Source organism: Notamacropus eugenii, chromosome 5, assembly GCF_028372415.1.
Source record: "Notamacropus eugenii isolate mMacEug1 chromosome 5, mMacEug1.pri_v2, whole genome shotgun sequence".
In the NCBI taxonomy this organism is placed as follows: domain Eukaryota; kingdom Metazoa; phylum Chordata; class Mammalia; order Diprotodontia; family Macropodidae; genus Notamacropus; species Notamacropus eugenii.
In genome coordinates, this window is record NC_092876.1 from 198,925,111 (window position 1) to 199,069,289 (window position 144,179).

The following is a 144,179-nucleotide window of genomic DNA, read 5'->3' on the forward strand; positions in this document are numbered from 1 at the left end:
TGAAAATAAAGTGTAGAATTTAATCATATACTTTTTTCAAATCAAGGATTATGAAATGGAGATTTATAGTTTCATACAGAATCCTCTTTGTGTGTTCTGCAGCATATTTTTTGATGTCTAAGAATTTTTTTAAAAACATTGACAAAGATAAAAAGACTAAAAAGAATCTGTGTGGTCAAGAGCCTTGAGATCATACCAACATCAGATGAAGGAGCAGGAGATGTTTCCTCTAAAGAAGAGGAGCCGCCATGATGGAAAAATGCTATCCATATCCAGAGAAAGAACTATGGAGTCTGAATGCAAATTGAAACATACTATTTGCTCTCTCTCTTTTGTTTCTTTTTTCTCACGGTTCATTCCATTGATTATAATTCTTCCTATGAGTAATATGAAAATATGTTTAATATGAATGTATATGTAGAGCCTATATCAGATTACATGCAGTCTTGGGGAGGGGTATGCATAAGGAGGGGAAGAAAATTTAAAACTCAAAGCTTATGGAACTGAATATTCTCTACTAAAAATAAATTAATTAAAATAAAAAAAGAAAAGAGAAGTCACAGAGAGAACACTGTAGCTGCCTTATAGTATCTAAGGCGATATGAAGTAAAAGGGTCATTAGTCAGCCATATTCTGGTTGGCCCTAATGGCCAAAACTAGGAACAATGGGTAGAAGTTTCACAAAGGGAAATTTAAGATTTATATAAGGAAAACTTACACATTCTTCTAAAATGTCTCATAATAGCATGGCGTTAACCTTGAGTCCCTGAAGGTTATAGCAACTATCCCAGAAGAGTACAAGCCATAACAACAGAATGGGTACTTTTTTCCAAGGACCAATGAGCAAAGCATGAAGAGATTCATCACCAATTGGGTGTTCACTTGATGATGAATTCTTTGATCCCAGAAACCTTTGAAACAAAGAAAATAAACAAAATGACATTCAGTATAATGGATAGCCCATTGTAATGTCAGAAATAAAGGAGGAAGCCATGCATCCCCCTTCATTAGGCAGACCAAATGGTGGCAAACTTGTTGGAAAACATGGACAAATTCTACAGGATAGGCAAGAATGGATGGGATGGGAAGGTGTCTGCATCATTGAAGGGAACACACACATCAACCAGATGATGTACTTATTTTATTGTTGAAACTGTAAGGGGAAAAAAACTTCCCAATAAATAATACTATTCAGAGTAGAATGGACTGCCTTGGGAGATAATGGGTTTCCCACTTTGTTAGGTTTCTTCAACTAAAAAGCTAGACAACCATTTGGCAGGCTGTAGCAGAGGAGACATTTGTTCCGGTATGGGTTAGACCAGATGGCCTCTGAGGTCTCTTTCAACTCTGAGATGCTATAAATGATTTAAAATACAGTACAGCTATACATTTATTTAGCACTTTTCCATTTTTATGAACACTATCTGATTTTTTAAAAATATATAGCCTTTGAGGACAAGAGATTTCATGCAAATATGTATGACTAATATAAAAATTTCCTTGAACCAGAGAAACCAGTCAACTACCAAAATTTACACATGAACCTTCAATTAAGAGATTCCTGAGCTTGCAAGGTCTTTTAGCCTCCCTAGGTCAGTTTTCTCATTTTTAAAATGACTTCTAAGTTTTCTTTCTACTCTAAATACTGTGATTACCATTTTGAATAGAAATATTCTTTGACCACTTGCCAAGGTTTAGGTAAGATCTTTAATTGGTGGATAAAAGATATAAAGGGAAGCCTAGAAACTATGCTTCCCCCAAGAAAACTCAGGTTAAGAAGAAGGTATCAGTCAATAAGCATCTATTAAACACCTTGTACATACCAACTAAGTGCTGGACATGCTCTGGTTATCAATTTTCTGGGTAGAACCAAACATGGGTTGTCTTTGTTCAGTCGTATCCAACTCTTTGTGAGCCCATTGGGTTAGGAGTTTTCTTGGCAAAGATAATGGAGTGGTTTGCCATTTCCTTCTCCAGTGCATTTTACAGATGAGGACACTAGGCAAAAGATGGTTAAGTGACTTACCCAGGGTCATCCAGTTAATAAGTGTCAGAGACTGGATTTGAACTCAGGTACCACTAACCCACCAAGTTCAGCCTCAGCACCACAAGGAAAATCAAGACTAAATCAATTCAAGCAAAAGGTCAAATCCTCAGGAAGAGTGAGGTGTCTTCTATGGGAGGTATCTTCTATGGGATCAACATAATCAAGTATTAAATGCACACACTCCGTGCCAAGGTACTGTGCTAGGTATTGGGGATAGAGGTACAAAAAAGAAGCTCTCCCTACATGAGAGGAGCTTATATAATGGTAGAAGGATCAGCAATTTCTGCTTTTCTTTGCCCAGTAATCCATGTTTTTGCTTTTGTCAAAAGCAAGAAAAGGAAACTAGAGTCCAGCAAGGAGGTTAAGCAGCATTTCTGAAAGTGTAAAGTTCTCACTTCAAAATACTGGCTTGAGTAGAATTTTTTTTCAGGTCTACTAATTAAAGTTAAATGGAATAAAATGGTATGATTTCAAACACCTCACAATATTTTTAGTGTGGAATGTTGAATGAACTTTCTTTAGTAGGGATAAGAAATTTGGACATTTCTGTAGGGAAGAGAAGGTGTAAGCTTCCAAACTGGGGCCTGAGCTGAGGATCTGTGTAAACTGATAACTTGGGTGAGTAAGAGATAAACATTATCCCTTTACTATCAGATAAGCTTCTCCACGTTACACCACACCTGTTCTCCCCATTATCTGCTCAATGGAAGGGGAGAAAACTACTAGGTTGAGATGAGGAAGCAGTACATTCCAGGAATGATGGACAGTCAATGCAAAGTCATGGAGGTAGAAAATGAAGTCCCACGTTTGAAAAACAGGAAGGTCAGATTCATTAGGCTGGAAGGGCAGATGGTGGCCCAATGATAAAGAGTTTTAAAAAAGAAACAGAAGAGTCTATATGAAGTAGACAGTGGGCATATCAGATCAGTGGATTTCCTTCCCCACTTTACCCCACCCCCAGCCCAGAAGATGAAATCGCAGAAGATAAAGGGATAGTTAATATTTTAAAAAGGTTGTTAATGTCTTACAGGAAGTACAAAGAAGGATTTTCACTTTTTTTGGTCTGTTTTCAAGGAGGAAAGAGGTTTTACTTGATGGTCAAAAACAAACCATGTCTCTGGTAGGCTTTAGAAAGTCAACTTGCCAGCCAAGCAGTCAGTAAACAGCACTGAGTGTCATAACCTCTTTGGAGAAGAGAAGACAAGAGCAATAGTTCAACTCCAAGGAAGGGAGGGAGAGAATAAGCATTCATATAGCACCTACTGTACATGGCATTATGCTAAGCACTTAAAAAAAAGTATCTCATTTGATCCTCACAATTCTTCAAGGCAGATTCTATTCTTATCCCTATTTTATGATTGAGGAAACCTAGAGCACACTGTGGGAGTTCATTTTCTTTTTTTACTTTCATGTAGATCTAGATCATGCCTGAGATATTTATGGATTGCAGGCCAATAGAGGAAAATTCTAATGCACAAGATATCTCAGAATAATCCACTACATCTATTTAACCAAGGCAACAAGGTGTCCAAGTGCACAAAGCTCTGGGCCTCAGGACGAGCTGAGTCCAAATTCAGCTTCAAACTAGGATGCGGCTCTTTGTATATTTTAGATGCTGTAATAGAGATTTATTTGAATTTAACTCACAACTAAACTGGGAGGCAAAAAAGACAAATAATATCCGAACAGTTAATACACTCAAACTTTATTAACTCTAGGTATCATTGAAGTACTGGACTTGTGATTTACCAGCTGAGTAACCTCGGGCAAGTCACTTCACTTCTGACTCAGTTTCCTCAACTGTAAGATAGAGATAATAATAGACCCTACCTCACAGGGTTGTTGTAAGGATCAAATGGGATAATATTTCACATGTTTAGCATACCTTGTATACAGTAGTAGTAATAAATGCCTGTTTCCTTCCCCCTTAATCACTTTTAGGGAGCCCCATACTTCTCTGGGGGTTTTTTGGAGTTTGATTTTTAACTTCCATGCTTATCCTAGTAAAAAGAGTTCAGATTTCCATTTGGAATGTCTTGTATGTTCCAAGGTTCCAGTGGACAAATTTGAGGGGCCCTAGATGTGTCAGGGACACAGAAGAATTTGTACCTGAAGTAGTTCAGTTTCACAGGAGCTCTCTGGGGATCAAGCTTTCTCTCTGAGGGGCAAAACTCAAATTCTTTTTTCCACTTTCCTTTCCCTTCTTTGTTTTTGGGCTGGGGCCAGCCTTCCCAAACACCAAGACAAACTGTAACCCATGAAAATTTTGTAAAATGGTATTTATTTATCTTGAACAACCATATATTTGGCATGGTGGGTCCACCAGCTACAGTAAGCCTAAAATCTTGTGGAAAACTTGTTTTGGGGCTAAGTATTGTACCACATGAACTATGCTTAGCTGCTTTAGTAAAAGACACTTGGGGAAAATCCTAAAAAGGAATGTGGTGGAGCTTCCTCAAGTCATTAGAAAGCTATGTTCTCTAAGGGGTATAACTCTTTACTAACATATTCTGTGTCCCTACTTTTCCCACAAATACTGTGTGTAGTTGTAAAAGGGTGTAGCATAGGTTGGTTGGTTGGTTTGGGGAAAGATATTAACAACATAATCACTAGCACTTATACAGCCATGTAAGGTTTACAAAGGCTTGATATTATCTCATTTGATCCTTGAAACAACCTGGTAAAGTAGGTGCTATAATTATCCCTGTTTTACAAAAGAGGAAACTGAGACTGAGATGAAGTAACTTGCGAAGGGTCGCACAGCTAGCATCTGAGGCCAGATTCAAACTATCTTCCTGACTATCCAATGCACCAGCAGCGAGCTGCCCACAAAGCAATGCTAACTCAGTCCATGAAAGCTGAGAAAATCAATATGGGGGAGTGGTTTTCAAAATTTTTGGTCTCAGAAACCTTTTACATTCTTAAAAACTATTAAAGAGTCCAAAGAGTTTTTGTTTATATGGGTTATATCTACTGATATTTACTATATTAGTTATTAAAACTGATAATTTTTTTAAAAAATATTTATTCATTTAAAACTAATAAACCTATTACATATGAACATAAATAACATATTTATATGAAAAATAACTATATTTTCCAAAACAAATAAAAATGTAGTGAGAAAAATGACATTGTTTTAAATATTTTTGCAAGTTTCTTTCATGTCTGGTTTAATAGAAAACAGATGGATTCTCATATCTGCTTCTGCATTCAATCTGTTGCAATATGTTATTGTGGTTGAAGTATATGAAGAAAATCCGGCCTCACAAAGATATGTAGTTGGAAAAGGGAGGAATGTTTTAATAGGCAAATAAAGTCTTAGTATGACTATGAAAATAGTTTTGACCTTGTGGATCCCTTGAAAGGGTCTCAGGGACTCCCAGGGGTCGAAGCACAACATTTCAAGAACCACTGGAATAAAGAAAGAAGAGAAGAATGTTTTGTTACTATGGTTCTAAGATGTCATCTCAGTAAAGGCCTTTGCTTTCAGCTAATTGTGTTTGTTAGCTGACCTGTGGGGGCTGAGATATACTTTTTTAGAAGTGCAAGACACACAGAGCACCATGAATCCAGAGTGTTTGCCTCCCCTGAGGAGCTAACCAACCAAAAAGAGCTGAACAGCTCCTCCAGATGGAACGCTACACGTATTTAGTGCTAGAAGTAATAATGATGACGATGAGTAATAATATAGAGTTAACATATGGGTAACAAATATACAAATATATGGGTAATAAACAGCATTTACCAAGTGCTTAAGGTTTGCAAAGTGTTTTATACATATTATCTCCTCACAACAACCTTGTGAGGTAGATGCTATTATTATCTCTATTTTATAGATAAAGAAACCTGGGCAAACAGAAGTCAAGTGACTTGCTCAGGGTCACACAACTAGTAAGTGCCTGAGGTAGGATTTGAACTCAGGTTTCCCCACTCAAAAGTCTCTAACCAATTTCACCACCTAGAGGGAAAGAAGTTTGAGTACGTATACCATTTAAACATTTTTTGTCTTCTTCTGTCTCCCCAGTTGGGTTGTAATTTAAATTCAAACAAATCTTTATTAAAGGATCTAATATACGCAAAAAAAAAATCCAAAACTGCATTCCATAAAAATAGAGGGTGACTGGCCTCCACTCTTTTTATGAAGAAAGTACTTTGTAAATCTTAGAAGTTCTACAGAAATATTAGCTATTATTATCATCATACCTTTGAGGGGTTTTTTTTAGATCCATAATATTTATCACTGTGCTATGTAGCCAGAAGCTCAATAAATATTATTTGATAGCTGATTTATAAAATGAAATTGACTACTGCTCTCGGGTCAGGCTGACAAACCAAGGACTTCCTGACCTTTCCTTCTTCTCTATCAACTTGAGGGGTTTGACCAGGAACACCAGGGTACTTGGGCTTTGCAAGGATAGGAAAGTAAAACAAATTATCCCTTCCCACAGTAGGGAAGGTGCCCTTCCTTCAGTTCTGGAGACCAGCTCATCACAGTATTATTAAGAAGTAATGTAGACTCTAATATGCTGAATAAAAGTCAGTTGTTGTTCTCCAAAAAAACTGTGGAGTGAAACATTCCAAGTAGAAAATAGAAAGCCTGAATTCTAAGGTAAAATCGCATTTGTGGAAAATAATAGGGGTGGCTAGGAGGCTCTGTGAACAGAGCACCAGCCCTGGAGTCAGGAGAACCTGAGTTTAAATTCAGTCTCAGACACTTCCTAGCCGTGTAACCCTAGACAAGTCACTTAACCTGCATTGCCTCCCCCTACAAAAAAGGAAAGGAAAGAAAATGATGAGCAGCACCAAGGTAGAACACAGGTGCATGGAGATTCCCTGATTTCCAAAATCCAAACAAAGCAGTGTTTTTAACAAATATTTATGAGACAAAACAATAAAATTAAACAAAATTCAAACTTTTTTGTGTTTTATATTACTTATGATAGGCCTGTTGCTAACTGGAATAACACGTAGTCCCTGCCTTCAAAAAACTTATAACAACACGTGAGCTGGACTGGAGAATACTTAACTTATAACTAAGCAACAAGCACTTATTAATTCCTTACTGTTGAGTCATATTCGACTCTTTGTGATGCCATTTGGGGTATTCCTTGCAAAGATACTGGAGGGGTTTGCCATTTCCTTCTCCAGCTCATTTTACAGATGAGGAAACTGAGGCCAACAGGGTGAAGTGACTTGCTCAGGGTCACACAGCTAGTAAGTGTCTGAGACCAGATTTGAACTCCGGAAGATGAGTCTTCCTTCACTTTGTCTACCTAACTGCCCTATTAAATTCCTACTCTGTGCCAAATAAGCTAGGTGCTGGTTATACAAACACAGAAATGAAATGTCAGGTAAGCAGCTAGGTGGCACAGTGGATAAAGTACTAGGGTCTGTAGTCAAGAAGACCTGTGTTCAAATCCAGTTTCAGATACTTACTAGCTGTGTGACCCTAGGCAAGTCACTTAGCTGCTGTTTGCCTCAGTTTCCTCATGTGTAAATGAGGATGATAATAGTACCTGTCTCTCAGGATGGTTGTAAGAATCAAATGAAATGACAATGCCTCTAACATAATAAACATTATGTAAGCTATTATTATTATCATATTATCTGCAAAATGGGGATAATATAGGCACTTACCTCATGAGGTTGTAAGGATTAAATGAGACCACAAATGTACAGGGCTTTGGCAAGCCTCAAAATACTATATAAATGCTACTATTATTAAAAAGCCCTATCTTTAGGAGGTTTGTAATGGAGGAGATATTGGTTGGTTGGTGGTTATCCTTCATTCTCAAACAGGACCAAAATGACATCACCATGATAAAGTGAAGTTTCAATGTGTCCGACTGACTGATCAGACCAACAGGAGCTTGGAATGCCCTACCACAGGTTGGGCACAGACAAATATATGGAGGAGATATATGTATGCATACAAATATATAAAATAAATTATAATTTAGGGGTGGGGCTAGATAAAACTGTAAGAAAACAGGAAATAGTTCACATAGAAGATGGTGTTTGAGTTGTAGTTTGTATGAAACCAGAGATTTTTAAGGAGAGTCTTTCAGACATGGGGAAGCCTCCAGAGCAAAGAGAAGAAAGAAAAATCATGTGTGAAGAACTCAGTAAGATAGTCAGTAGGCTAGACCAAAGAACACATTAAAGGGAATAAAATATTAGGCTAACCAGTAGAAAGTTAGGTAGTACAGTGGATAGAGTAGCGAGGCCTGGAGTCAAAAAGACTCTTCTTCCTGAGTTCAAATCTGGCTTCAGACTTACTAGCTGTGGGACTCTGAGCAAATCACTTCATCCTGTTTGCCTCAGTTTCCTCAACTGTAAAACTGAGCTAGAGAAGGAAATGGAAAATCACTTCAGTATCTTTGCCAAGAAAACCTCAAATGGGATCATGGAGAGTTGGACCCAACTGAACGGCAACAAACAGACCTACAAAGATAGCTTGGAGCCAGGTTCCAAAGAGTTTTAAATGACAGGAGTTTATATGGCTCCTGAGGGTAACAAAGTAGCAGTGGAATTTACTGGGGAGTAGGGGCAAGGGGGTTAACTTGGTTAGACCTGTGTTTTGGGAAAATCACTTTGGCAACTGTGTGGAAGGCAGACTGCCTTGGGAAGAGAATCGAAACCAATTGGGAGCCTCCTGCAAATAGTCTGGGAGAGCAGTGATGAGGCTGGAACCAGGAAGGTGACCCTTTGAGTAGATGGTGATGATGAGATCACTTTAAGATTTTCAAGACACTTTCCATGTTGTTCAGTCATTTTTCAGTCATGGGTCTGACTCCTCATTATCCCTATCCATTTTCTAGGTAGGACCAAACATGGGATGTTGTTGTTACTCAGAGGTATCCAACTTTCCAGGTCGTCATTTGCGGTTTAATTGGCAAAGATACTGGAGTGATTTGCCATTTCCTTCTCTAGCTCAGTTTTACAGTTAAGGGAACTGAGGCAAACAGGATGAAGTGATTTACCCAGAGTCACACAACTACTAAGTCTGAGGCTGGGTTTGAATATGACTCTTCCTGATTCCAGGCCTAGCACTCTATCCCACTCTATACATCAAACTTTCCCTATATTATCTCATTTTATCCAGAGAACAACCTTGTGAGGTAGGTGCTGTGATTATCACTCTTCTACAGATGAGGAAATTGAAGCTGAAAGAGGTTAACTTACTTGACCAAGGGCACATAGCTAGAAGGTGTCTGATTCAAACTCATGTTTTCTGAAATCTATTCCCAAGGCAGAAACAATGGAATGAGTGACAGAGAAGTTTTGGAAATAAAATCAACAAGACCTAACAATTCCTTGGATGAGATGGGGTAATTGGGGGGAAGGGGAAGTGGTTTGAGAGAGAGGTGAACATGATTCCAAGCCTGGAACCTAGGTCAGTGGAACTGTGATGGTGTCTTCAACAAAGGGAGGGAACTTTGGGGTCAAAGAGAATGAGTTCTACTTTGAGATGTCTAAGGCACATACAATTCAGGATGTCCCACAGCTTAGGAGAAAGACTGGGGCAGATAGATGGCTCTGGAAATCACCTACACCAAGGGAAGTGATGAGGTCACCAACAGATGGAGAAGAGGCCTCCAGAAGGAGCCTCAAGGTAGAGTCACAGGATAATATAGATGACAATCCAGCAAAGGCTTCTTAGAAGACAGTCAGATAAGAAAAGAAACTCAGGAGTGCAGCACAAGAAAAGGCCATCAGATCTGGCAACTGAGTTCAATGGCAATTTAAGGAAGAACAGTTTCAGTTGAGTGGTGCAATCAAAAGCCAGATTGCAAAGGGTTTAGAATTGAGTGAATAGAGGTGAGGGGGAGGCAGGAGTGCAGAAAGCTTTTTGTAGTTCGGCTGTGAAAGAGAGGAGAGATATGGAATGAGGGCTGGAGCGTATGGGTAGGGCCAAGTGAGGATGGAGGACACCTGGGTGTGTTTGTTGGAAAGGGAAAGAATTGAAGATTAGACCGGGATGGGCTTCTACTGAAAGAAACGGGAGGGTCTAGGATGAAGGGATCCTGTAGAAGGACTTGCCACATTAAGGACACCTAGATCTTTTTGTTCTAAGAGATTCCTGCTGGGAGAAGTAGCCCATATTTGGGGGTAAATCATAAAAGACATCAGTTGGTGGTATCTGGAAATTGGAGACTGAGAAAGATCCATTTATTAGAGCGACTGAAAAATAATAAAGGATTTGGCCTGACTTTTTTTCTTTTGATGTACCTTAATCGTCCGATTTGAAGATGGAGACCTGGGCTTTCTGCAGTGCCCACGTGTAGAATGATCCCTCAGCAATTTCATTGTCATATCACCATTATCATAGCTAGCATTTACAAAGCACTTGCTATGTGCCAGGCTCTGTGTTAAACACTTCATAAATACTGCCTCCTCAAATCTCTCACGACAAGCCTTAGGAGAGAGGTGCTATTATAGTCCTCATTTCACAGATGAGGAAACTGATGCAGTTTACAAGGAACCCCAAAATGTCAGGGTACAGGGCAGCATCTGCTGGAAATGAATTCACTCACTCAAACCTTCCAATCAAATGATAAAGTTTATTGCAACGCTAATAGAAGTGGGCACTGTTCCTAGTGAACCTGCAGCTTAATGGAAGTGAGACTGATATGTACAATTAGGACAGAGAAAAGATCTGCATGGGATTAAGGAGTGGTAAGTAGTTTGGGGTGGGCTGGGTGCAATAATGAAAAGAGTATTAAGTAGGGGTAGGCCAAGAGCTACAGTGAAAGGATGGTCACGTAAGCTAATTAAGCAGGGCTGGACCAGATGCCTTGTGCAGAGGATGCCAGTGATCCGGGCTGCTGAAATATATGGGAAAATTCTGGGACTGGGTTGCTTTTAAAAACATGGTCTTTTCCTTCTAGGGGTCCAGGTCCCATCACTCCATCAAGGTGACTTATCCAGAGTCAAACAGCTAGAAAGTGTGTGAGGCTGGATTTCAACTCAGGTCTTCCTACAGGTGATTGACCCTGAAGAGCAGAGCCCAATGATGATTTAATAGAGAGTCAATACTACTGTTAGGAGTGAACTTGTATGATAAGAACAGTCACAATAAAAGGTTACTCATTTCTGGCTCCTGATCTTAACAAGAGGTCAATGGTTGGCTGCTGACCATTAGAGAGAGTTAAGTGGTGCAGTAGCTAGAGCACTGGACCTGGAGTCAAGCAGTCCTGATCTCAAAACCTCTTCACAACTGGGTAACCCTGAGCAAGTCTCCAAACCTGTCCCAGTTTCCTCATTTGTAAAATCAGCATAGTAACAGCACCTACCTCCCAGAATTACTGTGAGGATCTAGTTAGAAAATATCTATAAAGTGTTCAGCATAGTCTCTGGCACATTTGTTCTTCAGTCTAGTATGACTCTGACCCAACTGTCCACAATGACAGACTGTCAAAGATACTGGAGTGGTTTACCATTTCCTTCCCCAGTTTTCTGTAGGTAGGGGTTAAGTGACTTGTACAGGGTCACACTGCTAGTGTCTGAGGTCATATTTGAATTCTGATCTTTATAACTCTGAGGCCCAGTGCTTGATCCACTGGGCCACCTAGCTAACCCAGATTCCATTGTAGGTATTTAATAAATACTTATTCTCTCCCCTCCCGGCTAAAAGACTAGGTAGGCTGTTAGCCTTGTGTCTGTTGCCTTCAATGGAGACTGGAGATCACAGATAGTATCTCCACTAAATTGTATCTGAGGGACTATCATCCAGTTGGAGGAGTACATACATACATACATACATACATACATACACTTTGACTGAGGAACTGATCCAATTAACACAGTCACTGATTGTCTTAACTGACTGGCTCTTCTCGACAAAGCTTCACCCAGCATTGCCTTTTCCCTTCCACGAAGTGTCCTAACAAGCCGAGAATAGGTGATTCATCAAATCTTTCTGTTGTGGAGGATAAAGAGGCCACCAATTTCAGAAAGTAGTTGATCGGGGTGGAGCACCGGGAGTTAAGGGAAAGGGAGGAAAGGTAACTTTTTACAAAGTGAAAAAGAGGCAGCCAGATCAAACCGGCCTCCCAAAGGGGAGGGATGGAACTTAAAAGATAGTCATGCAATCCTACCAGTTTCACTCCCTTAATTACTTTTGCTGCTGTGAGAACTTGTGGTGAGAGAAGGAAGAAAAAAAAGCAGGTAGATATAATGAAATGGAATTCAGGGGCACACTCCTGCGAGTATTTTAAGTTGGCTTCACTTTAAAAACAAAGGGTTATGCCGCTGAATCTGCTCTGATTCCTTTTACTGAGAGGTTAATGCCACAAGGTTTCTGTGGCCATTCACACATGTGATTGCTTATCTAGACTTTGCCACGGGAGCCGGCCAGTCCAGGAGGTCAGATGTCTAGCACTGTTCACCAGGGCTTTTTGTAACTGACAATTGCCCTGACAAGTAATTCAACTCAGCACTTATTAAGCACCTACTTTATGCATTGAAAACCTCAAGTCAAACATGGGTGCCCTATAACCAGTATCATTTTTTCCCTTTAAATCCTTTAGGACACAGGAAATCAGTGTTTGAAACCAACCTAGTGTGATCCTCTGCCCAGTATGTTAACTGTTTTTGATGGGAAAGCTCAAAACGAAAGTCCTGAAGCCAAATCTTAATTTCTGTCGATCTCAAGGAACCAGAAAATTGTCCAAGTTTCCTTTCTTCCTTAAATATGGCCGCAAAATATCCAGTTAGAATAAAAACCAACTCTCCACTCCTCCTCGTAGTTTTCTTTCAGAACAAAGGGCATATTTATTACGCGGCGTTTTGGGAAAGATGTTCTGTGTAATAACAGGGAGTGAATACTCATCTAGGCCAAAAATCCACTATCAGCTTCTTAAGTCTGGATTTGTTTATCTAGTCTACCCGTTTTTGTAGAAAGGATCCTAATGTCCTCGCAGCCACCACGGCCTCCCCCCTATGCATCTGAAAGGTTACAAAGTAACACTCCAGAAGACAAAACGTTTACATTACAGAGCCAGGAGGAATGTCCGGACGCACAGTCCCTAGACCTGTTGTTCTCACCAGGAAAAGTTCAACTTCGGCTTTATTTTTCACCCCTAGGTGACCTGATGAAGCCAGCGGTCCACCACCTCCAGGGCACCCTTTCGGGCGGCCAAACGTGGGTTAATTCCACGCCGAGGGAAAAGGGCCTGCCGCTTTAATTAAAGTCACAACTCTTCAATCCACCACCCAGCATTCCGAGCATTTTCTTTGAACAGTGGGAAAAGAGGGAGAGCGGTCCCTCCCCTCCCGGAGGGGCAGGCGAGCCCCGGGGAAGGGACCGTCCCCGGTGGGGGAGGGATCTTGGGGAGCAGCGAGGCCAGACTGCTGGCTCGCCCGCTTGGTCTTTAATGCTCCCGTGGGGAGGCGGCTGGGTAGCCTGTGCGGGGACTCTGGTTGCTAACACGTGGCTCTTTTTGGCTAGGAGAGGAGGCGGGGCGGGTGTGGAGGAACCTACCCTCTGTTCCCCAGGAGCCCTGCTACCGGTTTGGTTGTGAATGCGGACTTAAAACAAAAATCTCCTCTCCAGCACTTGGGGCGGGCGTGTAGCTAATGATTGCGGAGGTGGCCGCGCCTCCCCGCATGACTGGCGCATGTGACGGGCTGCCGCCGGTGGCGGATACTTGTTAAAAGGATCAAAATTATTACTGCTGTAACAACAAAATTTAAAAAAAAGTAAAAGCCTGGATAACTTGTCAGTTAAATATGATTTCCCTGAAAATTGCACAACAAACTGTAGCATTTGTCATTGCCTGAGGGCATTCTAAAGTTTCTCTTTTCAGCGGCTGGGTGGAGGGTTGTTTTCTCAAGTCCATAAAACAAAACTCTAGTCATGTTTATGAGTGGGAAATGTTATTTTCCATTTGAAGCTAGTGTGAGGGTTCTTGGAAATAGGGTCACGGGACTTCTTTCAGTCTCTACTGAACCAAGCACACCATCGTACAAACTCCCGCTTTTCTGTTTGTTATCAGTAGGGCCATAGGACTGCCTGGGGTTTCCTAGGAATCGACAGGGCACTTTGATGGGGGGAGTTCCCTTTCCCAAGACAGGACCAGGCCTTTTCAATGCAGCCCACCTGCCCACCTAGTATATTTCAGAGTTGTGACTTAAACTCAGATCATTCTATGCCCAGGTCAGCTCTCCATCCACTACATCATGCTGACTTTTATGTTATTAATGATAAAGATCATAACGACAAGGTGTGGTAGCCACTAACCTAGACTTGAAGTCTAGACACCTGGGTTCCAATCCTAGATGTCACACTATTTATGTGACCTGTAGTAAGTCATTTAACTTCTCAGAGCATGTGTCCTTCCTCCTCCATTAAAAAAGAGAGAGAGAGAAGCCTATTTCCTAACCCTTCCTAACCTTCATAGAAGAAGCTATGTACTTTCATTTTTTAATTTGTAGCTTAAAATTTAACTTTCCTGTGATCTTTCCTAAACTGCAAGCTTTGTAATAGAGAATTAATTCCTCTAGTGACATTCTGTTAATACTAATAGAGTAGACAGACTATCCACCACTTTGCCCTTAATCCTGCTATGTTTCTAGTTTATCTCCTCTTCTCCCCACCCCATCCCACCCCCATTATACATCTGTGATAACACCGTAAGTCCTCAGATACTAAATATGCCAGGTGGTAGAGGATAGAGTGAGGAAGACCTGAGCTCAAATCAAATGTCAGACACTAAGGAACTCTGTGACCCTGGACAAATTACTTAACCTCAATTTGCCTCAGTTTCCTCACCTGAAAAATGGGGGGAAGTACCAAATTGAGAATTTGCAGACTCTAGCCCCAAGGTAACAGATCCTTTGGGGTTTATGAACATATACATGGAAATTTTTCTACTTCTTAAAAGTCCAGTGAAGTCTCTATTAAGCCTTTGTAAGGACTACCTGACTCCACCTACCACTTATGGATGCTAGGGAAATACAGAACATATCACTTTCTCTTACCTCTTCTCCTACCCCTCCTTATAAGGGTAGTTAGTCTTCTTGTTGTTGTTCAGTCATGTCTTGACTCTTCGTGACCCCCATAGGGTTTTCTTAGCAAAGATACTGGAGTGGTTTGCCATTTCTACCTCTAGTATGATTTGACCGTTAAGGAACTGAGGCAAATAGGTGGTAAGTGATTTGCCCAGCTCACACGGCAAGTGTGTGAGATCCTATTTTAACTCAGATCTTCCTGATTCCAAACCCAGTTCTCTATCCATTGCATCATCTAGCTGCCATTTATTCTTCTTAAATGACTTTTCTTGATCCAAGAGCACACAAGACTGGAAGAGAGCAGAGATCACTAATGACACAAGAAAGAGCCTTTTAAAGACTTTCCTCTGTGGCCACCAGTCCTTTCTTTTACGGACTCAATATGGAGCAGAATGGATCCCCCAAACTAAACCAGTTTCAAAGACAGTCAGGGGAAACCTATCCATGCCTCAGTGAATTCTAGCTCTGAAGTTGAGCCATGTTTCTCTGTAATAGAAAGTACACTGGTCTTACAGTCATTTTGACTCTTAGTTAAGCCTAGATGTGTGATCCTAGGCCAAGCAATTAATCTCTCTGGGCTCTGTTTCTTCCTCTGTAAAATGAAGATAATAATGCTTGATTGCATTACCCACTTCACAGGATTGGTGTATGGAAAGTGTTTTACATGTAAATGCATGCTACTACTACTACTACTATTATTTCATGAAATTTGGGTCTATTCTAGGCTGCCTAGGTATCTATTCTAATCTGGTAGGTGTTGCATGGGATAGACTGTAGGACTTAAGTCAGGATCTAAGTTTGAACCTGCCTCAGATACAAACTAACTGTATGACCCTAGGCCAGTCACTCAAACTTTGTTTCTTCACCGGGATAATAATAGAGTCTATCTCACAGGGTTTCTTTGAAAAATCAAATGAGATAATATCAATCAATAAACATTTATTAAGCTTCTATATGTGCCAGGCACTGTGTTAAGGATAGAAAGAGGGGCAAAAATAAAAGTCACTGCCCTCAAGGAATTTATAATCTAATGGGGGGCAGGAGGAATCTTACAAACCAATATAAACAAAGCAAGCTATATACAGGATAAGTAGGAAATAATTTACTAAGGGAAGGCAACTGGAATTAAGCAGAATTGGAGAGTGCTACAAAGATTTTTCACCTTGTTGACTACAGAGGTTTATCAGTTTATTCAACACCAGAGACTGTAAAGACAGGAGAGTTCACCATGCTTTTGTTGAGGTTAAGGGGTGCTGGGGACCCCAAAATACCAACACTCCAGGTCCTGCTCAAATGAATTCAACTCAAGTCTTCTTAAAGCCAAAGAAAAACAAAGTTTATTAAAGATTTGCCATATTGGGTTGGCTCTTAAGGAGCCTAAGCATTTGTAACTTTTGTATTCACAAACGGTCCAGATAAAATCTCAGTTACACAGAATCTGACCTGGATTGAATCTGAGTGCCTTCATGGAGGAAAGGTGGAACTTAAATACAGAAAAGACTGTAGGAGGGATCTGGGGGTGGTCTGGTAGTCTAGGTTGATGGGAGGAGGGGTTTAGGGAGGGTCTTGAGGAGAAGTCCAAGGAGGACCTCAGTGGCTCTGGGGTGTCTTGTCAAGGGTTGGAAACAGCTGGAGTCAATCAAGAGATATCAGACAATGGAGGGTTTTGGGTGGGAAACTGGTGGGGCAATCCAGAGGTAACAGACAAAGGAAGGCCAGGCTAGGTCTAGGGCAACAGATTTGAATGTGAAAGGCCATATTAAGTGGGAAGATTCAAGGGGAGTTCAAGGAGGTTCCCAGAGTCTGAACGCCGTCACTTTGACTGCAGCCTGGAATGCTCTCCCTCCTCCACTCTGACTACTGACCTCCCTGGCTTCCTTAAAGTCCCAACTCAAATCCCACCTTCTACAAGAAGCTTTCCCCAACTCCTTTTAATTCTGGTGCCTTCTCTTTTAATCATTGCCTGTTTATTCTGTGCATAATTTGCCTTGTATGTATTTGTTGGTATACTGTGTCACCCATTAGATTATAAACTCCTTAATCATAGAGATTTTTTGCCTCTTTTAGCATCCCCAGCGCTTAGCACAGTGCCTGGCACATAGTAGGTGCTTAATCTTCTTTGCTTGATTGGTACTACTGCCTCTTCATCCAATGGTGAGGAAAGCACTTTGGAAATGCAAATTACTGCAGAAACATGAGCAATTATTTTTCCTTAGAGAAAAAGCCGACCTTTCAGTTATCGCTAGAGAATATCAGCTGTCCTCATTTCCACAGGTGAAAGGGAAGAAAAAGTCTTTTTTCTACAAAAGCTTTATGGCCCTAGGCAGCGCTGACTAAAAATATAACAGAGCTATCTATTCCCGGGCAACTGCCCCATAGGCTAGTGACTTCAGCTCTGTACCAGGCCAGCTCCTTACATCAGGGAATTTCACAGCCTCCAATTTCTCCCACTTTTGAATCTTCATTGTCTGGTCTTGGAATTCATTGAAAACAACATTTTAAGGAAAAAAAAAAAACACAGAGTAGAAGCAGCCTGACAAGTATATCAGACCAGAGGTATCACGGCAGCCAGGTAAGTCACCTGGAAATCTTTCAGATTCCAGCCATGTTTGAGGCATCCAGATACTGTTTTTTATTCCTGAGAGGGGTGCTGATTCTTCATTAGTACTAAAATAAGTTAACCCTTATTTGATCATTTGACACAGTTGACAGCTATTTTTTGAGTCTCCCTCCAGATCTCCACCTCTCTGTCTTCTTTCAAGTCCCAGCTAAAATCTCTCCTTTTATAAGATGCCTCTGCTGATTTCCCTTCATGCTAGTACCTTCCCTCTGTTAATTATCTCCAGTTTATATGTCTATAACTTTTTTGCAGTTGTTTGCAGTTTGTTTCCCCCACTGGACTGTGAGCTACTGGAGGGCAGGGACTGTCTTTTTGCTCTTCTGTGAATCCCCCAGTATTTAACCACAGTGCCTAGAACATTGTGTGTGTGTGATCCTATTTGGGGTTTTCTTAGCAGAGATACTGTAGTGGTTTGCCATTTCCTTTCCCAGCTTATGATATGATGAAGAAACTGAGGCAAACAGAGTTAAGTGACTTGTCCAGGGTTACACAGCAAGTAAGTGTGTGAGGCCAGATTTGAACATAGATGCTTATTGACTAACTGACGGAATAAGAATTGATAGTAAAATTGGGAGGGTGGAGAATCTAGGTATTGAATTCTTAAATGAGCTTCTAATTGGATTTTGATAACAATTCTGAAGACAATAATCTTTGTAAAACAGAGGGGGAAGTGGAAGAGACTTTGTGAAAGTCTCCTTCCAATATCTAATTTAGTAGCTGTGGCAACCTCTGATCTTTGCTCTAACCAGTGAACCCAACCTTGGACCAGTTCACCTCAGATAATTTCCTAAAATGTCCAGGAGGAGAGATTGGTTCACACTCTTGGGTATTAAACCATAACAATTAGGGAGGGCAGTGTGGAACTGAGAGATGAAAATCTAATTGGGAGTGGAGGGTGGGAACCCTAAGACTGTCATTCCTTGATTCTAAGGGATCAGATGATGACTTTTTATGAAATTGTCTTCCTTTTCCCAAGCTAACTTATGCATCTTTTTCTAGCATTGTCAGTGTGGTGCAAGGGAAAGAATGATGGATTTGGAGTCACACAGACTTTGATTCAAATCCTGTCTGTCTCTGCTATTTATTATGCGACCTTAAACAAGTCCTCTTCCACCAAATGTGGGATTTGTACTCTAAGGTGACCACTAAGCTCCCTTCTGGCTTTAAATCTATGATCTTGTGATCCTAATTTCTCATGAATCTCTAAGAGATACACAAACAGTAACTTGTCTTCTGTTCCCAGAAGCAAACTCAGGCACAGAGTGAGGGGGAGAAAAAGAAAAAAAATGTTCATGATATTTTGTTGTCTATTTTTGAGAAATAGCAAGGTATGCATTGTAGATTTGCAGTTTTCTGTACAATTATCTTTTTTATTGTACTATGTTATGGAAATGTTTTTATTCCATAAATTAAAAATAAAATAATATTCTTCTTTAAAAAACAGAATTGGTATTAACTAGCTTCCCTTTCTCTTAAAATATATACCATAGATTCAGTCTAGTTCTGGGTCTCAAGAATGGAAATCCAGCTCTATATTGTATTATTGCTAACTACAGTTAGTTCTGCTATAATGCATGAGTTTTTTTATTATAGATGTGCTGTATACAATGGATGGATTACCCTTCTTGTTCTCCATGAAGATCCTTGTTTCTCCAGTATGGTATCTTCTTTTGGATGATAAAATTTGCTACTTTTAACAATGCAACTTAAGTAGCACAAATCGCTGTTTCTCATGTTAATATTTCTAATGCTATAACTCCTAGGGAATCTATGTCATTATTGCTTTTTAACAGCATCTGACAGAAGTGATTTGGACAGAGACCTACTTCTTACAAGTCACAATGCTTCTGATGATTTGTACTTGAAATGCAACTGTCGGCCTCCATGCAAAGTAGGGGTAAAAAACACAATATCCAAAATAAGCTTAGTCCCTAAATTTCCAAACTCAAGGCTTTAAACACATACAGAAAACTATGTTTCCTACAACATTTGTCCCATTGTTTAGGCCCACCTGTTTCTCCTAGCACCAGGCTTTTCTCAGGATAAATCTCAAAGAGGAAATAATGATTGCTAACATTTATTTAGCATTCTAAGATTTGCAAAACATTCTTGTATGTTTATCTACACAGACACACATATACATGTCTATACATATGTTGATGTGTGTGTGTGTATACACACATATACATAAAGTATCTATACCTTACACATCTAGTCTTTAAATATGTCTAGTTTACTATGCCTCTAATGACTGTACCAGGGAACTGGCCAATGAACCCTGCCAGGCCTAGAGGCCTGAGGGCTACCCGAGTCTTCTTACCTTACCTCTCGCAGGTCTTCGGCTGGCCAAACCGGATAGTCTTATGAGAGAAGAGACCTCCCAGAGTCGAACAAGGGTTAAGCTTTTATTCAGGGTTCTGGTTACAAGTGCAGGGGAATTCTTCCTTAGGAGGGAGCGAGGAATCTCCCAAGGAGGCAAAGATCTTACAATAAGAGATTGGAAGCAGAAGTGTAAGTGGGGAGAGAGGGGGAGGGAAGAGCGAAGAGAGGGAAAGGGAGGAGAGGCCTTCTGTCAGTCAGGGCCCCTCCCGAGCTAAGAGCGCTTTCAGGCTTTCCTGATCCTAATTAAGCTCTCCAGCCGCATAGTTTGCACCTGAATACCGTGCCTGTTAGATAACAATAGGTGTGCCCAGATCCGGGACAATCTCGAGGGCGGGGAGAGCTCTCTCCCATCACGTTTCTCACGGGAAGAGGCGGAAATACATGAGATTGCTCGGTCTCACTCCTTGATTCCCTGGTGTTTATGGGGGGCCTCGTGAGAACTCTAAGATTTAGAAGTTCCCACCTTTACCTGCCCGAGACTGTCCACATGGAGTTGAGCTTCCATCCCCAGCAGAACCCAGCCCTAATGAGCATGCACAAAATGTTTGGCTGGTGAAATCCTCAGGTAGACTTTGGAACATGGATCAACATTTCTGTAAATGAGTCTGGTCTGTTATGGTATGGTAAAGACTAGCCTCCTTGATTGGCTACTTATTCAGCAGGGGTGGGGAGGAATTCAAAAGGCACTGTTTGCTGGTGCTCTGTGGAGAGAAGAGAGCAGATCTAAGAGTGCCTCCCTATCTGAGCCCAGCATATAGTTTATGAAATAGAGGCCAAGGTTCTTTGCCTCAGCATTTGTTCTTCATTGTAGGTGCAGACTGGAAATGACTATGACCTTGTGGGCTTTGAGAAGTGCTAGAGTCAATTCTATACCAGGATTTGTAGCCGACTAGACCACCTTGAGTGGTATAACTTTCTAGATCCAGCCTACCTGTACTTGAGACATAGACTAACCTATCAAAAAATGCTGCATTTGGGTTTGAAGTTGGTGGAACCAATGGTATGGAGAAACTGCATTACATCTGAACTCACTCTCCTCAAGTATCAAGGTAGCATAGCAGAGAGTGTGACACCACCTCCCACCCCCCCAGGTAGAGGGAGCTGCATTTTATACCTCTGTTCTTGCTATATCTTCAAAGTAAATATCCATTTTGGGTAAATGAGGTGTTCAGGGAGGACTTGCACCTCTAGAGTAACAGCCCTTTTCAGGGCTGCTCATCCATCTTTGGTGTCCACCTGACACTCAACTCTCACTGATGGCTCCAAGAAGCTGTAGCATGTGAAGCAGCCACACCCTGAAGAATCATCTTGGTAGACCGGCTAAATCAGGTTGAGCATAAGTGACAGGCCTCAAACCCAAGAGTTAGTGGGTATCTACCTCAAGCATGTGAAGACTGCCACCCCCTTCACTTCACTGCCACCCCGTAAAATGGGCAGGTAAAAACAATTTGTTCCAATGGCCATGAACATGGCAGAAGCAGGCACTGTGAAGTACTTAGAGCTTGGACAGACATGGAAGATGCCATGGTCATCTACTGTATCCTGGACAATCACCAGTTGTTCTGGCTTTTTTCTTGTTACTGGATTTCTATGACTGGAAAAGAGAGTGAGGCTGATGAGTCTGTGCAATTCTCCTCACTTAAATCCAATTCACAAATGAGTCAAGACATCACCTTGTGATATCATTGGTCCCCCTCAAAATGAAGGACAAGCAACAAATATCTCTTTGTAAAAGCTAATCTATGTCAATTGGTTAAATGGAACTGGGTTGCTTATCATTAGTGCCTAACTATGCTGGTAATATACTACTGAATTGACAGTATTATAAATAAACATTCCTAATCCCTAAGGGATACTTCTAGAACTCCAGTTGGAAACATGTAGCCAGCCTTGTTCTGCAAGAGTGAGGTCAGAACAATCTCTACAAAAAGGATAAATAGCCTCCAAGCAAATGCCAGCTAATGCCTGACCCATGTCCGCTTTTCTCAAATTGAGTGCTCCTTCTACCACTCTATGTCCCTCCACCTGCTATCATCATCATCGTCATTGTTACTATTTGTATGGTACTTTATGCTCATAGAACTCTTACATATCTCGTTTCAACCTCACAAGAAGCCTGTGGTTTAGGTAGTAAAAATAATATCCCCATTTTAAAGATCAGGAATATAGGCTCTGTTTTCTCATTCTAGTCATCTAATTACCTCGTATTCCTCCCTGTAATATCCAAGATGTATCCTGTTTTAGACTTTACATAACTCGTCTTCTATCAAAATTTATCTATTCTATATTCCATTCCCTCTAGGCCCTGAAGAAATTACTCATTACTACTATGTTGGTAGCTCTTAATAAATGAATGTATTTTCCCACTTCGTTTTAAGAGGAGCCATCTGTAGGTATGATGCCGTAACCCAAATAAATGACTCTAATATTGGAATTTCAGGTTCTCTAATAGACCAGAAGAGGAGATAATTGGAAGCAAAAAGGCATTTCTTGAGCCTCGCAACTCACACTACATATAGGGCTAGCTTTGAAAGGAATTATTACTCCCAGACCTAAAAGGTGACCTTATTCCTCCTTGATTAATTGCTTCAGGGACTAAGTCATTAAGCAGAGAGATTAGTGCCTAGTGTAGTCCCTGCCTTTATTTAATTAATCTGGGCCAGTTGGCAAGGTGTTAACAAGTGAAGTTAGCACCAGCTCCTAGATCTTTTAATGGAGAACTTTAATATTATCAGAAGATTGAAAGTACTAAAAAATGAGGAAGTTTTGAAGAATGTTAAGTAGACATCATAGATATGAATGGCTGTAGAGGGGATGGGAGGTGTGGCCACCTGTCCTTGAGTCCCTTCCCAGTTCTATTCCTAATTTCATTTCCAGAAATTAATCACCTGATCACCTCAGAGTCCTAGACTGGACTCGGAAAGACAAGAGCAACTTTTTAGGCTTTCTTCCCTTTTCCCTATTCCCTCGCCCCAATACCCTCTCCTAAAACCATAACATTTGAATATGATGTTCCCTTAAAAGACAATTTTTATGTGAAGTGAAAGTGTGCTGCCTATGATTGATTGAGCTGACCATTGGACAGGCCCTTGTGCTTTAGTTATTAGGTCTTTAGCCAACATCACAGTGGTGCAGTGGATAGATCGGTAGAGAAATACATCGATGGATGGATGGATATATATACATATATATACATATATGTGGTAGCTTGATGGATAAATGAATAGATGGATAGATGATAGACAGAGATAGGTGACAGAAGGACAGAAAGATAATAGATGGTGGATGGATGATAGAAGGTGGATAGATAAATGATAAATAGATGGATATAGATGGATAAATAGATGTGGATAGACAGATGACAGATGATGGATAGATAGGTGAGAAATGGATAGACTGAAGATAAATAGATCCTTTGGATGGACAGATAATCCCTTTCAAGGATTTTATATTCTGACAGAGGAGGTAGCAGGAGCTAGAAAGCAGAGGTCAGGGATGCCTAATGAAAATGGAGTCACAAGAGCTGAATTCTAATTCTAGCTTTGTCACCTACCACCTGTGTGACCTTGGGCAAGACACTTCACCCCACTAGGTCTCAGGATCTTCATCTATAAAACAAAAGGATTGCATTAAATTCTCTTCCAGCTCTAGAGCTATAGTTTTGTGACTTTTTTTTCTTTTCAAGAGAGCTAATAGCTGGGTTTTGTTTTGTCCATCCATCCCCATATGTGTACATTTCCTACGGTATATGTAATAAGCCAGTAAAACCTGTGTCAGCTCTTTGTCTCTACCACAGACCCCTCCTCGAAGGCCCAATCTCAATATCTGACAAAGAGGATAATCCCTGTGCCCACAGGTACACAGTGTTATGGAGTTCACATGAGATTATGTATGTAAAGTACTTCAAAAACTTTAAAGTAAAATCTGAATGCCAGTTACTACCTGTTGTCAATAAAAGAAATAATATCATTTACTTGCCTAACCTAAACAGAAAATACTGGGGTGTTTTTTTTTCCCTTCGTCACCCTCTATTATCTGCTTGTTGAGGCTAAATGCATTCAGTGATCATTCCATATGCTGTTCAGTTGAGGCTGCCAAAAGTCCCATATTTTACACCTTGTTCCATTTTCAGCTCATGTAAATGTTATGTTTGAGTTTGGCCATACATTGCTGATGACTACTATTAGCTCACCTCACACGGTAGTGGGCAAGACGGCTATGGAGGCTGGAATTCTAAAGCGTCCTTAGTGTGATAAATATGACACTTTACCAGCTCCGACTTCATTCAAAATAATGGAAAATGGCTATTCTGCTTTCTTTCCCTTTCTCTTTTCTCATCATTTACACTTAGTCCTTTAACCTTTTAAATTTACTGCTGCTTAACATGTGTACCTGAGGTCTGCAATCCCAAATGAGGAGGTAATATATCACAGCTAGTGTTAAAGTTACTGTATTCTGGTTTCCAAGTCTAGTTAACTCCAAGATAAACATATCCTTCCCACCATGCACTTAACTTCCAAAAACACACTGGTGGATAAAGTGCTTCAGGTAAAGTAATAATGCCAACAGTGTAATGAAACTTCCAAAGGGTATCAATTACCCCATGTTCAGAAAAAAGTATATAAGGAAAAGTATCAAGTCAGTAAGTATTCATTATGTTCTCCTACTATGGGCCTGGCACTGTGCTAAGTTCTAGACATACAAAGAAAGGCAAAAACAGTCCCTGCTGTCAAATAGCTCACAGCCTGGTAGAGGGAATCAACACGTAAACAATTATGTACTAACAAGATGTATGCAGGATAAACTGTAGACACTCTCAAAGAGAAAGCATTATTAGCCTTAAGGAGGACTAGGGAAGACCTCTCCTAGAAGCTAGGATATGAGCTGAGACTTCAGAGGAAGCCAAGAGGGAGAGATGAAGAGGGAGAGAATCAAAATGAAAACCCCCCCCAAATCCAACCACTTACATTTCTCATCTTGGAGTGAATGTAGTCTTCAAGGATACTATTTTTTTTTAACGTTGTGGGACTGGAAGAAGGTAGCTCTGTATCTATGTTCAGTAGTTTCTAAGGTCCTTCTCTAAGGACACAATCAAGTGATCCTATTTATAACCAGCCCTGTGGACTAAGTGAAGTAATGGACATGAAAGGCCTTTGAAAAGTACAAAGTACTGTTATCTAAGAGATGCTTCAATATTTTAAAAAGATCTATGATTTCATCAGCAGTGTTATCCCCTTCACATCTTACCAGACCATTTTCCTGAGTTATCATGAACTCCAAATTCATTACTTGGTGCCCAGCCCTTTAGTGGTTAAGTCCAGTTAGCTGGATCTTTCTACAATGACAGACACAAAAATTTGTGCCAGGATGGCTATTGCAAGCCTTAGCTGATAGGAAGTACAGCTGGTACTCTGGGGGCATAGCCTTTGAGAACTCAGGGTCATGGTCATGCCATGATTAAGGTCTGAAATAGGTCATTAGAGAAAGTCTGTATTCAAGGAGCATAATGATTTTTGGCTTCTGGTGGAAAGTAGGACCAAGTTAACCAACTTCACACCACTGAAGTGGGTTGCTGAAGGAAAATAGTTCAAAGGTCACCAGCTTCATCTACCAGCCCCTTTCTCCTTTTGCTCCTAGACCTGGTACAGGATGGGCAGCTAGGTAGCACAGTGGATATAGAGCCTGGCCTGGAGTCAAGAAGATCTGAGTTCAAATTGACCCCACACATTTACTAGTTACGTGGCCCTGAGCAAGTCACTTAACCCTGTTTGCCTCAGTTTCCTCATCTGAAAAATGAGCTGGAGAAGGAAATGGCAAACCATTCTAGTATCTTTGCCAAGAAAACCCCAAATGGGGTCACAAACAGTCGGACACCACTGAAAAACGACAGGGACTGAAAAGAATCTCCCATTCACACACCCAAATCCCACCCAGCTCCTTTGCAGTTTTTGTTAAGCAGAACTTATAGGATTTATAAGGATCCCAGGTACCCTGGGGTTGGACAGGAATTCAAAGGAATTTTCTGACCACAATTCAAATAGTTTAAACTGAGACTGTATGAAGGGCAACAGTTTGAAGAGTTCGGTTCAAAAGCCTAAGACCTTTCTCTAGCTAGCTGCATAGGTGTAACTGGTCAGAATGGAAAATCATAAAAGTGAGAGAGAGCCCCTGGAGCCATGATCTGCTGGTGTTGGCAGAGACTACATAGTGGCTGAGGATCGGTAGAGACCAGCTCAGCAGAGACAAGAGCAGAGAGAAGCAGAGAACAGGTCTCTGACTTGACCACTGGGAGTCTGATGACCAGAAAGAAAAAGCAGAAGTATCTGAAAAAAGAAGGTTCCAACAAGGGTGTCACCTTAGACCTGAGTTGCCTTGGCTACAAATTTTCTCCTTAGATTTGCATGTTCCTAATGCGAAGCCCTTTCCCCCTGGTGATGCTGTTTGCATGGGAAGAATCTTTCATTGTCCCATGCTTGGTTAAAGAAACTCATTCATGGAGCTTGTAAGCTATAGGGTTTTAAGTGGATTCTGGGACCAAAAGAGTGTTGAGCCTAGAGTCACTTTCAAGGGGATCTCATTTTGTGATTGCTATTGGTTAAGATCATGGTGGGTCACAGGTACAATCTCATAAACAGAAAAATTAAATTTGTAAAGAAAAAACACTATTCCTTGCCTATAGATGGTACTTTAAAACTCCGGCCAGATACATAAAAGATCTGGGTGAAAAAATTGTGAATGGCTCAGCTACCAAAACAATCAACTAGAATTGTATTGGCAAGGAGCTTCATCTGCAGAGATGACGGAAAACTCTCCCTGTGGAATAATCCAGGACAGGGACCCTCTCCATCTCAAATTCGTTGAAATGGAGACACAAGTAAAGATAAAACAAAAGACGTCATCGTTCAACATTTCTAAAATCACACTTCACTCGCATACTAAGTTCCTAATGATGAAATTGATGCTATCTCTCTGCAGAGAGCAGCTCTGGAAACACTCTCAATAATTCTCTCCTTGTATGCCCTCCTGTAGCTGCCTAGGCTTGTTGACAAAGAAACAAGGCCTTTACTTGCTGTAAAGGAAGTCAAACCCAACCTCACAGACTGAAGTGTGTGGTTAAAAATAATAATAATATCATCAATCTCTCAGTCTATCAAAGCTTTTACAGGTTGGTTCCTGATTTCTAATTTTTAAAGTTTCTACATCCTAACTTGTTATGATACTCAGGATCTACAAAGGCAATTCCGCCCAGATTTCCTGGGCAAGCTTGTTTTTATGTAAGGCTCCCATTTAAATATCTTTAGAATTCGCCTTGAAGCAATAGACAAGTATGTGCTGCTCTCTTCTAAATATGGGAACAGTAAGTACAAATAGAACACTGAAGATCTGCTTTGAAGCTCAACTTTGTAACTGGGCAGACTCTGGAAACATCAGAAGCAGCAGCAGCAGCCGCAGTGGTAGAGGACTAGGGAAAATCTTTCTTCTTTTAATTGCTAATGTACTCATTCTGGGAGGTCTCTTGTCAGATTAAGGGTCAGGGTCTGATCTGGGCTTCCCTGCTAATGGAAATGTTGTGGGAGTGCTAGAATGAGTGCTGTGATAGTACTAATAATTAATGACGATCATAATGTCTGGAGGGCTCTCATTTAGTGCCTTTCATCCCCCCAAACACTTCAGATCTTTCCTCAATCACCCACTGTGGACCCGGAGCTGACTTGGGCAGAGAATGTGGCCCGAGTGGCACAGGGACACAGCAACAGTAGGCTTATTTATAACATGAGTGAAAGAAAAATACCTGTTCAAAACTGAAGTGTAAATTTTTGGGTAGGCAGGCTGTAGCTATCCAACTGGAGACTTTGCCAGGAACCAAGTTTTATTACCCCCACCCCCACCCCCTTGCAAAAAGCACATAGAGTGCTTTCCTAGCCATAAACAGACCTTGGATTTTTATCTACTCTGCAGCTCAACACCCTCTAACCACGGAGAGAAATTCATGGAGAAAAGGACAGCTGGAACTTCTGAAGAATCCAGATTTCAGCCTTCCACTGTTAGAGGTTGATCCCCGACAAGTACTGACACACCCTGGCCTTGAAATGCAGAGATGGCTAAAACAAAATGGTAAGGCTGCTTCCAGGGGGAGGGGAACAAGAGAAGAAAAAAAAGCCATACAAATTAATTACCTCAGGACACTTTATTCTACAAAACAGACTCTCCCAATAAGGTATAACACCCTAATTTTAGCAGGTTTTTTGTTTATTTGTTTTTAACTTTTACAAGGTCTTGGGGGAAGGGAAGGGGTTAACAGGGCAAGATCTAAGGAATTTCTACATCCACACCGACTGATTTTTCAGATTCTTTGGCCTGTCTGTTTTGACTCTTCAGACCTCTCTTTCCATTTGCATCTCAGACCTTCTCATTCTCCAAACACAAAATCTTTACTTCTGTCATTTTCCCATCACTTCCACAAAAGCTTCATTCATCCTTCCACTCTGACCCAAACCTCCAACCTATCAACTTTTCCCATTTTACCCATTTCATAGGCTGTGCTGAACTTCTCCACCCACCTGGTCCAAAATCCACTGTTTCAAGGTGGCTAGATTTGAAGACCAGTCCACTTAATTCCTTACTTTGCTATCAGTCCTGTCTCACTTCTGCTCCTGAGCTGCAAAGAACTGCTGGAGGTAAATACAGAATTGAGTCCATCTAACCAATTATGCAGAATTAGTTGGTGCATACCAGCAAAGTTATCAGAATTCATACAGCTACTTAATGCTTACAGCTGTGCGACTGTGGGCAAGAATATAGTGGGAAATCTAACTCATAACCAGCTTTGAAATAAATGTCACACTCCCTGTAAAATAAATTCATTTTAGGAATATTTTAGTGGAAATAAATTGTAGGGGGGCTCTATCTCAATTGGCTTGAACATGTTTCTGAACTTAGTCAACTCTAATATATACACATCACCAAAAGCTAACAATCAGCTAGGGAAGTAAATTAGCTTTAAAGTACACCTCACATGTACAACTCCGCCCTCTTAAAAATGCATTTTTGAATGTCAATCCTAGACTTCAACCTTGGGATCAGAGGAGCTAGTTTCAAATATGGCTTTGCTGTTTACTACTGGGCGGATTATTTAAGCTGTCTGAGCCACATTCAGCTCTCTCATATGTGAAGTGAGAAGATTGCACTAAATGATCTCTGTAAGATCTCTTTTAGCTCTAGAACCTAAGATTCACATGACGAGGACGAAGTCACTTTGGAATCCTGGTTTCCTCCGCTAGAAAATACAAAGGGCTTTCCTCATGGCAATTCCATAAGGTAGTAAGGCAAGCACTACTATTTTTATTTTGTCTCTTTTAAAAATGATTTCTCATGCATTTGACTTTCAATGAAAATAAAGCCAATTAAGCATACACTGGCAACTACTTAGACTTTCAAAGTTATAAATACAGTATGTCCTAATAACTTATTGGTTATTCCCTCTCTTTCTCCTTCTGTTTTGTTTTTTGCATCTAGTTTCCCACTTACACAGTTAGTAGTGCCTACTCTGTTCTTTGTATAAGGTTTAAAAACAATTTTTTTTAAAGAGATTAAATAGGAAAAGGTCCTTTATGTACAAAAATATCATTTCTAGGAGCTTTTTTTCCTGTGGTGACAGAAAACTGAAAACTAAAGGGATGCCCATCAATTGAGGAATAACTGAGTAAGTTGTGATATACAAATAATAACCACAACACCATTTGTGTTTCCTATGTGCCAGGCACTGTGCTTATGCACTTTACATATATGATCTTATTCGATCCTCACAACGCTAGGAACTAGATGCTATTATTTATCCTTATCTTACAGTTAAGGAAACTGAGGCAAGCAGAGGTTAAGTGACTTGTCCATGGTCACCCAACTGGTAAGTATCTGAGGCCAAATTTAAACTAAAGTCTTCCCGAGCCTAGGTCCAGCTCTCCATATACTTTGGTACATGCCTGCCAGTGATGAATGTGATAGAAATGAGGAAGTAAATGATTTCAAAAAGACTTGGAAAGCCATATAAATTGATAAGGAGTAAAGTGAGGCCAAGCAGAAAAATAATTTATACTATAACATATATTATAATGTAATAACATCACTATTAATAAAAATGAACAATTCTGAGAACTTTTATAAACTGAAAAATAATAAAGCAAGCAGAATCAAGAGAACAGTTTATACAATGACAACAATACTGTTAAAAAGAAATAACTGTGAAAGTGTGAGGACTATGACTTTTAATCACCAATGATAATACAATCACCAGATTTAGCCCCCATAGAGATGTGTCATAAAAGAAGGCTGAAATGTTACAAAAAAACACAAATTTGCAGAATGGCCAGACCAGACACAATATACAAGAAAATATATAGTGAGCTTGACACAATCTTCAAAGAACTAAGGAGTCGTATAAAATATCTCAAAAAAAAAGAAGATATAGGAAAAAATGTGGATCTACAAAAGGTAATCATAAACCACTAACTCATATATTTCTTATCTTTATGAAATCTTTTTAAAAAAATAATACTGAAACTATGATTTCCTCGCTCTACACATCCTCAATGCTTATCTTCTCTCAATGCAAGTTAGTGCCAGAGGTAGCACGTAAACTTAGGTCTTCTCAACTACAAGGCCAGTTCTCTATCCATTAAAACAGTGGCTTCTCAACAGATCTTTATGGAAATAATCCATATTATTGTATATCCATAGTTCAAAGTGGAGAAGAGAACGGACAGATTTTTACAAGAGATTTTCTATAGCATATCTCATTCTTACACAGCTGAGTTGAAGTTACAAAGAGTACTAGATTTTACTGTATATTTTATTTTATAAAAAAAAATTTTAATTTTGTAGAGCCAAACCACAGACTTAAAGGCTCTCTTTCAACAAGGAATTTCTGATGTCTGTTAAAATCATACAGGATTTAATCAATCAACAAGTATTTGTGAAGTGTCTGATATGTGCCAGGCACTATGTGAGGTAGGCACAAGCACAAAGAAACAATTCCGACTCATGAGAAGTTTATATCCTAATGGGGGAAACAGCTAGTACATATAGACAGTAAAGGACTCTGTGTGATGGAGTTAAGTACCAAGCACACTCCCAGGCATTGTGAATGGTTAGAGGAAAGGTCCAGAGGTGAGAGATTGTCATGTGTGAGGAAAAGAGAGAGAGCCAGTTTAGCTAGATCACAGAGTGCAGGTGGAAAGATAAGGTGGGGCCAGGTTCTATATGACTTTGAATGCTAAACAGAGGAATTGATATTTTATCCTACAGGCAATAGAAATTCCAGAAAACTGAAATTAAATGACTAGGAGAGTCAGATATGCACTTATGGAAAATTCCTTTGGCAGCCATGTGTTGGATGAACTGGAGTGGGGAGAGACTTAAAGCAGAGAAACCATTTAGAAAACTGTTGCAGTAATCTAGGCCAAGAGGAGATAATGGCCTGATCTAAGGCAGTTTGGCAGCACTACTCCTAAAGCTTAGCAGAGAGGGCTTTAGGGCCACCACCTTCCTCCCAGCCATGACTGACAACTGGCCTCAAAACTTACTCTGGCTCAAACTAGATTAAAAGGTAACTGGCAAATGTTTAACAAAATGAATAAAATATAATGCAACAAAGGTAATGCTAATTTGTGGTTTTCTAAGTCAATATGTAGCCAGAAGGAATATATCTTTCTCTTTGAGTCCAACACTACTGACTTACACAACCAAGTTAATACTGCCTTATTTGTATAGGACATATTATGTGGGATAGGGGAATGCATGAATACACAAAAATTAAGCCAGTCAGTTGTCCTGAATTATGTCAAGTGGTCAGTAAACACTTATGAAGTGCCTACTATGTGCCACATAGTGTGTTAAGCACTGGGGATACAAAGAAAGGCAAAAAGGACTGTCCCTGTCCTTAAGGAGCTCATACTCTAATGGGAGAAAGATAATACATAAAAGAAAGCTTAAAAGGGCAGCAAGGGTACCTCAAATGAGGCATGATGAAAGTCTGGAGGAGTGTAGCAGGGTGGGAAATGATAAGATTCCTGACCAGGGTGACCTCCTCAAACAGAAAGTCTGGTAGGAACTCTTTACTGTCCACCTCCATCCTCTCCAACTAGAGGGATGAAGAAACCCCAGGGACCCTCTAGACTGAGAAGGTGTGGGTTTCAGAGTTGATGGGATCATGTAGGATGCAGAGATGACAGAGCACAAGCTATGGTATCAAGGCGGGGTCAAAGCTAAGGGAGTTGAGCTATTGATGGCTAAAGTGACTGGATCTCTTGTATGGGGCCCAGCAGCCTTTTTCCTTCCTGAGATGAGTTGTGAGGACCTGTCCAATCCAGTTTAACCCCCATTAAAAGCCAGCCCCAGCAGCCACTACAGCCCCAGGAATCTGAGGCAGAGGAAATCTCCCCATTTTCCCAGAAATCCCAGTTCAAGATGGCCTGGATGTATATCCCACCCCACTTTCATCAATGTATCAGGGCAAGGGGCTGAGCCTGGATGGCTCTTGAACCAGTTGTCTCAGCATGATTTCTCCAGGTAACCTCAGAAACCTCCATGTAGTCTAGGGGATGTCTTGGCAATGGAATCAAGGGCCCATCCCAGTATGCTATGAAAATGGCCTTCTGTGGGATTTGGAAAGTCTGTCTGTATGAGAAGTGGAGAAAAATGTCAAACCCAAACATCTCTCATCTTCTCTCAAACTATAGCATGAGGGAGGTAAATGTATGCCCCATGTTCATGTCTAACTCCTTCTCCTAGTGCTCCTTTCCTTCAAACTCCCAAATGACATGGAATGGGACCAAGTATAAAATGAAGACGTAAACAGCTTCATCAATAGCTACTATTCGATGGCACTTTATGGTCTGTAAAGCCATTTATATGTTATCTGATTTCATCCTTTCCACGCAGAAGGCAGGGACTATTATCTCCATTTTAGAGGTGAGAAAACTAAGGATGAAAAGATTAAGTGGCTCGCCCAGGGTTACATAGGCAATAAGAGTGTGAGGCAGAATTATGAACTTAGGTCTTCCTGACTGGACTAAATAACATAATCATTATCTTTGAAACCTTGGAAATAGTCAGTTTGAATTTGGAAACATTTCATGCTCTGTTATTTTGAGAGTGAACGACTAGTACTGGGTATAATCTTCATGGAAATGTATCTCAGCTCAATATGAGATTTGTTGAGAGGCACCTTGGCTTAGAGCAGACACACTAGCTGTGTGACCATGAACAAGTCACTTTAAAACCTCAGCAATAACTCCTATATCAGAAGATAAAGGGAAAATAACCAATTTAAAAATATTTTACTTATTAATGGCTTTTGCTGTTCAGTTGTCTATGACCCCAGTTGGGGTTTTTTTGGCAAAGATACTAGAATGTTTTGCCATTTCCTTCTCCAGTTTATTTTACAAATGAGGAAAGTGAGGCAAAACAGAGTTAAGTGACTTATTCAGGGTCACACAGCTAGTAAGTATCTGGGGCCATATTTGAATTCAAGTCTTCCTAACTGCAGTCCTGGTACAACCCAGCTTCCCTTTTATTAATGGTACAAAACCCTTTTTATTCTCACTAAAATACTGATTTTTAAAATCTTTAAATATTGATATTAGTAGCATACTCTCTATGTTCTGAGCAATTAACTACTGCTTTTGATGTCCTATTATCTACTTCTCAGCATTTCAAATATATCCCATACTGGCTGCTTAAAAATACTGGGTGCTTTACCTAAGTTCTTAATAATTCACAAAATAAGCTACGTCTTCAAATTGGCCTTAAAATGTATTATAAAATGGTATGACTGTAACTCTAAATATTAAAATGCTCCTATTTAAAGAAGGGTCAGACTACTCCCTGCCGTCAAAGTGCATATACATACTAGCTCAACCATGCTGTAAGATAGTGCCTTCTGTTATGTAATGTTACTTTAAAGGTTAGAGTATCTGTTCACAGACCAGATTATTTTAATTTGCACTTTTCATGTTTATGTGTGTTTAAACTATCACAAAAATAGTGCAAAAAAACAGTGTAGTATAGTTTTAATATGAAAATGTTTTAAGTTTGCATCAACAATTGAAAAGTACCAGTTGATTCCATTTTCTTAAGTTCTAATTTTGATGTATTTTGTATAATTAACACAAAGTGGTTACTATTTTAATTTCAAGATAGAGTTATAGTACCTGGGCTTTCAAAAAACAGGACACTGTAAAGTGCAAAGCCAGTATTAACATTCTATTTTCTGGTTGATTTGGACTGCCAATACAACAAATAATACTTACAAAAAACTAAAGTTTAGCATAAGATGGAATAAAAATTATCTATAAAATTACTTATTTCATGAAATTAAATATCATTATAAAACTGTATACCCTTTGACCCAGCAATACCACTACTAGGTCTCAAAAAGATCACAAAAATGGAAAAAAGACCCATATGTACAAAAATATTTATATCAGCTTTTTTTGTGGTGGCAAAGAATTGGAAATTAAGGAGATGTCCATCAATTGGGGAATGACTGAACAAGTTGTGGTATGAATATAATGAAATACTATTGTGCTATAAGAAATGATGAGCAGGCAGGTTTCAGAAAAACCTGGACTTACAAGAACTGATGATGAATGAAGTGAGCAGAACCAGGAGAATATGGTACATAGTAAAAGCAGCATTGTTCTTTGATGACTGACTTTGACAGACTTGGCTCTTCTCAGCAATGCAAGGATCTAAGACAACTCCAAAAGACTCATGATGGAAAATGCTGTCCACATCCACAGAAAGAACTTTGGAATCTTTGTTTTGTTTCTTCTTTCTCATGGTTCCTCCCATTACTTCAAATTCTTTACATCATGGCTAACGTGAAAATATATTTAATGTGAATGTATAAGTAGAGCCTACATCAGATTGCATGCCATCTTGGGGAGAGGGGAGGAAAAGGTAAGGCAGAAAATTCAAAACTCAAAATCTTATGGAAGTGAATGTTGAAAACTAAAAATAAATTGTAAAAAATTAAAAATTAAAAAAAATTTTTAAAAAGAAATATCATTACTAGGACTTTCTAGGAAGGGCTTATTTTTCCCCCCACAAGAAATGTACCAAAATTGAGTTTCAATCTCTGTTAAAGTTTTTTTTCACCAGGTTTTATTCTTTGACACATGCTATTGCAAAAAGGCCAACATTTTCAGTTTTTCTTGGAATGGTTATTATTGAGTAATAGGAGGCTACTTGCTGTATTCTATTCTAGCTTTTGAATGGTCTTGAAAACACTTTCTGAAAATGAAGTTATGGATATCTGTGGATGTATTGAGGGACAGTGGTCAACACAGAAGTGAGGGGAGTAGCCACTGTTTTCCTGGAATTTCTGAGAAAGTGTTTTGAAGAGCTGGGAGGACAGATGGGGGGATTCACTTTAACTGTTGGTGGTCAGGTAACTGTATGGTACTGTATCCAGAGTGGTCAAGTAGACTGTAGGCATAATACAAATTTAAACAGTCATTTCTGCTACATACAGTTCAATATATTTATGACAAACATTCTAAGCTAATTCTTCTAAATCTTCCTGAAAAAAACTGTAGACCTCACATGATCCGTTAATTTTATTATACATTTTTAAATCAATGCTCATGTAGACAGGTCCCCAAAAAGTGTGGCCTGGGGCCACACATACTCTAAAGGTAACCCTGATTATATGAGTCAAGAAGAGTTAGATATGAAAGATACTGTGGATGTGGGTAGAAACAGTACCCATCCTGCAACTAATTGTATATGTGGGGTAGGAGGAAGCAAGGAATAGGAGATAATAAGATTATCAGTCTGAGAGGTCAGAAAGGATGACAGATCTTCCAAAAGAAATGAGAAAATTTGGAAGGGGCATCTTGAGGAAGGAGAAAGAGTTGTCAGAAATGTAGGAGAAGAATAGGAATGAAAAGTAGTACTCCTCTGATTATTGGCCACGGTCAAGGAGGATGCCCTGCCCAGGATACAAAAGGAAAATGACTTCCTCACAAATGGTAAGGTTCTCCAGTCATTCCTGTCTGTAGAAGATATGGGACTGACTGTCTCAAACCCAAGAATGTTAGAGAGTCTCCTTAATGAGATGTAAGGTCGAAAGAGATTGACCTAATCATCCATGAGGGAAAAAGTAAGTGGATAAAAATATATATTGTCCAAGCTGTGACAGGCAATTAGAAAGCCAGCCTACTGAGTTAACATATGAGTACATATATGTGGAACAGGCACTGCAAGAGATCATTAATTATGCCTAGAATTGAATGGCGGAGGGAGAGAGCAGGCTAGATTGCATTTGGGAAATTGTGCCAGGCTTTGATGATCCCATGCTGATCCCCAACACAAAGATCCATCTTTTTTTTTTTTTTAGACACAAATATATTCCTGACAACACTGTATAGCTGCAAATGAAAAAGCAGTCTCTGAAGGTTCGACATAGTAGGCGACCCAGAGGGCAACAGAGTGACTCAACAATAGTGTAAGCAGCTATTTCCAATAATAACCTGTGTGCAAGAAGTGGTATAAGGGATATTATCAAGGAAAAATGATAAGAAAGTGTCAGCGAGGGAGATCAAAGGAATTAGAGGAAGGCCTAAAACTGCCCTGGTAAAAAGGTCCAGACTAGAGAATGGCCCCAAGTAGTTTGGGTTGTTACTCTGTACAGGATTGAAAAGGGGCAGATTGGTTACTCTTTGTACAAATGTGGGTATAAAACCTCACCCCTGAAAACTATGGCTCTGGAGCCCCTAACTACTTTTCCCAGGCTCAGTAGCAGTATGAATTATTTTGGGCAATAAGTTTTGTAAATCACAGTATAAGCCTCCATCAGTACAATGCTATCTTATTTAAAGACAAAGCAGGTACACAGATGCAAAAGCATTTAATTAAGGCAAGGAAAATCAATTAGTATAATTGGTGATTAAAGTTAGTTTTTAAAAAGTAGTGAATGAGAAAGAAATTTCACAAGGAAAATTTATGAGCATTTGGAGAACTCTTTCTCAGTACTTGAATGGACAGGGTGGGCCAAATGTCAATTTTTCCTTCATCTCTCTTCAGTCTAAACCTCAGTGACCAGCTCACTGATGCTCAGTAGCACACCAGGAAACCCCTTTCCATGTGGTTCTCCATCTGTTTGTTTCCATATTCTTTTCCAAGTTTGTGCCTCCCTCCTGACAGAATCCAGCTCAGATACCCCCTGGATTCTGACATCCTGGAGCATCCACCAGTGAACAGCAGAGCAGCCGCCTTATCTCATCATTTGGAGCATGTTAGCCCACAAGGAAGAACTCCATTAAGAACAACCAAATATACCCATACTTTCCAGTATACACAAATCAACTGAAAAGAAAGCCATTGTTGTTTTAATTGGTATTTAATTAAATCTACAAATTAATTCTGAAAGGATTGTCATTTTTACTAAATTTAATAGTGCCTTTTAATAATTCCGGTGTCAAACAAGACAGTATTAGTGCTGTATTGATATATTAGTATAATTCCATTTTGACATCACTGGAGACAATTATCTCCTAAGTCCAAGAAAGGACAAATGGGGTGGGCACACAAGAAAGAAGCCTGTATCAGTGAGAAAGGTGGGTAGGCAGCTATTCAAGATACCTGCCCAGAAGCTGTACAGAAGATAAGGGAGTACTGAACCCATCAGAGGAGTAGTAAAGGTGTTGGTATGATAATCCATTGTCTTGCTAGAGATACCTATACAGGTACATGTTTTATATAATAGAAATTTTTCTGAAAAAGTTGCATATTGATCACATTTCTGTGCCTATGATAAACTTTTGTTCAACGCATGGAGAAAACTTTATATTAAATGAATTTTATGAATCCTTCTGTAAAGTGAATAACCATTCCTGATTTTCATCTCTTTCTAAATCTAGGTTTTAATGTATTATGATTACTGGGAGTAATGCACATCTTTATATCTGAGTAAAAAAACATTAGATTGAAGGGTCAACTACAAGGTCTGCTGCTAGCCATAGGATTTAGAACTGAAAGGGGACCAGAGATTATTTAGTTCAGTCCCCTCATTTTATAGATGAGGAAACTGAGGCCTAAAGAAGGTGACTTACTTGCCTAACATCATGTAAATCACAAGCAGCAAAGATGGAATATGAAACCATATCCTCTAATTCTCAATGCACTGTTTTTCAATTATGCCACATAGTCAACCAAAAGCAGCTGGACCAAGGGTTTCTGCTTCCCAAAGCTGGGTCATTCCAGGGACAGCTCTGAGCACACTGATCCAAAGCAAGGCAGTGAATAGGTCCTGGCACCTCGAAAATTCTGATTATAAAGGGGAAAGAAGGAAAAAGAAAAACACATTAAAAAAAAAGAAAAACTTACGAAGGTAGGACCAAAAGCGATTTACAGATCTCTTTAGGAGGAAATGGGGACTCTGAAGTGGCATTATGTGAAGATCCCATGAGCCAGGCCTCGATATTCAAGCAGCTTGGTAAATCTGTCTGGCTCAGCAGGGAGGAGCCACACCGCAAGCATTCGGCAAAAAGCCAATTCCCAGTAGTCTTGCCTCTTTGGTCTCTGTGAATGGTTGGAATCTCTGCTTGTGTTCTTTAGTAAATTATGACTGTCGATCTTTATGCCTCGTAGGGAAAAAAATCTAGAAGTTCCAGCAATTCCATCTAAGGAAAACTGATGGGAATGAATAATGTCCAAATATCTCCTCAATGAAAATCAGGTGATGGAAACCACAGTACAGTAAGCTCATCCTGTTTATAGCTTCAGAACCAAGTAGGTTCATGTGGGCCTGAAGAACTCAGATCAAATTAGGTCTAGAACAAACGTAATGAGCTTTTGTTCTGTCTTTTCTAAGGGGCACTGGGTGGCAAAGAAGTTGGTATATGGGTCCTTAACCAACGTTATGGGAAGTAACAGCGGCAGGTGTGGTGGATATGATCGAGGATGGCTGGGTGTTGCGAGGAGGGTAAATAATATAGCACATATTAGTATAAATAGTAAATATAGCATTAGTAATTTGTAGCAGTTTTGTCTTGCTTTCTCAGTGGGTGGTGGAAGGGAAGTTGGGAGAGAGAGAATTGGGAACTCAAATAAAAGTCCAATAAAAAATAAAAGTCCAAAAAGAGTTAGTGGGGATGGAGGGCCAGCCTCAGGGTAAGGAAGACTTGGGTCAAGTTCTTCCTCTAACACATAATGTCTTTAAGCACCTTTGTTTTTTGGATTTGTATTTATTCTGAATGCGTTTACACACAGACTTGTTGTCTCCTCCCATAAAATGTAAGCTCTTGACCACAGGAACTGGTGTGCTACAAAGCAGGCCCCCATTAAATGCTTATTGAAAGACCACAGGCAAATCATTTAACCCCTCATTGGGCCAGGCAACCACACAAATGCTAGCTATTGTAATTATTATCTAAGACCATATGTTAATAATGGTGTTCTTCATTAGAGGTCTTTACATAAGAGAATGAAATCACAGATCTAAACAAAATTATATATATATGTGTGTGTGTGTGTGTGTGTGTGTATTTGTTTCTGTACACACATATACGAATACATACATACACACATACACAAGTGCGTGCTAGAACCAGCTCTGAAACCCATTGTTAAATTTTCAAAATAAGCATTTATACCTGGAAATGGGCCAACTCTTCTAATCAGGGCTTGGTTGATTCTTCTGCTCATCTAGAGAAAGTGATGGAGAAAATGTTAAATAATGCAGATTAAACTTTGAAAGTATGCCTTGCATACTATTTTTAAAAAGCTAGTTGTTCAATATTTACCAGCACAACCTTAAGTGTGCAAGTGTGTGTTTGCGTATCCATATGTGCTACGGGTAGGTATAGATAGGTATGTGTATGTGTGCAGGTACAGGTAAATGTGTAAGTGTAGATGCGTGTGTGTGAGCATGTGTGTATTGTATGTGTACACATGTAGGTATACATATGCATGTGTCAGTACAGGCATGTGTACGCGTACATGCTGTAAGTGCAGGTGGTATCCGCAGGTGTATAGTATACCTGGATATGTGAATACTCAGGTGCAGGTGCCGGTATGTGTATACGAACATACCCATTCAGGTCCAGATGCAGGCACGCACGCGCGGCACAGGGATGCGGGTATGTGAGCATGTGTGTATTGTATGTGTACACATGTAGGTATACATATGCATGTGTCAGTACAGGCATGTGTACACGTACATGCTGTAAGTGCAGGTGGTATCTGCAGGTGTATAGTATACCTGGATATGTGAATACTCAGGTGCAGGTGCCGGCATGTGTATACGAACATACCCATTCAGGTCCAGATGCAGGCACGCACGCGCGGCACAGGGATGCGGGTATGTGAGCATGTGTGTATTGTATGTGTACACATGTAGGTATACATATGCATGTGTCAGTACAGGCATGTGTACACGTACATGCTGTAAGTGCAGGTGGTATCTGCAGGTGTATAGTATACCTGGATATGTGAATACTCAGGTGCAGGTGCCGGCATGTGTATACGAACATACCCATTCAGGTCCAGATGCAGGCACGCACGCGCGGCACAGGGATGCGGGTACGTGCGTGCACGGAACGTTGACGGCGGGCACACACAGAAGGGCTGCGCAGATGTCTGCGCCTGTGTGTAGGGGTACAGGGACACCCGGGGGTGCAGGGGGCAGAGCGCTGGGCCTGGAGTCAGGGGCACGCGTCTTTCTGAGTTCAGATCCGACCTTGGGCAAGCCACTGAACCCTGTCTGCCTCAGTTTCCTCCTCTGTACGTGCGTGGGTATCGGTACACACACACGGTGTCCCAAAAGTCCTGGTGCGCTTCCGGCTTTGCACTACGACTTTTGGGACACCCTGTACAGACGCGAGGTCCACGAGGACTTCAAGGCTAGAGGAGATCTGGATCGCCAGCTGTCTGACGTTCCTAACCACAGGAAAAGCGTCCAGAGGGCAGAACCAGGCCGCACAGGGTCGATTTTACCAAGCACAAGGTTACCCGGATAAACTCCCCTCCCCCGTCCTCCCCCCCCACCTCGCGAGCTCTGTGCGGGAAGAGCCTTACCTGACTCCCCGTGACGTCACAGTTCTGGAGCCTGGGGGGCGGGGTTCGCGTCGACGTGCAGGGCCAGGCTCGACCAGCAGGTGTCACTTCCCCAGCTTCAGAAATCCGCTCCCACCTCCCAAATGGAGGCTGCGGAGCAGAGCGGAGGGAGGAGGGGGAGGGGCAGAGGGCGGGGCAGGCCTGGGGAGGGGGCGGGAGCGCAGGGGCCCTCGCCGTGCCTGCTGTCCCTCGCCTCCCTCAGTTTCCGCCCTGAATGGAGCCGGGCCTGCGGAGTGGGGAGGGGCCGTGAGGAGGGGGAGGGAGGCCCGCCCTCTGCGGTGCAGGAGCTGGGGCCCGGCACTGCCAGGGCAGCCTCCCGGGACTGCGCGCTCCGGGGACGCCTGGGTGTCCCCGGGCACGTGCTTCCCTCCTTCCCAGAAAGCAGTTGCAGGAAGGAACGGCCCTGTTATTCCTTTGGAGGAAATTCAGTTTCTCAACATGCCCTGTTTTGAAAGAGGCCGCCCTGTTGGGTAACGACAGCAGCTGCGCCCCAGCCAGGCCTCCCCGCCCCCCACCCCCCGGGCCCCAAAGGAGTGGGCTAGGCTGGAGCCGGCCCCGCTGGGCCCCGGGGGGCAGCCGGAAGCGAGACCCGGCTCTGGCCCGGTTTGCCTTGATCCGGTTGGGTCGGCCCCTGGGGCACACGTAGCAGTGTGGTTTGCGGGGGAGGGCTTCGAGCTAGGTGTGAGCCCCACCGGGCCAGCCCGGGACCGCCCGCGGCTTGGAGGCTGCGTGCCCGGCCAGGACGTCCCAGCCCAGACCCAGACCTCCTGCGCTGGCCCGCCGGGGAAAGTGATTCGGGGTGTGGGCCGGGCTCCTGCGGGGCTCCCCCGTGAACCTGCTGTCATTCAGTGACTCACCCTTACTGTAAAAGTCCCCAGCCGTACCTTGGGTGAGGGGCCAGGCAGCGAATGGACAGCATGTGTGGAGTGTGAAGAAGGAGTGCTCGGAGAATCAGGAAGCCCGTCCTGCCAGCCTGGGCGCTTAGCCTCTCCTGCCCTGGGACTTGAGAGCCTGGGGGGCATACGTTCGCATGCCCGGTGCCTGGCACACCGGGGGCGCTGAAGTCTTGTTGCCTGACTGATAGGAAGTACAGGGCTAGCCTCAAACATCCATTAACATCCACCAGATCCTGTGTAAGGTAACACGGGTGGTTCTGGATCCTGACTAGTGTCGTAAGGGTAAAGTTAAGGGCACTGTCTTGCCCTGCTTCTGTACTAGCAGCTAAGCCTCTGGTGAGGGATTGCTTCAATCTGTCTTTTTAGTGCCTCGCCCGGTGCCTGGCACCCTGGAGGCTCCTGATAAATGCTCGTGCATGTGTGGATGCATCCCCTTTATTTAATTCACCTCAGTTCAACAAGCATTTGCTGACAACCTGCACTGTGGCTACACTGGGGAAACAAAAACTGAGTTCTGCAAGAATGAGTTGAGCTGTTGGGATATGTTTTGATTTTTTTTTTTTGGTAAAGCAATGAGATATATAAGGGCTTCAAAGACTCTCCTTACTTAGTAGGTCATCAAAAGCCTAGGGTAGCCTCCACCCCCAGATTCTTTCAGCAATGACAAATTCAACATACATTCAGAGGAAACAATCTTAAATTCCCACAGCTTACTTATCTTTATTGTGGGCCAGGTTCTGAAGTGGAGGAGTGTCCTAGTGGTCAAAAATTAGGTGGGAGCTGCCTGGAACCCATCTAGGCTGATATTTTGTCCCCTTTCTTCCGAATTTCAGAATATCTGCACACCTGCACGGTGCCTATTAGATTATTTTAAATTAAACTCTAACAATCACAGTAGTAGTAGTATATGCACCTAAATGTCACATTATATAGATGTGCATATATGTATGTGTATATGGGTATATTTTATATGTATTTAAGTATGTCTTGTATATATTTAAAACATATAACATAAATATTTTAAACCTCGACTCTATGAGCTCTGTGAAATTCTGAAAGACTTGATGACATTTTCAAAAGAGAAAATGTTTACGTAGCAGAAAATCAGAGCAAACAGAGCCCAGGGCCTTTGTTTTTCTGCCCCTGCCTACCTAAATCCCAAAATGGCCCACTAGGTTGTCCCTGCGATTATAATGAAATAATTCACTTCCTGTTGTCAGCTGGTACTGCAGTATTGCTGTACGGTTACCCCGCTGTGCCCTGAGGGTGGCTCTAACATCCCAATAAACATTATTTATGATTAGTGGAAAAGAGTGGTAAATGCAATATATTCACTGAAGATCATAAGTTGTAGAATTGGGAAAGACCCATCTAGTCCACCCCTCTCAATTTACCAGTGAGAAAACTAAGGACCAGAGAGAGAAGTGGTTTGCCTAAAGTCACATAACTAATAAACAGAAGAGTCAGTGTTGAAACCTGGGTCTCTTGATTCCCAATACAAAGCTTTCTCCAAATTACTAAGCTGCCTCCCTATTTGTAAAATGAGACATATTTTGGTTGTCACTAAACTTGAAAGGCAACTTGCCAATTTGGCAGTCAGGAAAGCCTGGGTTCAAATCCTGACTTTGACACTCATTGGCTATATAACTGACCCTAGGCCAGATCCCTCAGGGTTTCCAACAACTCTCTAGGAATGTAAATTATAGAGCAGTGGATAAGGGAGTTTTCTAACTAAGAATTCCCTATACCAGTGATACTATAGGTAGAGTCCAAACCATTCCTTCTCACCTTCCAAAAAACTTGAGAAGTATATATTTAGAAGATCCTTCCACCTGGTAGAACTATGTATACCCTTTTATTTATTAAATAGATGTGTTGCAGAAAAATTATATAATTTCTGTTAGATGAATCTTATTTTCTCATAAACATCCATCATAAAATTGGAAAATGATAGTGTACTGAACTGAACAATTTGGAGACTGCCCTGTAGAAATTCCAGTGTCCATTTACTTGTTCCTGAGGCCCCCCAGCTCACTTTTCCCCTGGAATGCCTTTGTAACTTCACAATGCTTTCCCAACTCTGTGGCCTGTGTTCAGGCCATTCATTGGCTTCTCCCTCCCCTGCATCATTCACTATCTGTGATTCTGGCTTTGGTTTGCATTGACAACAAAGGTAACTCTAACATAGGCACCCTGGGGCTCAAGAGCTTGAGGCCAGCCAGGCAGAAACAGACCTGCCCAAGCTGACTGGAGCCACACTCACCGGTTAGCAATTATCAGGCTCAGGCTGCACAAGTAGCAATAATGCAAGGAAGCAAGGGTCCAGGCATGAGACAGCCCTTCAGTTGACACAGCTCCACGTTGACCATTATGCCCCTCACTGATCAAACAATTAGGCTAGGTGATAAATGAAATAAAATCTATAAAGTGTGTTTTGAGCTTCCTAAAAGTTCTAAATTAACATATAATAATTGCTATTATGATGATTATAATCATTATATCAATCATTGTTAGAGCAAGGGTGTAACATTAATTGGGTCTGTCCCCTTTCTGAGCTCCTTAAAAGAAGGTTATTACAGAGTAGACAAGTATGACAGGCAAATAGGAGCCTCATGCCAAATCTTAGAGCCCAAAGAGTGTTTCCCCTACAGCGTCCAGGATTGCCTTAAATTGTTCTTTCATATTAATTTGTACATAGCCCTCTGGATCAGTCTTAGTGTTGACAGATCCATCAGCAGGATCTCAGAGCTGGAAGGAACCTCACAGTCATAAAGGAGATACCTGTAATCCTTTCTTTTTCCTGGAGAGAGCAGTCCAGTTGCCACCCCCTAACAGAAACCTTTCTAGATTTCTTCAGTTTTTAGTGCTTTCTGCCTCTCCAAATTATCCTATATTTATCTGTGCAGTTATGTGTATCCTTCCAATAAAATGTAAACACCTAAAAGGAATGAGCTTTCTAGTTTTATCTTTGTATCACCAGTACCTTACACATGTTATGCATGTAAGACATGGTTGTTAAATCTCATTTAACTCCAGTGAAAGGTACAATAACTTTGGAATCAGAGGTCAGTGGTTGAAACTTCAACTGTCCTACTTACTATCTATGAGACCCTGGGCAAGTAATTTCACTTCCTTTGGGCCTCTGTTCCTTTATCGATAAAAGGAGAGGTAGAATGAGATGACTTTGGAGGTCTCTTCCTTCCAGCTCTCAATCTATATATTCCTAAAATTCCTGTTTAGGTTCAGAGGAGAGGGGCAGAAAAAGGTACAGGTTTTCCTACCATATTAATAACAGTGGGTTTTGACCCCATGGTCCCCTGTTTTGCCCTTGAACCTCCCCAGTGTGTTGAATGATAACAATCAAAAAGTGTCCCTGGGTTGCTAAAGAGGTGATTGGCAAATAGCTTCTCCCCACCACCTGCCTGGTCTCTGCTGCACTAAATTAGCACTTCTAGGAATATCAACCCTCAAACAACTGACAAAGAGCAATAGGCTTCTAAAGGTATCAATCTTTAGCAGTAGGAAGCAACAAAACAGGCCAAAGGAGCTGGAGATGCTAGACAAATGACTTTTCTTTAACAATTTTCCAAATCAAATCATGTTAGAAGCCTGAAGGGAAGGGACTAAGTATTTATACAGTACCTACTATGTGCTACTTGCGTTTTACAAAAATTGTCTCATTTGATCCTCATAACAGCTCTGGGAGGGAAGTGCTATTATCATCTCCCTTTTACTGTTGAAGAAACTGAGACAGTGACTTGCTTGGAGTCACTCAGCTAGTTAAGTGTTTGAGACCCGAATTGGAACTTGGGGGGAACCTTCCTAACTCTAGACATAGTGCTCTAGCCCTCAGTGCCCCCAGCTACTTCTAATAGGAAGGTGAGTAAAAAGAACATATAGTTTCCTAGAAATTTCACTATTCACCATCTAGTTCACAGCATCATAGACTGTGAAAAGCTAGAAGGCACTTAGGGATCATCTAACCTAACACTCCTCATTTTACAGATGGGAAAACTGAAGCTCAAGAAGGCCTGGGGACATATACTTAAAGGGGAGAAATCCAGTTTTTCTGATTCCAAGTTCAATGCTCTTTCCATTCTAGAGTCCCAGGATCTCAGAGTTCAAAAAGATTTCGGACTAGACCAACCTCTCCCTGAACAAGACTCCTCAGAATAAAGGTCACCCAGTCTTTCCTTGAAAATACCAGTTCAGTAGAGTAAAAAAAAAAAAAAATTGAACTCAGGTTCAAATTTTGCCTCTGACATTCACTACCTGGAAGCAGAACCTTGAATCTCCCAGAGCCTCAGTTTCCTCTTCTACAAAATGAGATTAACCTAGAAATGCCCCTGAGACTCTTCCCAAACCAAGATCTACTTTAATCCTCCCAGTAAGAAAGAAACCCACTATTTGTAGAGGTATTTTCATGCTTTTCACACTCAAAACTCCTAGAGCTTTGTGGAATCTTTAAGGATCTCTATCTAATCAAACTCCTTACCATTGAACTGAGATTCAAAGAAGTCACATAATTAATGGCGGAACTAGTACTAGAACCCAATTCCCACACAATCCAGTGGTCTTTCTACTATGACCTAGAAGGTGTGGTGTGATTTAAGGAATACTAAAAAGCTAGTCTGCCAGAAAAATCTCCCCTCACATCAGCTTTTAAAGCAGTATGAAATCCCTATGATTAGAGTTGTGAGATTATTTTCCTCTGTTAAATTTCAAAAGTTTTACTGAGGAAGGAGTAATCTATTAAGTCATGAGGACCCACTAGGCATTTTAGCATGGATTAGTTTATCAGATTAGCTGGGAATGGGACATAGGACTAGAAAGGGGGAATGTTTAGCCTGGAGAAGTGAGGAACTTAGCAAGAAAGCCATGTTCAAATATAAGGGAAATCAGCCCTGCAGAGAACACCACTGAGAGAATCTCCCCACATGGAAATGGCTAAAGTGTCTTCTTCTGGGATATTCCTGTTGATGCCTTGTAGAGCACCTTGAAAAGACCTGAGCATGCATCAATATTCTGCAATTGACTCTACTCTGCTAAGTGCATGGTGAGAAGCCTTTTTGATTGGCTGCATAGCCAGAAAAAGCCGTAGTAATCAGATCCTTGACCATTTTCTCTCCCATAGCAGTCTCTTTGGCTGCTCTCTCTTGGTTTCACTCCTTTGCTGACAGAATCTGTAAGAGACAATGTTGTGAAGGAGAAGCCTTAGGCCTTCTTCTCTCCAAGGCCTTTTTCTCTCCCAGAAAAATAGCCCTTGGTTTTTTCATTCTAGATTAAAGAGATCTGCAGGCTGAATTTTGAAAGGTCAGGAGATCAAGCATCCAGACATCTTGATGTCCCAAAGGTCAAGAGTGACCTTTAGGAACTATCCTAGCAATACCTTTGACAAAGATTCATCTGGCAACAGTCCCTCATGTGGACAAGATTTTGGTGGGACCAATGTCATATAGAAACTTCTAAGACTTAGCCCACTCTCCCCAGAGACTCAGATAATATAAGGGTACTGCTGACAGGTTGGTGGGGGGGAAATTTGTATTTTTGTTATGGCTGTGCATTTGAAGTAAATATCCCTTTAGACACTAGGCAATGGTGGCTAACAGTGGAAAAAAGGGAAATCACCAGTGGGAGCTTAGAGATGATGGCATTAAAGATGAATGCTTCCCAATCCCTTGGAGCACTGCTAGGACCCTGAGGGAGGGATACAGCAGACCTAGCTCTGGGAGAGTGGACCAGAACGTACTCCCTACACATGGATTTGAAGGGCTAGAGGGTGAAAAAAAGAAATGGATGGGTTCTGATTGGCCTCAGAAGACAGAACTTGAGGCTACAGGAGAAAGTTGTAGAGAGGCTGATTCTGGATAGATAGAAAGAAAAATCTGAAAATCAGAACTATTAAAAACCAGAATGAACTTCTTGGGAGAGTATGGTTTCCTCCTTGCTAGAGAACTTCTAGAAAAGATAGATCAAAATCAAGTCCTGCTTATTACCTGTGAGACCCTAGCTCCTTGATGGGATTTTTATTAAGGTACAATTTGGGCTAGATGGCTTCTGAGTTTTCCTCCACCTTTGATTCTTGGTTATTCTGTGCATTTTGATGGGGAGACAGGAAAGTTCTAGATTTGAGCAGAGGTTCTTAACCTTTCTGTTTTCTGGACTTCTTTGGCAATCTGGTGGACCCTATGGACCCTCTTCTCAGAAAAATGTTTTTAGATAAAATAAATACATTAAATTAGAAAGGAAATCAATGATGTTAAAATACAGTTTGCAATTTTTTTTTTAAACCATATCCCCAGACCTAAAGTTAAGGAGCCTTGCTGTAGAGCAGCCTTGAATAGAAACAGTACATACGGATCCCTAGAAGTGGGTGATTGACTTAAAACTATATATTAACATTTTCTGTGTTCTATTGTATTCCATTTATTTTGTTAAATGTTTCCCAATGCCATTTTAATCTAGTTTGGCCTACACAGGAGTGCTTTGCTCTGGGTTTGAAATCTCTCCTGTGGAGAATGGGACACTTGGGGAAGACAGGCATAAATAGCAATGTATGTTGGGTAGCTGGCCTAGGGACTGATGAATGAGGGCCCTAAATGTACTCTGGGGAAGAGTGCCAAAAGTAGATAGAAAAGCCTTAAAAAGGAACATAAAGCTTTTTTTTCTTTCCCCCTCTGTTTTAGATCCTGGCAGCATGGATAGTTGCTGTGGTCTTCCTATCAACCAATCATTAAACATTTATTAAGTGCCTACCATGTGCCAGGCACAAAAAGAGGCAAACAACAGTCCCTAACCTCAAGGAGGTTACAATCTAATGGTGAAGTTACAACATGCCTGACCAATACATAGAAAGATTTTCAGCTGAAGAAGAGATCAAAAGTGGCATGACACACCATACAAGAAAGCCCATTTGAGCACTGCCCTGAAGGCCAATCTATTTGGAGTTGTATCCCATGCAAAAGGGTAAACCAATTCTGCCCTTGGGAGGTCTGTCAGAGTCTGAATGATTAAGAACTACAAAAAAGAAATCTCAATGCCTTTGTTCCCAAATTTTACTGAGGCATATGATGAAGTTTGGGTTGCTAGATTTAATCATGGAAAGTCATGTTGTTGGTGACACTGCTGAAGTCAATTCAAGGCTGTGAAAAAATCACTAGTGCTTCTCTTCTGATCTTCTGTAAAGGCAAGGAGGAAAATCCAAGGTCGTATAAATTGTATGATGTCATTGTCATAAAAAAAGAATTTTCATGCAACAAATGTGGCTTTTCTTATAAAATAGCTTGAGATGGATGTTTCCCAATTTTGTCATTTGTTTCAATATTTTGCTTTCCTAATATAAAAATGCTAACCATTTAAAAAAAAAAAAGGTTTGTGGTGGCCAAGAACTAGAAATTGAGGGGATGCCCATCAATTGGGGAATGGCTGAACAAGTTGTGGTATATGAATGTAATGGAATACTATTGTGCTATTAGAAATGATGAATAGTCAGACTTCAGAAAAACCTGGAAAGACTTACATAGACTGATGCTGAGTGAAATGAGCAGACCCAGGAGAACATTATACATAGTAACAACCACAGTGTTCAAGGACTTTTTCTGAGATAGACTTAGCCCTCCACAGCAATGCAAGATCCTAAAACATTTCCAAAGGACTTTTGATGCAAAATGCCATTCACATCCAGAGAAAGAACTATAGAGTTGGAATGCAAAATGAAGCAGAGTATTTTCTCCTGTGTTATGTTTTATATTGGTCCGGGTTTTCTCATGGTTTCTCCCATCCTTTTTAATTCTTCTATGCATTATGACTAATGTGAAAATGTGTTTATTAAGAAGGTATATGTAGAATAAGATTGCATGCCCTCATGGGGAGGGAGGAGGAGAAAAATTTAAAACTTATGGAAGTGATTGTTGAAAACTGAAAACAAATAAATTAATTATAAAAAAAAAGAAAGAAAAAAGGACCTAGAAGAATCCTAAAAATCCCTTCCCACAATAACAAGCCCTTCACAATTTTATCCAGGACCACCCATAAATTTCCCTGAGAGGTAGAAGGGTGTGAGGGGGAGGGAGGGAGGGACCACTCACCTGTAAACCTAACTCTATTAGTTAACAAATTATCCCAAGTCCAGAGGTCCCAGACCTGAAAGAATTTAGCCTGGGATTGAAATTAATTGAACCATGGTTAGAGAAGAATTTGAATGCACATTTGTGGTTTGATCCACATCACTGGTACTGTACTTCCAGTGAATTCATGGAACACTGACTACCCTCCCATACATCACTGCTATGGGGGTGTGTGTGTGTGTGTGTGTGTGTGTGTGTGTGTGTGTGAACACTGAGTAAGCTAGTAAACATGTTGGCCTAATCAGTAAAGTGCTTTGACCCTCTCTGCAAAACTGTCATTCATATTTTTGGCATCTGTTATGAGTCAGCTCCCTATCACCACAGTAACTGGGGAGAGTTAGCCTGGGGAAAGAAGGACTTAGGGGAGAGATGATATAGCTGTGTTAAATGTTTGAAAGACTGTCACATGGAAAAGAGATTCAACTTGTTCTGTGTGGCCCTGGAGGGCAGAAGGAGCTAGAAGCTAATGATGGACGTTCCAGAAGCAGATTTTGGCTTGATATAAGGAAAAACTTCCTATTATTAGAATTTCACAAAAGTGTAATGTGTTGCCTGGAAATGAGTGGGCTACCTATTATGAAGGTCTTCTAGGGGATGAGCACAGTCAGGAATGTTGTAGACTGAATTTCTTTTGGTGTTGGATAGCCTCTGAGGTTCTTTCTAACTCAGAGTTATTTGCATTCTGTGAGATATTTGAAGTATGTTTGTAAGAGTTGCAGAAGGTAGATGACCTCTCAAGTCTGTTCCAACGTGAATATGATCACGATTCTGAGATCCTTTGTCAACAGATCAAAATATCAGCTTATTTTCCTTGTCACTCCATTTACTAACATAGCTGTAAATATCATTTGACTCTGTTCTTATGTGAGTATAGAAGAGAGAGAACTGATCACAGGTGCCCACTGTGACCACTGCCCTAACACTATATTGTCTGGGTCTGAGGAGTGATGATGAAAAGGGTAAGATCAAATGTGACTTTAGGCAAGGACTAAATTTCTTTAAGCTTCAGATCCCACACCTGTAAAATAAGGGGAATTGCACTAGAGATGTACAGTTTATTTCTAAGGTAGTGTGGTTAACAACTATAGGGAATATACCTAGGAGATATTTAGTAAAACCCACTTGAATTCTCAAGTTTTTCTTAATGAGGTTAAAATTCCCTTGACAAAGTGAGTTCTATGATAGGATGAGGCCTTCCCGGGCTCTGAGTCCTCCTTTTGTCTCTTTAATTCCATGATGAGAGTTATAGGATTTTACATTCAAAAAAAATCTTTTTAAGTAGGAGGGACCTTGGAAATCAAGTTCCACTTTTTCATTTTACAGATGAGAAAACTGAGGTAGGATGATTGATTGATGAACACCTTGTATATACCCTTGGAAACAGACAGAGAGAAAAGAGTTACAAGAGAGGCTTGGCTCCCAGGAAAGGAAGCTTGCACCTTTAGACAGTGCCTCCAGGAATTCATGGTGGTCCCTCTGAGGGAACCTGGTGCTTCAAGAAAGCATGTGGCCCAGGGTGGGTGTGGGATCAAATAAAGGCAGAGATGGAACAGCAGGGAGCTGTCAGCTAAGCCAACACCTGTTGGAATACAAACTGCCTGGGCTGAGCAGTGGAGGATTTCCTGGACCAAGTGGGAGGCAAAACCAAGAAACAACAAAACAGAGATAGCCAAGGGATAAACCCTGGCCTTGTTGCTCCCTGTTACTGTGAGCTGTGTGGACTTTACAAGTCTAAGATAAGACAATCAGCTTTTTAATGGTCCTGACTGGTTTGTCCTTTATGGGGAGGACACCATCCCATTGTAATATGTATTATAAGACAGGAGGATTGTTATAAAATAGTAAGAGATCTGCTAGAAAAATCTCACTTGAAAAAGGAATGGATAGGTTGCTTGTGTACTTTCTTTTTAGGGTGAGGTTAAGGGGTCTTCTCAAGACAGTACTCTAGGTCTGGGAGGACTATAGCATTCCCTTGGAAAGAAAGGCTCACCAGGAAAGGAAGGAGACTTGGAAATCTTCTTACAATTTTTGTCTGTTTAAATAAAGCCTGGCCTATATTCACTATCTTGTAAGACGGAGTCATTGCAGGGAAACAGGATCCTTTCCCTTTTCTTATAGTGACTTATAGAAAAGTCAAAGTCTGATTTTCCTAGAGAGGACTTTAGGTGGAGGACAGGTATAGAGTATGTATAGAACACTGTGATCTCTGATTATCCCCATTTAAAATCCTACCATTCCTTCAGACTCCTGTCATTTCCTTCTTGAAAGTTTGTAGTGTGTGTGTGTGTGTGTGTGTGTGTGTGTGTGTGTGTGTGTGTGTACGCGCGCACATGTGGAAAATGCTCTAGAGTGCTGGGCCTGAACTCAGGAAGATCTAAGTTCAAATCTATCCTATGACACTTACCAGCTGTGTGACCCTGGGCAAGTCAATTAACCGTTTTGTCTTAGTGTCTTCATCTGTAAATGAAGATGCTAATAGTACCTACCTCCTAGGGTTGTTGTGAGGACCAAATGAAATAATAATTGTAAAAGTGCTCAGTACAAAGTACTTGGCACATAGTATTTATAAATATTAGCTAATTTTTTATTATTAAATGTGAGTAAATATTTCCTCTGTGCTCATCTGTTTCCTTCTCTCAGAATGCCCTTCATATTCCCTATAACTATTTGCTCATTTTCCTCTCTCCCTTTAGTGCCCAGGTCAGATACTACCTCCTCCAAGAAGCCTTCCCAGATAGCCCCCAAACAGAGGTGAAGCTTTGTGTCCTCACTCAGAAGGGCACTTTCTCAGTATGCCTTTCTTTATGGAGTTTTTTGTGTCTATGTCTTATTTCTTCTAGTGAGTGTAACATCCAGGAAGTCAGAGACTGCAGCTTCTATTTCCCACAACAGAACAGCACAGTGCCTTGACACTGGTCATAGAATCACAGGACATAGATTTAGAGTTGGAAGTTACTTTAGGGATAATCTAGTACAACTTTCTCACTTGACAGATGAGGAAACTGAGGTACAGAGAGTTTGTCACGCAGTCACACAGATGAGATTTGAAGCAAGGTCCTCTAACTCCAAATTGAGCTTTCTTCCTACTAATCTACACTTGCATGAATAAATATTATTTGAATATTCAATGAATACTTTCCACTAACTAGCTATGTGACCACTCTTCTATAAAATGAAGGAGTAGACTAGATCATCTATTCTCAAAGTGTGGTCTGTGGACTCCTAGGGATCACTAAGACCCCTTCACAGAGTTCACAAGGTCAAAACTATTTTCATAATAATACTAAGATATTATTTGCCATTAAAATATACCTCCCTTTTCCGACTACATATCTGTGTGAGGCCAGATTTTCTTCATATATTTCAACCAAAACAACAGATTGCAACAGACTGACACAGAAGCAGATATGAAAATCCAGCTGTCGTCTATTTAGCCAGACTTAAAGAGATTTTTAAAAATGTGTAAAAAATGTCATGCTACTATTTTTTGTTTTGTAAAAATTTTTTTAAATAAAACATGCTATTTTATGTTAACATGTAATGGGGTTATTATTTTTAATGAATAAACATTTTTTAAAAATTTATCCATTTCAAATTTTAATACAGTAAAAATCAATGGATATAACAAAAACTCTTTGGGATCCTTAATGATGTTTAAGAATGTAAAGAAGTCCTGCCTGGGACTAATAAAGCTTGAAAACCAACTAGATCATCTGAAAGTCTTTTTTTTACTGTCAAGCCTATGAACCTATGAAAGGAAACCATCTAATCAAATCTCTTATGGAATTGTTTAGCAATCGAGGGGAAAGTAATTCTAAACAAAAACCTTCCCCAGCTTTCCTTACTATCTCTATCAGGGACATAATAAAACAACTGAGATTTATATTGAGGTTGCAGGGAGTAGAGACTGTTATTATTGTTTTAAAAAAATTCTTTTGAATCGGTACAGGCAATTGATTTAATTTGATTGGGAGCTTTTATTAATATCAGATCACTAACTCTTCTGTAACCCCCAGGGCCTCACCTGGGAGCAGTGAGAAGTAGCTAGTAGCTTTCTAGTGACCACTGAGTGTGCTGTGACAGCCTTTGGGGAGGATGGAATGTGGGGGTGCAGACCACAGTGTCTGACCTAAGTGAAGAGAAGGCAGCGCTCAACTACCTTGCTACCCATGTGTCAGAAGGAAAAATCGAATTATGGTGCCCTGGAAGCCTTCCCCAAGCTCCATCCCCCAGCTGTACTGTATGCAGGACGGCTCCTTCCCCTCTAATTATACCCAGTTTGTAAACACTAGTAGGATTAGGTACCGAGTTGGACAATAAAGGGGACAGACCCATTGGGTAAGCATTTCTGACTAAATCACTTCTGTTCACTGTCCAACTGTCCAATGCTTATTTCTGATCTCCTATTGCTTCTGCGAGAAAAAATTGGGTCTCCAGGACAAATCAGAAACAAAAATCCCAATTGTATCCAGTTCCATAAGCTTGGCTATATATCCTCAGCCAAGGTAGTGGGTAAGGTTTTCTCTCTCCCATGAGCCCCATCCAACTTTGCCACTGGAGCTCGTCTCTTCCCTAGATTCCCCCCTCTAGTTTCCCACTGTCTGTCTTGTTAGCTTCCTCCTTCAACTTGCCAAGGATCATTTGGTCCCACACTCATCTCCTACTGGCCCCACACTCCGTCTCCTACTGGTCTCACTCCATCTCCTACTGGTCCCACTGGCCCCACACTCCGTCTCCTACTGGCCTCACTCCATCTCCTACTGGTCCCACTGGCCCCACACTCCGTCTCCTACTGGCCTCACTCCATCTCCTACTGGTCCCACTGGCCCCACACTCCGTCTCCTACTGGCCTCACTCCATCTCCTACTGGTCCCACTGGCCCCACACTCCATCTCCTACTGGTCCCACTGGCCCCACACTCCATCTCCTACTGGTCCCACTGGCCCCACACTCCGTCTCCTACTGGCCTCACTCCATCTCCTACTGGTCCTACTGGCCCCACACTCCATCTCCTATTGGTCCCACTGGCCCCACACTCCATCTCCTACTGGTCCTACTGGCCCCACACTCCGTCTCCTACTGGCCTCACTCCATCTCCTACTGGTCCTACTGGCCCCACACTCCATCTCCTACTGGTCCCACTGGCCCCACACTCCGTCTCCTACTGGCCCCACACTCCATTTCACAATGGAGCAAAACCTACGGTCAGAAGTGAAATAAAGTCTAGCTCAAGGACACAAGAACAACTCACTGTAATCTTCCTCACCCCCCACCTGACCTAAGCTTGAAACACATACGCCTGCTGCTACATTAAAAAAAACCCACCGCACTCTTAGAGGGCCTCCCTCTTTAATGAGAGCGTGTATCAGGTGGGGGTTTTCCAACCGAAAGGAGTAGGTTCCTTCAGGCTAAAGAAAGCCTCGGTCTGGGAGAAGAGCGGCACCCAGGAGTTTATCCAGGAGACTTGAATCCGACGAATTCTCAAACCTCTCACTAAAGCCCTTGTAATATTTTCTATGCAGATCTGTGTCAGAATGAGCGTGGAGAGGGGAGGAGAGGAATGAGCCTCCCAGGCGGCGGGCGCGACTGCCGGGGTCATCACAGCCCCCTCCCCCGCCCCTCCCCTCCTCCTCCCCCCTCCCCCCACCTCCTCCCCCCTCCCCCCACCTTCTCCTCCCCAACCCCTCCTCCTCCCCTTCCCCCTCCCCCACCCCTTTCCCTTCCCCCCAAACCCCCTCCCCTCCCCTCCCCCTCCCTACTCCCCCCAACCCCTCCCCTCCCCCTTCCCCTACCTCCTCCCCCCCCACCCCCTCCCCTCCCCCTACCTCCTCCCCCCACCCCCGGACTCTGCGTACAAGATGAGGAGGATAAATAAGTGGTTGTTTTTTATAAGGAACTTCAGACCGCCAAGTCAGAGGGCATCTTGCTCGGCCAAGAGCGTTGGTTTTTTTCCTTTAACGCTGATTAGCTTCCGTGAACTAACAGCTCACACACACCAACACAAACAACTGACCCCTGACCCAGTAAGCCAGAGCCAGACTTGTTTTTCCTGGGCTGAACCGCGCCGGCGCTCGCCAGGGCCCTCAGCCTCCGCGCTCGCGGCCAACACTGGGGGGCAGTCGGTAACCCGGGCCGGCCCCGCGCCGAACGGCGCTCTGAACGCGCCGTGAGGCCCAGACAGGGCCGGGGCCTGTCGGAGCGGCTGATGGTTCGGGTGGGGAAACTTTGCGCTCGCATGCTTGTAACCGGAGAAGGGCCGGCCTCACGTGGCCCGTCGGGCCTAACTCGGTTTGTTGGAGGGCTGCAGCGCACCCTCTCCGGCAGGGGAGGGCCCTGCCTGGGCCGCGGCCGCCCAGGCGGCTGCTGGGGCTGCTGCCGGCGTCTCCCGGGCAGATTTCCGGGAGGGGGGGGATGAAGGGGAGGACCCCCCCCACCCCAGTTTCTTTTTTTTTTAATTCTCCAGTTTGCTTTGATGTTTCTAGCCTTGGGATGGAAAACTACAAAACCTTTTTTTTTTTAAGAAGACGAAAAAGAAAAGATTTAAAAATAAGATTAGGGTCCGTGGGTTTTTTTGTTTTGTTGTATTGTGTGTCGTGTTTTTTCAGCTTCCTGGAGTTACTTTTTTTGGTTCGGTGTGTCTTGAAGCAATGAATCTTGACGGCCTCTCCCGTAAATCCACTTCCCGGATCTGTTTTTTAATGCCAGTTTTCTTTTCGTCAGCCCCTAAAGTTGGGTTGCCCCGGCCTTCCGCGGTGGGGGTGAAATAAGCAAAAAGCCAGGCGCGCAGGAACGGGGAGGGGGAGGGGAGAGGGAGGAGCAGTAAAAAAAATTAGGAGCCACCGGCTACTGGAGGGGGGGGACAAGACGGGGAGGGGGAGGAGCAGTTAAAAACTTAGAGCCGCAGGCTACCGGAGGGAAGGGAGGGGGGAGGGCGTGGGGGAGGGGAAGGAGGAGTGGGGCCGTCTGGCCGAGCTGCGCCCAGACTTAGGAGAAAACAAGACGCTCGGGCCCGCCCTCGGCTGGGAGAGCCGGGCCCGGTGCGGGCGCCCTGGGAGCGGCGGGGCGGGCCGATGCACGCTCAGCCCGGCTCCTAGGGAAGCAGGCAAGGGAACGTAGCCGGCTCCTTGGTTACTGCTATACTGGACTTGGGTTAGATAATGTCACCTTCATCTTGGCAGTTCCAGGTGAGGAGGTTGGTTTTTTAAAGAAATAAACATCTGAACGGTGACGAGGACGCCTCTCTCTCCAGCCGGGAAGCGGAAAAGCCCCCGCGCCACGTGCGGGGCGGGGGGGGGGGCGGCGGGGCTGGAGACGGAAAGTGGGGGGGGGGGTGAAGGGGGCAGCTCTGACTTTGCAAAAGGAAGAAATGATTTGCTTTTCAAAAAGGCCCTGGAGGAGTGGAGCTGCGTGACGGGGAGGGGCGGGGGAAGACTTGAAGTGCGGAGCTGCCGGAGGTCCAGTCCGACAAGACAGACGGACAGACCCCCTCCGGAAGGACCACGCTTGAGTCAGGAAGAAAGGACAGCTGCGTTGTCGCGTCCCATTTTTATGAGCAGAGCCAAGCTTCCTTTAGAGTTCTTGACTCCCTGGGTTTCTAGGCACACCATTTATGTTTCCCCATCAGCCCTGGGGTGCCTTCTGTAGGCTGGCTAGTGGTGGGGATGCTGAGGAGGCATGGCCTCTGACAGGAGGCAGCACACAAACACGGGGTCTAAAGCAGTGTTTTTAAAACAACATGCTCACCTGATCCTACCTGGTCATGTCTGTTACCACCAAGATGGTGAGGTCTTCTGCCCTGTAGACCAGGGGTTCTTAAAACCCTTTATCCACCTGGATCCCTGTAAGATGGTCTGACGAAGCTTCTCTGGACCCCTTCTCAGAATGGTCTAGAAGGAGATGCTACGTTTCGTTTAGAGGTTAGTGAAAATAACAGTGTAACTCCCCCTTCTCCAACTAAATGCAAGGACTCCCCAGAATCTACCCGCTGAAGTCATGCTAAGTCATTAGCCCGTCTCTCAAAACGGGGAGGCCCTTTAGAAGTCACGGTGACACGGAAACTGACATTGGTTTTCTAGTAGGTCCCTTTCCGCGTACACCTTACCCGAAGCCAGCGTTTACGGAATGTTCAGGTCCTTTTGTGCTTTGTACTTCATCAAATATGTTCTCCCAAGGCTTCCGTTACTGCTGAACTGGGCTGGACGGGCTCGGTGACGGGCTCGGTGACAGGCAAGGTTCCTCCCAGGAGAGAGCCCCTTCTGGCTCTTCTCAGGCAAGACTGCCTCCTTGAGCGGCCAAGGCCGGAGAACCATTCCTCTAGAGAAGGCCGAAGAGGAAGGAGCTGACTGACTTCGCCGTAGATTGTCCCCTGGATTGTGCTCTATGCTTAGCTTTGGCTTCTGTATCCTGGCCTATGGCTGGCTCTGCTGGATCTTTGATCACTTGTGCGTGCCCAAACAGATCTCCTGCAGTCTCATGGCCTCTGGTCCCTGTCTCTCTTCCCAGTTAGGAAGACTTCTAACGTTTCTCCTAGCTGAGTCTCAGCTCCCCAGGGCTCTTCCTTCAAATAAATGGAATGACTGCTTCTCCCTTATCCATAGCCCATAGCCAGAGCAACCAGACCATTTCTAAAAACCCTAGGTCTCAACAAAATGCTCAAAATCCCAGACAGCTCAGAGTTATTAAAATGTTGGCCTTCTGTACATTATTAGGAAGAGAGGGTTGGACCAAAGCTCAGCTTCAGTCCAGGAATTTTGTTATGTGCCAAATGTAAAAAATAATCCAGCAAACTTTTTATTAATCTTTTATAATTTAGTTTAAATGGTCTGACTGGGAATATTAAAAATATATTCGGAAGTTACTTTCAAATATATGCTTAAAAAAGGTTTGCTACATCCTTAAGTATGTGTGTATATATATTTTAAAAGTTATCTGAACTTAACATTTTTAAAATTGCTGATGAAGTAAATTTTTATATGCCAAATATTATTTTTCCATGGACTTTTATTTTAAAAATTGGGGACATATTTCTCTGAGAAACAAATATTTCCTATTTTAAACTTACTAACCATTAAGAACAAAAAGTACTCAGCTATATAAACAGGAAAAGAGTCAGTCATACATGAAACTCTTTATTTACATGTTTTTGAGCCGCATTTTAATTTTAGCAAGATCATTAATGAAAATGGAACAAAATGGAAAAATTTTTATTATGTATATATGTCCTTGCTGTGTGTGAAGCACTGGGTTAAACTGGGAATATAAATCTGACCTGTAAGAGCTTACATTCCCATTGAGAGAGTCAGCATTTATATACAGGAGAGGTCTGCTGAGTGGGTGGCTGCATGGGCCAGGAGTCCTATGAGGTGTGGTGGTATACTCTTGTGAACTATTTTTCTTTTGTGTTAGAACTTATGTGGATAGTGCATTAAGTACAGTGGTTTGAGTGCTAGACCTAGAATCAGGAGGACCTGAATTCAAATTTGACCTCAGATATTGACTGTGTGACCCTGGGCAAATGCTGTCTACATGAATTTCTACATCTGTAAAATGAAGGTAATAATGGTACTTTATCTCCCAGAATTCTTGAGAGGATTAAATGAGATAGTAATTAGCTTAGGCCAGTGCCTGGCACACAGTGAGTGCCCTACAAATGTTAGTTGTTATTATTGCTGTTATTGTTGTAATCAGTGTGCCTAGTTCAGAATGTTCATATTACCGAACAATTATGCTTCTTTCACAACCCTGCAAAATTATGGTTAAGATTCTGCAAGCTAGGCTTCAGCTATATGTGAACCAAGAATTACCAGAATTGAAAGCTGGTTTTCAAAGAGGCAGAAGAACTGGAGACCAAATTGCCCACATTCACTGGTTTATGAAGAAAGCAAGGGAGCTGCAGAAAAACATCTACTTCTGCTTCATTGACTATACTAAAGCCTTTGACTGTGTGGATCACAACAAAATGTGGCAAGTCCTCAAAGAAATGAGAGTACTAGATCATTTTTTCTTCCTCATGAACAAGTACTGGGGTCAAGGAGCAACAGAACCAAACGTGAAACAACTGTTTGGAGAGTACAACAAGGCTGTATAGTCATCTTATTTACTTAACTTAATATGCAGAGTACATTGTGTGAAATGCCGGGATGAATGAATCAAAAACCAGAATTAAGGTTGTTGGGGAAAATATCATCTCAGATATGCCAATGATACTGCTCTGATGGCAGATAGTGAATTAAGAAGCCTCTTGATGAGGGGAAAGAGAATATTGTAAAAGCTGGCTTGAAGCTTAACATTAAAACACAGAAACTAAAATCTTGGCAACTGGTTGTATCATTTCTTGTCAAATAGAGGGAGAAGAAACAGAAGCGGTGTCAGATTTCATATTCTTGGGCTCAGTGATCATTGCAGACAGTGACTGCAACCATAAAATTAAAAGATGCTTGCTCCTTGGAAGGAATACCATGGCAAATCTACACAGCATACTAAAAAGCAGAGACATCACCTTGCCCACAAAGATCTGTATTTTTCAGTAGCAATGTATGGCTGTAAAAGTTGGATTATAAGGAAAGCTGAGCACTGCAGAATCAAAGCTTTTGAGTTGGTAGTGCTGAGGGATACTTTTGAGAGTCGAATTAGTCAATACTTAAACTAATTCAGACTCTTCACTGGAATGTCAGATACTGAAGTTGAAGCTTAAATACTCTTGCCACCTAAAGAGAAGACAGGACTCATTGGAAAAGACCCTGATGTTGGGAAAGATGAAGACAAAAGGAAAAGGATCTGGCAGAGGATAAGAGATAGTATCATGGAAAAGGTGAACATGAGCTTGGAGAGATTTGAGGAGATAGTGGAGGATAGAAGGGGCCTGGGGCTGTGGTCCGTGGGGGTCACAAAGAGTCAGACATGACTGAATTGTTCTGATTTTGCCTTCTTTACTCTGGATCAGAGGTAAAAACCTTTGTTTTAGTTTTAGTCATTGCTAAACTTAAAGCTCCATAAAAATGTAGCTTTTTATTATTCTTAAACTGTGATTTAGTGGAAAGCCCTGAATTGAGAATCAGAGGAACTGGGTCCAAATCCTAGCTGTGCACTTTAATGGATGGCCAAGTTGGCACAGTGAATATAGTATTGGACTTGAAACTTAGGTAGACCTCATTTCAAATCTTGCCTTAAATACTTAGTAGTTTTGTGACCTTTGGTAAATCACAACACTTCCCTCAGCCTCAGTTTTTTTTCATCTGTAAAATAGGTATAAAAAATGCATCTGACTGCTAAGGTTGTTGTGAGGATCAAATTTTGTGTAGTTTTCCTAGGTTTGCTCACTTTACCTCAGTCCATACAAATCTTTCCAGTTTTCTCTTTGCAAATCTTAAAATACTGTTTATATCCTAGCTGTTATTATTGATATTATTATCTGGATAACCTTGGACAAGTCACTTATGTCTAGGCCTCCATTTCCTCATCTATCAGTCAGACTAGATGGCACCTGAGGTGCCTTCCAACAACACAGTAGTTCAGGAGTAAGAATACTTCTTGCTCACTTTTTGTTGATTTTAGATTAGTTCTCTGCCAACATCATTCCACAACCTCATCTCCTTTGAAATTCACTCTGAGCACATATATCACTGTATTCAGATCCTTGTCTTTCTTTCCAGTCCAACCTCTACCCTTAAAAAACGCTGAACTTAAACAACAAAAAAAATGAATATTTCCATGTACAGTAGAAGAGACAGATTATAATAATGTCTAATATTCATATAGTGCTTTAAGGTTTACAAGTGTCATTTCACTTTATCCACACAATGGCACCAGGGTGGGTAGGTGCTATTGTTATGCCCATTTTACAGGAAACTCAGGCAAGATAGAGGTTAAGTGACTTGTTCAGGGACACACAACTAAGAAGTGTCCAAGGCAGAATTTGAACTCAGATCTTCCTGACTCTGCATTCAGTACTTTGTCCATTCATTGGGAGAGGAGAAGAGAGGAGAGGAGCTGCTACTCACTCACAAGCTGTATTTGTCCTTCTTGAAGAGGAGCATGACATCAAGACGATGACATGAGTTGCAGTTGACTTTGATTTAAGTGAGGGAAACAATGAATTATGTATAACTTCTTTTAAAATATGTGTTTTATATATAACATGATATTGATGCATATATGTTTTTCTTTTAAAATATGTAAATTCAACATATAACTTGCCAAGCCATTCTGCATGTGAGTCATTATTTCTGGCCTTTCTGTTCTCTTTTGTGCATTAAAAAAATACTTCAAAGATTCTCTTTTCTTTCTTTCTTTTTTTTCCTGTCCTATAGCTAACCCTTACTGTCTTCTAGCAACACAACAAATAAAAGAAAAAACAAAGTCTTTTATTACAAATAAACATAGTCACTCAAATTCTCACAGTAGTTGTATCTTGAAATGTATGTCTTATTCTGTATCTTGAGTCCATTACCTCTCTGTCAGGAGGTGGGCAGCATGCTTCATCATAGATCCTTTGGAGGCATGGTTGGTGATTGCCTTGATCCGAGTTCATAAGTCTTGCAAAGTTATTGGCCTTATAATTTTTCTCCTAGATCTGCTCGTGTAACTCTACACTAATTCATACAAGTCTATCCAGTTTTCTCTGAAATCTTATATTTCATCATTTTTATACCAAAATAATGTTTCTTTGCATCCATATGACATGATTGTTTTTTCAGGCATTCACCAGTCAATCAGTACCTCTTTAGTTTTCAGTTCTTTTTTATATAAAAAAAATGCAATGATATAAATATTTTTGTCAATATAGGTCCTTCTCTTCCATTAGGACACAGGCCTGGTGGTGGTATTACTAGGTCAAAGAGTAAAAGAGGGGACAGAATTCCAAATTGCTTTCTGGAATGACTAGACCAATTCACAGTATGTGCCCATTTTTTCAAAACTCTTCCAATAATTGTCATTTTTCTTCCTTTTGTCATGGTTACTAATCTGATGAGGATTAAATGGAACCTCAAGGTTGCTTTCATTTTTCTTTCGCTAATGGTTAGTGATTTAAGGCATTTTTCATATAGTTATTGATAGCTTAGATTAAATTCTTTGATAACTTCCTTTATATCCTTAAACCAATTATCTGTTGGCAAATGGCTCTTGTTCTTATACATTTGAATCAGTTCCTTATGTCTTGGACCTGAGACCTTTGTGAAAAGAAGCTTTTTGGAAGGATTTTTTCCCCTCCTTTAACTTTTTTCCCTTCTAATTTTAACTGCAGTGATTTTGCTTGTACAAATTTTTTTTTTAATTTTTGTAATCAAAATTATCTTCTTTGATCCTCTCCTTCTTGTTTGGCCATGGACTCTTCACTTCTATCCCTAGTTGTGAACAATACTCACACACATTGTTTCTTTAATTTATTTGTGATGTCACCTTTTAACATCTAAACCATATGTTCATTTGAAGCTTTTGTGTAATATGGAATGAGATATTGGTCTGTACCTATTTCCTACCAGTTTTCTTAGCTATTTTTGTCAAATTATGAGTCTTTTCCTTAGTACTTGTATCTGTGGGTTTTTAGAACACTGTTCTCTTATATTTGCTTGCTTCTATGTGTTATGTACCTGATCTGTTCGACTGATCAATATCTCTTTTTTTTTTAGTACCAAATCATTGGAAAGTTTCTGCTTTATAGAATAGTTTAAGATCTGGTACTGCTGGGGCCTCCCTCATCCCCCATCCCCCACCCCTTTCCTACTTTTTTCACCATTTCCCTTGATGTTCTTTATCTTTTTATTCCTTTCACATGACTTTTGTTCCCCCCCCTCCCCCCCGTGATCTTTTGGTAGATTGATTAGTATGGCACTGAATAAAGAAGTCAAATTAAGTAGTATTGTTATTATATTAGTGTAGCCAACTCATGAGCAATTAATATTAAATTATTTAGGTCTGTCTTTATTTCTATGAAGAAGGTATCTATATAGTTTCTGTGCATATTTTGGTAAATAAACTCCTAAATATGTTATATATTATATAGTTATTTTGAATGGAATTTTACTTTCTTACTCTTTTCTGATGGGATTTTTTGTTAATATACAGGAATGCTGGTTATTTTGTGAATTTATTTTATATCCTGAAATTTTGGTGAAATTATTGTTTCCATTAGTTTTTTAGTTGACTTTTAGGTTCTTTAGATAGATAATCTACCTTATCATCTGCAAAAAGCAGTTTTGTTTCATTACAAAGGATAGCTGTGCCTTCCCCATGATTTTATTGGCAAAGCCTCTAACTTATCTCTAGTACATATAACATGTGCTTATGTTTTAGATAGATGTTACTTACCATATTAATCAAAGTTTCATTTATTCCTGTGGTTTCCGGTGTTGTTATTTTCCAGTAGAAATGAAGGTTGAATTTTGTTAACTTTTTGTATCTATTTGTATAATCATATGGTTTTACTTATTTTTCTATTTGTATAGTCTGTAGTTTTTATAATTATGTTTATATAGTCTGTTATGTTTATAGGGTTTTTTTAATAGTCTGTAATTTTTATAGATGATGAGTTGAAGCTACCCTTTATTCCTGGTATGAATCCAAGCTAGTCATGGCGTATAATTTTTTAAACATGTTATCATAGCTTATTTGCTAGTAGTTTAAATAGTTTGTATCAGTTTTCATTAGAAATATTAGGCTACCATTTTCCTATTCTGCTTTGTCTCTCCTGAGTTTAGTTATCAAAGCCATATTTGTATAATTTCGTGTGGAAGGATCACCTTTATTCCTCTTTTTGCAGACTATTTGTGTAACATTGGAATTAATTGTTCTTTGAATGGTGGAGCTCAATTGTGGATCCATTTGATCGTGGAATTTTTGTCTTTGCAAATTCATTTATGTTTTCTTCATTTTCTTTTTCTGGTATTGTTATTTAAATAACAATTTCTCTTTATGTTAATCTAGGTATTTTATATTTGTGTAAATACTCATTTCATTTCTCAGTTTTGTTGGTATATAACTAGGCAGAATAACTTCTGATAGTTTCATGTTCAGTTATTTTGAATTCTCCCTGTTCATTTTTGTTCCAATTTGTGAATCCCCAACCTTGTGAAATAGGACTTTGATACATACATTCCATATATGCAATTGATATTCTCATGACCTACACTTTCACTCAGCCTCAGCCACATAAAGGGATGGTCACATCTTTTACCTCCTCATCTTCTACAGGTATTCCACTTATAGAATCAAGAATTATGAAATATTTTGATCCATCCATAACGTCCTAACCTTGTCTTCATCCTAACCACGACCTTCATTTCCTCCACCTCACCCCAGAGATCTTATAAACCACCATGTATGTGCTTTCTTTGCTTTCCTTCCTTCCCAATAAGTCCTTTGTCTTATCAATCAGTAAGCAAATATTAAACACATCTATGTGCCAGACATGAAGCTGTATGCGTACTCTCAATGCTCAAGCCTCGTTAAATCCCAAATGTGGATTCTCCTTACTGTTTGTCTCTGATTCTACTGGTCTCTTGCTGGAGAAAGTCTCACAACCATCCTGACTAGGTCTACTACAATTTATCTAATCTCAGTTGGACCTTAATGCCAGAAGGACACCCTTTTATTCTTCCCTAATTGATTCTCAGTGACATTTGCCAAAGCGACCCTTGGAAACCTTCTCTTCTATCCTCAAACATCCCAGAGCACTCCTTGTCTGCCTGTCTTAGCTGAGGTCTTTGCCTTATACTTTATAAGAAAATAGGATGCATTTACTTGGTCCTTTTTCTTCTTCCCTGCTTTATATCTCAAAAACCCTTGACATAATTCCCTATTTCTTCCTTTAATCCAGTCTCTGAAAAAGAGGTGGTTCTCTCCAAAATCTCTCAGCTTATACCTTTATTCCATTTCCTATAGCAGACTGCCCACGTAGTCAACCATGTTCATTCTTTCTGTATCTACCGGCACCTTCCCTGCTACTTATAAACATGCCAAGGTCTTCCCATCCTTACTTGACCCTGCTTACTATTCTTTCAGCTTATCATCCTATGTTCCTCTTCCTTTTCACAGTGAAACTTCTAGAAAACGTTATCTATACTTGTTCTCTCTACTGTCCTCTCTATACTCTACTTCTCTCACTTACTTCTCAGTTCCATGTAATCCAGCTTCTCATCTCATCCAGCAACTGATGTTACTCCTTTCAGAGTTACCAGTGGCCTCAATTGCCAAATTCAATGACCTCTTCTTAGCCTTATTTCTCTTCAGATTTCTTTGATATTTGATACTGTAAACCACCTTTCCCCCCTGCATATTCCTTTTTAGATTTTTTTGAGATACTGCTTTGTCTTAAATTATACTTCTTTTTGCAGGATCCTTATCAATCTCCTCTGCTTGATTTCATTGCCCCCTAACTCAGGGTACCTCAAGGCTTTCTTCTTTTTCTTTGCTTCTCTTTTTATCTCTTGGTGACATCATTTCCTATGAGTTTAACCATTATCTCTAAGCAAATGACTCTCAGATCATGTATTTAGTTCTAATCTCTATCCTAAGTTTCATTTCCATATTACATATCAGATATTTTGAACTGTGGAAGTACTGTTGACATTTCAACATGTCCAAAGTAGAGCTTATCCTTTTTTGCACTTAATAGTATTTTTTTCCAGTTACCTGTAAAGATAGTTTCAACATTCATTTTTGTAAGATTTTGAGTTCCAAATTTTTCTCCCTCTTTCACTTCCCCCTCCCTAAGACAGTAAGCAAGGTTACAGGTTATATATATACAATCATGTTAAACATATTTCCACATTAGTCATATTGTGAAAGAAGAATCAAAACAGAACAAAAGGGGAAAATCACAAGAAAGAAAAAAAAACAAAGTGAAAATAGTATGCTTTGCTCTGCATTCAGACTGTAGTTCTTAGTACGTGGACAGCATTTTCCATGACAAGTCTTTTGGAATTGTCTTTGATCATTGTATCTCTGAACAGAGCTAAGTCTAATGCAGTTGATCATCACACAGTGTTGCAGTTACTGTGTACAATGTTCTGGTTCTGCTCATTTCACTCAGCATCTGTTCATGTAAGTTTTTCTGCAATCATCCTGCTTGTCATTTCTTATAGCACAGGAGTATTCCATTACATTCATATGCCACAACTTGTTCAGCCATTCCGCAATTGATGGGCATCCCCTCAATTTCCAATTCTTTGCCACCATAAAAAGAGCTGCTATAAATGTTTTTGTACATGTAGGTCCTTTTCCCATTTTTTATAATCTCTTTGGGATACAGCCCTAGAAATGGATTTCTGGAACAAAGGGCATGAACAGTTTTATAGCCATTTGAACATAGGAGAACTCATCATCTTACTCTCGTGTCCCAGCTGGCCTCTATTTCTAACTACCTGGTTTGTGTCAAATAGTCTACCTTGCTTCTAGACACCTAGGTTCTCTAGATAGCACATCATATATCATCTGCAAAAAGGGATTGTTTTATTTCCTCGTATGTATATTCCATTTCCTGTTTCCTAGAATATTCTCCATTTTAACTTCCAACTCTTTATTCTTATAATGATTCATTGATACTTTTTTCTTTTCTTTTAAAAAAACTATCAATAGTACTAAACCTCTTCTTGTAATTCTTTCCTTTAAAAAAAAATCCTGCTAGGAAAAAGTACGGGATGAAAAAGAAGTCAACACATTGGCTTTATCCAAAAATTTATTTATTACTATCCTACACTGCTAGTCCATTACCTGTCTGCTTAGAGATAGAAAAAAAATGACTTGTTATCATTCTTCTGGAGTTGTGATTGACCATTGCATTGATCCTAGGTTTTATATCTTTCACAGTTGTTTTCCATTATAATGTTGTAGTTGTAAAAATTGGGCTTTTGGAGGGGTTTTGCTCAGATCGCCTGATTCTCTGTATTCATCCCTTCTCACTTCTTACAATGCAGTGATACTTCATGACATTCATATACTCTGATTTGTTCTGCCATTCTCTAGTTGATGGGTAGTCCCTTTGTTTCAGGTTTTTGCTAAAAAAAAATTGATCTAAATTTTTTTGGAAACAGAATCTTTCTTTGATCTCTTTGGAGTATAAGGAAGGAAACAAGCTTTTGTTAAGCACCTGCCACATGCCAGGGTATTTTAATATTAAGAGCTTTACAAATATTATCTCATTTGATCTTTACAACAACTCTGGGAGGCAGGTGTTATTATTATCCTCGTTTTATAGTGGAAGAAACTGAAATAAACAGAGGTTAAATTATTTCCCCAGAGTCGCATAGTAAGGGTCTAAGACCAAATCTGAACTCCAGTTATCCTGACTCCAGGGTTAGTGCTGTATTCACTGGGCCTGTAGCACCAGTATAAGCCAGATAAGTGGTAGCTCTGGTTCAAAGGCTATGTCCTGTTGCTTTTCAAAGAGATTGTATTAGTTCATAGCTCCACTTAGCCTTATAATAGTGGATATCACAGGCAGCAAATGTTCTGTAATTAAGGCACAATTTGAATAGAAACTAAAGGAAAATGTGGTTAGTCTAGTGAAATTTTCATAATTTCCTTAAAAGATGAAAGCATTAAAGGCTCATTGCCAAAGTTGCCCAAAATGGATCTGTTATTTCCTATGAATCCTATGCTCTAAATAGATCATGTGTAGTGATTGAGGGAGTTTTCTGAGTATTTGTTTAGAACTTTAATTATTTCATCCTAATACCATTTAGCATCTCATAATAGGGGTTGACTTGATTAGCTTGTATTGTTTTGGAAAGTATCACTACCCCTTTGTGATGGTGTATAATAGGAGTAATCATTCCTTTTTTTGCATTTTCCGCTTTTCTGAGCTCGGGTTGAAGAGCAGTGTGCATAGAATGTACTTTGGTCCTAGTAGGGGACACCTACTCTTAGTTATAGGGACTGATTGACCATACTTTCCAATATGGTAGCAGTCAAGACAGTGGTGAAATATTTAGACTTTCTGAATCCTGAGTTATTGGACTCAGAACACTGTACTCAGCCCCAGAGAGACAGTGGCAGAGTGACTCTCAACCATCTGTCAGTCATGGAAAAAGGAACTTACATGGCCCAAATGGTGGAAGCACCTGAACCCCAAGAGGAAAAGTTCCTCAGGAGTGTCAGTGTTGCAGTTGCCTTGTTATTAATCCCAAGTTCAAGAGTTCTGAGCCCTAGCTTTCTAGGAAGAGGAGGAGAGTTCCTGAACAAAGTCAGGCTCTTAGGAAGAGTAGATGTATACATGTTACCTCGAGTGTAAGTCTTGAAATGGGGAGCAAAAGATTGGAACTTTGTTCTTGGCCATTATCGTGATTTATTTATACAGTGCAGGTCCTAGGAAGGGGTTGCTTACCTAGTAACTCTAAGTGTATTTTCCTTCCAAGGGAATCCAAGACCTCAGGATAGACCTAGATACATCTCTGAAGGTAAAGTGGGATTTGCTATCTAGCAACCTCAAGTTCCTTTACCTTTGGGGAAGTGGGCAGAAGAGCAAGATTGATATGGTCAGCCATTCTGGAGAGCAATTTGGAACTATGCCCAAAGGGCTACAAAAATGTGCATACCCTTTGACCCAGCAATATCGCTACTAGGACTATATCCCCAAGAGATCATAAAAATGGGAAAGGGTCCCACATGTACAAAAATATTTATAGCAGCACTCTATGTAGTTGCCAAAAACTGGAAGTCAAGGGGATGTCCATCAACTGGGGAATGGCTGAATAAATTATGGTATATGAATGTAATGGAGTACTATTGTGCCATAAGAAATGAGGAACAAGAAGACTTCAGAGAGGCCTGGAAGGACTTATATGACCTGATGCTGAGTGAAAGGAGCAGAACCAGGAGAACTTTATGCACAGCAACAACCACAGTGTGTGAGAGTTTTTCTGGTAGACTTAGATTTTTGTAATAACACAAGAACTTCTTACAAAAAAAAAAAAAATCCCAATGGTGGTTCTCAAGGCAAAATGCCTTCCACACTCAGAGAGAAATATGGAAGTCACTCACATAATGTAACAGATCATGTTTGTGTATGTGTATGTGTTTGTGTATCATGTTCTGATTTGTTATATGATTTCTTTCATTTATCTTAGTCTGACTACATAGCATGACTATAGTGAAAATATACTCAATAGGAAAGTATATGTAGAATCTATACAGAATTGTATGCAGTCGTGGGGAGGGAAGGGGGGAGTGGGGTGTAGGTGGGGGGGATAAAATCACAATTGTATGGCAGTGATTGTTAAACATTAAAAAATAAAAAAAAAAATAAAAAAAAAAGATTGATATGGTCTCTGGGATTAAAGAAGAGCGGTGGTGCATAATATTGGAGATAGAAGGGGAATTGGATCAATTGGTTATAGACTCCTACCAGTCCTTTTTTGTGTTTTTGCATGTTCCGTGAGATGGAATAAAGGTTAGCCACTTTGTTACCTTAAGTGCTTATTATACAAGGACACTTTTACTCAGATTTATGTAGGGGGCACTTTTAGTCAGACTTAGACACGAGCTATATTCAAGTTATATGCCGAGATTTGCCAAAGACAGCTCTGGGTAGTGGCAAAATAAGTCACAGCTAGCCCAGAGAGTGAACCTGGTCTATATAAAAGCATAGTACCTTGAGTTAAACACACATATGTATGTGTGTGTGTGTGTGTGTATTATACACACATATGTATATTTGTGTATATATGTTTATATACACACATATGGGGGTCAGAGAAGTATATCTACTGGGAGACTAGAAGTTGCATGATAAAACACAAAGAGGATCCCGTTTCATGCTGTGAAGGGAAGGATCAATACCTTGATTTGAATCTAGCTGTGGTCAGGAAATCAATGAAGGGAGGGAGGGTGTGAGGGTGGTGATTATAATGGCATAGATGCTCATTTGGCTCAGCAAACAAGCTGCTATGTTTTGCACCCCCTTGCAACTCGCAAAGGAGACCTTAGCCTTGACACATAATATTTATTAGAATAATTTAGTGAGGCCATTGAAAAGAAGAGACAGTCATGGGAGGAAGGGATCATTTGGCCAGCTGCAGTTTTGAAATTATAAATATCTAGCTATTATAACCTTCAAAAAATCCAGAAAGAAAGGTGCTTGGAATCATAATGAACCTCCAAATAAGTAATAGGAAAGATAACTACAGAAAGTTTTTCTCTCCCTTCCCCTCCCCCACCTAGTCTCTACACAATGAAGCCTTTGGGAGAGTAATCCAGGGCCTATGATCCATTGGAAAATTAGGAAGGCTTCATTAAAGCAAGTGAGAGGGCCCAGTGAACATCAATACAGTATTCTACTCCTTTCTGTCCTTTTTTCATTACTTTTCATGGAAATCTGGTGGGGGAGGAGTAGAAGGGGGTGGAGGCTAAAGAAAGTTTTGTTTTTACCCAAAGCCACAATAGTAATTGGCTGCACTCTTAAAAATTCATTCTTTCAACCTGATTTTTGCCTACATACTCCATAAAAGCTTTAACTAGATATTTTTGGGACTAATCAATCTAAATGGACCAAATATTTTTTTTCTTTGTAGACTCAACCTGAGCCTATATGATGCACTTAAATCCAGTCATATACCCAAGTCAAGACTTCACCTTTGTGATGTCATTGGTCCTACTGGAGATTCAAAGACAAACTACCACAATCAACAATAAGGACAGGTGATTCGGGCTTTAGGGATAGGAGGAGCATCTGGAGCTGTAGGTAGCTAGGAGGGATAAAGGTGGCCACATCCATAAAGGTGAATTGATGCAGATTTTACAGGCTGAATAAGATATCTGAAGCCCAACTTTTTATTTATTTATTTTTGGCCAACCACAGTATTTGCAAAGCTGCAATAAAGTCTGGCTGTGCTTTCATTTCTCTCGTGACATTTCCGTATTCTTCCCTCCTGCCTTTCCAGAATGAGATTTTTTTTTTTTAAATAAACATAGCCAGGGCTTTTGCAAATCTTGACCTTAGTCAATCAGAGATGGGCCTTCTCTGATAACACAACATGCTTTCTGAAAAAAAAAATCATTCTTCTGTTTTTCATGTTCTTATTTTAAATGCTTGCCTGTTATGAAGGTTTTGTTTGGACATGTTTCCTCTTCCCCACCCCCTTTATTTATCTGAACTTTAATTAAGTGATCAAAAGGCCCAGGCTCCTTTTTCAGAATCAGATGAGCCACGTGTCTGCAAATGTTCATCTGGAAAAATCCATAAAGGCTGCACTTCTACCTTTAACTCCTTAAGGAGAATGACTTTTGTCCTTTTTTCTAATGGCCAGGGTAACTTGCAGTTGCAGTGTTCCTGAGGCATGGGAAAGCAGGTGGTACAGTTAGCACCACGCACCGCCCCTTCCCTGTATCCTTAGGTCATCAGTTTCAGCACAGTTGCAGTGGTGGCTAGTTTCAGAGACTGTTCTCTCCCATCATTGTGAACAGCAGGAGGGGTCAGAGGCATGTCTTCATACAGTAGTGGGGGCTCAGCCCGCCTGCTTGGGTCACTGGCCATTTGTTTTGGCTTTTGCGTCCTTTGGCCCTGTAAGTGGAAAGGGCACAGAGGGGCCTGTACTTCACGTATGAATTTCCCCTTGCCTAACCCATGACATGGAAGGTGAAGTACTCCTTTTCCTGTTCTGTCTGTGTTGGGGGTGGAGGGAGGGCGGGGCAAGGCAGGATACAGCCTCTGAAGTGAAACCAGTGCTCTGTTGTATGCTGTGCAACTGGATGCAGCGAGGACAGAATTCTCATCATCAGAGAATTCAGAGAGGGTTCAGAGGAGTCACTAAAGGGTGATGACTCAAGGGTTACAGAATTTAAAGTGAGCAAGAGCTAAAGGCACTAGGATTATTTTGCAGGGGAAAAAGAAAGTGGAAACAGTGGGAAAGGGTTTGAACCTCAAGAGGTACAGGAATTAACTTGAGGGGTTTTCCAGACAACTAGTAGTTTTTAAAAAAATTATTCATTTCGACTCATTGTTCTCAAAACTTTTGGATTTCAGGACCCCTTTATACTCCAAAAATTTATTGAGCACTTCAAAGAAAAGCTTTTGTTTACATGATTGATATCTATCAGTATTTACCTTATTCAAAATTAAAACAGTTTGGTATTATTCTGAAGATAGTTTTGACCTCACTGACCTACTGAAATAGTGGGGGGAGGGGGGGAGAGTCCCTAGACCACACTTTGAGAATTGCTGATTTAGATAAAAGTACAAACCAAAAAAAAAAAAACCCTTTAAATTTAGAAACAAAAGTTGCCATGACTTGTTTAATCAGTTGTTAGTGCAAACTGGCACAGACATGGTGCTATGAATTTCTATCTTGGTGACATCCATTCAGTTGGTGGCTTGTCCAAGTACCTTTTCAGACTAGAGGTGTATCAAGGATACAAAAATCTAGATGGAGACGCAAAAGTAGTTATTTAAATATTTGTCAATTGTTAAGCATTCATCTAAACACAATAATATAAAAAATGCAGTATTGAGTGAGACCCATCACTATATGCAACTGACCCAGCATTCTCTAATGTAATACTATCCAATCCATTACAGTGGCATTTATTAAGCATGTACTTTGTGTAGAATACATGCTAAGTGCTGGAAATATATAGGCAAAACATAAAAAAAATATACCCTCCAGAAGCTTCAATTTTATTGGGACTTGTAATCTGTCACTCATATTGATACCAAAGGATATTTTCCTACATTGTTAGCTTTGTAAAGTTAAAAATATTCATATGTTCTTATTTTAACTACTAATCATTATGAACCTATCATCAGTGAATGAATGTAAACCTTTCCAACACCTATTTTTATTTTCTGCCCAGACATTTTCTCTCTTTAGGGTAATGATTTCCACAACCTGGGTATTAAGTAAAGTTCTCAGTTTTCATTCAGATGTTTGACACCATAGAGACAGCCTGAAAAAAAAAGATTTCTGCAAAGTGAATGTGTTTCCTGCTGATTAAATAGCAAACCTTCAAATAGATTAAGGAGTGGCATTGCTAGAGAGGACCACAGGTTGGGCCTGAGCTCAGGACAAGGAGTCATATTTGCTCCATGTTTTTGGACCCATCACTTGACCTCTCTGCAGGAAAACGAAGTTAATTAATGCTCTCTGGAGAAGATGCCTCAAAAACTGAAAAGTAAATGATTCTGAAGTCCAGTGGCAATAAAAAAAAAAAAATGGTGTGGGTGTCTGACAGGTGAAAATAGCTTGCCTAATAGGAGAAGTGCCTAATATGCCACAAAAGCCTTCTTTAGTCCAAAAAAACGTGGCCTTAGTGACTTAGAGTCTAGCTGTTCAGACCTGTACATTACAGGGTTTAATGAAGAAAGCAGAACTCCCTGATTAGAAATATGGGGACAGTTTCTAATTTAAATGGGGACAGTTCTTAATTTAAAAGAACAAGCAGTGTTGTCAAAAATGCAATGGATTACTTTGGGAAGTAATGTGTTCCCTGTCGCTGGAGGTTTGCAAGCAAATACTGGAAATTAATCATCAGTGATATTGTAAGACAGAATCTTTAATTTGCATAGGGTGTGGACCAAATTACCCCCTGTAGTCTCTCCTAACTCAACATTTCTCTGATTTTATGGTAATACCTGTAACATGGTTCAGCTCTGCAGCTCTGGGTTTATGTGAACTGGGTTCAGTCTGGGAGGTTTCTCATATATTATGCTCTTTGGCTTATGCCTTTTCGCTTATTTTCTTTGGGACCACGAAAACTTGTTTTCCCCATCCACCCCCATCCAGGGTACCCCCTTGCAGTATCAGAATTTGGCTAATGTCAAGGCAACTGTTACTGACATTTTGGAAGTCCTTTATGCCTCCTGGAGACCAGTTCCATCACCCTTGGACTCAAAAGTACAATCAAATTGAGGACTCTCAGCACTGCTAGGTGGCACAGTGCTAGGCCTAGAGTCAGGAAGACAAGTTCAAATCCAGTCTCAGACATGTACTAGCTTTGTGACTATGGGCAAGTCACTTAACCCTCCTTGCCTCAGTTTCCTCATCTGTAAAATGAGCTGAAGAAGGACATGGCAAACCACTACTATCTTTGCCCAAAAAAAACCAAATGGGGCCAGGAAGAGTCAGACAAAACTGAAAAACAGTTGTACAAGAAGGTGATACAAAAAAATCAACTAGCCCTTTCAGTATTCCCTACTTTCCCAGGGACATGTATAAATCTTTCTTTTTGAGACATCCACAAAAGTGGAAAGAACTCAGGGTCATTAGAGTCATTCCTTCTTCTAGACCTGCACAGCCCACACAGCTCACAGTAAGAGTAGAGGGTAAGGTTTGGATTTGCTTCTTCTTGCTTTTTCCATGTTGTGGTTCTCTTTCTTACGGCTACTTGGCTTTGTCAGCAATCCAGAAACTCCTCTGCTCATTCCAGAAAGTCCTTTATTTGTTCTAGGAACTGCTCTGACACTTTGCCATTGCAGTTCCAGTGCTACTATTTCTGAAGGCCTGAAGTTCCCTTACTCCTTTCTGCAAGTCTTAAGCAACAATCCTTCCCTTGACTTTTTCAGTCCTCCTTTTAAAGACTAAGTCCAAGAATAGAGCTTGGATGGTAATTCCATCTGCAAAGCGGCATTGGTTGGGCCATTAAGTAAAAGATTGTGGTTGTGGTTTGGCCTTCATTCTCAGGAAGGACCATGGCATCAGGAAGATGATGACATGACTTACGCTGAATTGTATTTAAGTGAGGCAGGGCTATGCAGTCACCAGCCTCACTTTCTTCTCCAGAGAAGTCTGGGTGCAGATACTCATCAGGGTGATTGGAAATGGCCCAGGATACAGCGGGAGACCTTGACCCTGTTAAGCTAAGGTCTTTTCAGGTTCTTACTTTGAGTCAAGGGATGGCCCCTTTAATAAAAAAAAAACAAAACTGGAAGGGGAAGACCCTCAGGGTTGTTGGCCAAAAGAGGAACAGTTACTATTTACATTCACTCGGAGCTAAAAAGGGCCTAAAAATTGACCTTTAAGTGGTGCTTGGGCGGGGACCTAATATCCAATCAATGAGATCCAGAAGGATTTGGGTTTAAGAATCATCTTTGAGAAAGAAATCTAGCCAGTAAATGCCAAGTTAACTATCAAAATAATCAAAATTTACCTTCCTTTAGGCAAATCACCCTCAGGTAAGGGGGAGATACCAGAGGAGAGAAGTATCCAGAAAGACCATTACCTAGGTGAAGAAAAATCCAGATGAATCCATGCTTTGTTGAAGAGATAACTCACGGGAATTTCACAGTTGCTTATCCATCATCAATGCCAGAAGTCCTCATAGGTGGAATTTGTACCCAGTTTGACGGATTTCACACTTGGAACCAGGGTATTGTGTCAATGTAACCCTCTGTATACTAACATCATAAAGATTCTTAGAGCAGCATTGTGGGAGTGGCATGAGACAGTTCGGTCAAGTAGAATTCAGAGGATCCTTTATTCACATTTCAGCTCTAACATGAATTCTGTGATTTTGAGCGAGTAACTTAATTTTTTTGAATTCATTTCCCCCTTTATAAAATGGGAATAATGATGATGATCATTGGACACCTGCCTCACAGCATTGTTAAGCAAAAAATGCTTTGTGAACCTTCCAGCACATTATAAATGGGAACTGTTATTATTTAACATTAGGCCCTAGTGAAGAATAGTGTGGTGGGTCCCCAGAATTCAGATGAGGAGCTAGGTTTTTTAAAAACATATTTCCAGCTGTGTTCTCTCCTTTCTAGAAATGAGCAGATCCCTATTTTCCTAGCAGAAGCCTTAGTTACTGGTATAATTACAGGCTTCAGGAAGACGTCCTGTCACTACTGCTTGGACATTCCCAGTTGCTGCTCTTTCCCCAAATATACATATTTCATGCTCGTGCATGATCTCTTGGCAGCCCCGACACACTCATGCCATGTGCTGGAATGCTTTTGTTTCCAGTCACCAGGGCATGCATGCAAAATAGCTTTATGACACATAATTGTCAGACAGCATGCTCTTAGCTACCTTCTTTCTCTTTGGAGATGAACTTAGTTTGTGGCCAAGGCAAGAGTAAAACCTTTGGCCTATGGTAAAGTAGCAGTTACCTAAAATTTTAGCAGGAGAATTTATGTGTTAATTTATGGAGTTGGAGTGTAGACATAGAATATCATAGGCTTTAGAGTTGCAAGGAACTTTGGAGATCCAACCTATGGCTTTTTCAGATGAGGAAACTTAGTCCCAGAGAGTTTTAAGTCTGTTGCCCATGGGCACAGAAGTGGTAAGTATCAGAGATGGTTTGTGAACTTGGATACATGGACCCCAAATCCAGTGTTCTTTCTACACCATAAGACTTCACTGATGTTTCTTGCCACATTGAGTCAGAAAACTAGCTCATCTACCTCATCTAGCTCATCTAGTCAACAAGCTCATTTACCATCCTGTCAAATCAAAGATCTAAAAATCAATTTGTGCGCCTGGCTCAGTGGAGTATAGAAGGAAGGAGAACTTTATGTAGAATTCAGGGCCAAGTCAAGAGCAGCACAAGATTCAGAAGAAATTTGTACAACATAACAGTAGCTGGCATTTAGAGTCATCAACATGATGCTACACAAAAAAGAATGTGCTTTTCAATCCTAGTCCCTCTCCTGAACTATAATAATAACCACAAACATTTATATAGCACTTTAAGGTTTACAGGGTGCCTTACAAATATCATTTGATTTGATCTTCTCAACAACCCTGAGACGTAAGAACTTTATCATATTCTCATTTACAGATAAGGAAACCAAGGCACAGAGAAGTTAAATGACTTGCTCAGGGTCACAGAGCTAGTAAGTGTCTGAGGCTGAAACTGAAGTCAGACCTTCTTGACCTTAGTCCAGCCCTCTAATAAAGCTGCCTATGTGATCTAGACTTGCATCACTGACCATTTCAAAATGACTGTTGCCCTGTAGGTATCTCCCAACTCAACGTTTCCTCACGTCTTTTCTCTCTAAACCAGTCCCACAGCCTCTACAATAATATTCCTCATGTTCAGATTGGATCATGCCATTTCCCTATAGGTCCAACAGCTTCCTATTAGCTTTAGGATCAAATACCATTTTCTCTGTTTGCCACTTAAAGTCTTTGTGCCCTGGCTCAAACCTACCTTCCCTGTCTTATTAATTATACATACACTCCTATACACTTTGCGCACTGAGGTTCAACCAGTCTGTCCTCCATCTCCTGTCTGTGAATCTTTGCACTGGGCCATCCTGGTGCCTAGAATGTATTTTTTCCTCACTTTCCCTTCTTAAAATCCTTGCCTCAAAAGCTTAGTTCAAACGCAACCTCTTCTTACATGATGTGTTCTCTGATCTCCCCAGATATGTGTTCCCCCTAATATTACTTTGTATCTTCTGGGGTATATGTTCATATACCTTTATAGATATACATTTTCTCCTGGATAGAATGAAAGCCTTTTCAGGGCAGATATTATCTCATTACTTTCTTTGTGACTCCAGTGTCTCCCTGGACTCCCTAGAAAGTAAAACCTTACTATTTTTGTCAAAATAGCTTTGACCTTGGGAGCCCTTAGGGATGGCTAAACCTCACTTTGAAAACTTCTGCTTTGGAGCATACCATCCTTGCTGGTGCCTGTTCCCACAGAAGCATGTGGAAATACTGCAGTGGGAGGAAGCACTTTTGATAGCCGTTTCTTAGACCCTGCATATAAGAGTTAGGCTATGGGCTAGTTTGTTTCTTGGAACTAACTGCCATCTATAGTTGGAAACTGGGGAAAGTAAATTCTTAGCGCCTCCTCCATCAATGACTGATCCCACAAAAAATGTAGTGAGTGGCACCAGGAACCCTCCTGTTTAGAAATATGAGGTTTAGTATTGCAGATCTTATAAACACATTTACATACAACTGCAAGAATCTACCCAGCAGGTGAACATTTTGGATCCAGAAATGATTGGGCTGTTACTAAGAGGATCAAATGGTCACTATGGGCATCTCACATTGCTCATAACACTGAGAAGAAGAACTTAGATGGATCTAGTAGGGATTTTGTCCAGGTGCCTAAATTTAGAGCTCACCACCCACAAGTTAGAGGGTAAAATTTAGGGATGTTGACAGCATGACTAATGTATTAAGAGGAAGAAAAAACTGAGCTTAAAACCTAGTTAGGAAGAATAATTAGACCCAGAAACTGATTGCCAGGGAACTCCAGCCTTGCTGCTTTTCTCCTTTGGTAGCCTCCCCAACAATCCTTTCTTGGGGTCCAAGGCCTCTGTCTTCTTGGGGCAGTGTGTTCCAAGGTTCATTATCTCTCCTCGTGGATTCTACCCATCCCCAACTGAATTTGCTTGTGCCCTGAGTACATTTTATGCCACTTGGCCTAGGAATCTATGCTGAGGAGGAAGTGTGGTACACATGGAAAGGGTTCTGGTTTTGAAATCAGGAGAAACTGAGTTCAAATCCTGACACTGAGACTTGACTGCATGATCATTGTGAATCACTTCACATATCCAAGCCTCAGTTTCTTCATCTGCAAAATGGGAATAATAATATCAGTACTTACAGGGTTGTGGAAAGAAGAAATCAGGTAATATCTGTGAAGCATCTCATGCCTTACTACTTGAGAAGATGGTTGTAGCATGCATCATCCTTTCTTGAGCAGATTGTCCTGTAGTCATATTCAAGGGGCCAATGGAGAAAACCTACTCAGACTTTTCTCAGACATAATGTTATTTTGTGTAGTCTAAAAATAACATGTTGCCACTGGACAGTATATCTTACAGCTTAAGTTCATTAACTAAGTCAAGCATTTCAGTTATGGTTAATTCTACCTACACAGAGTAGGGCTAAGATCAAATGTACAACAAGACTTGGAAAGTCATCATTTATTAAGATAATTGGGCAAGTTCTCACATCCCTTAGTGTTATCCTTTCTAGAGCTCAAACAGGAGAGGAAACAAAACATCAGTGAATTAATTTACAACCGAAGGCTATTTTTGGAAACCAAAAGAGTTAGACACTTCTTTTTGTATACAGGCATACACAGTCATAAAGGCTGATATTTTCTTCAAAATATCTGAACACAGAAGATGCTCAGTTGGAAGTCAGAGAATAATGCCTGGGGATTTGAGCCCTAGCTCAGCCACTAGCCATGTGAATTTGTCCAAGGCAATTCACGTTTTGATATCTGCTTAGCTATGAACTGGAAGATATCTCTGATATTTAGGAGATAACTAAATCTTGAGTATCCACAAATTCCCTAATTTGGTTTTGTTCCCATTCTCACATCCTTGGTGAGCTCTTGGAATAGCCAGGATTGACAATGTTTATTATAGGAACCCTGTTTGACAAACTGGATCTGTGTGTATCTGTCATAGGAACATGGGGAGACAGTAACAGGAAATGTTCTCAGTAGGACTCAGCTGTGTTGCTGCTGTTGTTATAGGACCGTGCGGAGCATTTGCCTTAAATGCTCCTGTTTGGCTTTGATCAAATTTGTGACTGGAGCAACGGATGACTCTGCCTCCAGGAAAATTCACTTTTGGGTTCAGGGAGAATGATGAGTATAGACTCAAGAGAGAATGCTAGATGCTCTGCTGCTTAAATCAGGCTCATTCTGAGCCTGTATACTGAGACTGGAATAATGTAGAGATCAGACCCAAGGAAAACTTTCTTGGCAGCAAAAGTCATTACCTAAATAGTTACTGAGGAGTTGTTATTGATCACCTACCCTCAAGGCAGGTGATAGGATAAGGTCTCAGGTATCTGGAGCAATCGAGGTGTGGTCCTATCCAGAAGTAGGGGGATAGGACAAATGACTTCTTAATCTGCACATTACCTGTAAAATTCATGATTATCAGCAGCTTCCTAGAGCTTTGCTCAGGCAGCACTTCCACATGAATTATGAGAAGCTTCATGGATATGAGATATAGATTTCATATTGATAACTATGAATATATGATTCTCAACATCTCTCCAAAATGTACAAATATAAAATGTGCCTTGGTGTGACTTACAATCCTACAAAGTAAAATGGTCAATTTGCACATGACCAGTTTTACTGTTGGGGTTAAAGGTCTTCAAGCATCCTTAAGAAAATCTGATTTCTCAAGGCATTGAGGGAATTATTTACCAGAATCACTGTGAGACAAGCTACTGTATTTCCTCCTCAAATATTTTTCTGTGACTCCACTGTAAAATAAGATCCAGATACTGACATCTACCCCTATGGTGTTAGTTGTATTTATTGCTATTTCATCTTTTAAGTAATTTAGTAGAGCAACTGGAGCATAAAGAAGTTAAATTATTAAATACTCTCTTCTTACTGGATGTCAATATATAATTTTCAACATTAATATCTTCTTACTGTGGAAAAGTTGAAAATTGTAAAGTCATTGAGATGAATTGACAAATTAAAAACATGGGGGAAATCAGAATGGAGAATGGTGAGGTTCATTACTAAGCCAAACAGATTACTGTCTCGTGTATTATGCCCATGTTCTAAATGCCTGGTGAGGTGTACGTCTTCAAATGTGTGCTCCACCATCTTCAATGATACTTTTTTTTTTTGACAGAAACACCTTGTCACTTTTGTTTTTCCTAGATGAAGAGCAAATCTCATTCATTAGCAGTTCACTGTTATATCATATGCTCAAGGGAATATGGAAAAATTGGGACATAATTGCACTATTGGTGAAGTTGTGAATTGGTCCAGCCATTCTGAAAAGCATTTTGGAGCTATGCCCAAAGGGCTATAAAACTGTACGTACCCTTTTATTCAGCAATTCCACTATTACATCTATATCCCAGAGAGATCAAGGAAAAGGGAAAAGGACCTCTATGTACCAAAATATTAATGGCAGCTCTTTTTGTGTTGGCTAAGGATTGGGAACTGAGATAATGCCCATCAATTGAAGAATGTCCGAACAAGCTATGGTATATGATTGTGTGGGAATACAATTGTGCTACAAGAAATGAAGAGAAGCATGTTTCAGAAAAACCTGGGAAGACTTATATGAACTGATGCAAAGGGAAGTGAGCAGAACCAGGAGAACATTGTACATAGTAACAGCAAAATTGTATGATGATCAACTGTGAAAGACAGCTACTCTGGTCCAGGTCATCCAAGATAGTTCCAAAGGATCTGTGATGGAAAATGCTGTCCACCTCCAGAAACGGAAGTGATGAACTCTGAATGTACATTCAAGCATACTTTTTATGCTTTTATTTTCTTGGGGTTTTTTGCTTGTGTTTTCTTCTGCAACATGGCTAATATGGAAATATGCTTCACATGAATAATCAATGTCAAATTGCTTGCCTTCTCAAGGAGGGGGGAAGGGTGAGAGGAAAGGAGATATTTTGGAACTTACTATTGTCAAAAATGATTGTTAAAACTTTTTAAACATGTAATTGAAAAATATTTAACAAAAATAAATACATATTTTAAATAATAATTTTTTTAGAAAATTAACATTCATATCAAGCTTGGCCAGAATAGCAAAGTTGGACTAAAATCATTGGCTGATATGTAATACTCTGAATAACTAATGGTCAGTTTGCCTATGACCAATATCTTTCTTCTTAGTAACTTTAAGCCTTCTCTGATAAAATTTCATTTCTTAAGATATTGAGGTAGAAATTTACCAAAATCATCGTGGAATATTATATTGTATTTCCTTTCTAATATTTTTCTATGACTCCACTATGAAACAAGATCTAGTTAATACCATTTGCCCCAGTAGTGCCAGGAAGTGATTTTCACCATTGAATTCACTTGGGGAAATTTCTAGGCTAAGGAAACAGAGTGATCAGAAGGTAGTATCAGTATATAAATCCTTCTTATAGGTAATTTGCTGAACTCTGCTTATTGACTGTGAAATAGAATTTAATATGGTAAAAGAGGCACTGGCAGCAAGCCTGCCTCCTCCATGGAGCAGCACTTCTCTGGTGAGTTTTGTCTATGTGGAAAGGATATGACAAATCCCAACAGGATCATAGCTCTAAAATTGGAAGGCACTTTGAAGACCATCTAATCCAACTCTCTTATTTTACATGTGAAGAAACTCAGGCAGAGAGCCATTAAGTGAGCCCTTGCCCAAGATTATCCAGGTTATTATACAGCAGAGCCAGGATTTGAAAGCATGTCCTGTGACTTCAAATCTTGGGCTCTTTCCATTGTGCCATTATGATGGTTTCAGCAGTTAAATTCATCTTCATAACTCCCAAGTTTGCACAATCTAGCTCTAACCTCTCACCCTTGTATCCGTGTTTCCAATCACCTAAAAGACAACTATGCTTGATTGACATGCCTGAACTTCACAATGGGAACTTAGCACTCTGGACACAGAGTTTATCATTGTGCTCTCATATTCTATCCCAATGCTTAGTTCTTTGATAAGATCTGTCTGTAGACAAAGGACTACCTTTAAAGACAAGCAGTCATGCTTTTGGAATAATAATACCTGACATGTATGCGGCACTCTTTCTGGGTTCACCCCAACTGTCACACTGGCAGGTTGGGTTCCCAGAGAAACAACTCATGTTCTAGGGGTAACCCTAAGCGTGACTACTTCTAATAATGTAACTCATAAGCCCCTGGATATAAGGGTGTGCCTCTTTAAAGACTTCAGGAAAGTTGAACATGGTAAGGGAGTATAGAGTCAATGAAATGCAACAGTGTGTACCTTTTCAGGTATAAATGAAGCATTCCACACGTGTGGGAGCAGAAGCTCCAGTAGTTCAATTGTATATGAAAAGGGCAATGGAGACAATGAGTGTGCCCCCCCCAAGGCACAGTCTACCTCAATAATTTCTCTTCTCTTTACCCCATACTTTCTTATTTGCATAGATCCAATAGGAATCTGGGAAATGTAACTTTATGGTCACCATGAGTTAGGGTGTGTTTCTTACCTGAAAGAAACCAGCTCTAAACCAAGAATTTTAAGAAAAACAAGCTATATCTTTCTCTCCTTCTGTCTTGGAAGTAACAAACCTCAGATTCTGAGGAAGCAAATCTCTAGAAGGTTCTGTCAGTCCCAAATGAAAGGTCTTTCTCCTTTTTGAAAGAGCACAGTAACACCTCATCAAGTTTAAAGCTGAAGGAGGTTAGACACATGCAGAGAAATCCTGGAGAGTACAGGTGAGCCCCACCTAATCTGGCTGAAATGCCATGCCTTTTAAGGAGTAAGCACAACTGAATACTAAGAAGTTCATCCATCACTGACATCAACAACCTGTTCCACAGTCAACTTTGTGAGAACTCTCTGGATAGAAAGGACATTGAGAACCTGCACTTCTAGATTTGTGAGTTGCCTTGGCCACATTCTTTACATGTATGCCTTATTTTCATTTTATTTTAATTTTATTCCTACTTTCTCTACCCCTGCCCTCTTCCTTTATTCTGTTGGGGAAACATCCCCCAGGTTTTTGGAGGGAGTGTTTTGTAATTCCTTTTCTTTTTAAAATCAATCATATTGTGTGTGTGGTTCAGTTTTTAAAACATTTTTGTTTGTTTTGAGTTCCACATTCTATCCTTTCCTCCCCAAGACAGTAGATATAGATATAAGATATAACTCAGATGTAAATTATATGTGTGCAATTATGTAAAACATTTCCATATTAGTAATTTTATACAAGAAGACTTAATAAAAGAAAAAGAATGAAAGACAGTGAAAAATAGCGTGTTTCAGTCTGTATTCATACAATATCAGTTCTTTCTCTGGAGTCAGATCATTGTATTGCTGAGAATAGCTAACAGTATTCATCAAACAACAGTGCTGTTGCTGTGTATAACATTCTCCCGGTTCTGTTTACCTCATTTTGCATCAGTTGATGTAAATCTTTCCAGATTTTTCTGAAATCATCCCACTTGTCATTTTTTAATTACATTGCATTAAATTCCATTACAATCACATATCACACAATTGATGGACATTTATTTGATTTTTCATTCTTAGTACCACAAAAAGAATATCACAATTTTCTTTGTACAAATAGGTCCTTTCCCCTTTTTATGTATGTCTTTGGGATATAGACCTGGTAGTGGTATTGCTGGATCAGAGGGTATGTACAGTTTTATAGCTCTTTGGCATAGTTTTGAATTGTTCTCTAGAATGGTTGGATCAGTTCACAACTCCACCAATTTTGTATTAGTGTCTTAATTTTCCCACATCCCCTCCAACATCCAGCATTTTCCTTTTTTGTCATATTAACCAGTCTGATAGGTGTGATGGTGGTAGCTCAGTTTAAGGTGCTGTGAAATTTGTGCTGTGCTGTGAAATTTGAATAAATATCTTTTCTAAGAGCTAATTAAATCTGATTATTGACTGATTCTTGATGGAAAATACATTAATAGGGGCTTATGAACCACAGTGTTATGACCAATCATATGCAAGATTACTTCTAGGACTTGAGGTTTCCCCTCTCATTGGAGGGCTGGAGAGCAAAACACTAAACTCCTATAAAGCTTTCCTTTATAGAGGGCAGGAAGCTATATTTTCCACTTCACTCTCCTTCCATCTGCAGCTCTGGTTGGTTTAAACTCCAAGGAACAAGATGCCTCCATCCTGGGTATCCCTGGGGATTCCCCCTCCTCTCCTCTTTCCAGCTTCCTTTTGCCTGTTGACTTCCCATTAGATTATAAGCTCCTTGAGAGCAGGGACTGTTTTTCTTATTTGTATCCCCAAGGCTTAGCACATTGGCTCATGCTAGGCCCTTAATAAATGTTCACTAAATTAAGGGTAGCAGGGAACTGAGGAGAGAGGAACTGCATTTAGGAGGGAGCAATGGGAGCAGAGAGTATTTTCAGGTTTATAAAGCCCTTTACACAATCCCAGCAGAATTGCATAATCACCCTGTAAGGTAGGTAATACAGGTTCTCTACTACCTGAATCAGGCATTTTCTCCATTATGCAGCTGAGGAATTTTAGAGACTAAATGATTTGCCTACAGTCATGTAGCTAGCAAGTGTCAAAAGCAGGATTCAAACCCAGTTCATTCTGATTTCTCCTCTTTCATGCCATGCCTCACTGCCTCTCAGACCCAGATAGTTTGGTGTGAGATAATCTTCCATTCATTCTTTCTTTCTGTAGCCTAGAATCCCCTTGATAAAAATATAAGAAATCAAATGCAAAAAAGATCTTTATTATGCCCTCCATTTCCAAAAAATTACATGTCACCCACTCACAAATATAATCATGAAAGTAGCTTTTATTTTGGTGGGGTATCAAAAGATACACAAATTAAAAGCTCACTGTGGAATTGATAACTACATTTATGGTTTATTATATAACATATAATCATATGTTATATAATTATATTCCGTATTTTTGTTCGGTTGTGTCCAAATCTTTGTGACTCTGTATGGGGTTTGCTAGGCAGAGACTAGAGTTGTTGCCATTTCCTTCTTCAGTGGACTAAGCAGACAGAATGACTTGCTCAGGGTCTCACAGCTAGGTCTTACTGACTCCAGTTACTTTACTAAGCCAGCTAACTGCCTCCCATATTCTATGTAAACTATATGATTAATAGAGTATTATACTTATAATAATATTTATTTATAATATTTATTATATTATATGGTTGTGTTTATATTTTAAAGTGACAGAAGGGATTTGCTGGAATACCACATGGGATCTAGCTAATAATAACTGACATTTTAAGTGCTTTACTCATATTATCTCATTTGAGTCTAACAGTAATCCTGTGCAATTAGTACTACAGGTATTATTTACAGATGGGGACTGAAGCTCAGAGAGTTTAAATCAATCATTTAATCAACAAGTATTTATTAAGTACCTATGATATCTAAGGCCAGGGGTAGGGAACCTGTGACCCTGTAGGTCCTCAAGTGTGGCCCTTTGACTGAGATCTCAAGGCCGAAGGTTTCCCAACCCTTGTGTCAGGCTCTGTTATTCAGAACAAGAGGTAGGAGATGACACCTATGTGGATAGGTACATTCAAGATACAAAATGATACAGTATAATATGGGGAAAGAGATGCCAGAAGCTGGGAGAATATGAAAGGCTTCATGTGGAAGATGGCATTTGAGGTGGACTCTGAAAGAAGCTAGGGATTCTAAGAGAGGAAGGAGTACAGTGCGGACATGGAAGGCAGCCAGTGAAAAGGCCTCTAGAGGGGAGATGCAGTGCCATACTTGAGGAACAGCCAGAAGTCCGATATTATGCTACCAGGTTGGATTGTAGCATGTATGAAGGGTCTTATTGTGGAATAAGGGTGTGAAGGGAGGTTGGAGCCAGACCATGAGGGACTTTTAAATGGAAGAGTTTATGTTTGACCTCAAGACAATAAGGAACCACTGAAATTTACTGAGTAGGGGAATGCCATAGTTAGCTGTGTGGAGGATGCCCTGGAGTAGGGAAGACTTGATACAGAGTCAGTAATCAGAACTCTGATCTAGTAGTACATGTGAGGAGCTGAAAAGCTCGGCTTAAGTGGTTATGTGAGCAGAAAGGAGAGGGATGCTAGAAGTGTGCAGATAGGAAAGATGAGATTTGGCCACTGGTTATATGTATGAAGTAAGAGTGAGGAGTGGGATAGCATCGAGGTTATAAATCTTGGAGGGATGGTGGCACCTTAAAAAAACATAGAGAAGTTTAGAAAAGGAGTGAATTTTGTGGAAATAAAGATGGTACAGTGGATAGAGTGCTGGGCTTTGAGTCAGGAAGACTTATTTTCCTGGGTTCAAATGTACCCTCAGACACTTATTAGCTGTGTGACCCTGGGCAAATCACTTAACCCTGTTTGCCTCAATTTTCTCATCTGTAAAATGAGCTAGAGAAGAAAATGGCAAACCACTCCAGTGTCTTTGCCAAGAAAACCCCAAATGACTTGATTGAAAAATGATTAAACAACAACAACAAATAATGAGTTCGATCTGGGCATGTTGAGTTTGAGAAGCCTACAGTACATCCAGTTAAAAATGTGGAATAGGTGCTTGGTGGTAGGTGATTACAGCTTGCTCAGGAGAGAGAACAGAGGCCATCAGCATAGAGATGATAATTAAACCCTTTGAGTTTAATTGCCTAAAGTGGCACAGCTTGTTTCAGAGGCAAGATTTGAGCACAGTCCTCATAAAGACAGCCTAACCTCATCCCTTACACCATGGTGATACTTTGGCATATATGGTGGAATTAATGTGGAGACCTATAACCTTATAATATTTCAATAGGTGTTTACTAACTGCCCTCACTGTACCATGCTAGACATATTCAGGTTCCGTATTTGGGGAGTAGGAGAAAGTGATTTACTAGAGCCGTTTAAAAAAATGACCCAAAGAGAATGTCAGATTTGAAGAAAAGCAAAGATTTGAAAATACTCCCCATAAACTACCCTGTGTTCATCTCTGACTTACCAGATAGATCAGTATGACCTGACCCACCACATTAACCAACTCTCCCTAAGAAAAAGGTGGATAATATGGAGTGTCAGTGTTGTTGTAAATCTACATGCTCTTAAAGGATCCCATAGCTAAGTCAACAGGATACTTTCCTGCCTAAGCTATCATCATTGTCAGCTAGATCTCTGCCAGCTAAGGTGTAGAACATTGAAAAAGGGGGTCTGTGCTCCCTAATAGCTTAGGTCTAAAAGTTTCAGGCTACAATTGGATTTTGCCCAACAAATTCTACTCCACCTAGGTGGTGTATGAAAAACCACGGGATCCATTTTTTCCACCATTGAATTGACTATTTCAAGTCAAATAACTTAACTTCCTTTAGGAAGGCTTGCTTCATAAATTTATATGCTGAACTGTCCCTGCCCACAAGGAACATACATTGCCATGGGGAAGACTATAGTGTCGTCTGGAAGGAGTGCTTTGATTAGGGAAATCTCTGGGAGTGGAGCCTTGAGGGAAGTGATTGACACTCCTGTTTTGAAAATATAGTTATCTTTTATAAAAACGTATTTATGTTAACCTATAATGTTAATTGTTATTTTAAATGAAGAAATATTTTGAAAGTCTATCCGTTTTAATGTCTAATATAGTAAATATAAATAGACACAACCCACATAAACAAAAACTCTTTGGGGGCTTCAAGAAATTTTAAGAGTGTAGAGGAGTCCTAAGACCAAAATATTTGAGAACCACTGCACTAGAGCATAAATGATGTTTGTGTGGATTCTGAGAACCCAAGCTTATCTCTATATCCCAAAGACCTCAGGGGAGGAGAATGTTAATAAACTTTACTTTCTTGGGTATTATTATAATCTGACATCATTAATCATCTAATTTTAGTTGTTAAATTAATTTACTAATAATTTTTATATTCCCTTTTGCACACAAGAAAGCTGCTTCTTACTAGCAATATAAACATTAACAAGTCACCTACCTGGGCCCTAGGAAGGACTTTACCAAAGGACTATATGGCTACAGTCTCACTTTAAACCTCCGACATTTATCTTATCTCTATGATTCAACTTCATGGTATCTGAACAATCTAATGTACTGACTTTTGCATGCAGGTGGAAGGCCAACTTGGAGAAGAAGAAAGAGAACTCTAAGATCTAAGATAATCTAGAAAATCACCCAAGTAAGAGGAGTCACTCTTAAAACTCAGTGGGGCTTAAATTTTTGGTCTGTGTTACCTTATTTCTCTCAGATATTGGTTTATTTGGTTCTGTGTTTCTTCAAGCCAAGACCTATCCAGCAGTTCACAGAAACAATTTAAGATAGCCCCTGGAGACAGGGAGGGCTGCCTTTATGTATCTAGAAGGCAATAGAGCTGATATTCTCAATTTAGATCTCCTCTAGGAAGTGACTGATTGGTTGAAATCACTCTCTGGCCACAAAAATTTCAAATAAGAGAGAATCTGTGTGGAAATAGATATATTTATTAACACTTGTTTGAAATTAGTTTAAAAAAAATTTTTTTATACAGATGAAAAGGTAAACATGTGGGCCAGTAGTTATTGATTGCCTATTTTGATAATAATAACTGGCCAATTTGTTTTTTCATTGTGTGGCATCTTCTCCCTTTTTATATATCTTGAAGGTCCCTGACAATTGCATCTCCTTCAGCATGAACCTCTTCTGCATGTAATTAGTTTCACCTAGCTACTCTTGTTACTTTTCTTTAGAGGGACAGCTAGGTGGTATGGTGGTTAGAGCACCGGTACAGGAATCAGGAGGACCTGAGTTCAAATCTCATCTCAGACACTTGACGCTCACTAGCTGTGTGACCTTGGGCAAGTCAATTAACCCCAACTGCCTCATCCTGGGTCATCTCCAGTCATCCTGATGAATATCTGGTCACTGGATTCAGATGGCTCTGGAAGAGAAGTGAGGCTGGTGACCTGCACAGCCCTCTCCCCCTCACTCAAAAAACAAAAGTCAAGTACAAGTCATGTCATTACTTCTCTGATGGCATGGTCTTCTTTGGCAACAAAGGACAAACACACACACACATATGGAATCATGGAACACCACAATCTCCAGGGAATAAAAATTGTCCCTTCCCCAAAGGGCAATAGAAAGGCCCCTGAGGAGCCCGATTGCATTCAGTGAATGAAACCATAGGGTAAATGTAATTGAGATGAAAAGGAGATTGGAAAAAGAGGTGGGGCCAGATGTGTAGAGAGAGTAAGAGAACAGATGAACAGCCCAGACGCTCTATTGGTACTCTGCTAAGAGATCTAAAGAATCATTTCCCACACTGCTTTTGGACTTCTTTTGACTTTTCCATTATACTTCCAGGTATCCAATCATTGGGAAATCTCATCATCCTGCAAGGTCAAGTCAGCCTTGATACTCGTACTTCATCACTACCCTCTTGTTCCTCTGATTAGAGGGCAAAGCCATTGGCTCCAAAGTCTCTGTTTAAAGACAGGGGCCAGCAGTGCCATTTCCCACCTGTTTTCACTTTACTGCTTCATCATATCCAGGAAGGTACCTTCTTCCTCCCCCTTTCAGCTTCCTTTTGTATGTTGCCTTCCCTCATTAAATTGTGAGCTCCTTCAAAGCAAGGATTGTCTTTCTATTTAGCTTTTGTATCTTGGCCCTTAACACAGTGCCTAGCACAGAGTAAGGGCTTTGTACGTGTTGACTGACTGACTAGAGAGGGGCCACAAACATGCTCAAGGAGTTCCCTGAAGAGGATTTATGGGACGATATAGACACATGAGGTGAGGATGGATTCTCATTTGCACTATGGAAGGAAATTCTCAGACTAATGAGACTACAGATACATTGAAATTCTGAAAAAGAGGTCTGGATAGTTTTGTGAAGATACCACGTAAAGCTCATACTGAACCATTCTAGGTTAGGTAGTATATGGGATAAGGGGATAAGGAGGGACCAGTATCACATCAGCTTTTACTTTCTCACTGAGCCAGCTACCAGAAAGGAAAAATTAGCTTCATTTTAAGAAAGCATATATTTTTTATTTTATAGCAACTACTTAATATAATTGTGAGATGGAAGGATAAACTAGTTGGCCTTTGCTTCATACCACTTATTTGAGGGTTGTAAAGCAGACTATTTCTACATAGGAAATGCAGGCTGCCTCCCAACCCCCACACCATTTTAGGGAAGGTATGAAAGTCAATAGGTACCCTTATGACAACTAATTTTTTCCCATGGATTGCAGAATAGTAGAGTTATAGCTAGGTAGCTAGCTACCCACACATGCGTGTACATACATAAGTGACAGGATGTTGGAAGATGTCTGCATCACCTATAATGACGGCACGAGGAGAAGATATCCTGCCCTCCCCTGCCCTCCCCTACCCTGTGGGTGGGAATAGCCTTCTTTGATTGCATATATAGCCAGAACAGGCTGTGGACCAGACTGGGACCATGTTTTTATTTTTGTTTCTTCCTCTCTTTCCTGTGAGTTCTTTCTTGCTGGCATCCAGAGAGGGTGAAGGTGAAGGAGGAAGAGCTGCCTTTCCCCTCCTCCCTTTTTAGGCCTTGTGGTTCTCAGACATGAGCCTGGGGTTTCTGTTCTGTTTCATTTGTCCTTCTGGTCTCTAGGTACAGGAAGTAATCCTCTCTGGAGCCAGGATTCCTGGCTGAATATTGTAGCCAACCAACCTGGTTGGAAAGCCCTGAGAAACTGGGGTGCTTGAGATTACAGCCCAAGGGAACTTTGGGCTTGGAATTGGGGCTGTGATGTATAGGAACTGAGCTAATGTAATCCCTTTCCCCTCCCCAATAGTGAGGTTGCATGGGGGAGATTATGCTCCGTGTATGGAGAAGTATGTTTGTACATTGGTTATTATGCTTCTCAAGTAAATATTCCTTTTTAAAAGCTAATCTGACTCAAGTTATTAAATGGAACTGCAGTGCAGAGGACATCCTACACTTGGAGGAACACCATGGTGAGAGCTGGAGCCAATGGCAGAGAGCCGCCCTAGATACTGCCAAATCCCCTTAAGGGTATGGGGGAACCCTGAAGAGGTAGGAAGGGGGTAACGTAACTTACCTGGCTTTCAGGCGGTGAGGACCAGGGTCATCACCATTTATTTGTATGTGTGTGTGTATGTATATGCACATACATGTTTGTGTATCTTTTATATTTTATATGATCACTATTTTTCATACATGCACATTATGTATTTTATACACACACACACACACACACACACACACACACAGGAAAAACATGTGCGCACCCATCCATATTTGCGTCTGTATTCTTTCCTCAGTTCTCCTTGTCGAGGTCTTTCTAGTGCTGGACGCTGTTGACCTCCCTCTGTTTAGATGCTCTGTCTTGTATCCTTCCTGCGTTTTCTTGATTCTGCTTAGTCATAGTCTTCTCCTTAGCTGCCCTAATCAGTCCTCCTCAGCCTTTGTTCTTTCGTTGTCCAGTCCCTTCCCCCCCCCCAGTTTTATCCTGGGTCCCCTCTTTTCTCCTCTCTCTAGCTCCTTGCGTTGCCCCATCTATGGGCTGCCTGGCCCTTCTGAGGTATTGTATGCTTGTCATACCCAGGATTCTGTCCTCATCCAACTTTCCAAACATGGGTGGCAGAGAAACTACTGAAAAAGGCACACGAGTTCTAATTTCACTTTAGGGATTATTTCTTGTTTTGTTTTACAATTGGCGTTACCTGTGCTGCTCTATATATAGTACGAATATTTTGTGTTTGGGACTGTGGCCAAAGGGGAAAATGGGATTTTTACAATGAGCACTGAACTCAGGAAGGAAGTTCTTAAGGAAACAGTGGGAAAGGCTTGGGAATAGTATAAGAAAAGACTATTTCTAAGAGCATGGAAATCTGGATTTTATTTGGATTTTAGGATCTAAAGTTGTAAAGGATCTTACAGCTTATCTCAATATTCCTCATTTTACAGATGGAGAAATGGAGGCACAGAGGGGTGAAGAGATTTCCCTTAAAGTCACATAAAGTAAATAGAGCCAGGATTCTGATACAGTTTCTCTAACCTCAAATCATTATACCATTATCATACCTCTGTTGTCTCTTTGGGCAAATAAAGTTACCTCTCTGTACCCCAATTATCCCATCTCTAAAGATAGAATAATAACGAACACTTACAGAGACAGGCTCGATGATAAATATGGAACATTTATAGGCAGACACAAATGTTTTCATTCCTTACCAAGAGTATACAAGTAAGAAAATAAAATCAATATTTTATCCTCCTGTCCTGGCACAAATCATTACTGACTTCAGGTAAAGAAACTCTCTACCAGGCCATTTTTAAGAGAGTTTTAAAGACTCTGTGGCCAGAGGCAGCAGCAGCAGGGCTGATGCTGGCTCTTTTCCAGGGAAGTTGCCTCCAGATGCAGCTGTCTGGGCTATTTGCAGCTCCTCACATCCTGAGAAGTAGCTGCAGGGGCCTAAGCTTTGGAGGTTGTGAATGGAGGGGGAGAGGGAGTTAACTGGGAGAGAGGTCAGGATCTTGACCAGGCCAGGAAATGGCCTGAGGAAGTTGTGTGATTTCAGCTAGTAAAGGCCCTGGGGGAGCCCTCTGTTTTGCGTGCCCAAGTGGGCCACAGAGAATCAGTCAAATTCTAATGCTAAAGAAAAAGTTAACTCAGTAAGAGATAAAAATTGTAACATATCCAGGTTCCTAAATCTATTCCACTCTACTACCTACTAATCAGCTGGCTTTTTGGAATCAGAAAAGTAGCTAGATTATAGAAGTCAGAGAGTTAACTGTCATAAAATCACTATAGGAAATCTGAGTTTCCTGGAAGAATTGTTTATAGTTTCGTTCAGTCTCATTCTTTGTGACCCTGCGGACCACATCATGTCAATACTGGCCATGGGGTTTTCTGGGCAAAGACACTGGAGTGGTTTGCCATTTCCTTCTCCAGTAGATTAGGGCAAACAGAGGTTGTGACTTGCCCACAGTCACACAGCTAGTAAGTGTCTGAAGCCAGATTTTATCTCGGGTCTTCCTAACTCTATCCACTGAGCTACCTAGCTGCCTCTTTCATACTTTAGGACAGAACAATTTCTAATGTGTAGCTTAGAAAATCAAGCTGAGTACCAGGATTTATTATTTAACTTTACACTGTAACATATATCAGCTGTTATTGTTTCATGGAATATTTTAAAAGTTTATTTTGAAGAAAAACTGACATGTAGAAAACAGTCAGAAAAACTAACTGTTCTGTGGAAGAATTAAGGCATCCTGGATAGGCAGAATGCTGAACTTAGGACTCAGAATCACCTCGGTTTTCAAATCCTGCTTCAAAAAGACAAATCACTCAACCTCTATGAACCTCAGTTTCTTATTTGTAAAATGGGGATAATATTACCTTTCATAGACATAAGATTACCTTAAGCCTCATGCAAGATGTAAACAGATATCACAAAGCTTAAAGTGCTATGTAAATGTCACTTATTGTAATCTGAATTTGAACATGTTAGTTTAATGAAAATTCACAACAATGAACATAGATTTTTTTTCCCCTAATCTCTGATTTCGTTGATGTGGACAACTGCTGGAGTGGGAACTCCTCTCCAGCTACATCCAGTGACACAGACTATCAACTTGCTTATAACTTCTCTATATCAATACAAGTAAATACAGAAATTCAGAAAAATTCAATGACAGGACTAACTGATGAAAGTGAAAACTCAACTGGTAAAGGAAGATTTAAAATTACTTAATAAGAATATAATTAAGTTTTTAATGAAGTAAGATTTAACTCTATTAAAGATTGTTCCCTGAATTTGAATATCTTATCCTATTCAATTCAACAAATATTTATTTAGCACCTACTATTTATGCAAGGCACAGTGCTAAGTTCTGGGTAAATGCAGATAAAAATGTCCTCGAGAAGTTTAGATTCTACTGGGCAGGTAGAACATATATACAGATAAATAAATACATGATGATCTGAAAATAAAGGCTTGGAAAGAAGGAGGCCCCTGAGCCGAACCTTAAAGGAAGATAAGGATGCTAAGAGTCATTGGATAAGAAGGAGTACATTTTTGGTTCTTGGTATGGGAGACTGCTTGTGTAAATGCATGGAGGTGGGAGGTTGAAATTGTCCATTTCAGGAATCACCTGAACTAGTAATCCACTTTGGTTGTTGGAGTTCGAGATTAGGTTGTTGGCTAGTTTTCTTCTTCAGAAGCCTATCAGATCGTAAGAAAAACAAGTTGTTCAACATGGACTTATTTTTGTCATTAGTTCCTACATGAATATAACAATAGAGAACATATAACAGTGGTCATTTTTGGCTTGGGCTGTGCAAAATGAAATAGCAAACAGTCTTGGCTCTTGAGTATGGAAGGGAAGATGGAGAGGGAATGGGTGTACCTCTGGCAGGTGAAAATTGGCCTTAGCAATTGGATAATGATTGACTTCAGTGTGAGCAATGCAAATTTGTACTGAAGTCATTCTGGAAGTATAAAACCAAAGGAACACCCAGAGACACTGGAGAAATTAATTTCAAACAGAATCTCCAATGGGAACTCCAATTTCATGTTCCATGGTAAATTTGAAACTGATAATACTTTGCCAAATGTGCGCAGGTAACTATCTGGAAGACCTTTAAACAGAACCCCAGTTAATCAGAGAGGTGAAGAACAATTCTTAGGATCACCAAGGAAATGTGTCTGACAAGCTACTCCTGAAACAGGAATTGCAAAATGAAGTGTTCGTTGCATTTTAAAGAGGGTAAAATTCAAAAGCTTCATTCCAAAATTAGTGTGTGCCCTGAATGAAGATAATTCTCCTCGAAGTGTTGAATTTTGTGAATGGTTTTTCTCAAAATTAATAGATTTGTCAGTAAGATAATATGCAGTGATGAAGCAATATTTAAACAGAATAGTTTAATTTATTGTCAATTCTACAGACTGGTCAACAGAGGATTCACATGTTACTGTGGAAAGGCTTATAAATTTACCAAGTCATAAAGGGCTTTCTGGATTAACATTCAAGGGTTTAATTGGACCATTCTTTTTGATCTGAGGTAGCTAGGAAGTGAAGTTCTAGGCCTGGAGTCAAAAAGGCATCTTCCTGAGTTCCAGTCTGGCCTCAGACACTGTGACTATGGGCAAGTCATTTTACCCTGTTTGCCTCAGTTTCTTCATCTGTAAAATGAGCTGGACAAGGAAATGTCAAACCACTCAAGCATCTTTGCCAAGATTAACTCAATGGGGTCATGAGAAAAGTTGGTCATGACTGAAAGGACTGACTCAACAACAATAATAGTTTTTGATCAAATGGTTACTAGTCTCTTACACCTCAGCAAGATTCAGAAATCACTTGTGCCACAAACTTTTCAGCTATTTGAGGATAAGGATGATTTAAAAAATATTTTAATATTTTATTTTTCCCCAATTACATGTAAAAAATTAACATTTGTTTTTTTAAAATTTTGAGTTCCAAATTCTCTCCTTCCCTCCCTTTCCCTCTTCCTGAGAAGACAAGCAGTTTGATATAGGTTATACATGTGCAGTCATGCAAAACATATTTCAATATTAGTCACGTTGTGAAAGAAAACAGAACAAAAAACCAAACCCAAACAAGAACAAAAGTTTTAAAAATTATGCTTCAACATATATTCAGTCTCCATTAGTTCTTTCAATAAGGAGGAGTTTAAATTTACAACAATATGGAGCATTTCCCCATTTACATCTGGATGTCACAACTTATTTTAATGAAACTCTTCCAAACAGATGGATTGGATAAGGAAGCAAGGTTGAGCACCCTGCACATTCATTTGATCTAACAACATTCAATTATGACTTATAGGAGTGTCTCCAAGACAAAGTTTATGTCACAAAATTCAACATTTATGTAACTGAGGAAAGAAATTAAAGAGAACTTTCACACAACCGATGTTTGTAGATGTTTCTTCCCAATATCAATGCCTTGATGGAAGAATTGTTAAAAACTTGAAGTAATACTTCATCTAAACAGAAAATATATAATGATTTTGTATCCAATCTTGATTATAACATTTACTCTGTCATAAAAATATTAAATTAAAGAAAATAAACACAGCTATTATTAACTGGAAGAAAAGGGCCATCTTTCCCCGAAATAAGATCCTTGAGATCATGGTTCATTTGTACATATTATGAGGCAGTTTCCTCATTTTTAAACAATTAGCCTCAAAAATGTGGAAAGAAATAACGAAGCGAGAAATAATCAGAACCAAGAGAACGTTGTATATGACAGTAGCAATATTGTTTAAAGGATAACTGTGAATAGCTAAGTTATTCTGAGTATTAACAGTATTCAAATCGTACAAAGGATCTATGGAGGAAGATGCTGTCTTTTAGAGAAAGAACTGCTAAATAGAAGCGTGCGTAGTATTGTTTGTATATGTATGTGTATATGTATATGTGTATGTGTATACATACAAGTACATACATATGTCTATGTGTATGTGTTGTGAAGAGAATTGATTTTCATGTTAATCAATATGTGTAATGAATATACTAATAATTTAGATTTTTCAGAAAATCATAAGCCCTTCACAGTATATATATGTATACATATACATACACACATATATCTGTGTCAGATGTCTTCTCTGGTGTGGGGTGGGGAGGAAGATAGATGGTTCCAGAACATAAAAATGTAACAAAAAAATAAATTTTGAAAACCAGCCTCATAATATTTCTACTAATTTTGAAGATAATATGTCAACTTCAGTATTTAGAAGCATGACCAATAGTGGCATACAAAAGCTTCTCTCATATAAATCAAGTATAGCCTCAATGAATGTCCTTCCTTTGCTATGGCTGGTAAAACCTCCTTTTGTTAACTATTAGGTGAATAACAGGTATCTCACTTTATTCCAGCATCAGACTTGAGCCATCACACTGGCCTGGTTAACTCTAGCTCATTACAAATGAGATATGAACTGGAAGTCACTGGGCAGGAAGGAATGGCCCCATTCCCTTAGAACCCACTCCCAATTTCACTAGTGTTCAGTTTAATTGGTACTGGTTACTTTGGAAGGAATTCTGGTCAAGCTCTATGAGATAGACACTAAACATTTCATCAATTTCCAGTTTCTCTTGTTGAGGATAGTGAACTTCTTGAAAGAAAAGGAACAAGAATGGCCAGGAGTGCTAAGGAAGGAGACAGTAGTTATTTCCCTGAGTCCAACCAACAATTCAGTTAATGTAAGGAACGCTTATTATGTTGGGGATTATCTGTGATTCTCTGATGCTATAAATGTGTCTCTTTGGATAAAGCCCTGGAACCCTGAGGATTGTACATTTTATGGAGAGTGCCAGAATGTGAGCTTTATCTGATTAACTTCGGTACCAGAAAGTCCCACTTGTACATTTGTGACAGAAGAGGCAGAAATGGTGCAAGAATGTGGAAGATATGAGGGCTGGAGCTACACCCCTCCTGCAGCCCTGACTGTTCCAGGCAGGGTGATGATAATTATGTGGCATTAGTCTTCAGGATATTTAAGTGGCTCCTCTTTTCAATAGCGGTGTTTCTGAATTAGACCAGTGCACAATTCTGAGACCCTGGAGCTGGAGATCTTGTTGAACCATGCAGGTGTGTGTGACCAGGATCGTCACTAAAAGTTCCTGCATTGAAACCTGTTAAATTGCTTGAGTCCCTCCCCTGCTGGGTGCGGAGCTAAGAAATTTAAAAGGGGCTGCCCTATTTGGTTTTCCCAGAGCCCAGGAGATTCAAGAGAGAGGAAAGAGACTCCAATCTGGAAAAGAGATTTTTCTTGTGGTTAGAGCTAGAAAGCAGTGAACATGTTGCATTTTATGACGTATGCATTCAATGATTTTTCATTCTACTATGATCCTTGCTAACTTAGTTAAATTGTTTGATTAATTATGAACTTGAGGTCTGAGTGAATGCTAATGGCTTGGGTCTATCAGAGGGATGTGTCAGTGTCAGGGGACAAGATGCAGCAATGATTGACAAGCTGTCCTATAGAGAGATGATCTAGCAAGTGCCCTGAGCCTGGGTAATTTTGGGGGGCATGTTATATCTGTAGGGCTATCTTGTTTACATGTGAGAGATGTTATAATGAAGTGCCTACTATGCAGATAGTACTGCATTAGATGCTAGAGATAGAGAGGTAAAAATGCAATAGAAATGAAAAGTATTGAAAAAAAAGTCTTTGCTTTCAATGTGCTTATAGTCTGCTAGACTAAGACATTTATATTCTATAAGAACTAAAGTGCATAACCTGAAGAATTCAGTAAGTGTGAGCTTGTGGCAACTTACCAATTTTTTTTTTAATTTTAAATTCTACCTTGTGAGTTTCTACATAGTAAGGATACCTATGTAAAGCAAACCCATCAAATGATAGTACAGTGTATAGCTAAGAAGTGTAATTTCTCTGACATTCATAGTGTAACACTGGGAAGGGCGTTCACCCTATCCCAACAGAGAAGGCCTGACTTCTTCATTCAGTTAATCATCCCCACTCCAATTAAAGTAATCAACAAGATGCCCCATACCCTGATACCTTTTCCAGGTGAGAACACCTCTTTGATTGAATTCCATAATTTTAAAAAAAGGTATAAAGCAGGTGTGAACAAATCCTAGTTATTGCTATTGAAATCAAAGGCATAAGCTATATATAATCAATCTGGTTAATCAAATTGGGAAAAAATGAAGTGCTTGGAACCATTGCATGCAATGAGGCAAAGCTACACAAGAAATGTATTAGGATGAACTGAAGGGAAGAAGTCATGGCCTTGGGGTGGATGGGGAGGCAAGATTGGGTACAACATCAGGGCAGTTCACAATCATAGAGCATGTCCTAGACTTTTGGGAAGATGGTGTTGCATGTCAATCCTTGCTATACTTTCCCAGGAAATATCCCCTAAAAAAACTAATTGATGCTAACAGGTTAATTGATATTGGGGGAGCCATTAATTTGTAAAATGGTATTAAGGAATACATCAGTGGGGACTCATGAATACTAGAAAAATTCTAGTACTAGAAAATTCTCAGCCTCCCAGAATAACACTTAGAATACTGAATGGAGAAGTAGTAATCATGTCCTAGAGACTCACCCTGCTAGAGAGTGGGCCTCAAGTCTGGGCCACAATGGGATAACAGATTTAGAGCTGAAGAGACCTTAGAGGTCATCTAGTTTAACCATATGGACAGCTAGGTGGTACAATGGATAAAGTAGCAGGCCTAGAATCAGGAAAACCTGAGTTCAAGTCTGGCCTCAGACACTTTGCTGGCTGTGTGATCCTGAGCAAGTCACTTAACCCTGTTTGCCTCAGTTTCCTCATCTATAAAATGAGCTGGAAATGGCAAACCACTCCAATACCTTTGCCGAGAAAACCACAAATGAGGCCACAAAGTGTAAGACATAACTGAAAAATGACTAATAACAACACCCACACAAGCTTGTACTACATATACATACATATAATGTAGATGCAGAATTCAAACTGCTTTTTCTAGGCCTACGCTCAACTTTTGCCATGATAGCAGGTTTCAAAGAATCTTTTGGTCCAAACATCCTTGAGGGTCCTTTTTTCACAATCTTATCTGCAAGGCACTATCAGACCAGTAAGATGTTTCCCTCCGCAACTTGTTTCCATAGGATTCTCATTCCCTTACATTAGAAGGGGAGGCTGGGACCAGTGGGTGGTAGGAAGACAGACTGCTGCCATTGAATGAAAGCATTCCCTTCTCCAGCTTAACCCTCACTGCCCCGTTGTCCTACTGCCACCACGCACAGGAGCACAGGATAGTCCTTGCTGGCAAGAAGCTGTCTGTCACATCCCCACCTCTACTGAAGCTAGTCCAGAGTCACATTCTAATTGAACCCATAAAGCTACTATCCTCTTGTAGAACACCACCAATCTTGACATAACTCCCTAAAAGTCCTCAAGGCTTTGACATCTGTCTTGCCTGTGCCACCTGGTCTTTCCTTCTGCAATAAACCTGATCATGAACACAGACCTTCCTTTATGTTGTCTCCTTTCCCATTAGAATGCAGGATCCTTGGAGACCAGGGATTGTCTAGATTTTCTATTTGTGTGTCCAGACTTGAGCAAAGGTCTTTCCACATAGTAAGCATTTAATAAACATTATTGCCTTTCCTTCTGTTCTATCAGTCACCACATCTATCCCAACAGCCTCTGAATGAGTTTTGCTATAGGTGTCACAAGGGACTTCGAGGAGCCTAGGCCCTACCTATACTTTTCTCTCTTTTTTCTTTTATTTGTTGTCTTTTTTTTCCTCTATACTTTTCACCTCTAGTTCTTGGTTATTTTAGAAACAGGATAGGATTCTTTCTTTATGAAGAAAATTCCTGCTACTTCTCAGGTCAAGCCCACCCAGTATAACTATAAATACCCCTGTGTGAGACAGCTGCATTCCTGAAAAGTTTACTGGAAGATTAATTCTGTCCAGAAAATCCTGTTTCCACTGACTAGCATTACACAAGGGTAGTAATGTTCCTATAGAAAAAACATTTTTGGCTTTAAGAATTTAAGGTCATACTGAAGAATGAAGCAAACCCTTCCTTAATCATATAGTTAAAAGAACAAAATATTCTAAAGAAATATTAATAATTCTGAGGCTGTAGAAACAGCAGTGATTATTGTTCTAGGTGGTAGGGCCAGGAACCACAGGAAACAGCAGATTTTAAGGTGAGTATGTTACCTTGAGTCAGGAAAGACCCAGGTGTGAATTCTACCTCTGCTTCTAAACTAGCTGAGTAATGGAGGTCAAAACGCTTAATGTCTCTGGATCTCAAGTTCTTCACAGCACTTACTTCGTAGAATTGATGGGAGGATCAAATAATAAAATGTATGCTCCTGACTGTAGGTGATTGGTGCTTAAGTTTCTTCTTTCTGAATGCCTTCAGCAGGATTTTTTTTCTTTGACTTGGACACACTGGATTTTGGCTATGATATTCCTGGAATATTTTTCTTTTTGGGGTTTCTTTCAGAAGGTGTTCAGCACATTCTGTCTTTATTTTGCAGTCTGGTTCTGATAGGTGTGGGCAATTTTCATTTACAATTTCTTGAAATATATTGTCTGGTTTAAAAAAATTTTTTTTTTAGTTTTAAATCATGGTTTCAGGGAATCTAGTGATTCTTAAATTATCTGTCCTTGACCTGTTTTGTTTTTTTTTTTAGGTCAGTTGTTTTTGCTATAAAATCTTAAATTTTCTTTTTTCTTTTTAAAGTTCTTTGGTTTTCTTCTAACATTTCTTGCAATCTCATGTTTGATTTACTCTGGCTTTCAGGGAGTCCCTTTCGTGGGTAAGGTTTACTAATTTTTTTCTTTTAAGCTATTTGTTCTCCTTCCAATTCCTTCTTCCAGGTCTTTAATTTTTAAAAATCTCTTACTACATTTATTGTAAACATTGTGGAGAATCCGTTTTTTTCTCTTAGTTACTCTTTGCATCTGTTGAGTTCTCTTCTGAGGAATCCCTAGATCATAATACTTAAAAAAAAAAAACCAAAACTATTTGGTGGCTTAAAAAAAGATTACTCATCTCTCCAGCTTTAGTTTTTGAAACGGGGCTTTGTGCCAAGGGCAGATTCTGCCTCCTGCTGAACTTTTGGGTGGCTTCAGGGCTGGCCCTGCCTGGTCTCATCCGGGGTTTGTGTGCTGATGGGGGCGGGGTCCTTCTTTGATATCCAAAGGGCTGAATCTACAGAGCCCTTTATGACATCTCAGGACACACGGACTAGGGACCTCAGAACCTCTGGGCAGCTCAGCTGTCCTGGTCATTGCCTCTCTGGGCTTTTCCAAGGTTCCCACCCTGGGACTTTCTAACCACTATAGTGCTTTCTGACCTCTCCTGGGCTTTCTTGGGACCCTCTAGTTTTGCTGCTTCCAGACACAGCCCTGAAGGCTACACATCTGGTCCTGCTGGGATCAGAGCTTGTTTGTTCTGGCAGTGGCTTTGCTCATAACCCCCTTTTCCCTCGCCTGTGGGCTTCTGGTTGACTTGCTTGTGCAGTTCTGTGGTGGAAGAATTCTTATAGGAGGGATTTCTTGTTCATTTTTTTTAGTCTTGTGTGAATTCCAGGTGACTGCTAGAGTAGGTGTGTGAGAACTGGCTTATATTCAATCAGCTCTTAGTCTGGAAGTGACCTCACTACACATTTTCTCAGTCAAGAGATACTAATGTCTGCAAATACTTTGATATTGAGGAGGTGGGTCCTTATATATGTTTCTGGACCAGATGGCCTCTCGTCTTCTTTCAGCCCTAAACCCCCTGATCCTATGACCTGAGCTCTCTGAAGTTATAAAATGACAAGGCCAGGGAGGAGCAGGGCTTTTGTCCCACTGGATTTCCAGATGTCTTTATAAAACTGTTTTCTTTGAAGGCCTTCATCACCTTCTTCCTCCCTTTTTTTTCCTCTTGCCACCAATCCTTTCTGAAGTTACCAACCTCTTAATATTTTCCATCCGAACCAGGTAGCTTAACACATTGCCAGGAATATTTTTTGGGGTAAGTTTGATACAGTGCAACTACTCTAAAGGAAAGGAGGTAATCAGTGATGCTGCATGCCAGGAACTGTAAATCTGGGCAGAATATGGACAGGAAAACAGGGTAAAGGGCCCACATTTTCCAAGTATTACAATGAAATACTGTCTCAACATAACTAAGCATGGCAAGACCCTGGTGCTCTGCACTCTCAGAATGGCTAGGAAGTGTCCAACCCCAGGGACCTCCTCTCCAGTTTTTCTCACTTCAACTCCAAATGCAGTAGAGGCCTCCCATTTGCTCTGTTCTGTTGCTTCTCCCCTAGGATATCAAACTAAAAACTGAGCAAGATTAGTAGTAGGCCAGGGCTGAGTGAACCTGAGCAATTAATACTCACAAGTCTTTCGATAATTTGCTCTGAATTCCTTTCCTGCTTCATAAGTCTGACTAATAGATAATATTCAGTGTAGAGTTCTGTTTTTAAATAAGGGCTACCTATGTGTTTGGTATGCTTGCCTTCAAAACATATGCTTTAATTTACTTGGTGGCTATTCAAGATGGGGCTTCCTTTTACAATTCTGAACAGCAATCAGAAAATTACAAAACCAACTACCCACAAAATATGCTACAAAATACATAAAATCATCTTCTGTGTATTTACTCAGATTTCATCACTTTTGACTCTAGTATTTGTCAATACGGTCCTTTTTCATTACCAGCTTTATGTATTGCAGTGGTTTTTTTTTAAAGTAAATTTTAGGGAACAGTGATTTAGCTGAGGGTAGAAGCTGATTTTTTGATGGTCTGATAATGAAAAAACCCACACAGAAGAGCAAGAACAAAAGGTGGTGGTACCTCTTATCTGAGCAGCATGGTGTAGTAAACCCTGGAGGCCTCAGTCTACTATTTAATACAGAATGATTTGGGGCATCATTTCACCTAAAAAGAGGGAGGGGGAACTAAATGTTCACTTTCAGCTCTAAATCTATGATTCTACTACCAGAAGGTATTGCACCAAAATTCCCTCTAACTCAGGGGTTAATTATTTTGTATCAATGGACACCTTCAGCATTCTGGTGAATCCTGTGGATCCCTTGTCAAAATCATGTTACCAATTATATTCAAGTTAAGATGTCATTTTTTCCAACTGAAGTTCACAGATCCCTGAAATTTTACCCTGGACCCTTTTGAAGTCCATGAATTCCAGGTTAAGAATCCTTGCTGTAATGTGAAGTTCCTCCTAGCAGGAAATAAGGCTGCTTGTCGACCTCTTGACCTGGGCTGTAGGGGGGCCTTTGCTCATATCCCACATATTTCTGTGTCCTTGGTCCAGGCCAAGCTTTTTTTACTTCCTCTTCTGCACATTGGGCAGGGGAAGGAATGTAATCTCCTGAAGACTTAAAAGTGAGGATTGCCAGCATCCCCAGGTTGAACAGTTACTATTTGTTTTCTTAACCTGTGTTCCTCCTATTGACCTGCTGCTCTGCTCCTCAGCGAGTGAAAAACAGTCCATGTGATTGAACTTCAGGCCTTCTCTGCTCCTGGAATTCCCAGTCCCAAGCAGCCACTTTTTACAACAGATTTACTAAATCTTCTAGTATATTAATTCCCATTCAGTTTTAGGGCAGTTTAATTCTCTATGTAAGAGTCCTAATCTGGGTTTAAAACATTTCATGACAGTAGCTGATTAAAACCCAATAAAATGAAAATTTAGCAAAGCCCACAATTACATCCTGTAACTCAAAGGAGCCCCACTTAATTACACATTAAAGCCTATAAATATAATTGGGGTTACATTGGGGTTATGTTTCACCCCAAAAGCATCAGAGCAGCAAAGTGATGGCCTTTTCCAATGCAACAAATTTTAATCAGACTATCCAGAATGTCTTGGAACCACTCAAATTTACTGGCTCTTTAAATCCCCCTCCTGTCCTAAGTGTCAGATTCAACTTTAGGCTTCAAACTATCTCTTTAATTTGCCCCTCACTGAATTCCATTACTTCTCCTTGAAATGAAGATAGGATAATGTTTAAGAAAGACCTTTTTCATGATGAATCACTAAGGATTTTGGCTGTCAATTCAATGTACTACAAACATCTATTTGCAATGAATACATGAAGACTACAAAAAAAATCCCAAGATAATACATCAACTATTATACATACCTTCAATTTACTGGCATAATAAAACCATTAAGACTTGGGACATTCTGATGAACCTTTAAAGATGACCACACATGGTATACCTACAGCTCTTTATAATGCTTTTCCTCCTTTGATGGCTAGTTTTCTGGCCATGGCTGGACTCTGGTTAATAACATTTATATAGCAAATGTACTTTATATACATCCTTCTTTGAGGTTCATTACCACCCTGTAAGTGCTATAAATTGGTTCCTCTAGTTTGCATTTGAGTAAACAGAAGCTCTATTGGTTAGTTAAGTGTTTTGAGTCTTGATTTCAATCTGTGGTCTCTTAGAATACCAAAATCCAGCACTTAACTATCTCCCATCCAACAGGCCTAGGTAACAAGATATTCTATGAAATACAAGCTTAAAAGACACTGACCAGCCTGAAATGATTCCACAAACTTCCTTCACTTATTTCCTAATCCACAGGTGTTCAACAAATGAGAAACATTTCCTGATGCTAACTGGTTCTCTACAGTGAAAATTGTCTGGAAGATCTGACACTAATCTAGGCAGGGAGGTTTCTTAATCTGGAGTCTATGAAATTATTATCTTGATGATTGTAAAACAATGTTTTATTTGTAATCATATGTGTTTTATGCCCTTATAACATTCTGGAAAAGGGGTCCAGAGCCTCCACTAGCTGGCTAAAGAATGCTGTGAAAAGAAAAAGGTTAAGAACCTGTTTTGCCAGATAACAGACCTAACAACACTAGCAGCTGCTTCTGGAAGAGAAACACTTTACCTCAATTCTTCCTCCACTGTATGCTCTTTGGCTTATGCCCAGGGAATTTCCCAAGTTCTATGTACTAAGTGCTAACATGACCATTAATATTTTTGCTGCTAAAAGGGGATAAGGGAAAATGAAAATTGTTTTCTAGTAAAGACATAAGGAAATAGGTATGTTTTAAAAACAAAAAGGCACTTGAAAGGTTGTATGAGAATGGTATAGAGCAGAAATCTTAAAGTCTAGAACACACGTATTTTTCATTGATATGGCCAAAAAAATCCATTACAAAAAAATTAACTAAACGTCTTATATTCCAGTTAATGATTTACTTACTTCAAACACTATTTGCTACAATAATCTGGACAATGTAAAGGGGGATTGTAGTAGTTTATGGCTCCCTAGTTTTACGTGATTGAGACTATTATATTTGAGCAAACCCATGTGGATGTAATACTGGCTGATTTAGAAAATGAGGTATTTGAATTTCCCATAAAGATGCTACTGTATCTCAATAGTTCTTTACTACTCAGTAAATATAACCCAAGAAACTTTGGATTTCCTTCTTGTAGTCTAATATCAAGCTATATAAACCTGCCAAACAGTATCCCTAATACAGATGGCTGAAGCAAATGACTAGGTAGAGGAGTGACCTCTCATTTCTAACACCTGGGAAATAGGATGTTCTTATTCTAGTCAATGGGAATTGTTATTTTCAAAGAGCTGTAGTACAACAAAATTACCAAAATGACATTGAACGTAATTTAATATTTGCTTCAGAAAACTTTTATGATCCTAGTGCCTCAAGGCAATTATGAATGTGTTATTGAACTGTAGAGATTCCTAAGTATTAATTAAGCTCAAATTTACTTTATTCAGGCCAGGTGAAAATTCTGCCTAATCAGTTTTCCATCTCAAATTATACAGAAGTTAGAGATCAACTTAACATTAAAGAGGCCTAGTCAATGTTTTGCTCACTAATCTACAAAATGCCAGTTGAAATACACTGTCAAGAAAAGTTTGCTCTAAATTCTCATCTCAAATGTTTAGGAATAGTCACATGCCATGTAAAACAATTTACCAGGTCAAATCAAGTTCACTTTTAAACCAGATAAAATGTATTGATCAGAGATGCTGAGAAACAAAATTAAGGAAAATCTAAATTCATGTTTCTATTCCAAGAAGCCCACTGCACACCTAATGTAATAAAAGTCATACCTCTTTTTATAAACCTTGGCCAGCCTCAGGGGTATAATACATAAAATTAGAGTGCAGTGATTACTTGATCTACTAACCAAAACAAAACTGTTAAAAGTGTTAGAGTACGTCAAACATCCTGTGATATCAATATGCCTTTGAAGGAAAAAAATAATACTTTTCCATTCTAGTAAAGACCATGTGTTGAAACCTACATTTTGCTGGTGGAGGAGGAAATCAGTACTGCTGTTAAGAATGAGTGAAATTAGCTTCAATTTTATATACTGAACATGTTTCAATTGCAATTTTTTAAAGGCAGAGATTTTAACATTTTATCTATCCTAACTACATCTATTTTTAAAAACAATTCTCAGTGGCAAATCTTATTTGAAGCAAAATACTTAAAATATATTTAATAAAATCTTAGGATATTAAGTGAAAGGCATTTAACTAAGTATTTAAAACCTCTGCAATTATTAGTTTATTAGTATCATCCAGGATTCAGATGTTCAGTATTCCTCCTGAAATTATACATAAACAAATGCAAAACTGAAAATTAGAATCTGAAAGTCAAAATTGTATAACAAAACAGTACTCCATCACAAAAGCGTGTAAAATTACAAGAACGCTATTTTAAAACACTGGCACTTAAGAGAACCATAATTTCAAAACCACAAAATTGCCAAATTGTCCCCCAAAATGGTTATCAGGTAAACATATAAATGGTCAGTTTTAATGAACACACTGTTAGCTTTGGCTTTGGAAGGGGAAAAAAAGATTTGATCAAATCAGACATTTGGTCTACATTTTACCTTAATGCCAAATTTTAAGCGCAGTTCCCATCAAGGTCTATTTTATTTATATATGGTCAAATATTACAATTCAAATATAAACCTTAATGGGAAAACCATGCCTCACTTTACGAATGAGACAATTATCATTTTGTTTTGGACTGACAAATCAAATCTAGATTTATACAGTTATAAATGAAACCATATAGAATCTCAAGCTTCCCAAGGGGCCACTCTCACTGCCAGCTCTTCATACAAGCCTATTTAGCCTTCTGTAAGTCTGCTGCCAAAGATTAATGCGGCAGTCTTGTATTTTCAACTCACGCTTTTGAGGTACATTCTCAACTCTTCTGAAGGATGGGAATTAGAAACATAACTTCAGTTACATAGTAATGAAATTATGAATGTATATTTCCCACATACAGGTTAGAATATACCCTTTTCCACTGGTCCTTCAAGGACAGAATTTTAGTACGTTTCACTCAAATAACTCCATGCTGCAAATTTCTATATTCTCCACTTGGTAAATGTTGTAATTGGATAGAATACTGTACTATATGAAATTTGAGTTTATTAACTGGTAACGTTTGATTTCCAGTTATGGAAGAAAATTGTTTCTATACAACTTTTACTACCCCATCACAATTATGCAGGGTGTGTAGATCAAAGCTTTTTTATCAGCTAACTATATGAAAAGATGATGAAAACTGTAATAATTCATGTGATCCCAAATGGGCATACAAAAGCAAAGACGAGCTTCCCCTCAAAAAGAAAAGTTATGATTTAAGGGCACCTATGAAAAGGACAACAATACTAATAAAAAAAATTGTATTTACTTAGAAGCATTCAGAATGTCAACAAAACAGCTGCAACTTTTTTTTGTTTTTGCAATTACAGAGTGGTATTCAGTTAACAGAACAACAATTATTTCATATGCTGCATCAAAGACAACTGAAGATGAAAATGAACTACATCCCCATATATAACTAATTTGTGCTGTGCACCAACAAGAACCTGCTTTAAATTTCCATGCCAATTTACAACCCCCATACTGTACCAGGCAAGGTTAGTGGCTATTGAAAATACCACTAAAGGACAGGGCTATCTAAAGACACATTCGGTAGTGTGTTAACTATACAAAAAAAGACACTGTACAGTTTAAAAACAAATCTTACACAGCCTTACATTTCAATTTTTTTTTTCTTTAAAAGGAGTGAGTTGTGTACAGGGGGGTTAAATGCTTTATAGACAAGAAAAAAAACTGCTCTAGAACCAACTTATTCATCGTCATCATCATCTTCTTCATCCTCCTCATCATCTTCTTCATCTTCCTCCTCATCTTCTTCGTCTTCCTCATCTTCCTCCTCCTCCTTCTTTTTCTTGCTCTTCTCAGCCTTGACCACTCCTCCCTTTTTACCGACATCAGGTTTTCCTTTAGCCCGGTATGCAGCAATATCCTGTATAAAGTGTTTTTTGGGGGGTGGGGTGGGAAGGAAACAGGTAGGGGGAATAATAGAAATAGGGGGGAATGGAGAGAGGAAAAAAAGGTTTATAACCATTACTCCTAGTTTGGTATTTACAGATACATTGCAACTCTATAAATAACCAAGCCCTCAAGAAAAAAATACATATTCGAGATAATTATAATTAGCCATCCACAACCCATCAGAATGACATGGTCCAATATTTGCTATGCCTCACTGAAGTGCAATTATGTAAGCATTCTAACAGCAGTTTATTAAAAACAAGAAATGCATAGGGACTTTGATTAAAGGGTAGACACTGCCACCTTCTGAATACAAAAAAATTACTCTTCTGGTCTCTATAACTCCAAGACCCTAATCTATAGAGCTGGACCATTAAAAACTTGAAGAGATATTTTAAGATTAATACATTGATCATTAACCAGGTCAAACCAGACTCCAGAATGAAAAACACTTCCTTTAACATGCATACACAAAGGGGCAAAAAAAAAATCTCTACACTAGAATATAAGTCTTTCATACCTGATACACTAATGCTTGATAACAAGTGAGATATTGGACAGTCAAATGTTGGGTAACTACAACAATGTTTTCAATATTTGTTATAGAACCAGGGCTTGACAAATGATTTTACTCTAGATAATTGATTGTCTGAACCTTTTCTAATTTCAGATAACCAACTTCAGAGATTTATAGAATAATTTTTAACGAGACTAGCATTAATGAGCAATGTTTGCTCCAAACAGAAAATTGGATGTATAAAAATGCCATACCCTAAGTTTTTTTAATGTGAAGAGTACTTTAACATAAATGAGGTGAACATGAAATATCCTAAATCTAATTATTATACTCCAAATTACACCAGAAAAATTGAAAACGGCTTCTAGCACCTACAACTCTCATTACCTTTTCGTATTTTTCCTTCAGTTTAGCTGCCTTCTTTTCATAAGGTTGCTTGTCATCTGCAGCAGTATTATTCCACATTTCTCCCAATTTTTTTGCCACATCTCCAATGGAAAGACCAGGATGCTCCCCTTTGATTTTTGGACGATACTCAGAGCAGAATAAGAAAAATGCTGAACTGCAGAAGAAAGATTAATGTTAAAATTATAAATTCAATGATGCTAATAACTCCACATGGTAACCAAATGGGGTATATTATTGAGCATCAAAATGTGTTAAAGTTCTTTTCCCTAACCATAATCAAACAAAGCACAAGACGTTAAGTCTTACATTCTGCCCAGCAGCCTTCCTAATCAAAGATATGCCCAAAGATCTTAAACTTTCAATGGTGACAGTCCTGAACAAAAAAGACAAGACTAATTTACGTCACTTGCTTTTGCATAAATGACTAAAGTTTGTCAAACATAAACAAAAATCTCAAAATGTCATGTAAACCACTGTTGGTTTAGAAATGTGACTAACACCTTGAACCCACAAGGTGGTTCATTAAAAGGCTCTGACCTGAAGACACCTGACAAATGCCAAGGAGTACTTACGGAGGCCTCTTGGGTGCATTGGGATCCTTAAACTTCTTTTTTGTTTCTCCTTTAGGTGGTATGTAGGTTTTCATTTCTCTTTCATAACGAACCTTATCAGCTTTTGCCATGTCCTCAAATTTTCCTTTCTCTTTAGCAGACATTGTCTAAAAAAATAGTTTGGTTTAAAGAAACAGAAAATAGCCTTCAAACCCTATTAAACTGGGTAAGCATGCGCACAATTAACTTGATCACCCAGACTGGAGGACGACCCCCCACCCCAGAATACCTATGGGTCTCCCCTAGCACCAGCCTGGCAGAGGGCTCTTACCTTCCACCTTTCTGAGCACTTTTTAGAAAACTCTGAGAAGTTCACCGAGGCATCCGGGTGCTTCTTCTTGTGCTCCTCTCGGCAGGTTTGCACGAAGAAGGCGTACGACGACATCTTCCCTCTCGGCTTCTTAGGATCACCTTTGCCCATTTTGACGACTTTCCTTAAAAGCACAAAAGACACAACTCAGCCGGAGCAGCCCGCACACGGGGCGGGCACAGGCAGCCCGGCTCCTCCTGGAAGGGGAGCTCCCTTCTCGGCACACCTGCGCCCTGGCTTCGCCCCCCTCCTGAAGGGGTCGTGGGCCCGGGGGGGCCCCTACACGGCACAGCCCCTCTGGGGGCTTGTGCGGCCCATGCTGTACGGGCCTCCCTCAGGTGGGGCCTGCTCTGCGGGGAAGGGTCTCCGGGTCCCCGCTCCCCCCGGCCGGGGCAGCCCCGCGCACACCGCGCCGTCCCCGCGCCCCAAGGAGGATCTGCTGACTGGGAGCGCCCGGCTACAAGTTTCTCGGAGTAAACAAGGCTGGGGCTCGAGTTAAACTCCCCCCATTTAAAGCGGAGGCTCTCCGGGAGGGGGCAGGGCGGGGGGCTCGGGTCTTCCCGCCACTTTGCACTCGGCCCCCACGCCTCCTCCAAACTTTGCTGCAAGTCCCGGCGGGGGGCGGGGCGGGGCCCTCCCGCACTATCTGCTTTCTTAAAGCAACGAGGGGCGCGGGCCGGCGGCGCCACGTGCGGAGCCCCCCGCCCCGCGGGGAGGGGACGGCCCGGGCTCGAGCCCCCCGCGCGCCGCCGCCGCTCGGCTCAGCCCCGGCCTCGCTCCGCGTGCGCGGCGGCCGCTCTCCTCCCCCTCCTCCCCGCCCCCCCATTTTGTAGGAAGCGGCCGCCGCGCGACGGAGAGCAAAAGTCCCCACACGAAATGGGGTCTGGCTCCGCCCGAAGCCCGCGCTTTAAGCGGGGGCGGGGAAAGGGAGGGGGCGGGGGAGGGGGCCGGGGCGGCCCGCGGGGCCCCGCGTGGCGCGTGAGGCTGCGTGTGTACCCGGCGGCGCGGCGCGGCGCGCACGGAATGGCCGCCGCTCGTCTTCCTCGCCTGCGCCGCCGAGAGGGCGAGAGGGAGAGCGAGAATATGGCTCCTTCCCTTTGTGTGTGCGTGCGTGTGTGTGTGAGTGTGGGAGCCCGAGCGAGGGAGGGAGGGGGAGGAGCACGCGCGGCGCTCTGGCGCACACTCGGCCATTACGGGCGGGGGAGGGGGAGGAGCGGGGGGGGGGGGCGCGGCCCCTCCAGACCCGCTGCTAGCGCCCGGGCCGGGGGGGCGCCTCCCCCTCCCCGCCAGAGCCGCCGCCCGCCTCCCCCCAGATCCCGCGCTCCCCGGGCCGCCCCCGCACGGAAAACCCGGGGCTGCGAAAGGGGGGGGAGAAGAAAAAAAAAAGTTGCCTGGGACCCGGAGCGCCCAGCCAGCTCCCCCTAGCTCTGGCTCTCGCCCGCCTTGTTTTCTCTCCAGCCAGCAGCGCCGAGCTGGAGTCAGCCATGTTCCAGCGAGCGCAGCGGCGCCTCTCCCCCCGCGCCGCGCCCCGGGGAGAAGGGGGCGCGGGGAGGGGGATCCCCGCATCGCCGTCACCCCCACCCCGCAACCGCCCTTGGGCCCCCCCGGCCCCGCCGAGCCCGGCCGCCCCCGCCCCGCCAGCCTGGGAAGCTCGCTCGGCGGCGGCGGCGTCTGGGCTCTATCTGCAGCAATGGCTAATGCAATGCACTGTAAGCAGCTTAGGCTGAGCCTCCCGAGCCCCGCGCCCTCGCCGCCTCCAGCGCGGTCTTCCCGTCCCTACCCCGCGCTCCGCGCTCCCCGGTCAAGAGCCCCCCCCACCAGAAAACAGGGATTTAAATTTTTTTTAAAAAATTAAAAAAAAATTTTTTCCGCGTTGAGATTAAAAAAAAAAAAACTCGTGGGGTTCAGGGTCCTCAGCAGCCCGAGGGGCTATGGTTCCGCGGGCTCCCGTGGCCGGGCAGGGTTCAAGCGCCCGGAAAAAAGGCTCCAGTCCGTACGCAGTTCCCCCCACGATCCCCCCTCATTTGCCTTTGTGTGAATCCTGACCCGGCGGCTCCGGGCCGCGGGGATCCGGCTTCCGCGTGGGATTTCGAGCTGCTCGGGGCGCTCTCCCCGCCGCGGCGCTGCCCCAGACTCACCCTCAGCGCCGCACAGAGTAGCCCAGTGCCCGTCCGGCTCTTACTTGCCCCGGCGCTGTCTCTATGGAGCTCAATGTACTGCAATGGCTGTGAGAGCGCGAGCCAGACGCAGCCTCCTCACTCTCTCCGTTCTGTAACATTACTCTCCAGGCAGCGCCTCTCCCATTGGCTACCGCCAACTCACCGCGTTCGCTCATTGGCGGGCTCCCTCCCATTGTCCTGACCAGAGCCCGCTTTCTATTGGCCCCTAACGGAGACACGTCATCGAGGATTGAAACAGCGCGCAAATCTGAACCTGTGTGTGTGCCGGGCAGAGAGGCTGAGGCGGGAGAGGCAGAGGCAGAGGCAGCAGCTGCTACGGGAAAGCAGAGCTCTATGGTGTGTGTATGCATGTGTCTAACCCAAGCTAGCCCCACGCCGGAGTGGCCGCCGGAGCGAAAATGGCCTGGCTTTTCTGCAAGCACCTCCAACTCCTCAGGCAAGAGAGACACCCACAGGCCTCCCCCCCCTTCCCCACACTCACTCCCTCTCGCAGCCTTTCAAATAAGAGGCCCCGGGCTTTTTAGGGAACATTCCAGTGCGAGGGCAAGGGTGTGGGATCGCCCCCTTGAGAAGTGGGGGCTCTGCTGCTGCAGACGGGCAAGGGCGGGCGCCTGCTCGCCCCCTCCACCGGGCAGGGCTGCGTTCCACCGGAGCCTTCCATAAAGGCATGGCCTCTCCTGCTGGAAAGTGACATGATCCAGCCAGGCAGCATTGAAACCCCCCTTGTCCAGGCCGGAGTGCCCGGGCTGCGGGTCAGGCGGAGCAGCTGGAACCCTGCTCCCCAAACACTGAGCCAGGCATTCTGTTTCACCCTTTCTCCTGCTTTGCTCGTGTTTCCCAGCAGGTCCAGAGCTATTTTCTTTTAAGTTTCAATACAAAGCAGCGTCTTAACTTCCTAGGAATCAAATCATTATGCCGCGTAATTAAAGCACAGCCACTTAGTTAGGATAAGGGATACTCACCGGTAGGAAATACTTATGAGGGCCTGCTAGAATTAGCAGATTCATTGAAAGGCTACGTTTTGAGCTGGGGGGCTATTGATTGGACTTGGTGTGGATTACTGTTATAATCAAACGAATCCTTGTGATACCATCTTTCGCTCCCATCACACCACTTAGTCCATCCATGTAACTGCTCTAGGATTACAGTGGTTGTGGGTGTATTGTTACCCGGAGAGTTAGACCGATGCAGAGAGTGCATATGCCCAGATCTACAGCCTGGGGTTCTTCTAGCCCACCAAAAATACTTCATAGAGGAGTTTTCTGCTGCAAGGAAAATCTGAGATCTCCCAGTATGAATTCACTGGAGTGGCCAGGTTATAAAAGAATATTCTGCTATCAGTCTTTTATGAAACTGAGTTGTTTTTTTAATCTATTCCCTCTTCCTTGGCCAGACCACACCCCTATTCAGTTAAAACAGACTTCCCCTTCCCCCCAACAATGATATATTTACACACTTTAAAATCTGCTAAGCTTTGCCTTCAGAAGTGTTGAGTAAATATTCCAATGTGTATGGATTAAAGTTGTAGTAAAGCCAGGTATTTGTCTGCTTATACTGTATTCTGTCAATTACCTTCTATCAGAACCACCTACTAGCCAAACAATTGGTTTAAGTTTATTAACCTTTTTGGGGAAAGACTTAGATAATTTCTGCAATATCCTTTGCACTTATATGACTATGATCTTATTAAGTGTTTTACTCTCTGACAATAGTGTAGTTTGGGGGTCAGATCATACCACTTAACATGAAAAAGACTAAGGCACGTAACAAGGCAACATACGATGTAATTAGTACAGTAGTGAACTACCCTCTCAATGCCTTTAACTTTTTCACTTAAACCTCCTCCTCTCTACTAATAAATCAAGTTCTGGACACTTTATTTCAGTCTACTCACTTATATCCATCTTTTTTTTAAATCTGTGCCCTATTTTACAAAATATTTGTGAGAGTGCCTTGAAGGCACTTATAATTCATGTTCAGGGTAGAGATATAAACTGTCTTTTTAATACAAAGATGACACTATATCTAGCCACTAACCACAAAGGTAGAAGTTTTCAGTTGTTTTTCTTTTAGTACTTATGGATTTGCTCTCACTTTGACACAAAGTGATTTCCTGGCCCTGTTAATAACAAATATTGTTCTTTGAAAGGCAACTGGCAAAGGAGTTGGTCAGTGAGGGGAAAAAAGCAAACCTGCTTGGCCCACACTGGGTTGGACCCTCAGCCACATAACAAAGGGGTTTTCAATTTCATGCTGCATAACTCTGAGACTGTGTGGAAACTTCCTATGGTTCTATAAGATTATGTTAACCCTAATAGTTTCATAAGGGAAATTGACTTTGGGTGTACAGTATTTGTGAAATTACTGGTGGTTCCCTCCCCCCATATTTTGAGTCTGTGTAAAGTTATTTTTGACTCTTAATTTCTGATTTTCCAAATTTCAAATTACAAAGACCAAATGTGGTTCGGTGATAGGGTTAAGTCTGGAAGACCTGGGCAGCTAAATGGCTTGGACGGCAGTCAGGAAGACTTGAATTCAAATCCAGCATCAGATACTGCCTAGCTGTGTGACCCCTGGACAAGCCACTTAATCTCTGTCTGCCTCAGTTTCTTCATCTGTGAAATGAGGATAATAATAGCACCCACTTCCCAGGACATGTTGTAATGTGAGGATAAAATGAGACTTTCATGAAGCGTTTAGAAAACCTTGAAGTGCTATATAAATACTCATTATTATTTCTACAATTCTACCTCCAGTGCATACTAGCAGTGTGACTCTGGACAAGTTACTGTAACCTCTGTGTACCTATAACAACTTAGGATACGTCTACGTAGTCACAGAAGCCTAGCTGATGAAATTGATCTGTATATCTCCAGATTATATTTTCTCTACTTTCTAGTTTGGGGTAGGATGGGGTGGTGGTGTTTATGTCCTCCAAACTATATTTTCTCCTTCATCTTGGGAGTGGTGGTGGTGATTTCTCCCCAAGTCTCATCAGGAGTCCTGTCAGAAAACAAAAAGTACAAGTATTGCTGTCCTTGGCCAAAGAAACTGCTTTGTCCAGACAAGAAACAACATTAAAAAAAATCTAACCCTTTATCGCCAGCTTTGTTACTCTGCTGTTTACTTATCTATCATTTATTCCTTTGCTAAAATTCTCTTCTGATGTCTCATCAAGGTGATCCTAGGATCTTGAAGGCAGAGAAAAGTTTTGGAAAAAGTTAAAAAGATGGAAAAGTTTTGAGTAGGGAATAAGTATTTCTATATCACCTACCTCCTGTCAGACCCTGTGTACTTTACAAATATTATCTCACTGAATCCTCACAACAGCCTTGCAAAGTAGGTACTATTGTTTATGCTTATTTAAGAGTTGAAGAAACTGAGGCAGAATTCAGTGACTTGCCCAGGGTTATACAACTAGTGGGTATCTGAGGCCAGAGTTGAACTCAATGCATACTGACTCCAGGCCAAGCTCTTTCTATCCACTCACTGTCTTACCTAGCCAGCTTGTGTGGAGGCCTGGGGATAGATTTGGGGTGTTTTCTGAAGGCTGATTTTGCTGAATAATGTGGGTTCATCACCAGAAGACTGGCTCCCAGCTGATGAACATTTTTTTGATCCTAACAGCTTTAGACTATGTACTAAAGGCAGTGGTTGGGATAGGGTTGGGGGAGGGAGTTGTTCGCTATGTCAATGGAGGAAGTGACTATGCTGATGAAATATTAATAACTGGCAGTTGTACAGGGCTTTAAAATCTGCAGAGCCCTTTACATACACTATTTCATTTGAGCCTCCTAGTAAACCAGTGAGTTTTTTCCATCTTACAGATGAGAGAACTAAGTTAAGGTAAACATCATCCCGAGGGTCATATAATTAGTAAGTTTCAGAGCTGATTTCAAGTTTACTTGGTATTCTAGCCACCAGACAGCATTAAGACATGAACTTTTTTGGAAAGAATAAAGAGGCATTCTTAGTAGGCACATTTCAGCTCTTTATTTCAACATAGAGAACTGGGTATAATTTAGTATACTTTTTTTTTTTTTGGTAACATTTGCATTATATTTGAGGAGGAGGGTGGTGGTATTGGTACATGATTACCTGATTTCTCATTGAACTCCCAGTGTAGAAACTCTCCTGTGGATGCAGATTGACAACTTTGGGTAACTTACGATTTTAGAAGGGAGTTGTGTGTGGCACTGAAAAGTGAAGTGATTTCCCCATGGTCACACACAGCTAGTAAGTATTAACTATAGGGCTTGACCACTGGCCTGTGTGATTCCAATACTAGTCATCTATCCATTAGGCCACACTTTATCTCTTACCATACACAAATCATATATGCATATCTCACATGTGTATATATAGCACACACATGCATTGTTACATGTATATAATTTGCTATGTGTATAACACTGATATGTTCTATATATATACACAGTCTATTATATAAACAAATAAGTAACATATATGCGTGTTTCATACACATATGTGTTCGTGTATGTCCTTAAATTACCATTTCACAAACATTCCCTTTTTTTGTTCCTTTTAATTATAAAATTCTATGATTTCAAAAGTTTGAAATCCCTCGCTTAGCCAACAGTGATAGTCCATCATATGCCCAGAAGATTTTTTTTCCTGTGCGAAGGAGAGAGAGGTTTGTACTTCAGGCCACATTTAATTCATCTATTTTAGTCTTCCTCTTCCTTCATCGTTACACATCAGTTTTTAAATTCCTATTATCTGTGGAAAGCAGGAGAAGTAGAATAAGAGAAAGAAAGGGGAAGTGCTATTAAAGGTATTTGTTCAACTGCTCCCACCTCATTCCGAAGCAAAGCAGAATGAATTGTGATTGTGGATAAATGGTATATCCAGTTTGAGAAGCTGCCATTTAACAAATAAGTCCTTCAGAAAGGTAGGGAAGTAGAAAAATTTCTCGGTGGATAGAGTGAACTGTGGAAAGCCAAGGGAGAATTTATCACAGAAAATGTCTGCCCAGAGGTTACTTCCAATGGGCTTTTGAAATCCAACTCTAATGTGAAAAAATGAAACCCACACAGGGGGCTTTAAGACTTTGCTTGGCCAAGAGATAGTGATATCCTTCCTAATGCAATGAATCCCAAAGTCAAGCTATGTGAATTCCATTGTTGTCTCCTGAGCAAAAAGAGCTGCTTTCTGGAGAGAAGTAGTAATAGTAAACCAGAACGTCTGACTGGGTCATTCACACTAAAGATCATGTACACTTGAATCGTTTTGGGGGCAGGAAGAGTCGTGAAGGGAATTCAGGAGAGGGATAGTGGTTTAATGAAATTTGGACAGTAATAGGTTCAATTTCCAATTCCATCATTGACTGACCTTGTTAAGTCCCTTAATTTCTCTTCCTTAGTTTTCCCATCCGGACAGTGGGAATAATAACACCTTGTTTTCTGCCTGTTGTAAAAATATTTCTAAATCAAATGAGGTAACCAAGAGTACTCTAAATTCTTTGATAGAATCATGTTGTACAAAATATTACCATTATTATCCTCAATGATAATTTCTTTAAAGCATGAGAGAGAAAACACCAAATCTTCTTTTGCCAAGATGGGTACACTTCTGGTCAATAGAAGAGGGACACAGGAAAAGGAAACCTTTTAATGGTAAATGTAAAAGATGTAATTTAAACAGAACAAAGATTTTTGGATGTGACTTTCAAGAAGGCGACTCAATTGCCTCCAGTTTTGAGTCTTTGACTTTTAAGAATCTCTTTGAAATTTCAGTGAACCTTCAGAACAAAAGGTTAACATCCTACAAGGAGTAACCAGGAGCCGAGTAGACAGGAAAAAAAAAGGGAGAGATAAGGCACTTAAAATAAACTTTTCTTCACAGTAGAATGGAACTAGCCCAGGATTTAGGAACATGGTTTGAAACTCATATTTGTTTTTTAATAATTGCTTGGACTTGGGCAAGTCACTTAATTTCTTTGAGACTCAATTTCCTTATCTGTGTAATGGGGACATCTCACTCAGTATACTTATTTTCTGTATATTTATATGTATAAATGTCCCAAGATGTTTTATTTACATCTTTATTTCCCATCACAGTGCTCAGCATTTAAAATTAATGTTTATTGGTTAACTGATTACTGCTGTGTAAGATTGTTGTAAGGAAAGCATCTTGTAAAAATTAAAAGTATTATATAGTAAGTTACTATTATTTACCAACTTTGACTAACGCCTCTCTGGGATCTCCATCTGTACCTTGCTAATTGCCTTAAAACCTGCTTACTTTAAGAAAACCTCCCATGCAAAGAAGGCAGGGAAGTGAGAAGAGGAAAATTTTATGTGAAAGATAACAAGCAAATTTGGTTGGCTAGTCTGGGTTAAGCAAAGTGACCAGAAGAAAGGTGAGTCAGGTATTTAAGTGATGCAATGAATAGAGCTGGCCTTGGAATCAGGAGGAGCTGAGTTAAAATTTGGCCTCAGACACTTACTAGCTGTGTGATCAAATCACTTACCCCTATTGCCTCAAAAAAAGAAAGAAAAAAAGATGAGCCAGTTGTACCTGCTCTGTTGATCCATGATTTCTTAGAAAACCACAGTCCTTTAGGGTCCACCTTCCCTGTCCCTCCTTTCACAGGCAGAGTTCTGTCCAGAATCATAGAATTTGGAGAACTGGAAGGAATCTAAGCAATTAGCTGATCCAATCCACTCATGAAAGGAATCCCCACCCTCAGAAACTTGGTGAGTGCCCACCCACCCTCTTATTGAAGACCCTCCCCAAGGGGGAATCCACTACCTCTTGAGGCCTCTCATTCCAAGTTTGGGCAGCTCTAATTTTTAGGAAGTTTTCCCCTGATATTGAGCCTAAATCGACTTTTTTTCGATTTCTACCCATTGTCCCCAGTTTTGACCTCTGTACAAACAAGTTAAGTCTGATCTCTCCTTCACAATACTTGAAGACAGCTACCATGGCCCCTCTCAATATTATTTTCTCCAGGTTACATATGCCCAATTCCTTCCACCAATCCTTGAATGTTCCTTGGCTCATGCATTTTCTCTGTCTGTCCCTCATACCAGGAACATTCTCCCTCTGCTCTGACTACTGATCTCCCTGGCTTCCTTTAAGTCCCAACTAAAATCACACCTTCTACAGGAAGCGTTCCCCAACCCCTCTTAATTCTAGTGCTTTCTATCTGTTGATTATTTCCTTTTTCTCCTGTATAAACTTGCTTTCTACATATTTGTTTGCATGTTGTCTCTGCATTAGATTTTAAGCTTCTTGAGGGTATGGATTGTCTTTTGTCTTTTTTTGTATCCCCCTTTTTTTGTAACAGTGCCTGGCATATACTAGGTGCTTAATAAATCTTTATTGAATGAACGAAGGAATGTCATTCAGGGCCTTTCATCATCCTAGTTACCCTTCCCTGGACGTAACAAGGACCGAGTACCTCTGTCTTCTCCCAGTTGCCAGTTATCATTATCCAATTCTCCCCAGCAAAAGTTCTCCGTTGTCTCTCAATGTAACTGAAAAAAAAGTCCTTTTGGTTGAATTTAGCTTTCCTAATCATCCTCAGCTCATTCTGAGCTTTAGCATTCCTAACAATTTTTTCCTTCTACATAATAAGAACTTGGTAACTCAAAGTGGATTAAATTTAATTTCCCTTTTGGCTGACATTTGTCAGGGACTTCCCAGACCCTTCAGATAAACAGTCAGAAATTCTGGCCAAGGTGGGATGCTTCCCAGTAGACACATCCAGACTATAGAGGTTATGTAAAATCATTTGCATCATCTATAATTTGGGTACCAGATTATCTAGTGAGAAATACTGCAGATGAAATGTAGCGTATGGATAGATGAGATGTTAAAGGATTGGTGATCATGTTGAAAGTCAGACAGAGAAGTTTTGATTTTACACACAACATTCGATTAGAAGCCCAGTGAAGTGAAATGAAGTTGGTGGTGTTTGAGGAAAATGTATTTTATCAACTGTGTAGGAAAGACTAACTCAGGCATAATTCAAGTAGAACCAGACTTCTGAAATGGGCCAAACAAGGAGAAAATGTAATAATGGCTTTCTCCTTCTCAGCTGCATATGGAAAACATGACTTTTTTCTGAATGAGGTGGTAAGAAGGGTGATTTTTTTTTTTTTGGCTGTGAAAAGACTATTAAAGTGAAAAAAAGTCTGGATTATTGGACTAAACTGCAGAGCATCTTGGTGAGTTAGCATTCATCTTAAAGTATCTGGCTAACTCATCTAAAGTAAATGCAGAAGACATAAACAGAACCTAACTCAGGAATGAGCACAGAATCCCTAAAGAGTATGACTATGGACTTCTTATACAGAAAGAAAAATGATGCCTCATTAAAGCAGTACCCTATTTAATATTTTAATCCCAAACTTCCATTCTTAGTACAGATTTATAAATAAGGCCTCTCTGATAGTCACACAGTTATCCTTCCCACATACCAGGAATTAGGGACATGGTATCCTGTGATCTAGAAAATCCATGTAAAAGTTTTTGGCCTTCCCTTTGTGACAGAAGAAGTTGGAATTATTATGGTATTAAAAGACAAAATGTGTTGATTTTATACAATACTTACACATATATTTTAAACATTTCTGAGTTTCTGAACTTTTTCTGTGTCCTCTATGGCTTCCACAAAACTCCCCAAATTCCCATTTTATTTCTTATGCCAACCTGAGATAACACTGAAACCGAGATGGGGAAAGTTGAGATGTGGAAGGGATAACTATACATCTTGAGCACAGAGACATGACATTTACATACTATTTTGGGGTTTATTACAAGCTTTCCACATAAGCTTTGTGTTTTAATGTCTAAGCCCATGGTATAGGAATTCCCTCTACCAGGTCAGATCTAGAAACGGTTTTGCAACTTATAGTCTGGGGGCACCTAGAGGTTAAATGACTTGTCAGAACTTGAACACAAATCTTCCTGACTCCACACTTGCTCTATATCCGCAGCTCTGACAGGAAGGTAGTGTAAAATGCCCATTTTATAGGTAAGTGGTAGGTAAACTATGGTATGGGTGTCAAATCCTGCCCTGCCTGTTTTTGTAAGGCCTGCAAGCTAAGAATACTTTTTACATTCTAAAATAGAATAAAACTTTATTTAAAAGTATAAAAATCATTTTTACCTTGCTGGCAACCCCAGGTGCAGAAGAACGAACAGATTTAGAGAGTTTAAGTGATTTGATCACCGTTACAGAGTTAGTAATTAATGTAGCTGAGATTTGAATTTAGATCTCCTAAAGTGCAGCATTCTTTCTACCAAGCCACACTGCTTCACAAAAATGCTTTAGCTACAGGACTTAAAATTTGTGTCATGGGGAGATGATTGTGAAGGGCAGAGGTTGGGGTTGGGGAGAGAAACATGCCACACTGTCCCACCATCCTGTCCCAGCTGACTAATTCCATAGAAGGAACTCTAGGCATCTAGATTTGACTCTTTGCTTAGCCGGGAGCCCAAGGCTCAAGTACCAATACCTCATGGGCTCAATTGAATCAATTAAGCAAGTTGCCCTCATACTTCGGGGTATAAGCTTGGTTAAAAAGATAATAGAAGTTCAGAATGGCTTTTTGGGGACATGGTGAGTGAGTGCAATGATCTGCAAGTGACTGTTCTCCCAACCCTTGCAACTTCGTAAAGCAACTTCCCTGCATTGGTTATCCCAGATTTTTCTAATCTACATCTGGTTTGCATACAGTTTTATGCATTTTGTTTCCCATTAGACTCTGAGATCCTAGAGAGCTGGGACTGTTTTTTGTTTTTGTTTTTTTTTTTTGTTTTTTTATCTTTTTTTGTATTCTCTTTAATTAGCATAGTGCTTGGCCAGATAGAAAGCTTAATACAGACATACCTTGGAGACTTTGTGGATTTGGTTCCAGACCACTGCAGTAAAGCAAGTCACATGGAATTTTTGGTTTCCCAGTACATATAAAAGTTATGCTTACATTATGCTGTGGTCTATTAAGTATGCAGTAGTAATGTCTAAAAAACAATGAACATAACTTAATTAAAAATACTTTATTGCTAAAAGGCTAATCGTCATCTGACACTTCAGCAAGTCCTCAATCTTTTTGCTGGTGGAAGGTCTTGCCTTGATGGTGATGGCTCCCGACTGATCGGGATGATGGTTCCTGAAGGTTGGCAATTTTTTTTCCCCTAGGTAAATGGGATTAAGTGACTTGCTCAGGGTCACACAGCTAGTATGTGGCAATTTCTTAAAATAAGATAATGAAGTTTGCCATATCAACTGACTTTTGTGAAAGATTTATCCTGTTTGATAGCATTTTACCTACAATAGAACTTCTTTCAAAATTGGAGTCAATTCTCCCAAATCCTGCCACTGCTTTACCAGCTAAATTTATGCATTGTTCTTCAATATTGTTGTGTCTCAGGTATTAGGGAGGCAGGAGAAGGAGAGAGAGACTGGGGTAGGTAGAGCAGCCAGAAAACATATAACATTTATTCATCAAATTCACCGTCTTCTATAGGCTTGGTTTGTGGCACCCAAAACAAATACAATAGTGACATCAGAGATCACTGATCACAGATCACCATGACAGATACAAGAATAAATAAAAAGTTTGAAATATTGTATGAATTACTAAACTGTGACAAAGAAACATGATGTGAGCACATGATGTTGGAAAAATGGCGCCAATAGACTTGCTAGATGCAGGCTTGCCATAAACCTTCAATTTATAAAAATCACAGTATCTGTGAAGGGCAATAAAGCGAAATGTAATAAAATGAGGTATGCCTGTAAATGCTTTGTTGACTGGCTGAATAAATGAAACCTTGGTAATTTTGCTTCTGTGAGGCTAATGATTTGATGCTCTAACCTAATCTTTAGAACTGGAAGGAGAACAGGAGGAAACATCTCCTAGCATACTTTCATACTGTAATGGATTTAGGATCTCATCGATTTTTCTACTCCCTTTACAGGCAGCTTGAAACTTTTTTTACATCTTATCACTTTGTGTGATTCTTATCCAAGTTCTTCAAGGAATTGCAAAGAGGTCAATGCCCTTAGATTACAGATTAAGTAGAGGGAAGTAAGGGATAGCAAGACCAGAAAGGTGGGTGGCCAAGTGATTAAGGGCTTTGAGAGTCAAACACAAGATTTGATCCTTGAGGTAATAAGGAATCATTAGAGTTTATTGAACAGGGGAGTGATGTGATCTGATCTGCATTTTAGGATGATCAATTTGACAGCCAAATGGAGGAAGGATTAGAGTGAGGGGGGACTTGAGACAGGAAACTATTTGTTGTTGTTCAGTCATATCCCACTCTCTGTGACCCCATTTGGGGTTTTCTTGGCAAAGTCACTGGAGTGGTTTGTCATTTCCTCCTCCAGCTCATTTTATAAATGAGGAAACTGAGGCAAATAGAGGTTAAGTGACTTGCCCAAGGGACTTGACCCTGAGGCTGGATTTGTATTCAGGTTGTCCTGACTCCAGGCCTGGCACTTTATCCACTGTGCCACCTAGCTGCAGGGAGACCAAGCAGCAGACTATTACAATAGTTCAGGCATGAAGTGATGATGGTCTGCAGCAGGGTAGTGTCAGTGTCAGAGAAGAAAAGGGGGTTTACTCAAAAAGAGGTTATGGATATGACAAGACTTGACCACTGATTGAGTGTGGTGGGTGAGAAGGTGAAGAGTCAAGGGTGGCACCTAGGTTGTGAGCCTAGGTGACGGGGAGAAGGGAGATTCCCTTGACATCAACAGGAAAGTTAGGAAGAGGGGAAGGTTTTGGGGGAAAGATAATGAGATATGTTTTGGATATGTTGAGTTTAAGTTTAAGACAGTTCAAGCTGTCTGAAAAATAGTTGAAAATGGGAAACTGGAAGTAAGTAGAGAGATTAAGGCTAGATAAATCGATCTCAGGGTCATCTGTATAGACATGGTAATTAAATCCACTGGAGCTGATGCAGTCACCTAGTGAAACTGTGTGGAGATATGTTACAGGACCCAGCCCGGGGGACCCAGAGGTAGCAGTTAGTTGTGAAGTGAATGATGATCTATTAAAGGAAACAGAGGAGGCATGGTCAGATAGGTAGAAAGAGAAGCAGGGGAGAATGGTGTCATGAAAACCTTAGGGAGAAGAGAATATCAAGGAAGAACATGGTAATGTGCTAGGTGGTACAGTGAATAGCGTGCTGGACCTGGAATCAAGAAGACCTGAATTCAAATCTAGCCTCAGACACCTACTAGCTGTGTGACCTTGGTCAAGTCGCTTCACCTCTGTTTGCCTCAGTTTCCTCATTTGTAAAATGAGCTGGAAAAGGAAATGGCAAACCACTCTAGTATTTTTGTCAAGAAAAGCTCAAATGGGGTCACAGAGGGTGGGGTATGACTGAAAAAACAACTGAACAAAAAAATCAGTGCCTAGCAATCCCTCTGTTTTTTTAGCCATTGCTGGAAGAAAGCTGTTCTCTTCAGGATTGTTAATGATCTCTTAATTGTTAAATCTGATGGCCTTTTCTCAGTACTCATCCTTTTGACAATTAATGCCTTTTCCCTCCTCCTATATACTATTTTCTCCCTTTAGCTTTTTTGGATGCCATTTTCTTCTTGTTCTCCTTCTTGATAGAGCTTTTCCTTAATTATGGGTATACCCCAAAGCTCTGTTCTCAGAGCACTCACTTCTCTCCCTGGTGTTGCCATCAGCAAATATGGTTCAATGATCATTTCCATTACAGATGACTTCAAAATCTATACATTCTAGCCCTAACCTCTCTTTTGAATTCCAGTCCTTGTCATTAGCTGCCTACTGGATGTCTCATAGGCATCTCAAACTTTAATGACTCTAAAATGGAATTCATCTTTACTACCTCTCCCACTGAAACTGGTCTTTCTTCAAATTTCCCTATTTCTGATGGGGACACCACCTTTTTTCCAGTAATAAAAGTCCATGACCTTGGAGTCATCCTTGAATCTTAACCTCATATTCATTAGTTGGCAAGTCTTGTAAATTTTCCATTTACAGGAGCTCTTTTATCCCTCCCTTTCCCCATTCTTACATGGCTATTACCCTAGTTCCTCTCATCATTTCTTGCCTAGACTATTGCAAGAGTGCCCTAATTGGTCTACCTGCTTCCAGTACTGTCTGTGCCCATTCCATCCTCCACATAGCTACCAAACTGATTTACAAAGGACGGATCTAACCATGTCACTCTTTTGCTCAATAATAATAGCGCATGACCCTTCTCTCCAGGACAGGAGTTTTTACTTAATCGTTTAAAGAAATAGCTAGGTGGTGTAGTGCCTACTTTGATAGACTTGGAGTCAGGAGTTTAGGGGTCAGATCTGCACTCAAGGGAAATCACCACGGACAAGTCCCTTAAAACTTTCTTTGTAACAATTTGACTTTTGTCGTTCAGTCGCTTTTCAGTCCTGTCTGATTCTTCATTATCCTATTTGGGGTTTTCATGACAAAGATCCTGGAGTGGTTTGCCATTTCCTTCTCCAGCTCATTTTGCAGATGAGGAAACTGAGACAAACAGGATTAAGTGACTTACCCAGGGTCACAAAGTCTGAAGTCAGATTTCAATTTAGGAAGATGAGTCTTCCTGACCTTAGACCTGGCGCTGGATCCCAGACACCTAGCTATCCCAAAGTCAGGACGACTTGAGTTCAGATCGAGTCTAAGACATTTTGTGACCCAGGGCAAGTCACTTTACCTCATTCTACCTCATTCATCTCCTCAGCAAAAGTGAGAATAAGAATAGCATCTTACCTCCCAGAGTTGTAATGATCCAATGAGCTAATATTATAAAGAGTTTTGCCAAACTCAAAGAGCAAAACAAACATTAATATGATTATTAGTAGTAGTAGTGTTAGAAGCCCCATTGAAGATCTAGAAGTCTGTGGTCTCCTTTTCAGAGTAAGGCTTTTGGTGCAATTTGGGGTTGTTGGGAACCCAAAAATGTCAGGGTACCAGACAGCTTCCACCTGGAATGAATTCATGCACTCAAACCTTCTTCCAGTCAAGTGACAAAGTTAATTGTAAAGCCAACAGGAGTGGGAGTTTCTCGTGAAACCTGACACTTAATGAGGATGAGATTGAGGCTTATATACAAAAGAACTGTGAGAAAGGATCTGGTTTGGATTAAGGAATGGTAAATAGTTTGGGATGGGCCAAATGCAAAAGTGAAAGGAATATCAAGTAGGCTAATTAGGTGATCCAGGTGAGCTGGAGTGGGCCAGATGCCTAGGGCCGGTAATCCAGGCTGATGAAATGTATGGGGAAAAGCCAAGGACTGGGTTGTTTCTAGAGATATGGTCTTCTCCTTTCTGGAGTCCAGGTCCTATCACTCCATCATTTTTAAATGCATAAAATATCTAAAATACATGATTGCAAAGAAACTGATTATATTGAAATATGATTATCAAAAATGTTTTAAAAGAAATTCATCAACATTAAGCTAAGAGTGTTCAGGTTTACACTCTTTAAATGCTCTGAGTCTGGCATTTAAAGCCCTTCATAATCTTGCTATAGCTTATCTTTACAGACTAATTTTATATTATTCCCTTTTTATTTCAGCCAAATTGCCAACTTTTCTTTCCCAAATTTGACATTCCATCTTCCACTTTTTTGATTTTGCTCTAGCAAGCTGTCCTAGACTAGCTCCCGAACCTACTTCAGTCTTTTAGAATCCTTACATTCCCAGTGTTCCCTCACGCCTCAAATTACTTTCTATTTTCTTAATAAAAGTTGTATCCACCTAGTGGAATGTAAACTCCCTAAGATCCAGGAATTATTTGTTTCTTTGTTTTGTCTTTCCATCCCCTGGGCCAGCCAAACATTTAGTAGGTATTTAATAAATAAGTATTTACATAATAAATATTTATAAAACTTATACAATTATGTGTAAAATTTAATAAATAAGCATTTAACAAATGCTTATTGAATTGAATTAAATTGAAAGAATTTCCCTAATCTAAATCTCATTGTTCTTTTCAGTTTGAAGCCTGACTTATCATCTATTGCAAATACTTTTTCCATATATATACATATATACACACACATATATGTATGTATATGTGTGTATTTACATGTATATATGTGTGCATGTGTGTGTATGTATATATTATATATACTGAATTTTCCTATGAAGGGTGCCTCCCAGGACTGAGGTCTGGCACCCCAGCCCTTTGTTTAGGAGACACAAGGAATTCCACTGACTCCTTGTCCTAACTGCTGAGGCTCAGACTGAGCTGTGACTTGGCCAGTGCCTTTTTAAAAGTCATACTGGGAAACAAAGGAGATTCAAAAGGGGCACAATGCTTTCTCTGGGATGGATACAGTAATTATAACTGACAAGAGAGAAAAAGTCCAGCTGCCCAATTCTTATATTATTTCTGTATTCTCTGAAACATATATGACCTTTCACATTAGAATAAAAATGACTAACAGGGAATTAATACCTGAAATAAGTAAGGAGGTAGTTGGATATTTAGCTGCCCCTGATGAATTCAGTCGCCTATCCTAAGTGAACTAGAACCTCAGGTCCTGAAAAACTGGCTGATTTATTGCTGAACCACTATTAGTGATATTTGAAAGACCATGTTACACAAAGATAGAGCTAAATAATTGGAGAAATGTTAATTGCTTATGGGTAGGCCAAACTAATACAATAAAAATGACAGTAATACCGAAATTATTTATTTGGTGTCATGTTGATGAAACTACCAAGTGATTACCTTATAAAGCTAGAAAAACAATAACAAAATTCATCTGGAGGAACAAAAGGTCAAGAATCTTAAGGGAAAGTGACTATGGTACCCTATTTGTGAATCCTCTAAATGTAGTTTAATCTGTAACCTGACTTAGTTTACCTATAGAATTTGTTTGATGAGGTTTGTTTCAGTAGGGGATGTATATGACTATGACTGTTTTAAGATCGTTCAGCTTTTATGACATTGAAGAAAGTATGGGTTTATAGCTCTGTCTTCTCTTTAACTTCTGTGGCCTAAGAGCCATGTACAAGATTGTAGTATCCAAATGTATTATTTCTCTGTCACTATGATGTAATTTTGCCCATAAGAAGCCTTGTCAGAAACTTCCTGATTGTTCAGGTTTTCTCTGAGGCCTCAACTTATGTTTGAGCATAATTTTTTTGAGCATAGGTTTTTACTTCCATAATGTCTATGTTGTACTAAATATATACTTGGCAGCAGCTCCCTACCACATGAACTCAGAGAAGAGATATTTTCCAATAACACCTCCAACTTATTCTGTATATACCTATATATCTTGTGTGTGTATATATGGATATACATATATATACTCACATATACAAGATATATGTGTGTATATACAAATATTTATATATGCATCCATACATGTGAGTGTATGCATGTGTGTGTGTAGTTGTTTCCTCTGTCAGAATGTGTAGTCCTTGACTGAGATTTGTTTTCCCTCCCTTGCAGTGATGGTGCTTTGGGAAAGGAGGGAAAGGAATAGGTACTTATATAGTACTTACTATGTCCTGAGCACTTTACTAAGTAAGTTCTTTACAAGTATTATCTCATTTAATCCTCATAGTAACTCTGGAAGTGCTGTTATAATTTCCATTTTACAATTTTAAAGTTTTAGCTTTTCTTTGTATCCCTAGTACTTAGCACAATTCCTGGCAAGTAGTAAGTGCATAATAGATGCTTGTTGACTGACTTATCCCATCTTGGAATCCATCCTGAGTTCCCGAAGGTTATGCCAATGGAACTCAAGTTCTGGCTGGAATGACTTTGAGTACATCCCCAAGATCAGACTATGTAAGCTGCTGGAGAGCTTTATCATTAGAAAGTTTGGCCACTGGATGATGAATGTTTTTGTCCACAGAAATGCACAGAAACAGATAAAAAATTCCAAGTGAACCCAAATTGTTCAGTCTCCTACTGTTTCCACAGTGACAGTAGCGGAAGAGGGGCCAGAGGGGATGAAGAATCATATAATTTTTATGTTATTTCCAAAACTTAGTTGTTGGTACTTTTCATGTATGAGTTATGATCAATGACTGAACAGAAGGTTGCACCATTAGAGAAACTGATTTGCATCTGTCTTTAAGTTTCAGCCATGTGGAAGGACGCATCACAGATTCTCTCTAGAGAAGTGAATAATAGTAGAAATACGTTTCATCATGTACCCAAAGGCATCAAGAAACATAATTTCACGGAAAACTTACTCATCTTGCCTTGTTGTGCTCATGATGAACGTAAGCAGACAAACCTGCAGGAAGATAATTGCAGTTTATGTGTCTGGTGCAGAGAAGGGACCTCAGAGAAGACCTTGTAGTCTTTGAAAAATTTGACAAGATCCCCCAAATAAAGTCAACATAAATGAAAACCCTGCTCCTAAGCATCACCTCCCTATACCACTACTTGTTGGGTGTGGCAGTTACTGAACTATATAACCCAAAATGAAATTGAGTAAACCTCAGCAGACAGGAAACAATTTGCTTATGCAGAGGTCATTTCAAAACCAGCTGTCTGTGCAACAGATAGCTGATTTCTGAAATGATAGCTAGATCAGGCAGATCTTGGACTGGTTACAGCAACTGTCAAAATCAATGGTTATTGTTGTTCAGTTGTATTTGACTCTTCAGGACCACATTTGCGGTTTTCCTAGCAAAGATACTGGGGTGGTTTGTCATTTCTTTTTCCAGCTCATTTCACAGATGAGAAAACTGAGGCAAACAGAGTTAAGTGACTTGCCGAGCTAGTCAGGGTCTGAGGCTGGATTTGAACCCAGGTCTTTCTGACTATAGGCTACACCAAGTACACAGTAGAGAAGAAGAAAAAAATCAAGATGAGAAGACCTTGTGTTTGTGTATAGCAGCTATTAAAAATGGGAAACAAAAGAAAAGATCAATCAATAAGTAAACATGTATTAAGTGCCTATTATGTGCCAGGTACTGTGCTAAGTGCTAGGGGTACAAAAAGAGGTAAAAGATATTTCCTGCCCTCAAGGAGCTTATGATCTAATGAAGGAAACAACATACAAACAAATTTGTACAAAGCAAACTATATGTAGGACAAATAGGGAATTATTAACAAAGACAGCACTAGAATTAAGAGGAATTGGGAAAGGTTTTATGTAAAAGATGGGATTTTAGTTGGAATTTAAAGTAAACCGAGGAGGGAGAGCGTTCCAGGCATGGGAACAGCCAGAGAAAATGCCCAGAACCAAAAGAATGAAGTGTCTTGTTGATGAAACAGCCAAGAGGCCAGTGTTACTGAATTTAAGAGTAAGTGCCAGGAGGAAGGGGTAAGAAGACTGGAGAGGTAGAAGGGGTCTAGGTTACAAAAGAGTTTTGGAGGCAAAACAGAATTTTGTAATTGATCCTAGAGGTGATAAGGGGACATTGGAGTTTTCTGAATGGGGGGTGATGGTGGTAACATATGCTGTAGGAAAATCACTTCAGTGGCTGAATGGAGGGATGTGTTGGAGAGGGGAGAGACTTGAGGCAGGCAGACCTACCAGTGCAATAATCCAGGCCTGAGGTGGAATGGTGGTGGTATCAGAGAAGACCTTGACTCTGATTATCATAATTTCTTTGAGAAGTTTAACCATTGCAAAACTATTGCCACCGTGAAGAGTTCAGAAACTGCTTCAGCCAGCAAACATTTGATCTCCATGCCAAGCAGAGAGACATGGAAATCCAGGACCTCAATTGCTTATAAAGTACAAATTCCTATGTAAAATATAGAAAAGGATAACAAAAGAATGTGAACATCATCATTTCAGATAGGAAAAAGAGTAGTACGGAACATGTGACTTTAGAAACCTTATTTTCAGACCTGGTTAAGCCAAGTCATCATAAGAGCATTTCTAAATCCTGGAAGGAACAGCACAGTTAAACACAAAATGGACTATGTGTTTGTGGGGCATTCTGTAACAGTGGAACTCCCATATTTCCATGCCAGCACCTCAGTGCCTGATAAAATGTGAAGTGACAGTTGCCCTTAAGAAGTAGAGAAGAGTCATCGGACTGTTCCAAAAATGTACAGAAAATATTAATATGGGAGGTGAAATGATTTTTAAGGCTTTCAAAGATTAATTTTCAAGCTATCTCCAAGAGAAGAGTTCAAAAGAATAAAAACCAACTTTTGCAAACATCCCAAACAAATGGTGCTCACAGACTGAAGATTCCTATTCAAAAAGAGAGCTGTGTGACAGTAGAAGACTAATAGCTTCAGAAAATTTGATAAAAAAAAGTTAAAACCTCTTTAGTAAGTCAAACAAGCATTTATTAAGTGTTTACTATGTACAAGGCACTGTGATAAATGCTGGGGAGACAAAGAAAGGCAAAAATCAATCCCTGTTCTCAAGAAGTTCATAGTCTAATGAGAAGACATCATGTAAACAACTCTATGTACATGATAATATTTGGAATAAATTGGAAGTAATATGAGAAGGAAGGCACTAGCATCAAGGGGGGGGACTAGGAAAGGCTTTTTGCAGAAGGTGGGATTTTGGTTGGTTGTTGTCCTTCATTCCCAAAGAGGACCAAAATGACATCACTCTGTCAGAGTGGAGTTACAATTCTGCCCACTGTGGCTGATCAGAGCAGTATGAGCTCGAAAGGCTCAAAGTTTGGGCACAAATAGTCCATGTGAACATTTGGGGTGGTTTCTCTATATCTTCCCGTCTTGTATTTCTTTTGAAATACTTCAATTCTGCTTTGCTCATAGAGTACAGCACCCTCTCTGATAAGGGTACACCATGTTGGGCAGTCCTGTGCCAGTGTCTCCCATGTCACCCAATCAGTTCCAAAGTTCTTGAGAGATATTGAGAGTGTCCTTGTATCACTTCTTCTGACCACCATGTGAGCCCTTGCACTGTGTGAGCTCTCCATAAAATAGTCTTTTAGGCAAGCTCACATTTGGCAATTGAACATTGTGGCCAGCCCATCATAGTTGTGCTCTCTGAAGCAGAGTTTGATTTTATTTGGATCTAGTGGTGTTTTAGTTGAGTCTTGAAGGAAGCCAGGAAAGCTAGGAGGCAGAAATGAGGAGGGAGAAAGTTGCAGGGTGAACAGATAACCAGTGAAAATGTAGACTTGGGAGATGGAGTGTCTTGTGCAAGGAACAAAGAGGTCAGTGTCAGAATGTGGAGGAGAGTTAAAGTGGAAGAAGAATGGAAAGGAAAGAATTGGCCATGGTTTTGAAGAGCTTTAAAAATCAAACCAAAGTTTTTGTCTTTGATCCTGGAGGTAAGAGGGACCAGTGGAGTTTATTGAGAAAGGGAATGACATGATCAGACCTGTGCTTTTGGAATATCACTTTGGTAGCTGAGGGGAACATGGGGCTGTAGTGGGAGGAGATTAGAAGGGACACTTAGCAGCAAGTTATTGCAATAGTACAGTTGGGAGGTGATGAGGGCCTACACTAGGGAGTGGGCAGTCTCAGAGGAGAGAAGGGGGCATAAAAGAGGGATGTTGTAAAGGTAGAACTGATAGGGCTTGGCAACAGATTGAATTTGGGGGATGAGAGTGATGAGTTGAGGATGACACCAAGATTATGACCCTACATGACTGAGAGGATAGTGGTACCCTTGACAGTGACAGGAAAGTTTGGAAGGGGAAAGGGTTTGGGACATGTTAAGTTTAAGATGTCTACAGGACATTCAGTTTAAGATGTGAGATTGGAAGTCAGAAGAGAGGTTAGGGCTGTAAAAATGGATCTGAGAATCATTTGCAGAGGAAGATAATTAAATCTATGAGAACTAATGAGATTACCAAGGGAAATAGTATGAAAGAAGAAAAGGTCCAGGACAGGATCTTGGGGTGCCTCATTATCCTAGGAAGCATTCCTAAACTGTATCACCAATCTGCAGAGATTTGAAAATAAAAACATAATTTATGACCCAGAACTCAGTCTCTGTGTTTATATGGAACAGGTTTAATCTTAGGAAGCTCCTCACAAATTATTTTTAGGAACCTCAGAATTTGGTTTATATAGATTAAGAAAAAAACGCCTTAAACTCCATATGCAGGCTTTCAGTTTCTCTCTCCATCCATTCATCTGTCTGTCTTTCTATCTATCTATCTACCTACCTACCTATCTATTTATCTATCTCCTATTTCTAATATCTGTCTGTCTACATGTGCATAGAGAATAGTCTTTATTTTGCCTCATAGAAAATGTTAAACATGCAGAGAACTTGTGGGAGCCCATAAATAGTTAAGAACACTTTTTTTATTTGAATACTACTTTCCCAGAAACTTACAAAATCCTCCAAATTTATTATTACAATGGTTTTCAAAAGGTGTGCTAAATGTTTCATTAAGTATACCTCAAAACTCCCTACACCCTGAAACTTCCTGTTTTCCTAGCTCACGGCTACCAGCTTCAGTTTGCTGCCTGTTCTTCCTGGCCTGTCATCAAGAAGATAATACTAGTGTTCTTTGTTGAAGTTCAAAACTACCCTTTCTGCTTGGACTTGTGGGAGAGTTGAGAAAGGAATGGGTTAGGGGATGGAAAAAGGGAAGAATAGAAAGATCCCATGGCCTTGAGAATGAGCCTGGAGGCTCAACAATCTAGAAATCCTTCTTTGTCTCCACTATATTCCCTTCTTGTTGTTCAGCTGAGTCTGACTCTTTGTGACCCCATGGACCATAACACCAGGCCCTTCTATCCTCCACTATCTTCCAAGCTCATTTACATTGTTTCCATGATATTCTCTATCTCCCTCATCCTCTCCTGGCCCCTTTTCCTTTTGCCTTCAATCTTTCTCAACATTAGGTTTTTTCCAAAGAATCCCGTCTTCTCATTATATGGTCAAAGTATTTAAACTTCTGCTTCAGCATTTGATCTTCAAGTGAATGGCCTGAATTAATTTATTTAAATATTGACTGATTTGATCTCCTTGATGTCTGAGGGACTCTCAAAAGTCTTCTCCATCACTACAACTCAAAAGCTTTGATTCTGTGACACTCAATTTTTCTTAGTGTCCAACTCTCACTGCCATGCATTGCTACTGGAAAAAAATAGCTTTGACTATACAGATCTTTGCTGGCAAGGCACTATTTCTGCTTTTTAGTATGCTGTCTAGATTTGCCATAGCTTTCTTTTCAAGTAGCAAGCATTTTTTAATTTTATGGCTGCAGTTGCTGTCTGCAATGATCTTTGAGCCCAAGGATATAAAAATCTGACATCGCTTCAGTTTCTTCTCTCTCTATTTGCCAAGAATTGGTGGGACCACTTGCCATGATCTTAGTTTCTTTCTTTTCTTTTCTTTCTTTTTTTTATGTTAAGCTTCAGGGCATCTTTTACAATCTCTTCTTTCACTCTCATCAAGAGGTTTCTTAATTCCTCTTCACTCTCTGCCATCAGAGTGGTATCACTTGCATGTCTGAAATTATTGATATTTCTTCTGGCAACTTAATTCTAGTTTTTGATTCATCTAACCCGGTATTTCTCATGATGTACTCTGCATATAAGTTAAATAAGTAAAGTGATATACTTGTCTTACTCCTTTCCCAAGCTTGTTCCATGTTTGGTTCTAACTGTTGGTTCCTGACCCAAATACAAGATAGTCTGCTACTCTCATCTCTTTGAGGACAGATTTTTGTTCTAATGCACACAGTCAAAGGCTTTACTGTAGTCAGTGAAGCACACATAAATATTTTTTTGGAACTCCCTTGCTTTTTTCCATAATCTAGTGAATGTTGGCAATTTGGCCTCTAGTTCCTCTGCCTCTTTGAAAACCAGCCTACTTCTCTGGTAATTCTTGGTTCACGTAGAGCTGAAAGCTAGCTTGCCGTCTTAAGTGCAACCTTGCTGGCATGTGAAGTGAGTGTAATTGTTTGGTAATTTGAACATTCCTTGGCATTTTATTTCTTTAGGATTGGAATGTAAACTGATCTTTTCCAATTTAGTGGCCACTGTTGAGTTTTCCAAATTTGCTGGCATATTGAGTACAGTATTTTAACATCATCATCTTTTAGGATTTTAAATAGCTCAGCTGGAATTTAATCTATTAACCTTATTGTAAGCAATGCTTCCTAAGGCCCATCTGACTTAACACCTGACAAGGTGTTTGACTCTAGATCAGTAACCACACCTTTTTGGTGATGTTAAGATCTTTCTCATTTTATAGTCCTTTTGTGTATGCTTGCCACTTTTTTTTTTTTTTGCTTTTGCTTTGGTTAAATCCCTACCATTTTTGTCATGCCCATTTTTGCATAAAAAGTTCCCTTGATATCTCTAATTTTCTTGAAGAGATCTCTTGTCTTTCCCATTCTATTGTTTTTTTCTATTTCTTTGTATTGCTCATTTAAGAAAACCTTATATTTCCTTGTTATTCTCTGGAATTTTGCATTCATTTGGATATATCTTTCCCTTAGTCCTTTCTCTTTCTCTTTCTCTTTCCTTCTTTCCTCAGCTATTTGGAAAGCCTCACCAGATAGCCATTTTGCTTTTTTATTCTTTTTCTTTGGAATGTTTTTTGTTGCTGCCTCCAATATGATACTATGCCTCCAGGAGACTCATTAAGGAAACCCTTATCTTGTTATTAGAACCTGAAATATCTCAGGAGCCTTAGTACTCCATCTCATTAGAGGGTGGAATCCAGAACTTTAAAACTTCCATTTAAGGAGTGAATTCAGCCCATTTTTCACCTGAATTTACCAATGGGGATATCTCTGATTTTTCTGCTATGCCCTCAGTTTTCCATAATGCCCTCCCCTTCTATTTCCTTTTGTGTATTGTATTCCCTAATTTGATTGTAATTTCCTTGAGGGCAGGGACTATCTTTATTTGTATTTGTATCACAAGCACTTAGCTTAGTGTCTGGTCTTAATAAATATTTATTGACTACTGACTTAAATGAGATCGTCCACTCCACACCCATCAAAGAAATCCAAAGTCTGAACTTTACCACTTAACCTTGATAGCTGGAGGAGGTTACTTCTGAGCATTCCCTTTTTATCGTTTTTCAAAACCTCTTATTTCCAACAGCTTTGAACTTGTTCACTCTTACTGTGAATACCAATACTAGATCATAATAAAATTAGACCTAAGAATTTCCCCTGAAAACTACAGATTGGAAGATCAATACCGAGTCAACAAGAAAGAGAGGTCTCAGGCAACAAGCATTGAGCACCTATTATGTGCTGCACTCTTCTCAATGCTAGGGATAGATACAAAGAAGATGAAAACAATGTCCCTCCTCTCAAGGAGTTCATAATCTTGAGGAGCACATTTAAAGAAACTGGAAGGGAGAGTATCTAATTTGCTGTGTAACACCTAACATATTACCGGTGCTCAGTATGAATAAGCCAGTCTATTTGGAATTTCCACACTATTTAGATCTGATAGCCTTGAGGGCACATATCTAGCCTATTCATATGCTATTGGGCAATATTTTTCTAGACTAATAATTTAACGTGTTTTATTTTTGGTTTCTCTTGGGGTGATAATTTACCATCATTTATAGGGATAGAGATAGGGAAGGAGGTTGAGTTTGGATCTGTTATTTCCCTGATATTGAGAACTCCTGGGTGAAGAAACTTTCTCTGCCAATACAGGTTGGCACCTTTTCTCTCTGGATTCCATTTCTGGTTCTCTACCATGTCTTCCATGCCACAGCAGCCTTCTCATCTACAGCCCCTTCTTCTGATTGACTGATTTCTTCTATAACCTCCATTTTGAGGAAAGCCCTTAGGCCATTCATATCTTCATTTCTCTTTGGAGATCCTCTCCTGACTCTCTCAACTTTCTCTATCTTGACCCTATGCATATACCTTTTCTCCATCCCTCCCCTTTTATGCTTCCTTTTATGTGTTGTCCTCCTCTGACTGGAATATAAAAATTAAAATGCTCTTCTTGAGAGCAAGGGCTCTCTCTTTCCACTTCTGTTTGTATTCCCATCACTTAGCACAGTGCCTTCTATATAGCATGCTTAATAAATGCTTGTTGACTTTTCTCTGAAATTTTTAGTCTTAACCGAACTTCCTGGAGCACTGAGGAATTAAGGGACTTCTCCAGCAACATTTAGTCATTATGTGCCAGTCTTAAACCCAAAGATTCTTTCTAGTTTCAACACTGGCTCTCTATCCACCATAACAAATAACCTCTCCTACTGTCCTTTATAAGAGTGTAAAAATACATTTAATTTGTTATTTTTCATAGTAAATTTTTTTCACCATTTATTCTATTTCCACCATTTTTTCCCCCACCATTTTCCCCCACAGGACTGTAGAACCACTACTATTGGACTCAACATCACAGTTCTGGGGAAGGTAGAAATAGCAGTAAAATGAATAAACACAGGAAAAGTAAATGAACAGCACAACTGGGAGTACATCCAGGGTGATTAATTTACAAAATAGCTGAACAGATTAAAGGCATGGAAAAGGATTTCAAACTAGATGACTACCAAAAAATAGTTATTAAGAAAACATCAGTAACTACTGGCCTATATCTTTACTTAATAATACCGGCTTAATTTTGTTTAATTAATTTATTAGCACTTGAATAATTAAATTTATGCAGACTATAAGGTTTGCAAAACATCTTATAAATCTTATTTGTATCTTATAAATCTTATAAATATCTTATTTGATCCTCACAACTCTGTGAGGTAAGTGAAATTATTATCCCCATTTTACAGATGAGGAAGTATCCCTGTTGAAGTTGGACTCCAAATGTTTCCATTTGTAAATGGCATTGTACTGATGACATCCAGCTACAGAATAATAAGTAGTATTTTCAATTAATGCCACAGCTTCTTAAAAGATTTTGACCATACCTTTCACACTGAAAAACAAAGTGGATGAAAAATTCATATTACCCAGGTTACAGCATGAATAGATCTGCCGGGACAGACAGACAGCCCATTGATTTCCTTCAGCTACCTAGACTCTAGCTGAAGGATGTTCTTCCTAGGATTGAATTGGAAAAGGAGATTAGGTTGGATTGTATTTGGGAAACTATACTCTGCAGATTTTAAACTTTCTGCCATCACAAAACCCCTAGTAGTGGGTTTTTCTATTAGGCACATACCTCAAAGAGGTCCTTGGATAGAAAGAAAGTCCCATATATACCAAAATATTTATAGCTGTGCATTTTGTGGTAGCAAAAAAACTAGAAACAAAACAGATGCTTATTGGTCAAAGAATAAATGAACAAGTTGTGGTACATTCATGTAATGGAATTGTGCTGTGCTTTAAGAAATGACAAATATGATGAAGAGAGGAAAGACAGGAACTGTGGCAAAATGAAATAGAAAGAGACAGGAAAACAATATAGATGATGGCTACATCATAAATGGAAAGAACAACAAGCCACAAAGCAATAAAAATGAATGTTGTAAAATTACAAAGAACCAACATGGCCACAAAGAAGAGATTATGAAAAGACATCTTCCTTCAGCTGTTTGGTAGAGGTGGGAGGTCTATGAGTATAGGACATTATATATATCTTCAGATTATTTTTCCCCACTGTGTTGATTTTTTTCTCTCTTTTCCTTTTAAAAAAATGAGAGGACTCTGGGAGGAGGAGGTAGAGGGTTAAGGGGGGAAATTCAGGCAGTGTTGGTTGGTGGTTGTCCTTCATTTTCGAAGAGGACCAAAATGACATCATTATGATAAAGTGGAGTTTCATTGTGTCTGACTGTGGCTGATCAGACCAATATGAGCTCAGAATGCTCTACCACAGTTGGGCACAGATAGTGTGTGTGAATATTTGGGGTGGATACTCCAAATTTGCGCATCCTATGTGTACTTTGTGCTGTTTCAATTCTGCTTTGCTCATAGAGCACTGCACCCTTTCTGATATGGGCACGCCATGCTGAGCGGTCCTGTGCCAGTGTCTCCCATGTGGCACAGTCAAATCCAAAGTTCCTGAGAGAGACCTTGAGAGTGTTCTTGTATCGCTTCTTCTGACCACCATATGAGTTCTCCATAAAATAAGAAGGCAACATTTAATTCCATCAGAAACAAAGTACAGGCAAAGCAGTATAGTCCATCCACCTCTAAGAAGGCAGTATTTAATTCAATCAAAAGCAAAGTACAAGCAAAGCTGAGAGAGATGCAGGATTCCTGGCTCAGTAAGAAGGCAGATGAAATTCAGTTTTATGCTGATAATAACAATCCAAAGCATTTTTATGATTTCCTGAAGGCTATTTATGAACCAAAAACCTATGGTGCATCACAGCTACTCTGCTGATGGAGCCACATTGATTAGTGATAAGGACATGATCCTAGAGAGATAGACCATCATCAATCAATGCTGAGGCCATTGACCATTTACCTCAGGTTGAAGTCAATCCCTCCTTAACCGAACTTCCAACTAAAGAAGGGGTTTTGAGGGCCATTAGGCTCCTTTCACACGGCAAAGCACCTGGGGCTGATTCTATTCAGGCAATGTAAAAACAAAAGATAGATTCTGTAGCTGGATGTCATCAGCATACGGTCATTCACAAACAGAAACACCTGGAGGACAACTTCATTGATAGGATTCTTTGTCCATTTGGAATTTGCATAGGATATCTTCCATTACACTGTTAAAAACCTTTGACTACCAAGCCTCCCTATTTTACACATTGTTTGAGTTTCTTTGCTCCAGAGTGTAAGCTTCTGGTAAGCAGAAGTCATTCCTACCACACTGTTTTGCAAATATAGTGGATGTTGAATAAATTTGGTAGATTGAATTTAATCTTATTGTCTCCAGTAATCTTTGAAGGATAAGTATTAATTAGTGAGACCGGGTGACAATTATTAGCAAATTTGTATGGAAAGTATTTTTATTTCCAAAAGGCTGTAAGAACTCCATTGACTAACAATCAGGATTAAGTATTTTTTTTCTTGAAAGGATCTTTTGATGGATTAAAAAATGCCAAGTGAGATTAGACCAACCACTAGAGCAGCAGATAAAAAGAATGCTGAGGAGAGACAATTACCAGTATCTGTGAAGGCCAGGAATTCCACTAAAGAATTTTCTTCGACTCTTTCCAATATCTAAGGTGACTAAGGAAGTTTCAGATGCCGAAATGAGATACATACCTATAATACGGAAGAAAGAATGTATGTGAATATCTTTGAAAGTTTGATAGTTCAGGCAGGACTAAAGCTCAGCATATTAATACTTAGTGAGAAATCTTAAGTAAGAAGCTGATCCTAGATATCACATCTTAGAACCATAAAAGTTTAAGTAAAAAATCAAGACCAAGATTCATCCTGGGAATTAAAAAAAAAATTTAAATTAAATTAAAATTTAAAAATTTAAAAAATACATCTTGATCAATATAAACAACTCAATGGGTCTTCCTGAGGACTCTGTCCTCTCTCCTCTCATTATACTATTTCATGACCCTTCAGACAGCTAAGTGGCACAGTGGATAGATCACTGGGCTCTAGAGTCAGGAAGGAACTGAGTTCAAATCCAACCTCAGACACTGACTAGCTATATGACCTTGGGGAAGTCACTTCACCCTGTTTGCCTCAATTTCTTCAAATATAAAATGAACTGGAGAAGAAGATGACAAACCACTCTGGTATCTTTACCAAGAAAACCCCAAATGGGGTCACAAAGAGTTGGACATGACTAAAATGACTGAAAAAATGATCTTCTGATCTATTTATCTAGCTGTACCTCTAGGTTTACATCTCCAATTAGACATCTCAAATTGGATGTCTCATAACCTTAATATATCCAAAACTGAACTCATTATATTTCCCAGTCCAAACTCTTCTCCTTCTGAACTACCCTATTACTTACTGCCTTGGGTACTACCATCTTCCCAGTCACCCAGACTCACGACCTAAGTGTCATCCTTGACTCCTTACTCTCTCACCGTCCCTAACTAATCTATTGCCAAATCCAGTAGATTTTACCTTCGTAAAATTTCTTTTATATTCTCCTTCTTTCCTTCTCTGGCATTGCCACTGCTCTAGTGCAAGTCCTTATAACCCCACACCTCTCAAGCCTCTTTCATGCTTCACAGAATTTCAGAATTGGAAGGGAACTCAAAGTTCATTTAGCCCAATCCATGCCTGAGTAAGAAGTCCGTCAACAACATCCCAAAACAAGTAGTCATCCAACCTTTGCTTTAGACCTCTAGGGAGGGGGAATTTACTGCCTATTCCACTTTTGGAAAACTAATTATTAGGATAGTCTTCCTTATGTTAAGCCTAACTTCTTTACTGTATGCACTTAATTCTGAAATTCTGTGAACTATGAAAGTGCAGTGAGGGGTTGGAAGAAGGATGATTAGAAAGATAATATAATGAAGTGGTAACTGTATATTACCTTACTCCTACCTCCCTGAAATACATTAGCTGAGGCCATGGTTTGTCTTAGATGCCATGGATCCATTTCTAGAAAAACTCAGGAACCTGTCCAAGACTCAGATCAATCTTTAGGGCCTTGTCCACTTGAAGTGGGTCTGGGGTTCCAATTCAGTTCAAAACTTCTGCAAAGCCTTTAAGTCAATATGACTTGCTGGGGCAAAAGCAGGATAATTTCTACAAGGGGAAATCATGCTTAATTACTTTACCAGAGTTCTTTGAAGAGAGAAATAAGTGTAATAGAGTTTTGGAGCATGCCCAGATTGCCCCCCCACCCCCTCCAAAAGGCTTTGCCTGGGCCTGGTCAAGTCTACTAAGATGGTGGCACTCTGTGTCCCTGACCATGTGGATAGGGGCAGCCTTCTTTGATTGGCTCTGTAACCAAAACAGGGCTTGTCTTTAAAACTGGGGAGATAGAGACAATCTCTGCTACATCCAGAGGTCAGTACCATGAAATGAACCATGGAAAGG

At 40.3% G+C, this 144,179-nt stretch overlaps 2 protein-coding genes and 4 long non-coding RNA genes across 11 annotated transcripts in view; 3 read left to right on the top strand and 3 right to left on the bottom strand.

Moving 5' to 3' along the window:
• Positions 1-5,016, bottom strand: part of LOC140505650 (uncharacterized) — a 5,079-nt gene extending 63 nt beyond the window's left edge. Inside the window, exons 1-2 of the long non-coding RNA XR_011967592.1 lie at positions 719-5,016; positions 1-377 (exon numbers count right to left, since the gene is read on the bottom strand). The exon at positions 1-377 is cut by the window's left edge and continues 63 nt beyond it. This is a non-coding gene — a long non-coding RNA (uncharacterized lncRNA). The remainder of the gene's footprint in view (positions 378-718) is intronic.
• A 22,436-nt stretch (positions 5,017-27,452) lies between these two features.
• On the top strand, positions 27,453-37,496 carry LOC140505649 (uncharacterized). The gene is made up of 2 exons (XR_011967591.1): positions 27,453-27,520; positions 28,026-37,496. It is a non-coding gene; the product is annotated as an uncharacterized lncRNA (long non-coding RNA).
• A 2,557-nt stretch (positions 37,497-40,053) lies between these two features.
• On the top strand, positions 40,054-49,110 carry LOC140507788 (uncharacterized). Its single transcript, XM_072615704.1, has 4 exons — positions 40,054-40,140; positions 40,571-40,649; positions 40,945-47,135; positions 48,766-49,110. Exons 1-3 carry the CDS (start codon positions 40,054-40,056, stop codon positions 41,655-41,657), a joined length of 879 nt encoding a protein of 292 aa, XP_072471805.1. The 3' UTR covers positions 41,658-47,135; positions 48,766-49,110.
• A 3,374-nt stretch (positions 49,111-52,484) lies between these two features.
• Positions 52,485-58,896, bottom strand: LOC140505648 (uncharacterized). 2 transcript variants are annotated; one of them, XR_011967590.1, is made up of 3 exons: positions 57,959-58,896; positions 56,061-57,510; positions 52,485-55,729 (listed from the first exon to the last, which is right to left on the bottom strand). It is a non-coding gene; the product is annotated as an uncharacterized lncRNA (long non-coding RNA). The 2 variants fall into 2 exon arrangements; XR_011967589.1 differs by having other exon boundaries at positions 57,949-58,896.
• LOC140505647 (uncharacterized) lies at positions 57,250-82,594 on the top strand. Its single transcript, XR_011967588.1, has 4 exons — positions 57,250-57,389; positions 71,712-71,838; positions 76,292-76,500; positions 81,745-82,594. It is a non-coding gene; the product is annotated as an uncharacterized lncRNA (long non-coding RNA).
• Positions 82,595-108,558: 25,964 nt separating this feature from the next.
• Positions 108,559-114,570, bottom strand: HMGB1 (high mobility group box 1). 5 transcript variants are annotated; one of them, XM_072611840.1, is made up of 5 exons: positions 114,363-114,570; positions 112,186-112,348; positions 111,876-112,021; positions 111,283-111,457; positions 108,559-110,349 (listed from the first exon to the last, which is right to left on the bottom strand). In XM_072611840.1, the coding sequence occupies exons 2-5, from the start codon at positions 112,333-112,335 to the stop codon at positions 110,170-110,172; spliced, it is 651 nt and encodes a 216-aa protein (XP_072467941.1). In that variant the 5' UTR covers positions 112,336-112,348; positions 114,363-114,570; the 3' UTR covers positions 108,559-110,169. The 5 variants fall into 5 exon arrangements, with proteins under 5 accessions (XP_072467941.1, XP_072467945.1, XP_072467944.1 ...); XM_072611844.1 differs by having other exon boundaries at positions 114,407-114,548; XM_072611843.1 differs by having other exon boundaries at positions 114,253-114,496.
• Positions 114,571-144,179: the final 29,609 nt, after the last annotated feature.

Coding starts and splice junctions, on each gene's coding strand:
- LOC140507788 (XM_072615704.1), top strand. CDS start 40,054: ATGTGTACGCGTACATGCTGTAAGTGCAGGTGGTATCCGCAGGTGTAT. Junction 40,141..40,570: donor ATACTCAGGTGCAGGTGCCG/GTATGTGTATAC, acceptor GTGAATACTCAG/GTGCAGGTGCCGGCATGTGT. Junction 40,650..40,944: donor CGCGCGGCACAGGGATGCGG/GTACGTGCGTGC, acceptor CACCCTGTACAG/ACGCGAGGTCCACGAGGACT.
- HMGB1 (XM_072611839.1), bottom strand. CDS start 113,710: ATGGCTGACTCCAGCTCGGCGCTGCTGGCTGGAGAGAAAACAAGGCGG. Junction 112,349..113,615: donor CTGGGCGCTCCGGGTCCCAG/GCAACTTTTTTT, acceptor TGTGCTTTTAAG/GAAAGTCGTCAAAATGGGCA. Junction 111,458..111,875: donor AATGCACCCAAGAGGCCTCC/GTAAGTACTCCT, acceptor TTTCTTCTGCAG/TTCAGCATTTTTCTTATTCT.